Genomic DNA, 140,889 nt, shown 5'->3' with positions numbered 1-140,889 from the left:
TACCTATCAACGTTAGGGCAATCGGATCTACTTACACTACAATTATAAAGCAGCAATGCAGCAACTGTCTCTCAGGCAGTTGTTTGCATGGAAGCAGATACCACAGCAGCCGTTGGCAATGGACATTATTTTCAGATGTTTCTCAGTGCTGCCCGCAGAGACATCTAGCAGGGGAAGACCAGCAAGGCTTCAGTTCCTTCTGAGACCACAAAATTGGACAGACTTCATTTTTTTAACCGCCCTGCTAATCCATCAGCGCTCTAAACAGACCGCTGCTTTTCTGCATAAGGAGACCCAAAGCCCCATGAAGGAGCAGTGCCGGGTGATAAGCCAAAGCCATCAGCTCGTGTGGAGTGGGACGGAGATCCACTGGTGGCACAGCCACGCATGTGAGGTGGATCTCACCAGCAGCCGGGCTGAGATGTTCAGCCTGCCTGGCAGCTGGAGCTCGGATCCCAGTCTCCCCAGTTGCTGGCACCTGGGCATAGGGGACCTTAAGGCCACAGCCCTGCTCCAGGTGCTGGTACAGACCATTTCACCAGCACGTAGGCATGCACGGGCACCCAGGCTGCCCTGGTCCTGCAGGCACACACGTGCATAAGGGTCTCATTCCTAGAGACCCTATGGTCTCCCCATCAGCTAGCTGGGACTCTCCCGGTCCCCAGCAGTCCACTCCACTGTGGTCTCATCTTTTAGAGCCACCCACCTTTTTACCTACACCCTGTCTGGTCACACTTGATGTGTGCTAGTGTTCACACACTTACTTGCACACCCAGGTGCCCAGGGGAACACACATCCCTGTGGCCCATGGTCCTGTCCCAGGGGCTGGCACATGGTTTCGGTCACTTCAGTCTCTCCAGTGGCTGGCACCAACGCTGACCCGTGGTCTGGCTTCAACCAGTGCCACCCAGAGTCCCCCCAGTGCAGAGTCCCTCATGCAGGGAAGTTGTTAGAAAGGGATTTAGTAAGAAGATGGGACAGACTGCACTGGTCAGGAGCAGGGCATGGCCAAATATACATGCAACTAGCCCTTTTATTTCCTTATGCCTCTGTTTTCCCCATACTTCTTCCTCCCCAAATCATCTAAATTCCTCTCTTTTCTCACATTTGCTTTCTCCCCTAAGCACCCCATAATAATCTGTGCAATTTGAAAATGCTCTAGCCTTGCATCCCATAATGTGCCCCATTTCCCTAGGCAGCAACTTCCCTCAGTCCAAAGGTGCTGCAGGGTCGGCTCCTAGTGATGGGTATCACGCCGGCGGCACTGGGGCTGAGGCTCGCCTGGGACAGCCCTGGCAGGGACCAGGAAGGGTGTTCCCCCGCAAAAGCCACAGTCTGGGTTCCTGTCTGCCTTTGTGGATCCCTGGGCTCCTCTGGGCTTGTGGCAGTGGGCTTTTGGTGGGCTGCTGGCACCTGTGATGGGCCTGGGAGCAACCTGGCAGGGTATTATTTGGGTTCCCCCCACCCACCATTGTCTCCCTCTTCTCCTTTGTGGCTGTGCACAGGGAGCTTTTATTGCATAACCTAAAGGACAATACATTTATACTTTCTTTATATTTAAAATAACTTACAAATGTAATATCTCTTTAAAGTATTTTTCAGAAATATGAACACAGATGTTGTCAGTATTTCTTTCACTTTTTTTCAAAAATGTCTACATTAAAATCAAATAGAAGTTTTTGTTGAATTTCTTAAATGCAAAAAAGAACTTTAGTTACAGTATACCACACTTCCTAAATGGAGTATTTTGGGTATTTCAAAATACCTTGTTCAAATCAAATACCTTATTTAGAACTCATCAGAAATGCAAATCTGGAAAAAAAAAAAAAAAAGAAAAAAAAATTATATCCCTTTTTGTCCATGTTTTCTTAGATTTTTTTCCCTAAACATGATCCATTTGGGCTCCACAATATCCTCTAGCAACAACGAGACTCCAAGTCAGGAGACCAAGCTTGAGACCCGACGTCCTGTAAGAGCAGCTCAGGCTCCATCGGCCAGACCACCCCTACCACGTACAACTACTCCTGTGGGGCAGCAGACAAGTAAGGGGTGATGCTCCTGAGGATTTACTACTTCTGAGCTACTGCGATCTGTTCAGTGAATTTTAATGAATTGGCTTTCCAGTTGAAGTATCCTTTTCCAGTTATACAAAACTGAAGAAAAGAAAGAAAGACCAGAAACATTTCTTTACTCCTACGCTAAATGTGTGTATCTCGGCATCCTCAGGAAGTAGAGAGCTTTCGAGGAACAGGCATATATTCACGCATACTTGCCTTATGCATTATACTCCTATGAACAGCTCGAAGGTCATCTCTGAACAATCTTATACTCTCCATCTTCCACTTGGAAACAGAAGCACAGTGAGAAATCACGTTGCTTTACTCTGAGAAGATGCTGGGACAGCCTGATGCAATAAACTCACCTCCTCCCTGTAAACAATAGTGCCAACAGTAATAACTGGCAAAACCATTAACATGAGAAAGTACAGAACAGTTTTGCGTAAGATTCAAAGGTAATGAGTCAATAAATAGTTTACACTAAATTGTATTGCATGTTTCCTAGGGACACAACATGACTTGGGTAACTCCTACTGACAGATGACAGATTGTCTCCATAGAGTTATGGGAACGATGTTCTGCAAAATACTGCTCACTACAGCAAAAGCAGTGCTTAAGCTAAAATCTGATAGGTGCTTTTTCTTTTTGTCAGGGTTCTTACGTTAAAGTATCTCAGTCCAACAAAGTGGGGCAAATAGTGTAAATGCAGATTTAGAAATATTAAATAAATTTTGTATCGACTAGTGTGCCAAAAGACAAGCGCAGATGATTGATTTTTTTTTCTATGGATGTTCATAGTAATAAAAATTATTTTTCATTAAAGTATGACATAGCCCTGGGATATCATGAATAACAGTTCTATACTACAGAAATTGCATCACATAACTGATAAACTACCTCACTGAGAACTGCCAGGCTGTAGCTTATTTTAGGCTGGTATGATAAGGAAATGTACAGGGACTTTTAACAATGAGATCTTATTAACACTTAAATGTTGTACAGAGCTTGTCACAGATCTATTTTTTATTGTTATTACACATCTATTTTTTTTATATAATATAATATATATATATATGTCACTGAGCAGTTATCACAAACTCAGCCCCAGATTTCCTTCAGGCTCTGTAACAGCCTGCCTCTGCTGTCTCGCCTGAGCACGGGGGGCTTTTTCAAGACCTGGGGTTTTCAGCTGACCCAACAGGTAGATGTTCTTAGCTGCACCAAGAGAATAAAATCATCTTTAATGAGTGAGAGGCAGCAAGTGGGCAGCATTAAAGTAGTTTCTTACAGGAACAGTCAGCCTCAGGAGCAACAAAACCGATGACCAGTATGATAATCCCAAGGCAGGGTCCCAAGAATCACACAACTTGCATTACATGCATTTGGTAGCCCTGTCCCAAAGGCCACCCCAGATCTCATGTATCTTGCTGTGCCATGGCTAGACAGCTGGAGTTTTTCTCTTACCACACACCCCCAGCCAGCAGAGGTCTTGACCAGGTAGGTTTTTGTATTTCTTTGCTTGCATTGTTTAATAAAAGAAGCCCGGGAGGCAATCAAAATTTCTGGCTGGGAGACATCCAGCCTGCAGTGAAGGGAGAATGGGGAGAAACTGGTAAAACTGACGAAAACATCCGAAGTTTACCCATGGTAAGAGGCAGGCAGAAGCGTTGTATGCCTTCAGCACCAGGTACATGCATTAAACAGCCTGTTCTAGTAGGCGGTTGTGCAAGACCTTAAGGTTGGGCAGGGGTTGTAGTTTATTTTTTTAAATGAGTGTTATACCACTCAGAAAGAATTAAGAGTACTAACTCCGTTTATTTTCTCTGGTCTTAAAATTTAAGGTGTCCCTGAGAACCCTGGTGCTAGGCAACTTCTTTACACTTGCCTCCAGATAATTAATTATGTTCATCTGAGGAGACTGCAAACAATTCGTCAGTGTCAGTCATGACAAAACCAGTCACAGACAAAAAATCATACATGCTGAGTATTGAATTCATATGACATAATTTTCACAATTGATTTACAGGATAAACAAGCACAGAACAGGTAGTAATATTTTTTTAAAAAATGAATAAATGAATCCACTTGTCTCGCTGCTTGGAGCCTTTCACAAAACAGAAAAAGCTTGTAATGTGCAATAAATTTACTACAAAATGCATCACGCACACATACTGAATTACATGTTTGTATTATCACAGCACTTCAGTAAGCCCTAATCATGAACCATGACAAGCCACTTCAATCAGCGTCATATAAATGAAAAAAATTCCACTATTCCAATGCAATTACTGTAAGAAATGTCCCAGGAGCAGAGTGCAACAAGTGCTTATAAGCATCTTCCCCACAGCTGAAATCTTAGCAGTATAATTGCGCTGCACTGGTAAGATTATGTTAACGTAGTTTTCAGAAGTCAGACACGAGAACAGTGAGGAACTGGATTACGGTATGTGTAAGAAGCCATGGGCGACCGAGCCAGCCCTCCAGAAACTCTTGATTATTCCATATCCGAAAAGCTGAGCCTCTTTGCTCTTCTTTGCAAGCAGAGTGTTTCACTGTGCCGCACTGACACGCCTTTGTGTCCCGTCCCAGAAGATGGCAGCAGTCCCACAGTTTTTCAGATTTAGAGCTACTGTTTGCTCTCCTCTGGATGTGCTTTTAACAGGTAACTTTCTCTATTTAACCACTAAAGAGCTAAATATTCTTTATCATCACTCTGCTGTTACATACAGTTTGTAGCCTGACAATTTATCACCTATTCAGGTTTTTTTAAATTTATTTTAAATGAAACTAAACCTATTTGTTTTACAATATTTGATTAATGACCTTCTAAAAGGCCATGCAATGTTATTTATTTACTATTTACTGGCATTGAGATACTAAAAAACGCTAAAAGTTCTGTGCTCATCATAAGCATTACATTCTGCTCCTGCAGCTCTTCCATAGAGGTTCAACAGAAGCCTGACAGGACTATGAATACCAAATAATGTATTAAAAAAATAAAAAAAACCCACAACAACATTTTCTCAGATTTGCAATGGAAGAGCATGCGCTTGGTTTCAACAAAACTGGTTGGTCTTTTTTTTTTAAGGAGGAATAGTTTAGGTTAACATAATGTCTGTATTAAAGCAATTACACTTTTTGTATCATGAAAGAAGGGATAAAATGTTCATACCATATATGACCTGTAACTAACTATAAGAATCTTATCATTGTTTATATGTCAGCAGTGCTAAATGACACACACTAAATGCTACAGAAGTGCAATCCCGTGACAATGAAGTGCCCTGAAATGCCTTGCTACAGGCCAGACGGGCACAGAAACAGCCCAGGACTGTATAGGGATTTAGTGTCACAGACTAGAACTGCAACTACTAACTTTATTTGCTCATAAATTTTAGAACCACACCTATGATCTCTCCTTAAAATCTGTTTCTTGGTTTCACAAGGAGCCTTCAGCACATCTTGGAATGCTCTGAGCATGAACTCAAGACTGAGAAAGACCCTCTAAACTAAAAATTTTCTGTAAGAAGTGAATAAATATAAAAAAAATGAAGAAAAAGGTGGAAACAGACAATGTAAATACCTGCAAACACAGTCCTTACTACCAGCCGTGAAGAGGTCAGATAGCAGTGCTTGCAACCTTTAGCACGGAAAGATGGAATCTCACAATGTTCATATAGACCAAATACTTCAGAGCTTACCGTTCCAGTTTTCAAAGATCTTTTGATTATGTAAGGGAACTTCTGGCCTAAATAAGTGCAGAGATGATTTTGAAAAATATGTGCCAAACCAAGGTTCTAAAAAGCTACAAGGCAACCTCCACTGTGCTCTGTCCTTGCAGAGTTCTTGGGCACCTTGTCACCTGGCGTCTGCCTGGCAGTTCTGAAAGGGGCAATGAATGAAGCAACCGGAATTCATGTTTGGGACTGAAACCAGAACTTTGGGGTCTGTGGCATTTATCTCACTTACCTTTGAAGGAGCTTCGCTTAGAGAACCTGAAGTGAATACAAAACCACTGACCAAAACGTAAGAGCCTTCAAAGTCTGCCTTCAGCTTCTCCATTTCATAACTTCCCATAACACTCCCTAGAGCATCTCTGAGAGCTCTGATTCCTGAAATCTATACTAGATGTGAGGTCCACTAAAGAGCGATGCTGCTTCCCTCCTGGCACTGTATTCTTTCCCTTAAATGAGCTGGCATCAATGAAAAATGTTTCTTTACAAGGTTGATGGGGGGCTGGGGGAGCTGGGGGGAACTTGCAGGGGGCGGGGGTGGGCAGCCTGGAGAGGAGGGGGCTCGGGGGGGCCCTGATGGCTCCCTACAGCTGCCTGACAGGGGGCTGTGGGCAGGGGGTCGGTCTCTGCTCCCAGGGAAGGAGCGACAGGAGCAGAGGGAACGGCCTCGAGCTGCGCCAGGGCAGGGTTAGGGTGGGGGTGAGGGGACATTTCTTCCCTGGAAGGGTGGTCAGGCACCGGCACAGGCTGCCCGGGGAGGGGGCACCCGCACTGGGGGCGTTTCAGCGACGCGTAGATGTGGCGCTTGGGGACAGGGTTTAGCGGTGGCCTTGGCAGAGCTGGGTTAAGGGTTGGGCTTGGTGACCTCAAAGGATCATTTCCAACCGAAATGGTTCTGCAATTCTGTTCTATGAAAAATGATAAAAAGTGCTGGCCCTGAAACACCTTCACAACAACGCTATAGAAAGGTAGGAAATCTCTATTCTCCTTTCACTCTTAATGCAACAAACTTAGAGGTGGAAAAGATCAATTTTAAAAAAATAGCGTTTTCCTATCCAGCCATGGATGCTTTCTTTGAACTTGCAGAGTAGCCTTCATAAAGCAGTGAATTAACATAATGAGCTAATGAGAGTTAAATTTACACCTATTTTTTGGTTATAAGCATGTGTAGTTATTTACATTTCATACATAATAAAGTTAACAATTACAATTAATTTTTTTTGTCATAAACAAGAACATACCAAGGGAATGCTTCTTTCTCATACTTCCCCTCACACTCCCATATGAAATATGTCTTTATATCAATGAAACAAAAATTATGTGGCAAGCTATGAAATTTGCTCTCCAATAATTTTACTTTTATACTTGTCATGTGTTGGGAGAGAGGGGTTCTGTATGTGTCGGACTCCTGAGCAAGCAATGCAAAGCACTTATCATCTTGCACCGTCTACATTTCAAACAAACTGCTGTTGCGACGGAGGGAAGACACAGTCACTCAATATGAGTGATCAGCAGACTTCGTTTATTGTCTCTTACAGTCACCTTTTATGCCTTCTTATAATTAGCTCATACATATTACAAAAGTTAAGCTCATTATTGGTTAGTTGCCTAAATACCAAGCCCGCCCCTAGTTTCTCTTCTGTAGTTTTCTGTTCCCACCTGCAACATTCTTTTCCCACCGCGATCTTCCTGTTATTATGTAACAAGAACAGCCAAGGATAGTGTATTTTGCTTTACTTCAGATAAGCTGAGGGCGATGTGCATTTTTGTTCAGCCAGCTGGACTATGTCTATGTGACCCTTTTCAGCTAGCCAGTTATCCACAAACTGCAAGCAGGGACTTTTGTGCTTGGTTCAAGTAAGCCAAACACCTGCCGGTGTGGCAAGATGGATCTGCTCCTTGCCCATCAAGGAAGTTTTAGGGAAGGATGGAAATGCATGCCTGGGTGAAATGGAGAAATGATGAAATGGGGAACAGAGGAGAGGGCAGAATTACCCCTTCCAAAAGGTGCGAACTGGAAGCTTGGATCAACCTATGTCATGGCGGGGATGCAGCTGCACAGTGCCTATGAACCCTCTGCTTAGCCTTTTAAAAGGACGGTCCTACAACGCTCAGGATCCATTCTCAATTAGGAAATATTTCTGTTTTGGCAATGTTTGGCACAGCTGAAATACAAAATGAAAGTAAAATAAAATCTCAAAAAGCTGATACCATCAGAAACTTGTTCTGGAAATGCATAATGATTCTTCAGCTCAGGCTTCCACCTGCACACTGGTCATTCAATAGATGTATCAATACACAAATATATGTGGGTTTATTTGTGTTTAGGTCTTAGTTATAAAAATGGAGGGCTTGGGGTGTTGGCTATCCAGGATGTTTTAAGTATCTTTAAGTGTCTGTAAGCTTCACCTTTCTAATATTATTTTTTACATCCAGATTACGCAATATCCATATGATTGTTTCTTAGTGGATATATAGAAGTACACGTAAGGAAGCAAAGAAAACTTATGTTCTGTAGTACTTAAAATTGCTCTAAGGTAAATCATTACAATGCTATGAATCTTTTTACTTTTTTAAAATATTTAATACTAATTTTAACACTTCTCTCTTCTCCCCCAGTCACTGCTGAGTTACTAAGGCAAGTCAAAAGGTCAAGTGGCAAGAAAAAAAAGGAAGTAATCATCTCCTATTAGTCACTGAGGTGGGGCCAACTTTATTAGTACAAGTTATTTATGTTTGAGGAAGACACATGCCAGTTATCTTCAGTCTGTCTCATTCACAAAGTGTCAATATTTTGGCATTTTATAATCAGTCAGGAAAATTTCTGTACCTCATTGTGAAATCACCTAGCACTAGATACATCTTCATATATTATTTTCAATGCAGAGAAATAGTTGGCAGTTAGATCATAGCAATCTTACTTACCATTTAGAAATGTTGACATCCTGAAAAACTGAAATTTCACTTCACTAATTGGCATGATTAAAATCTCATAGTCAGGGGGCTTAATATGAAATGTTGCTGTAAGCTACATTAATCGTGTATTCTCAAACTGAGAGTCAACAGAAGGATTTATTCTGTCCTGATTAGTCAGAAATTAATTAAATAAATATTGAAGGTACCTTGCAAGTGATTTACCTACAAGGGAGTAGGGTAACGTTTCTACATGGAATCAGAGGGATATCATAGGGATGCAGTTCAATTTTAACAGCTAAAATGTTAATTTTAACATACGAAAGTCATTATACTATTACCAAGCAGAGATGTCATGAAAGCAATGGGCAAAACATCTCTAAAATTGTGATAGCACATAGAGATTGTTCTTTTACGATATTTCCTTTGGTAGCAAAGTCAGCTTATGAAGTTCCTGCTCCTCAGTGCTCCCCTGGCTCCTGCAGAACCCCTTTCCCTACCAGATGTGCTGGTAAAAATTTTATGGAGCACTTTGTCATTGCAATGATCTTCACTAAAATAATCAGCCCTCAAAAGCAAAGTCATATTTTTAGATGGTCTTTTCACCAGTCTTAGTCTTTTGTATGGGAAAAAAAAAAAAAAAAAAAAAAAAAAAAAGACTGGTGCAAATGAGGGACAGCAAGAGACAGCACACAAGCAGGTACCACAGGACAATGAGGCCCCGCGCTCGGGAGCCGTGCCTGCGGCCGCCCGGCCTCCCAGCGCCCGGCACCGCGGGGTGGGCACCGCCGGGCGGCTCCGGTCGGGCCCTCCCCGCCACCCGACATGGCGCCACCAGCCCTCCCCGCTGGGGCCTGAGGGCTGGGGAGCGCCCGAGGGGCCGCTGTAAGCAAGGCGGCGCTGCCGGCTGTAAGAGCGGGCAGGGGAACGGGGCTTTTCTTCTCAAACTCTACGGGGACGCACCGAACGCGCACGACTCGGAGGCGACAGGGCTGTCGCGCCTCCACCTCCCTCCCGGCACTTGCGGGGCAGCGCGGGCCGCGGAGCGATGGCTCTGCGATCGGCTCGGGGGGCTGCCGGGCCCTCGCACCTGCGCGCGGCGGCAGCGACTGGTCAGGCCTGGGCGCAACATGGCGGCCCCCGCGAGCACCAACCCCTCCCAGCTGCTGCCGCTCGGTAACCGGCGCGGCCGCCGCGCTCTCCCGGCGGGCGGGCAGGGGGAGCCCGGCTGCGGGCGCGGTGGGGTGAGGCGGCTGGCGGCGGGCGGAGCGGGGCTGGCCGGGCTGTGGCGGCTCGGCTCGGGGGGGCTGGCCTGGGCCCCGCCGCTCGCACCGCAGGGGCCCGTGCCTGCGCCGGTGGGCCTGATCGCCTCAGAACCGTCATCGCCAACGAGCAGCAGTCAAGTGTGCAATGAAACCCTCTTAAAATATATTTTTCTTGGGTTTGGGTGGTTTTTTTCCCTCTCTGTTTTTTGGGGTTTTTTTACTAGCGCCCGTGGCAATTACTTTTGTACCATCACAATGTCGGGGGGGTTGTTCTAAAAAGTACACGTTCTCTGAAATAATCTCTTGTACCTTTCAGTTTGTTTGTTTTTATTTTCAGAGCTTGTGGATAAGTGCATAGGTTCGCGCATTCACATTGTGATGAAGAGCGATAAAGAAATTGTTGGAACGCTCCTGGGATTTGATGACTTTGTCAGTATCCTTTGAGGGAGATGTGAGGCCGCTGTGGGCTGTTAATTCATTTGTTGCCTGTGAGAGGTTTGAGTTCACTGGATAAAACCTTTTTGTACGGTTTAATTGTATCTGTTTATTTTCCGGATAAAATCACAGTTCAGTATAAAATGAAAATAACTTTAAATATTTTGATTTTTAACTTTATGGGCCTCACTTTCCTTGAAAGTGGATTTTCAGATATGGTGTTAGAAGACGTTACGGAATTGTAAGTATAATTTCTGCCTCTTGTTATTTAGTGCTTGGTTTCCTGAGGAAAAATACTGTGTAAAATTTGTAAGCGAAGTGGTTTTGTACTTTTTCGAATACTTCCCAGCTGAATAGTTTATACCATGGAGTTGAACTACAGCAAGTGATCTGTTCCAGCCAGCCGTGTCATAGAGTAGCTGTTGCATGATTTATACTTGTAATCAGGCTCCTAATTTGTAGCCTTAATTCTACACGGTTTGTATGTTGAACTTTCCAGTAGTTTGTTTGCTTTTACATCTCCTTAAGGCCTAGGCAAATACTTAAAAAGCCAGCAGACTTGGGGATCAGTATTTATTACTTTGTTATGCCATGTTGCTATTTGAAACCTATTTTGACTATAGGTGGTATGCCAGAAATTGCCAAGATTAGAGGCTAAATCTGTAGCTTTATGTACTGAGCAGAAAATTACAATGTATCTTTTTAGTTGCCTGCTAGCTTTCTTGACCCAGCTGGTCAATTTAGCAAGATTATGCTGCGGTGTGGCTAATGTATTTGTGAGTTCCAACGAGTGTCATCTTGACGCAGAGATTTATGTCAGTTCTGTAATCAAAACTGTAGTCATTGTCCCTGGTTATGTGTTCTTACATAGTTTTTCTAATGCTGTTTCAGTGAGATTACACCTGAGGGCAGACGAATCACAAAGCTAGACCAGATTTTGCTAAATGGAAATAACATAACAATGGTAAGTCATCGTTGTTAAAAAGCTGCATGCATTTATCTTCTGTACTGTAAATTGACTAGTAATTGAGTTCGACTACTTCAGGCTTAGCTTCCCAGGCAGTTCTGTTAAGCTGTTTCCCAGTGGCTTCCAGGGTATGGGTGTGTATGAAAGTGCTGGAAAAGTGATCTTGCTGCCTTACTTGGTACATGTTGCTGTAAACATGAAAAGAGCATGGCCCTGATTTTTGTTTGGGTGAATACGTTTCTGGTCTTCAGGTGTGCAAGGGCATAGGTGATCTTGTTGTGCGCATTGTAGGTGGTTCATTCAGTGGCTTTTAACTTCTGAGTGTTTGCCTGCACTAAATACGTAGGTGGGGTACATCTATGTTTCATCCGTTATCTTACGTATAAATGTGTTTGCAGCAGTTTGGATGCTTCCAGACTCACCAAGTCATGCAGCAATTATGTGATGCCCAGAGAGCTGTACCTTAGTGTGCTCTGAAAATAATACTGGAGGTCTGTTGGATTACACCAAATTAGAAGTATTATGATTTTTAGTTTATCATGTGCTGGTGTATGTAGATCACAACTGAAACAGTAATTAAATATTGTAATTCCGCAGCTGCTGAGCTCTGCAGTTTCCTAAATACTGCAGAATCATACCCACAGTAGTTCTTTGTTGTCTGCATAAGTGTCTACAACATCTGGACTTCCTGCATAGGGGCATTCCTAATTTTGTGGGAAGGGGAAGACTGACTTGAGTCTTAAGTTGGCTCTGTATGAATGAAGAATAATCTCCATTTTGCAGTTTCACATACCTTGCATGTCCTTACTGTGTTTCTGAGCAAGTGCTGTCTTGGCTTAATTTCAAAGCCTTTTTCCAGTTTGCTTATCCTTCTGCATCCCTGAAGAATAGTGCGTATTCTGGTAGAATTACAACTGTCCAGTTAAGCTGGTGGTATACTGCCCTCAAAGCAGAAGCTGCCAATAGTTAGAGTGCAGATTTTCAGCAGAACGTAGATATGTTTATGTATTAAACCTGTGTCTCATTTGGAGACGTATCTTTCCACATCAGGAAGGCTATGCTTTAGACTCTTTCTTGCTTCAGTCCGAAAAGCAGTGAAGCTCTTTGTCTTTAGAAGTGCTCAGCTAATTATTAAGAATATATGAAAAGAAATGATTAAAAAAAGAATATATAAATATATTAAAAGGAATATATAAAAAGTAAAAGGAATTATTATCCTCTTCTTCCCCCCCCTTCATGTTTTTCCTTTTTTATTTCTTTTTCTATTGTTTAGTTCTTTACTTTCTTCATGCGAAAATGCTGACTTAATCCACACTGCCTGTGGAAGGGTTCAAGCTCTTTGTTATTTTTTGAGCTCTGTTCAGCAATAGAAGTTGAAAAGAGGGAACCAACTTCCCAGTATTGCAGCTTCTTCCCCAGAATGTCACTATTGGAGAAATTCTTCATGAAAGGAAGTATATTCTTTGTCTTTTTAAAAATTAACTGGTCTGAACATAGAATGTTTCTAGACAGAATCATCTCCTTAAAGTTCAGAACAAAAGACAAAAACCAAAATGTGTGTTATCTAGGATCTCCTTATGTTTTTTATTAAACATTCTTTGTATTTTGGAGATTCTTTTTGGCATGGGCTTCTCTGGCAGTAACAAACTTCCTCTGTTGGGAGAGGAAGATAATACTGAATCTAAAAAACGTGTTTGTGGTCTACCATGAAGTCTTCATCTGCTAGAATGCTGTAAAGTGATAACTGTTATATACAGGTTTGTAGAACTCGGATCTATGGCACTCACAAAATTGTCTTATTCTTTTATAGCTGGTTCCTGGAGGAGAAGGGCCTGAAGTATGAATTGATACAGTTGTTATCTATGAAGACATGGATTTTTTTATATATATATATAATCTAAATAGAGCTTTTGGGGTATGGGTGTGGGTGGGTTTTGGTGTGGGTGGTTTGTTGGTTGGGTTGGGGTTTTTTTTTGTTTACACATTCTTGCAGTTGAGATTTGATAAAACACAAGGATTTCTTCTGGAAAGGTGCATTGATAATGATAATGCTTAAGTTGTGCTCTTTACTTTCTTGTAAAGATGCACTAATCTGTTCTGAATAAAAGGCTTTATTTTTGTTATTGTGTTCTAGTATGTATGTGTGCAAGTTGGATAGTTTTGTAACTGGCTGATGGAACAAAAAGCCAATTGTTAGATTTCAGTTGCTGTCAGTCTTCAGTTTTTCTACATCTGTTGCATTTGTTTGTCTATGTAAAACACAAGTCCTGAGCCAAGAGATTGTTATTGTTTGGAGTAGAAGCAGATACTAAACTGGATCGTTTGTTTAAACATGGCCTCTGGCTGTGTCACCAGAATCCACGTGTTAGAGTGCTAGAGAATGCTGAAAGCTCTTCAAAGTGGATGCATCTGATGCTTAGCAGCTTTGGTTCTGCAGGCTTTGCCGTTCAGGTCTTCGGGACTTCTTTTGCTTGGTAGATATACTTTCTTACAGTAAAGGTACTTTCATGATATTTGGCAAGTGAGGATGGACAGACCAGATCTGGTTCATGTTCGGGGGGACGGGGGAAGTTTAAAACCAACCCAAAAAAAAAAAAAAAAAAAAGGGCGGGGGTGGGGAAAGGCTGGTGTTAAAACTTGTCATTCTTGTCAGCGGTGGCTCCTCTTTCACCACGAAGTGGAGCTGTGCTGCCCATGCCTGCTTGTGTAGTTGGGAGTAGTCATTTTGGAGTAACTGTTCTTTTGGCTGCATCTGTTCTCCCGTGATAGAAAAAGCTGACAGATAGTGGGGGCAACTACTACTTTAGGAGAATTTATATAAAGTAAAGAATTTCCTTTTTTATTTTTTCATGATGGACAAAAACATAATTGAATCTAAATCCTGTTCACTGCACCTTATGCTTTCATAATAGCACTACTCAACTGATTTGTATGTGTAAATGTCTTTGGAGAAGAATCACAGGTGCCCGCTGTTACTGTAGGGACAAGCAGGGTACAGAATGGGTTCACAGGGACAGGAAATGTTTTGCCTTCCCATCACCAGAAGAATAAAGAAAAGTTGAGTAAGGGGGTTCTTACAAGAGCTCTTATAATTTGCTTATAATAGCAAGCAGCGTCCTCTCTGTTTTCTTCTGTCCCTGATCTTCACTTTTAGTTACCTTTTGACTGTCCACCTTTGAGGCAATTTTCTCCTCCTGTTTTCCTGTCTCATCATGAGCTGTGATAGAAGCAAAATAAAGGCACACTGACAAGATACTTTCAAAAGTGAAAAGCTACTCTCACAATTGCTATATGTGCTGTATCATACTAATTTATCTTGGAAAAGTGTATTTTTAAAGGCACATAGATGGCAGTTGCCAGTCCTTAGTGACCTTCTTTGCTTGTGGGGTGTTTTTGAAAATTGCCATACGTGTATTGCCATGGCAATGAATATTTCTCTTTCAGAAGTGGTATATTATTAATAGCTGATAACAATATGTACAAGTAGCTGCTTCTCTGCTTCCTCAAAGTGCTGTCCAAAATGCCACTCATGCCCTGCCCAGAACATTTTTGTTACCACAGTACTTAATGGCACTGTTATGGTTTTTGGCACCTGTCTAGCAAGAGCCAAACTGCTCTTTTCACAAGTAATTTGAGTAAATCACAGGCCTTCCTCTGATGCTTTGATTTAATTTTGCTTGTTATATCTATTGAATGAAAAATCAGAATTATATGTTACCAAAAGCAATCATTGTGTAAAAATTCTTGGCAGACATATTGCATCTCCTCTTTCTATTTATACATTATCCTATTAAGTATGGGCAGTAGATCCATGGCAGTGTAACTGTTTTACATGGAAACAACAGCAAAATTGTGGTGTGCTCACGCTACAAAGGTCCACCATAAGAGCAATGCAAGTCCTGTGTCTGCTTCCCAGCTTCTGTGGCTGTTTTCCAACATCCTGGGGTGAGCCTGGGGCAGTAAGCTAGCATGAATATACCCTTTTAGGTATTTTGAAGTTTCTGAAGTTTATTATATTTTTATTTAAAATATTTTAATTATTGCCTTTATGCTTTCCACTGGGATGCAGTAGCTGACCATCATGATGCAAAGACAGTTTTATGCGTATTAACTTTCAGCTGCAAGTTTCATTATCTCACCGCAGCAACTTGAGTCTCTCTGCTTTGTCCCTGCCATGTTCGCCCACCAGGCTTGGCAGTAAGGATTCCAGATCCACACAAAAGACGCAGCATGAGAATTTAAGGTGAAGAAAGAAAGGATCGAGCCTCCCACACCAGCTTTTAGCTCTCCTCCATGCCAGTTGATTCTCAAAGGATGTATTGTTGTTCCTAGATAAAAGTAGCCTGTAAAAACTAAGTTAAATGTCTTTTTCTTTAATGGAACTTAAACTTAGACTCGCTTCCTATAGCAGTTCTCTGAGTACAGCCGGAGCCAGTTGCAGTTTTCTGCTGCAACTGTAGAGAGCAGTCGGGACCAGACAGATTGGAGGATTTTCAGATTTCTTCTTTTAGGCTGTCTTCCCCCATTTTTCTGAGCATCTCACTCGAAAGAGCAACAGATACCATTTTTCATTTTGAAAGTACTTTATGTGATTTGACTACTCTTAGTCCTTCAGAAACTTGTTTCTTGAATGACATGGGAGAATAAATTGTTTATTTCAAGGCCAGATCAGAATTCAGTAATTCCCTGACTGACATCTAAAACAGATATTGACAAAAGAATATCTGCACAGTGTAAGGGTATTTTATTCCTTCAGAGGGATGCTCCTGGGAAACATTTGCTCTGGTGTTTGTGCGATGCCAGTCTGTGCAGGGAGGTGCAGGAGTGTGTGTGCATTTGGTGCAGCGGGCTGGCAATGGAAGCCGTTGTGCAGGAATGCACAGGTGCTCTGCTGCCAGTGGTACCCATGTGGAACAACAGGATCAGTACTCTACCTGAGGGTCAGCAGGAAGGAAGAGAGAGCTCGTTTGTCTTTAGCGTATGTATTGTTATGTGGCTTTTTCCTTCACGTTTTATAATGGTAAGGCGTAACTCATTCCAAACAATTAATTTCAAGCTAGTGTCTCTAGGTGTTAAATATCAAGTATTTCTTATGGCATGTAGGTAGGTTAGATTATCCAGTTACCCATAAACATTGTTTCAGTCTCCATAGTTACTCAGGTGAATCTGGCATTTTTCTTCCACACCAGTGGTTGCCACGGATACAAGCTGTTATAAAATGCAGCAGCTACCAGTCCTTCCGCGTGTGGCAGTTGTCTGTAATAAAGCTTGTTTGACATGGCATTTGACTCTTGAAGGCATTCTTAGTGGAGTAACTTGAATTAACCAAGTTAATAAGTTTGTTGTAAAAGGAGAGGATGCTCACCAAAACTATCAAATGTAAAACATAGGGCATAACTACATTGCCTGAAATTAAGCACTTCAGTAACTTCTGGCAAAGACAGAGGAGTATCCTGATCCAAACTATATTCCTCTCAAATAGAATTCCAACCCAGACCAGAGGAGACTGAATCAGAGCAGAATGCTTTCTGCGTTTTAGGCCAGTATTACCTTACCAACAGGATAATCTCCTGCATTGTACAATAGCTACTTGTTAAAAAGAATCACAAGTATTTCCAAATGTCTGCTGCACTATGTAAACTGACAAAATGAGGCAAAACCGCCTATAAAACCAAAAAGGGGCAGAATAGAAAGTGCGCATAGCTGGGTTGACATTTTTCTAACCTCAAAATTGCGAAGACAGTTTTATGTGGACGTTCATGTTTAAGTATCTGAACTGTGGGAGGAATACATAGCTGCGATAACTATTTAGAAATTGAACCCTTAATGATCTACATCAGATTGCATGAAAGAAATGGATGCTGCTTGTAATTTTGCAGTTCATATATATTAAAAAATAAACCCCTGTATTTTCAGTAAACGCAGTTCTCCAAGATCTAAGCTTTTCAGTTCTTTCAAATTGAAGACAATAAAAGAATGCTGATACTTTTCAGACATGTGACCCCATAAAAACAACTTGCTGAAAATCTGTGGCTTCTTATTGTGTAAAAACTCAAAAATTGCTAGTGTGCTATAGCACATGATATCGTCCTAGCAGATGTAATATTTACTCTTAAAAGGACAAGCCAAAATATAATTTAAAAACTTTATGAATATTGTTGCTATCTGAAATGACAGTTCACATTTCTCACCAATAACGTGACTCTGAAAAAAATATCCTTTCCTCCCATGAAAAAGAACATTTTAGTTTTTTAAGGATGGTCATTTTCTGCCTTAAGTTCTAGAAATCCTGAGTATCGAGTGTCTAAAATCTTGAATTGTTTTTGTTGTCTTGTCATTTTTTTTGAACTGTTCTTGTCAATGGATTTATTTCCTTTTATAAGATGCTATATTTAAATCTGATCACACAGAGAGAGGTTTTTTTAATCCATACAGGAAATTTTTAGGCATTTCTTCATATTGTTTAAAACATACTATTGACAGTAACTGTGGCATACAAGGCACGGACTTTGCAAGGATTGTGAAGCAAAGGCTTTTATTGTTAGTTAGTTAAAGCTCTCATAAGTTTATACTTTGTACACACGTTGCTAAAAGATTTATTATTGGTCAAACTCTACTGTCCACGTGCCCAGCCGCTGTTCACTATAGGTGACTCTTCTGCTGTTCACGCTGTTTCCTTATCTTCTAGAGGTGAGATCACATTCCTCCTTTGCTTCTGTCTCATCCAGGTTTCTTCTCGTACTCCCTCAAAGTTATTTACCTCTTTGCTGCAGGATCACAGCTACACATGGCCAAAGCAAGGCCACAGCTGCACATTATCAATGTCAAAACAACCCACTGTCTCTGTTCCCTACAAGTAACTTTCTTAATGCACAAAATGTATGCAATAATTAGAAAAAATAGAAATGGCTTTTCATTTCTGAAACATACGCTGTCCTTTTAAAGCTAGACAGTCTTACCTTCTTCTTAGGAATATAATATAATTTCCAGAGACCCACAGTTTTCCCTTTAAAATAATATATTGCACTTTCAAATGGTTGACCGTTCTTACACTAAGATATTAAAGAATCTGTGAGGGGAGTCTGATTAGCTGCAGAACAGGAAAGGTTGTTTGGGTTAATTTAATATAATTAGGTACTAATTTTTCTTTTCTCAATTGTGTGCTTTCCTTTTTTAAAAAAGATTTTAATGACTTACCTCCAGGTGTGCATTTTCAGCTTGTTAAGAATGCTAGTAGCCAGCTGATTAAACAGCTCCATGAAGAGATTTGAAAATTTATAATCATAATACTTTGTTTAAGATCAAATTCAAATCTATTAATTGTAATTGGGAAAAGACTTTTTAAGCTACCAGTGTTATAAACCGAAGGCATTAAAATTCTGTCAGGAATTCATTAGGAAGTTGCAAGTTTTATGTGCAAGCTAGTCCCCAAAACACCCCGAACCAAGCAGAAAGCACTCTAGTAACACTGTCAGAAGTGTTGATGTAAAGTAAAGAGCTAAATCTGTGCTGCTTTTAGGCTTGTCCTGAACATAAAAATAAAATCTGGGTGTTTAGCTCCAGCATAAGGGAGCTTTTGAGTCCAGGATTTTGATATGAGCTGTTATTCAAGAGCTGGCTGAAACCACCTTTCTAGACAGGTTGCACTCTAGCCCATGAGACATGCTTCTCTGCATCAGAGAATAGCTGCATAGGCCTAGTAACAGAGAAACGTTTCAGCAACACTGAAGAAAGCAGTATAAAGGAAACTATGCTGCACAGTGCATGGTGTAGGTGTTCAGGAAATCAGATTTTTCTGATGCCTCTTCTGAGCCACTTCTTCAAAAATCCAACCTCCTTATGCTATCATCTACCAAGTTGTGGCAGTTTGAAGCTTTGGATCTCCTTCTTTCTATCTTAGGAAAAAAAGGAGTGTTTACCACCTCTGGAAGAAGGGGCAGGCAACTCAGGAGGACTATCAGGATGTTGTGAGGTTATGCAGGGAGATTAGAGGCGAAAGCCCAGCTAGGACTCAGGCTGGTCACTGCTGTAAAAGGTAACAAAAATGTTTCTACAAATCCATTAGAAACAAAAGGAGGGCCAAGGATAATCTCCATCCTTTATATGATGCTGGGGTGGGGGGCACATTGCCAAAAAGGCTGAGGTGCTTAATGCTGCCTTTGCCTCCGTCTTTAGTAGCAACTCCAGTTACCTCCAGGGTGCCCGGCTCCCTGAGTGGGAGGACAGGGACGAGGAGCAGAATGAAGTCCCCATGGTCCAGGAGGAAGCAGTCCGTGACCTGCTGCTTCCCTTGGACACGCACAGGTCTGTGGGGCCAGGTGGGATCCACCCAGGGTCCCGAGGGAGCTGGCGGAGGAGCTCGCCGAGCCACTCTCCACCATTTCTCAGCAGCCCTGGACCCCGGGGAGGTCCCGGCTGACGGGGGGTCAGCAGCCGCGTTGCCCACCCACAGGAAGGGTGGAAGGAGGATCCGGGGAGCTCCAGCCCTGTCAGCCTGACCTGGGTGCCGGGGAAGGTTCCGGAGCAGCTCACCCCGAGTGCCACCACACGACACGTGCGGGGCAGCCGGGGGATCAGGCCCAGCCAGCGTGGGGTCGTGGAAGGCAGGTCCTGCATGGCCAGCCTGCTCTCCTGTGGCAAGGTGACCTGCTCAGCGGATGGAGGCCAGGCTGGGGGGGTCTGCCTGGGCCTTGGTAGTATCTGCTCCCAGGGAAGGAGCGACAGGAGCAGAGGGAACGGCCTTGAGCTGCACCAGGGCAGGGTTAGGGTGGGGGTGAGGGGACATTTCTTCCCTGGAAGGGTGGTCAGGCACCGGCACAGGCTGCCTGGGGAGGGGGCACCCGCACTGGGGGCATTTCAGAGACGCGTAGATGTGGCGCTTGGGGACAGGGTTTAGCGGTGGCCTTGGCAGAGCTGGGTTAAGGGTTGGGCTTGGTGATCTTAAAGGTCTTTTTCCACCTAAATGGTTCTATGATTCTATGACTCTTGCCAACGCATGGTATGGAAGCCAACAGCTAACACAGGTTCCAAAGGACTTTGGGTACTCACAGACTGGAAATACACAGACACAGAAATTCCACAATCAGCTCACAATGAGCCAAGTATGGCTACATGCTGGGCAGATGTTAAAGCTATGATGCATATTTTTCCTTAGCCATCTACTTCTGGCAACAGTATAGGACAGGGTACTATCGACCTTTGGTTTGACTGTGCTTATGTAAGAAATATTGACATATGATTTCAACAAACACGTCTCCAACATAAAAAGGAAATAAGAATGAAAGATTCTGCTCAAGATAAAATTACACTGTGAGATACAAAACCACTTGAAGCTCAGCCTGGCTAATTGCAAATAGCTTGGATTTCCTGTTCCAGGCCCTCCATCGCTCCTTATAACCATAAATGGTAGTGATATGGTTACAAAAATGGATCATGACAACATTTATTTTTTTGAAAAATATCTCTCTGCTTTAGTATTACTTATTGTATTATACATATTATATATAACATATAACAATATTATAATATTATTAACAGATAATAATTTAGTAATTCCAGTCTGCTATTCCTTTTTGGAAGGGCAGCCTCACAGGGCCATGTCTGGTTGAGTACCTTTGCCAGCACCGACTAGAGGTCACAAAGCCAGCTGAGAAACTAGAAAGGGAGCAGGGCCAGTTGTTTTACTCTACTTAAAGGCACGTAACTGTGCCAATCTCTTTTAGTTCCTCTGTTTCCACAGCCAACTTGTTTTTGAGGACTGAATAATACTATGCGAATCAACTATTGCATGCAACAGTGACAAACTTTTGAAATGAGAAAAAGACTGCTGTGGGGATCAGAAGCCCCTGTCCCAGCTCCTGTCAGCACCACATACCCCTCCTGCCGCCTGGGGGCCTGAACGCCCACCCTGGGGTGCCAGCCTGGCCTTGCTGAACAAGGCATTGTCGTGCCCTCTGGGGCACAGTTAACTGGGGCAGGGGGCTCGCCCATCATGCTCATGCTATAGGTTGCCCATGCCCTACGGCCACGGGGCTGCGTGCCTCTCTGCTGCAGTAGGTCGTGACATTAACCACAAATGGGAGATGACCAAGAACATTTGGATTGAGGAGAGGGTTAGCGAGTGTGAAGTAACCCTTCCTCTTAGGTCAGGAGCCCTGCTTACCTCCTGGCTTCAACAGGCTGCCCAGGTGTAAAGAAAAGCCACATCTAAACACAGCTCTCCATTATTTTTGGCTTCTTGAAGGGCAGCCATGATAGTACAATTGCAATAACATTGCCATAGTATTTTAAAGGAACTATTCTCACCATGCCCAAAAAGCTTCTCAGCAATAACACTCAGCTTAGAAACATCAGTGTGAAGCCCCATGAAAACTAAGGCAGAAAACTCAGCACTTGATTAATTGAATTATGTTCCCAAATAACTAAAATCTCATAAAATCCTAAGATACATGTTGCTTTTTACAGAACAGCTCTCAAACATACCAGAAGAAGAAAGAGTCCTTGGGTGTTTGGGTTTTTTTTTTTTTTCATTTTGAAAGGGTGTTTTGCTTGCTTAAGGAAATGATAATGTTAGAGAAAAGGGGGGTTTAACATTGCTCATCATTTCCCACATTGCCATACTGTGTCTTTTATACATGTCCTTTACACTCTTTTGGCCTACGTATGTTTTTACAAGGAATGAATTTGATGTTAAATGAAATTAATCCCTCCCAGTTTAAGTAACTGGGAACATTGCTAAGTGAATTGGACTGAACCTAGTAGAAAGACCACTTTCTTGTACCAATATTCAGGTCTAATCCAAACCCTTGCATGGATATAAAAACTGGGACTGTGCCAGTAGTATGAAATTTGGAAGTCTAATATGAAATCGTTAGTGCCATGTAATGCAAAAAAGACAGCCTAGTTAGCCTTGCAATGTCAGTCCATATTTACTGGCATTTTTAAGGAGTTACTTCGGTACCAGTTGACTTTAGATCACCAGAGATGTTACCTCCCTGTATCAGTAACTTTGCCAGAGCAAGCCTTCCCTGTCCTCCTGCAGCTGGCTGTCAGCAACACGCCGGCACAAGCCACTAAAGCCAGCCCCAGCAAGCAGTGCTCACACCTTTTGCTTTGCTGCACGCTCTCTTCATCCCCACTAAGAAGAACAAAATGTCATGAGGTTTACTTTCACCACTTACATCTCCTTCACCTCCCTGGTAGCTGCAGCCAAAGGATTCATGAGGAAAGTGAAGACAGGGGATGGCAATTTAACATTCCGAAGGATCCTGGAAAAAAGCAAAACACAATAAACTCATGCTTTGTCAAAGAAACACCAGTTTACATGGCCTCCTGCATTAGGGCTACTTCTGTTTATGTGGGTACCGGGTACCCTCTGGACTATTTTAAAAGATAGGAAAAAGGCTAATGGCTGATGTTGTAGGATAGGTTTTAATTTGTGGAAGAAAGGAAGAAAAAGGAAGATTCAGACCTGTGTGTGACTTGGGACAGTGCCTAAACTGTGGATCCATCTCTAGCATTGACTAACTGATCCCTCCTTTGATTGGCAAGTTTCTTCACCTTTGGAATGGTGAGTAAGTGGGGACATAATGCTTTTATTAGGAACAAACAAAGTCGTAACACCTTGTAAGGGACAATTTATTTGTCTACCTATAAAGACAGGCAAGAAGAAGACTATATTCAGTGTAATTAGTGGTTAGTCATTCTTCCAGAATGAGGAAATCATGCATACAGCTTTTAAAACTCTTCTTGCACTACAGTAAAAGCAATCATATTTAAAAAATATTAAAAGGTCATAAATGCTAAATGTTTTACTGAGTATGGAATGCTAAGCAAGCACTACCTCTTTAATTAAATACACTTTAAGCCACTTAATAAGTACCCAAATTGCTGACAATCAAGAGTCAGAGCCCTTATATCAATTTGCCTCTTACGTTGATGTAAAAGGTAAAATAGCTGCTGAATATGGCAACTAAAACGTAAGAAAACATCATAAATATTTAAAGGAATAGAAACAGCAAAGTAAAACCAAGCAAAACACTTACTGGGCTACAACTTATAATTTGATTTCTTTTCCTGATTCGGTGATATAATATTTGCCAACTATAAACCCCAAAGGACTTATACAAGCATGGGAATATAAGAAAATGCAGTAATTGTCTCCTATTAATAATCGGTGCTAACAATGGATCTTGAGGAATCCTGTGCTATTGGAGGCATTGTTTTATTAATGCTTTGATTCAGACATCAAGAGAAGCAGCTTCTTCTGAGGATCCAGGCAAAGTTTTAAACACCTCTACATCAAAATAGCTTGAAATTACTAAAAGAGAAGAGATATACATAGAACAAAATAGGGAAATGTTAAACATCAGTGGAGGTAAATAATAAATAGATGGATTAAAAAAAAAAGGAGGCAAAACAACAGTAAGAGCAGAAAATCATGTTATCATGATTCAAAGTATACACCTGAAGAACATTTATGCTCTTAATTACATGGAGTAAACTGAAACCATAACTATAAAAATTTGTTTTACAAAGAGGAGGTACATGGAAGATTAAAGCTATAAATATCATACATCATATAAAGGTTTGGAAGTCAATTGACACAAGGACAAAGAAGACATATCCAAACCTACTAGATCAAAATACAAACATGACTACTTGTCTTATAGCAACACCTGAAAAAACATAACTATTGTTATGGTTTGTGCACAAAGTAAAAGGCTTTGCCCTATAGATCTTAACTAACTGAGAAATTAAAACAATGCAAAAAGTGGAAACTGTCAACCAGGAGAGAACAAAGATGGGAACAATTACACAGAAACAGATTGGTGTGTTTTGATGAGTAATTGGCATTATTTTCAACTGTATCAGCTCAATGTGATTTTAAAATCTCCATCTCTAAAGTCCTGTTACCACTTCTTTGTATTTTGGTGCCTTTTACCTAGTGGCAGGCAATCCAATACAAAATCTTACCAAAGACACAGTGCATGCAGGTGCTGTCTTGAAACACCCAGTGCCCGTAAACCCCAAGCAGAGGTTACAGAGTGACTCCCCTGAACTTCATTAGGGTACAGGTTTCCAGGTTTTGTGTTCACTAAGAGTACAAAAAAAGACTAATTAATAAAGATTCATAAATAGCATCTTTTTACTTGGAGACTAGGCATGTTGTGGAACATCAGCTCAGAGGAAACAGCCCCAGCAACAGAGAAGCCGTCAGTGCAATGCTGCCATTCCAGTAACGGCCGAGAAAACGGGAGGCTTAAACAGGAGATGCAGTAGACAGGAGTTGCTGAATTACAATTGAAATGAAATTAATACCGTATTGCACCAACCCATGGTAAAGTCAGTAGTGTATCATTACTTATGGATTCATGCATACATGGCTAGAAATGGACCTACTAACATAAAGAAATGTTGTAAAACTACAGTTTTGGTTAAGGAAAAGGGTATACGTCTGCCTCAATGAAAGATAACATACTTCAATAAAAGAAAGAAGGAAAGGATTATACCATGTCACTCTAATCTTTTGCACTTCTACTAGATCTCCTGATACTGTCCCTAGTGGGACAGAAAAGCTAATAAAAACTTACTCGGACATCAGGTGTTGAGACAGAAGCTTTATGTGAACTGACACTGGAAATAACATGTGGCCAAATACAGCCAAGAAGGGGAACTCACCTCACTGAGACTTTCAAAAATTCTGACAAGTATTGGGGAATCAGAAATAAATCTGTCTCAGATACCTCGAAGGTGAATACTACCCTCCTTTTCACTGTCGGCAGACACTCCCTCCAACTGAAACAGATCAAGGTTTTTTTATCTATTTAAGATGCAAGGTGGGGAAAGGGCATTTTTGGAAAAGCACAGTACAGTCTAACAAAGGTTAAGTGTCGGCAACCAAAGCAGTGTATCTCCCAGAATTCTTTTTTTTTGAATAGATGTCACATAGAAAACTTCAAAGAAGCTGGTTCAGTGAAGCAGGCGAGAGGGGGAAGGAAGCAGGGTGCACGGTGAAGGGGAGGGCTGTGCCAGCCCCCCGGGATGCGAAGAACCTCTCTGCATGCCGCAGTGATGTTCTGCCTCAGGCCAGGGCTTCCCCGTCACAGCAGCAAGCTGCTCAGAAGGGCCATTTGGCAGTGATGGGGGGGTGCGTGTCAGAGGCAGACTCCGAAATGCCCCTGGATGTCTGGCAGTGAGTTAGCTGTGCTGGGTGATGACAGCTTCACAAGGCTTTTGTCTTACCAAATGAATGTGCTTACTGTGGGAAGGCAGCTGGAGGTAACCAGATTAACATTTACCTACATTTTGAAGTTTTAATGATTTTCAGATAGCGTTACAGCATGCTGAGCCTATTACTTCATGAGGGTTAAGCCTATTAGTTCATCAATGATACGAAAGGCAAGAGTTGGCTCAGCAAGAAAATGTCCTAGCCTCAGCCATCTGCAGCGCCCCTGGTTTCTCAGTCTGTTCCACCATTTCAGAGCGTTTCTAGAGTCTGCAGACTGTGAACAGGCACCAGGTGCTGCTGCTGGGTTTCTCGAACAGGAGCTGTTTGCTCTGGTGCCTTTGCATTTCTGTAGGACTAGCGGTGCCCCGTTCTTTTAATGGAGAAGGCAGTCTGCGTGCAAGAAAGTCAAGGGCACTGGATCAGCTCCTTCTGTGCAGAGAAAGCAAAAAGAGGGACAGTTACGGCTCTTGCCCCCTTCCCCCTGCTCTCGCTAAGGCGGTGGGAGGTGCCCCCTGACAGGGATCACGGAGAACTTGCCTCCCTAAGCCTGTGCTGTGCTAAGGAGCCTTTTGGATCCTTGCACAGATGATTCAAAGAGCACTAGTGCTGAGTATACAAGTGAATAATCTTCCTCGCAGAAGAAATAAAAAAAAAATAACTGTGCCACTGTATCTGGTGCTTTTACGGTCAGTAAAATTAGGATCGCAGAACCACGCGAAGCATTGGAGGACAATCCTCTTCCCGCAGTGGGTCAGTAAATCAACCCTCAGTGCTGACAGGAAGGCTGCCAGGCAAGAGAAATGGGGCTGCCTCACAAGGGAAAGCTAGCCAGGCTTCCCTCCTATGCACACACCTCCTCTTCAAAGTCAAGAGGCCTTGGTCAACATCGGAAAAAATACAGCAGTTTTCTCATCAATCCTTTTGTGTTGTTATTATTCTGATAATTCTTAAGAATGCACATGATCCTTTTTACTTCAAATGAGCAACTTCAGCCTCCATAAGCTGGCTCAAACAGCCAACAAAGAAATCACAAAAAATGATCCTGTGGAATCAAAGGAATCCAAACTGGCATAACCACATAGCAAAAAATATATTTAAAAAAAAGTCAACAGACAATTTGTTTTGGCTCCTTTCCATATATTCACATGCAATCCACTATTAGAGTTCAGAGATTTAATTCCTTGCTTTACAGAGCAAGCACATGAGTTACGGGCTCCCCATGCCAAGAGTATTTAAGTAGCTTCGGGAAATGTCATACAGACTATTGTTAATAAAAGTCGGTAAAGTGGGAATCAGAAGAGGAGATAAAAGCAGCTGTATGCTCAAGAGATGACATTTTTACATCTTTACAGCACTTTTTTTTTCATCACCCTATAGCACCTGTGAAATACCATTTACCCTGAGTCAAGTGTTGGCAGTTCATTAAAGATTAAGCAGAACTTGGCAATACACTAGCATCACTAGCAGGTGGAAGAGAGGATTTGGGACACTGACAGACTGGTGCAAATCCACATGAAACCTTTGCAATTAAAACTTGAAACTCACAGCTCTATGCATGTTATTTTACTTGAAGTTTCTTGCTTAAAATTTTGCTAAGATGGACAAACTTAAAACTACTTATTTATTGCACATGGATTTTGGTGTTGAGTAGAAAAATGCCTCTTTCCAAAAGGAAATAGGCCAATTATTTCAGAGTGCAGTTGTAAAAATCAAAGACACGAACTATTTTTGCATGCTCTGACTGCAAACACTATAGAGTTCCTCAGCAGAAAATATGAATGAGGCGAGAACCAGGATAGAGCTAAATCAAAGATGCAGAAATGCTGAATATTTTATGGAAAACCTGTGCTGAACAAGCTATGGGTACTCTTATAGAGGGTCCAGAGATATTTATTAGGATGCAGAGCTTTGCCAGCTAAGCAACATCAGGTCTCTGGCCCAATGCTTTCCAGAAAATTGTAAAGAAGCAGAAGGTGCAAAGATGTGTAGACTGGAGGGCCTGCCCCAGCACAGCTCACGCCAGACGGGTGCGAGCCTCCCGCTGCAGTCCCCACGCAGCCCAGCCACTGCGGAACAGCCCCGCCAGCAGTGCCAGCGTCCCCAAGACACTGCGCGTGGACACGGGGCTGCCAAGCACCGCACAGGTGGTGGAGAGCTGGGGACCACGCAGCATGACCGTACACAGGTGGTGGCAACACCATAAAGTCAGTCATGGAGAAAAACCCTCTAAGACTTGATTTGAAGTTTTAGAAGGCAGGCATTCTTTATTACAGCCCTGGGAGCACGGGGGAATGTTTCTTCCAAGCGCACTCACCGAGTTACTCGAGGGTACACATTCGATACAGCAGAGCACTTGCACATCCACAGTGTGTTACATTTTCATTTTCATTCACGTACAGGATTGCTTACAAGTTTCTGGGTTCTAATGCAAACTAGCACGCACCCTCACATAGCACTGCTGAAGTTTTTTATCAACTCCGCATGGTCCCCACGTGGGATCTGCCCTCTCTCGGGCAAGCCCCTTGAGTCGGAGGTCGTGGTCTCCCACTGCCACGATTACCTTTGTCCTACTTTCAACCAGCTTTCTGTGGATTGCAGACCTTATCAGCTTGTCCCCTCTTGCGGCCAGAACTTCCTCACTTGGAGGCTTCTTTCTGCATGACTCAAGATAACATAGTTCTTTTCCCCATCCATTCTTTGCTGCCCCTCCTTCCCAAGGCTGACTCGCTTGATTAGAAGTCTGTCCCTTCATCACTTTTAACAGCTTCAGAAAGTCAGCTTGGCCTAAACTGCGTGCACACATTTGTTTAACATACAGCTAAACACTAAATCAGTGATTGATAACTGGGGGGTTTAGTCATCCTGTCCCTTATATGGCAAAAGTCTTTCAAGATAAACCTGAACACAACGAAAGGTTAAGACCTTTTGCTGAGCCAGCAACCTTCCCTTAACAGAATACGTAAACATATGTACAGTGACACCATGGGGACCCCCGTCGAGGCCCGGTGGCAGGCTGACAAGGACACTGCCCTCGCCCTCTGAGCACTGGCACACAAAGCTGGGCAGTATGGAGGGCTCGGCTACCTTGTCACAAAGGCTTGTTGAGTCCACGCCTTTAAGAATTTCTATGTAAGGCCTTAAGGCCTGCGAGGCTCTCGCTGCTTTACCTATCTCCAGCAGAGCAGCACCGCGGTAGAGCCTCTGGACCGGTAAAACTCCTCATAGCGGAGCCCTGTGGGAGGTAACCGGCTCCACAGCCGCTGGACCCCGCTGCGGCGGGCAAGCAGCCGGGCCCACACACCGCGGGCCCCGTGCCGGGCTGGCGGCCCTACCGGCGGGCGGCGCCATTTTCTGCCCCCTGCGCCCGGCGTCTCTCCCGCGCCCCCTCCTCAAGATGGACGCGCGGCAGCTCCCCGCCTTGCCGGCGGCGAGAAGCTCCCGCGTCCCTGCCTGGGGGCCGGTTCCCGCCTCTTCTCCCCTCCGCTGAGGCAGCCGCTGCCCACAGGTACAGCTCCCCACCGCTGCAGCGGGCGCGGCCGCCACAGCGCCGGGTCGGCGGTGGGCGGTGCGTGCCGAGCTGAGGGTGGGGGTCTCTGGGCCGTGATCCTGCGCGAAACGCGGTGGCCGCCCCCGGGAGGCTGCGGGGAGGGAAGGCGCCTGCTCCTGAGTCAGCAGCGGGGAGGAGGCGGGCGGCACCTCGCCGCCCGGGCCGGCCCCGCCGAGCTCCACCGGCACCTCGCCGGCTTCCAGCCCCTCCCTGGCACCGAGCACCGGGGGAGGAAGCGGGCCGCGGCGCCCCGCCGGCTCCTGCCCTCCGCCAGGTAGGCTGGTCGTCGCGGCCTGGGCGCGGCCGCAGGTGCCGCCGCAGGTGGGGAGCGGGTGGAAAACCGGGCTCGGTGCTGGCCGGCTCCTCGCTTGGGCAGCGGCTGAGTGCCTCCCCGAGCTGAGCTACCGCGGCTGCCCGCAGAGGCGCTGGGCTCCGCGGGGCAGCAGGAGCCGGGCTGCGGGGAGCGCTGCGCCCTGCCCCGGGGCGGCGCGGGGGGGCAGCCGGGGGGGCCGGGAGCCGGCAGGAGCAGCCGTGCGCTGCTTGCGGGGAAGGTGTGTGTGGTTTGGTATTTCATTGCAGGTAGATCTACTCATATGGATATATAAAAGTATACCTTGCTATATATATGTGCGTATGAAGGATCAAATAGTTTTGCTGGGATGTTTCCTAAGCGAGCCCGTCCGTGTGGCAATATCTGATTTGAACTAAGAAATCATAGCTTTGTTGTCCTCCATGTATATGTGTGTGTATATAGATACTTGAATATTTACATATCCAAAGAATGTAAGAATATTACTCTTGTCTCCAGTCTTCTGACAAAGTGCGTTTGTTGCAGCCTAAACATGTAATTTCTGTGTGACCGGTGGGCACAGTGCTCATGTGTTGGGTGTCAGGTGCATTGTCGGATTGTGTTCTGAGTGGTAGAGCAGAGCTTAAATACATGAAAATACTATGTGTGAATTTTATATCACTGCAGTTTTGGGTGCCGTCTATGTTGTGATCGCTTACAAAACCAGAAGGCAGTTCAGTCACTCCCCTGACCGCCTTCAGGAGCATATCACAGATAACCTATGAACAGCCACATAGCTGAGCGAACAAAATCAGGCACCAACTGCTTTGCCCTGTGTTCCTTCTCTCTGTTTGTGCTGTAGGAGCGCTCTCAGTGTCTTCCCCCCACGGCAGGGGGCTTGGAACTACATGATCTTTGAGGTCCAAACCATTCTATGTGCCTCATACTGACTCTACTGACGAGATAGTGGAGTTCATACAGGATATATTGGCTTTTAAACTCAGGGGTAGGGTCTGTATCTGCCTTTGCCTTTACAATATCTTGCATAGCTGAGGATCAGTCCCCTACTAAAAGTCTAACGGATGTTTGTCTTGTTTAATTACCCACTCATGTTTCAGAAGGTTGAGTGTTGCAGTTGATATTTCACATTTAGGCATTTTCTTGGGCTGCATCTGAATCTTTAAAAACCTGGCATAATACAAAGTTTGTAGTTGATACTGGCCATACTAAATTTTGGTACCTCAGATGATGGGGGTTGAGCTGCTCAGCATGTTGCACGTCAAATAGTGTGTCTGAGTGGTGCAGGTAGGGTGAGCACAGAAAATGCAATGTAGCCTGGATTTTACATTATTGAAGCTAATTGGAGTTATGGTTGTGGTCTGTGGAGGTGTCTGTGCTCTGGGGATGCTTACCCAGTTTAGTCTTTCCCCACATTTTCTTTCAGGGAGTACTGTGATGGAGGGCTGGAGGTGCACTTCTGTAACACTTTGAAAACTTCAGATTCCACAGAAAACGGATGTAAGCATGTATGAATCTGTTACATCTTCATTAGTTGCCTACCAATGAGCTGCAATTCTGTCAATTCTAATGAGCTACGTGGAGTGAAGTTTTGTTAACCTGAAGATGCTGTATTTTAATTCAGCTTTGCATACGGCTGACTTCTTGCTGTATTGGTTTTGGATGCTGTCTGAGCAGGCTGCAGGTTTCAGTGGCGTGGAGATGACAGAGTTTGCATGGTCAGGTTTCTGAGCCTGCTAGTGAAATCTCCATCAGGAATGCTTCAAAACCAGTTGATTCTCTCTCCTCCCCAGGTGCACAGGCATGGTATTGGTTTCAAGTAGGGAGTCCTTTAGGTTCTTTCCAGCTGTACCTTCTGTGATGTTGAAAAAGTAGCCTTGCTGTGGGCTTCTTCACATACTGGTTAGTTATATGGACTTTGCTTCTAGGTCTTTCCTTTAAGAAAGCATGTGGTGATGCTTTATGTTTGCTAGTAGTACCAAATGTATGTCCTTACTAGGAAATTGGCAATTAAAGGTGGGGTTGTGATCAAGTGCTGTATATCCAGCAGTCTCCAATTTCAACGCTGTAGAGGAAGCACAGAACCACTGTAATGGATATTGTACCCATGGGGAGAAATCCTTCCTACTGTCAGGCAGTTAGCTTTCAATTTCTGTCACAAAGTGTCTTTCTGTACAATTTTATAATCTAATTTAACTGCAGATATAGTTGCTTTTCCATTTAAGTACCTAATCTTTTTCTGAATAGTGCCAGGGCATGACTGTTGAGTATTTTTCAGGGTGATCTGACTTTGAGCAGATAGGAATTCAGTCAGTCCAGTTGGAAGTAATATGAATGCGGTTAGCCTAATGCTGATGAAGGGGCAGTTTAGTGGATTTTTCCTGTCCTGATGTGTTTTCCTTGATAAATCTGTCCTCTGTACAGTTTATCAGCTTATCTGCACAGTACAAGGAGTTCCACTGGTTAAATAATAGATGGATTTTAACGAAGTAAAATGTGCTTAGTCAGTCATCTGAGGTGGGGCTCCAGGGTTTTGCATCTTAGGGGAGTGGCTGTGCATGGGCACATGTGCTTTATCTGTTTATAAAAAGCAAGTAGTTTTCTGAACAGGAGAGTTAATGAAGAAGATTGCGCTTAATTTGCGTCTCGAGGTCAAACAAGGATTTTTCCATTGTGTTTGCAGGTGCCTGTATGTTTTTTGCATGCAATTCCCCCTTTCCACAGACTGCACTGACAGGGTGACGTGTGGGCTACCATTTTCAGTTACGGAAACTGGATGACATGCTTTGGGGTTGAGCCTGTAGAAGTTCATATTGCAATTTTGCCTTCTCTGGCTTGGCTGTTTTTATAGAAGTGATAGGAACTTAATTACATGCTGGCAATCTGTTCTTCTCTGGCTGAAATCAGGTGATGGTGTAAAAGGGTACTGTAAGTAAAAAAAAAAAAAAAAAAAATAATATCTATTTACACAGTGGTCAAGTAAGCTTTTTCTCTGCAGGAGACCAAGCTAACAATGGACATAAAACTTGGCATGGTTATGTGGGTGAAAAGACTTCCCCATCCTCCCCCTGCCCTTCCTTAGCCATGGAAATTTACTCATTTCTCTGCTCTTAAATCAACACACAAGATTTCAAGTCTATAAATGGATGTACAGCATCCAACTGCATTAAGAGTCTTTTCTTGGTGATAAAATAGCAAGACACAAATGGAGAGAGTGCTTATATACTTCACTTGCAAGATTTCGGCTTTTCTGGCTATCTGCTGTTATACCCATACCACCTTATGCAAGGTTTTTTTCTATAGTGTGTGTGATAGTCACTGCCCAAGATACAATCTGCATGTTCAATATTCCAATCTCAAAAATGGTCAGTTAGCTTTGTTGACATAACTACTTGTATTGCTTGAGCCAGTCTCTGCCAATCAGTCAGTGAACAGCACTTGAAAGCTGTAATAAATTAGATGTACTTATATAACTTTTAATTCTGGCTTTATAACACCATAGTCTTTTTATACAAAAATATTACCTGAAATCCTAGCACATCCATTTGACTTTGTGTCAGACTGTTGTTTCTTCTGCTGTATGGTGTATTGTTAATTAGTGACGGTAATACTGATTGCCTGAAGTCCATAGAACAGAAAGTTTTGCTTTTCTCTGGAACCAACTTCACTTACAATGAACTTTTGCAGTAAAATTTTAATGTATTCATTCTGCATTGTCTTCCTCCACAATGTTTGCAGGGTAAGTACTATTGCCACTATAAAGTTAAAGTAAAATCTAGTAGTTGATTTAATTGCAGCAATTCAAATTGCACTGGGCAATAAATAACATAAAAGCTGTTGCTACCCTTTCTGTAGCTGGTATTGCTTTGGTTGAAGTTGTAAACTTTAGTTGTTTCAAGTCAACCTCATGTTTTACGTGGTAGCTACCCTCTACGTTGTGGAGATAGCAAGTGTCTGCGGTGTCCTTTGAACTGTGAACATGTCTGTGTTCAGCACTTCTGAGATCAGTGTCCAGGGTTCCTACATAGCATATTTACCAGCTTTCATCCTCCGGATCTGTAAAGATTAGCTTTGATACTTAGGTAGAGATCAAATTACAAGAAGAGTTGATTATTTTTAAGTATTAGTTATTGAATAGCAGTATTAACAATTGCAAGGCTTAATGTATTATAAATGAGATCTCCTAAATCCTGACACTGACTTAAAATTCATGCCTCATAAAGTTTTCCTTTAAAAAAACACACCCAAAACCCTGTATTTAAAGTCTTGATAGTCTGTGAAAGACAGCGAATCTCGTAGGTTCAGATTTATAGGGCTTTCTCTGCATTTATGAGAGAGAGTGTGGTTTGGTTTTTTTTCCTGCTGACTGAGGCTTTTTCAAGAATTACTGTAGTTTAGAAAACAGTACTTAAGGAAGAATTGTCAAAATCCTGAGAAATGCAGTACAAAGGTGCTTTGAATCAACTAATAGTTCCTTTTTATTTCTGAGGGTTTATCATTTTAGAAGAGAAAAACACTCATTTTCAACCCAGCACTATAGCAAATTTTTTATTGTAGTTTTAGTATGGTCATTTTTTACCTTGAACGAGTGCAAAATAGGTAAATTATTGTGTTCTGTGCACTTCTGTGATCCAGCTTAAACCATTTGTATCTGTCTTCTAACTCTCCTTATAATTTATGTGAGTTTCTCCAGAAGCATCAGCCCTCACCTGCAAATTGTAGTTCTGCTGCAAAAGGATGTCTTGGTCTCTAGTTGGAGCCCGCTGTGCAGAGCAGCTTGCTGTGTGTGTTGCTTTCTGTCATAATGGCACTTAGAAGTGGATTGAGACCACGCAAAGTTGTCACACAAGCCTTCAGTCAGCTGTTGGACAGCAACAACTTTAAGCTCTGCAAGTTTGGAAAATATTTGTACCATCTCTTCCATGTTATGTCTCCTTCCTCCAGGCAGTCTACTAAATCTTTTTTTTTTTTTTTTCCCCATCCAAAGCTCAAAACTGTTGTTGTGTATACCTGATGGATAGATTTATTCTGTGGTCTGTTTTCCTGCTGTAAAAATAGCTAAATAGTGAGAGAAGATAGGTAGAGAAATTCTGCAATAACCTTCGTGGGAAGCTTAGGGACAGGTTAGATAACAATCCAGAGGAGGATGTAAGGATGCTTGTCTTGCTTCTGGGCCGTGGAAGGGACAAGATACAGTCTTGTTCCTTCAAGCTTTCCCTTTCCAGGTCTCACTTCATTTTCACTGCAGAGTACTTACTTGATGACAGCAGAGAGAATTGGTAAGTGAGGCCATCTTCCTGTGAAAATGGAAAACATATGGAAGCCAGAGTATGTTGTTTTAGAGGAACTGTCTGATAGTTTGCCTCTCTTCTGAGGTGAGATACTTCTGCATCCCTGGCCTGTCACTGGGGAGTGTGGGGCTCTCGGGTGTCTAAAGATCTCACTCTGTCCTGCTAACTCTTAGTAAGGGTAGTTTTAGATTAGTTGCTGCCCCCTCCCAGCTGGTCTGGCTGACCTCAGGGCTATAGAAATGTCTGTATTACAAATCAAGGAGTAACAATCCTGAATTATTCTGAACTTTGGAAATGTATTATTGTATGCCATAATATGATGTAAATCCTGACACCAATAATAGTGTTTTAATTTCTCAGCAGAGCAGTTCCACCATTCAGTTCAAATCTTTTTTTTTCTTCCCTGTAAGTAATCCTTGACACTACATACACCTGCTAACCTTTAGGATTTCCACTGTTTGCTCTCTCCACAGCAGTTGTAATGAAGGCTGCTTTGTAATCTTGTAGAATAGAATGATTCTTTTCATGAAGCACTATTGGTTTTGTTTTTATTTGTCTGGTTGGTGTCACTTAGCAGTTGACAGAGCTGGGATGTCAGTGGAGCTAGTGGAGCATGTAGTCCATTCAGGGCTAGTGGAAGGTGTCCCTCCCCGCTGCAGGCGGGTTGGAAGCAGATGATCTTCAAGGTCCCTTCCAACTAAAACCGTTCTACTTAACATGTAGCATGTTAATGTTAAATTAACATGTTACATGTTAAAGTAACATGGCAGGATGTTTTCAGCTATTCAGTTTGTTATCTGTCACCATTAACTTGCTGTTTGTGCCCTGAACTTGATTGAGGAAATTGATTTAGAGTTGGGATGTAATGCCAATCTAATGTCAGCCTTCAGCAAGACCTGTGGGAGCCCCTCTGAATAAAGCAGAGAGATGTTTGCAATTATAGCTATATCCTGTAGCTGCAATAACTTTCCATCAGTAGTCATGGTTTTGTTTTCAAGTATAGGTACCTACTGTTAGAAAATTTTGTGAGAGAGGAAGGTTACTGTGCACAGGTGATAAGCATTGATGAGACCGATGTCTTCCACATCTGCTGAAGGGCTTGAAAATTATCCCCTTTATTTAGATGCCTAACCTGTGGCTCTTTTGGTAGTATGTGTTTGTACAGTACCTGTTTAATGTTAGAACTCCTAGTGCCTGCACATGTCCTGTTTTTCTCTGTTATTAGGGACATATTAAAGTTATATTTTTCTTTCTTCTGCAGTATTAATGCTCAGCTGTTAACTAACTGGCTTGAGTATTAATGCAGGTGCAATAGCTGATGAAATAACTAATTTCATTTTTTCATGAGATTTCCTGAAGGATTGTCTTGTGTTTAATAGAAATATTGATGTGTGTGTATATATGTATACAGACACTTTCATTAAGTGTAGGACCACCAGATCGGTAATGTGTTCATTTACTCAGCCACCCTGCTTTTTAAGAGATGCTGTCAGTTGAAAAATAGGGGGGTTGCTTTAGCTGTGGCTTGACTGTCAGATGCTGTTTCAGTATTTCTTTTGGCATGTTGCCTAGCTCTGCTAAGGTCTGAAAGGGCAAGGAGGTGAGAAGCCCTTGCTTGCCTTTCCCACCGATGCAAGTGTGGCTGGGCCCAGCATTCAGGACCATCGCTGTCCCAGAGGTTTCTGTTGTCTGGCATTGCTCTCTGCCTGATTTCATGGCACTACTTGTTCCTGCCTCTGATTCTGTTAGCGTGAAGGGGTTCGGCTACACCTTTTGTAGGGTGCCAGTGTACTGCCTGATGCTGTATTTGCTGTTTGGCAGCTCTAGGATTTGAATGTAATCCCAGATACAGGTCATTTGGTCCATACGCTTTTTTTACTGTTTGAGCCCTGCCCTGGCCTTATTATGTGTTCGAGGTAGCAACATAGTTCTGCTTGGCTGACCTCTTTCTCCCTCTAAGGGAGAAAATTGAGTCTGCATTGAAGTCCAGGTGAATAAAATGCAGAGTGAGATTTGGATTGGAGAAGACTGAGACAATAGAGGCAATTCCTTTTCCATGGAAAGCTGTTGTAATTCCTGTGTTACCTGCCAAAAGATGTTGTGGTCCTGACCAGCAACTGCAGATGTTTAAAACTTTGTGAAGTTGAAATGCTTGTATTGGGAGATCAGTTCAGAATTCCCCTTCTATTGGCTAGAGCGCTGCCAAAAGCTGCCAGCTGCAGCAGAAAAAATCCATTGCTTTCAGAGTAAGGCAATATGAGTGTAACATAGTTACTGTACCTGCCTATATAATTCTCAAGGCTGCCATATCTCACCTAGGCAAGAGTGCCAAGACATTCCAAAGTCATTACCAGCAGTGCTGTCTGCTCATATTGTTACAAAAATAATGGGCTTTTTGATATCAGTGAAGGATAGAGATTCAGCTAGAAAATTAATCTTGTGGCCTTAGTTATTTTTAACTGCTGAAATCTTAAGGCTGGCTGCCTTCTTAAATTTTAATGTCTCTTGCGTTTGTGATGAAAGTTGCACTTGTGGGGGATAGTACCAGGGGGAAGATAGGAGCATTGCACGTGTACACTGCAGCAGTGTTTACTATCTTAACTGCTTAAGAAAGCATGCAGGTTTTGGTAGCTGTGATCTCATCTGTGGATCAGAAACTATGCACTGAATTGTGACCGTGTATGAGCTTGATCCTAACATTAGGAAATGCAAGCCAATTTTGCAGTGAATGCAAGCTCTTCTATTATGTGGAAATTAAACATTAATAGATGCGTAGCCACAAAAAAGCATGGGAGGACACAGTGCTGGTTTTGTGCATTCACTGTATCCTCATATGGTATGTTCCGTAAGGATTCAATCAAGAGTGTGCATGCAGTCCAAAGTCTGGCATTTTGTAACTTGGATAACATATTTTTCTTAATATAAATTTAAAACAAAACACCACCACAACTGTTTATCACAGCTGTTTGCTACAACTACTTGTGTTTCTGAACTCAGGACAAGTAATGCTTCAAAAATCTGGATCATTTGCATTGTCAGTGGTTTTATTCATGTTGCTGGAAGTAATCACGTGGATTTCTCATTCAACTGTTCTGTAGGATATGGAAGCTGCTACTTGTTTCATTTTAGCAGCAGTGAGATAGCAAATATGGCCTTGCAGAGGAAAAAGACCTATAAAAACAACAAAATTATTTTTCTGCCTTTAACTGCAGTTAGTTGTGACCTCCTGATGTTCTGATACTGAGCCTGATGTGGTTTTCCTTGGGCTAAAGGATTGAAACTCTCTCTTAGACATCTGGTCCATTTGCCTGCTTCTGGGAATGAATGAAGGTTACAGCAAACGCACAATATCTCAGAAACCTTGTGTTTCAGTGATGAGCTCTTCTGCAAATCAGTTTTTGATGGCTAACAACTTTTCCAAATCTAGGCAGATATCCATAGAATCAGGAAAAAGGCTGCATGTGGAATTAACGGTCTCACTATATCATCTTCTCCTCAGTCTGCTGAGATACATGGAGTTTTTGCATTAATAAGTTGTAAATACTTACTCAGTTGTCTATCCTATCTATGTTCCTCTGTTCTCATTCTCAAAAGCAACAGAAACACTCCAAAAACTGTTGGAAGGTAGAGTTTATACAAATTGTATGTTCTGTACAGCTCTGTGGTTTAGTTTAAATGTTCTGAAGTACAACACTAAATAAAAATAATCACTTTGAGCAATGTGTTAGAATAAATGAGCAGATGCTAAGCATGGGCAGGCATATGCTAGTGGGTTCAGCTGGAAAGGCTTAAGAAATCTGTTTTCACTGGAGATCACTGCCTGCATAGCTGAGAGCCGGGATAGATTCACCAGGGGAAAGTTATGCTCGACCAACCTCTTAGTCATTTCATTATAGAAATCTGGCTTGGTAGATGAGGGGAGAACAGTGGATGTTGCCTGCCTTGACTTCAGTAAGGCTTTTGACACTGTCCCATAACATCATTGTAGAGAAGCTGTTGAAGTATGGGCTGGAATAAGCAAGACAGTGAAGTGGATTGAAAACTGGCTGAATGGCTGTGCCTGGAGCATGATGGTTGGTGGCACAAAGTCTAGTTGGAGGCCAGTAACTAGAGGTGTACCCCAGGGGTCAATACTAGGTCCATCTTCAGTACTGGTTAACATCTTCATTAATGATCTGGATGATGGGACAAAACTGTACCCTCAGCAAGTTTGCTGATGACACGAAACTGGGAGGAGTGGTGAGTGGAGGGCAGAGGGTTGTGCTGCTATCCAGAGTGACCTCGACAGGCTGGAGAGATGGGCTGTCAGGAACCTCATGAAGTTCAGCAAGTGGATGTGCCCATGGGGGAGATCAGCTCCGTTGGGATCACCCAGCTGTAAAGAAGATTGTCAGAAAAGGACCTAGGGGTCCTGGTGGACACCAGGTTGACTGTGAGCCAGCACTGTGCCCTTGCCACAAAGAAAGCTGATGATATCCTGGGCTGTGTTAGGATGAACATTGCTAGCAGGTCAAGGGAGGTGATCTTTCCTCTCTACTCAGCATGGTGAGGCCACACCTTGAGTACTGTGCCCAATGCTGCGTTCCCCAGTACAGGACTAATATGGAGCTATGGGAGGGAGTCTACTGAAGATGACTAAGGGACTGGAGCATCTCTCCTATGAGGAAAGGCTAAGAGAGCTGGGGCTGTTCAGCCTGAAGAAAGCTTGGGGGGAACCCTTCAGTGTTTACAAGTGCCTGGAGGGAGGATGTAAAGAAGATTGAGCCAGGTGGAGCCCAGTGACAGGTCAGCAGGCAACACAAACTGAAACATAGGAGGCTCCCCCTGAACATTCGGGAAACACTTTCTTACTGTGAGGGTGAGCACTTACTGGCACAGGTTGTCCAGGGAGGTTGTGGAGCCTCCATCCTTGGAGACAGTGGGATCTGTCAGAATGTGGTCCTTGGCAGCCTGCTCCAGGCTGCCCTGCTTGAGTGGGAGCGGAGACAAGGTGACCTCCAGAAGTCCCTTCCAAACTCAGCAATTCTGTGGATTGATTGTGTGAGTCTGTGTAATCCATTGTAGCACAAAATGGACCAATTCTCTGTGCATCACCCCATCACCCTTACAGTGAAATAAAGAGGATGCTCCACAGTGTGGGACCTTCAGGACTGACTTAAACACTTTCCCTCGTATGCTCAAGTGCTCATTTCTGTTCAGTTGTTGATGATACTGTACCCTGACACTGCTCAGGGCTCAGCTGTTTCAGTGCCTGCCTTCCAAGTGGGACATTTGGAATGACATGGCTTAAAGTTTTGAAGAATTCTGGGGCTTTTTGTCTGTTACAGAACCAAGTAACTTTATAATTGATGGAAGGACAGAAGAGCAATTGGGAAATGCAAGACAGTAAAAAAAGGCCCTGTTGCTGAAGCGTGCTATCTTGGAGCATCCAGACAACCTGTTGCTCCTTCTGAAGTGTGCAGCCTTGCTAAATGAGTCCTGTTCGCCGCAGAGAAACACAGCTATGTGTGTTCTGTCAGGAGCTGCTTCCTGAGAGAATATCTAGCTGCAGATATCAAAACAAGGTTATACTAGAAGCAGCGTAGTGTCTGGTGCATTTTGGTGGTGGTTTTGTGTTCTTGGGGTTTTTTTGTGACAGTTCAGTTATTCCTTGTGATCAGAGATAGTTTTTCTAATTGTGCAACATGTGAGGGAATTGGGAGACCAGCTTACTCTTCAGTGTTCTGGCTGCTTTGCAGCTGCCTTAGGAGGGGGACTTGATGTTGGATAGAAAAAAGGTCACAAAAGTGAAGCTGTATTTTAAATCAAATATCAGGCATTTGGAAAGTTAATAATACAATCTTTCCTGGTTTAGTGGGGAGCTTGCCCCAAGTCTTACATTTTTGTACTTGGGAGTTGTTCCTAAATCTAAGGGGTTTCCTTCCCCTTCCCCTAGTGACGTTCTGTGGTCATTTTGTTTATGTCTTGAGCAGAATTAGTGTTTGTGCCACAGACCTGAGGAGAAGTTGTCAGAGTCCAGTACTCTCTGATGGGGTTCTTTTAGATATTCCATGTGTGGAGGATGTGATGTTTAATATCAAAATTTTTTAAATTTCAGGTACTTGATGTGACAGCGGATTTCTGGTTTAGAACAATACAAAATATACTGAAATCACAATGTAAATGTACATTACGCTTGGCAAAATACAGCAGTGGCAGTATACAGTTCAATCACAGTACTGATGTGATTCTCATTACCGGTCTTAAATTTTCCAAATAAGACAGCCTAAGCAACAAATAGGTCTACTGAGGAGTGAGTAGTTCAGGGGAGAAAAGCAAGATGGTCTTTCGTCGTATAAAATTATGTGTGGTAAGGAACCGCCCAAAAGCAGCCAGTTAGCAGCATTTCTATCATATGTAGATCCAGGCAACTGAAATATGAAAGTCATTACCTTTACCAAGTCATGTAATGAACGTCAAAGGGAATTTACTGGGATATTTTGCCTTGAGAATGGCTGTTCTTTGGCAAAAGCACTGCCTGTGTTCTCATTTACAGAAGTGGTTATTTGGTCAAGCATCTACTTAAGTTCTTAAGATCCTTGGGGGGAGCAGGGGTGGGCGGGGGGTGAGGGAATTGTGAGTTTGGCTGAACTGCCTTTTTTTGTTGCTTAGGCTGCTTTATGTGGCAAATTTAGTGTCCTGTCAAGAAATATCTCCTTAGAAGTTTTGGAGAAGTGTCTGCTTGTGTTACCTTGATAGCTGGGAGAGAACAACTTGAGGGCTGCCTCAAGAGCTGACTTAGTACTGCATGGATTTTAACATGGATGATACTGTCTGTGATTCCTCAGGTAAGGGTACCTGCTAGTCAGAGCAAAACCAGGTCTGGGTAACTGCAGACAGAATATTTGTGGGTTTTGAGGTACAGGAGCCCAAGCATGAAAATCTTCCTAGCACATTTTCTCATCTTCAGAGAATGAGATTTCCAGGTAAGTAGTTTGTTCTCGATCTTCAGCTTGCCTGATCTGCTACGTCATCCATCAAGAAGTCAGGAAATAATAATAAAGCCTGCATTTAACTTATCTATTGGCTCTTACTGTGACATTCCAATTAATGCTCACATCTGACCTATTTTTTCCTATGCTGTCTGTTGCAGTGCTTCATGGCCGCAGCAGGGTACTAAACGATAATAGAGGAAACCGACATTAAGACATACGGCTTAAATCCACACGGCTGGTTAGAAAAGCAGTTGTCACTGCCTTCCTGGTGCAGCATGGCGTTTGGACTTGGTGTTCTCTGCCTGTTACTGTGGGCAATAACAGGTAGGAGTTTACTACTTGTGTGTCTTGAGTCACATGGAATGAGTGAGACATGCTCCTGGAGTGTGTATACAGGTGCAAATGAAATATGAATAAGGCATGAGCTGGGAAATCTCGTGACTCGTCAGTGCAAAAAGTTCTTTTAAGGTACAGCTTTGTAACTGGCGGTTGATTGCAATGCAGGGAGGCAGTTGTGAGTAGCTGGAGCCAATCTCAGTAGGGCTGTTTCAGGAGAGATGCATGGGGCAAGAAGGGGTAGTGGGAGGGTTCAGAGTTCTCCTTTCTCTTGCAGGACAGCAGTTAAAGAATGACATGTTGTTTGTGTTCTAAGCTACATTTTTCCTTAAGTATTATAGAATGATTTATGAGAAGCATAAATGCATTTGTTTATCTCTCACCTCATGATCAGATTTACAGACATGTATTTCTTTTCGAAGACCACAGGGAAGTTCTGTAAGATTCTGCTTCAGCTGCACATATAGGTAAATTATTTCCATAATCAGATGAAGAATGATAGTAATTCTTAATACTGCCCCCATGTCACAGGAAGACTTAATCTTGCAAAGGCAGTTTTGACAGGGTGCCTACAGAACAATATATGCAAAGATGAGGTTTATTTCTTTAAAAGCCAGTGTTTGAATTCTGGCTGTTGAGATACTGGCAGAGTCTATATTGGCAAGAATTGGGAAAATAATCCTCGGTAATCTGGTTTTCATCTCCTGTGGTATAAACAGGTATGGCTGTTTCATGAGAGAGAGCCTTTATAATGTGCTAAGAATTAAACTGACTACTGAATTTGGAAATGTTGGGTGATGGGGGGGATAGCTAGATCACCCTGAGGATCTCATCATGTTAAGTTTTTTGAAGGGAACATGGAGCTGATGGTTTTATTGCTGTAGTAAACAATAAATATGCCTTCTGTAAATAAATAAAATGCTGTCCTATGGCATAATGAGTACCAGCTATAGGGTCTATGCCCGATCTTTAAAAAAACCAAACCACAGCCACTTCAATAAAAGGTAATAATGTGCAGTAAATACTGAATTTTGGCTGTAGACCATGTCAAAATTTTGTGCTTTTTATAATGCTGGTAATTGTTAGCAGGCTAGAATATCCTCCATGTGCATATAAAAAGTCTTGTTTTCATTCTTTAATTGCAATTTTGCTAAGTTCTCTTGATTTATCTGAAAACATGACCATTATACTCAGGTGCTGGCTGTATTCCAAGCCTCTCACTGTGTCTCAGGTACCAGCAATAATGTTTAGGGGCTAATACTTTCCAGTGTCAGATATTATTTTAGTAAAGATTTTAGTATTTATTTCCATCTTGAGTATTTACAGTATTTTCTGTCCAATTAATATTACCCCTTACCTAAAATGGAAGGTACTTGCTGGTTCCAGGATATGTTTGCTGAAATAAATCAGCAATGGATGCTCACCTTTAAGTCAGAAGGACTTATTTTTAGTGCAAGCTTTAAGGTGAACTGGCTCAGGCTCAGAATTTTCTGGATGTTCATTTAGCAATTTTTCCTCTGCATATGAGCTTGTGCTTTTTTAGCATCGAAACCTGTGTATGCAGCTCCCAATTTCTCCATGTAGGTGTTCTTTGTAATGCCAGTCTCATTTCACTGGCTTATATCCATTCATTGATGAAATCAGCTTGTATGGAAACAGATTTAAATTATTCTGGCCGTTAATAAAATCAATAGTTTTTAAGCTAATGCATCCAAGTTTTTGTTTTTGGTTTTTTTCCTATGAGAGATATAGAAGACTTTGCTTTCCACCACAGAAACAAGGGTTTATTTTGCAACTCGGAATACACCTTGAAATCCATTCAGTCTAGCTCTCATCTTTATCAGGCATATTCTAATCTGGCATTTGAGGCAGAACTTGCAGATACTGCTATTGAAATGCATTTCTGCACATATAATAGCATTCTCATGGCTGATTCTCAGTTTTCTCGTACTGTGTGTTCATACTGTAGTGCTTTGTTCTGAGACTAGCCACTCCAACAAAGGCACAAAGATGGATTAGTGGGTAATTGCAGTCACAGGTGTTGTGCAGTCTAGTCTCCATGCAGCCCAGCTGTAGATTACATGACCTCCCAGAGTCTTTGCTGCACATCGCTAGTATACTTTTCTTTGCTCTAGGGGAGTGTTTTTCTAAATACATTACAAGCCATCAATTTTCAACACATTTCATTATTGCTGGTCTTGGACTTTGAAGAACAAGATGAATACTGTTTTCTTCCCATGTATTTAATGCATGAAAGTTCATGGAGTGTCAAAGGATGCCTTAAAACGTAGTATGCCTCTGAAATGCCAGTTAGAATGCACTGTGACCCCAGGTTAGCAGTTCTTCTCGCTTGTACTGCCATGGCTAGATGTTCTAGTAATGTGTTCTGATTCACACAGATCTTTCCAGAGAGACAAGATGGTGAAGTGCCTGATTATGATCTCTGAGATTATAGTGAGTTATGCAGTATGTCAGGTTAGTTTACATTGTCCATGTCTGTTAGAAGTGGTCTGGTGTTTCCTGGTGGAGGGATGTAATGGCTGCACCTATGCATCGACCCGTCTAGCCTCCAACTGCAAATATCCTGTGTCCTTGATGGGGCAGACAAGCTGTCTGTTGAGTGGTTCATTGGGCTTAGATGCTTGTGTGTAAATGAAGGGAAGAATGGGGCCATGGGTTGGATGAATTGTTTTGACAGGCTAGATCCTGGTCTGCAGTTTGGGCCTGTTTGGATCGTGAGCATATCCACAGCCTGCTTTACAAAAAAATAAAAAAAATAAAAAAAAAAAATTGGGGGAGGGAGATGTGTTCTTTAGGGGCTGGGTAGTTGTTTTTAGGTGGGTTTTTTTTTGTCTTTAGATAGCACTTGGTTGATTTATCAGTGGCAAACAGGGATGATAACAATTCATGCAATGAAAACAATACTTGGAGAGGACTGTCAGGCCCACTGAACTAATTAGGGAGCTTTAACTGATCCTGAACACCAAGTGAATGATAAACATCATGAAGGCTGCTATAATGGCCAGAAATACTTTGCAGCTTCATTGTTTGTAGATTTAACTAGAATGCTCTTGGCTTTAGCTTTGTGTTGAGAATTTGCTTTTATGTAACTGAGCTTTTTTCTTTTTTGTCTGTTTGTTCTCCTTCTCCTCCTCTTGCAGTGATTAATCTGCAGTCAGCATCGTTACTGAGGCCCAAAAGAACACTTTGGTATGCCAGATGTGTCCCTGTTTAAAGTCCTGTGAGATTTCAGGGAAAGGGAGGGGAAACACCAAATAACCTAAAAGCAGCCTGTAGAAAAAAGAATGAAAACATATTTGTGGTGTACAGAGGTGTTAGCTGTTGTTAGAGGAACTAATGCAGTGACTTTTTAGTTATTGATGAAGTTCTCAGTAATACAGCTTTTCTGGTTTCTAGGACAGTACTTTCTATAGGCCTTTGCTAAAGCTGCTGGAAAATAAGTCTTTTTCAGCATTTATGATATAAAGTGTGTTCTTCGGTGGTTTGTAACTCTGCTGTGGGATTGGCCCTAGCTTGAAAATTGGAGTTCAAGTTCTCCTCTGAAGCAACTGAAATTTTTTTTTTGCTTCCAGAACTTTAAAAAAATTGTTTCAACGTGTTATGGTGGTAGGAAAAAAAGTTATTTCTTAGTGATACAGCATCTTTCATCTCAAAACTCAACAAAATAAGGTAAAAGTTACTTGGATAGATTTTTAAAAAAATAATTAACCCTAAAAATGGAATACAACTAGTTTGTTGCTTAGAGTGGAGGGAGCAGATGTCAAGAAAGCAGGGACAATCCTGATCTTCCTGTAGGAAACTGCTGTAGGACCTTCCATGTGCACATCATTCAGAGGCTCTCAGGCTGTGAGAACAGTGTGCCACATGGGCTCTCAGTGCTGTGCTGCTAGCAAGAAGGTAGTGGGAGGTGATTCTGGTCAAATGTGACTATTCTTGGTGCAGGGTCTGAATCTGAGCTCTCCTCTATTGCACATTTCCTCAATCCCATTTCTGCTGCTTATACTGCTTGCTGCTAGGGAAAACAAATAAACCAGCCCACAAAGTGGGTCACTCTGTCCTTGTAGGGTTTCATACTGGGGTAGTTAGCCATGGTAAACCCAGCATTAGTGCGCTGTCAGTTTCCTAATTACTGACTGAAGAATATTTGCCTCCAGGTCATTCAGGTGCTCCAGGCCCTCATGGTTGTGTGAGCCTGCTGGAGATGGGAGAGAGCATCTGTTAGGCTTTGCAGCTACTCTCCATGTCCAGTTGAGGAAAGGTCTCCAGCCAGCTGTGACAGGAACAGCTGTGTTCCTGCTGGGCTCCTGACATCTGTGGGCTTGCGCACCAAGATATGAAAGATTTGTAGCATACAGCTCCAAGAAGGGTGTGGATGTTTCCTCACTAAAGGAAGGAATCTCTTTAAAATGAAGCTGTATTCCACAGTGTGACTCTTTTTATTAGGGTTTTGGTGGGGTGTATGGATTTGGGATTTTAGGGTAACCAGCTTGCCTGACTATGTCTCTGGGTCAGTGCTGACGTGCTTTAGACATAACAAGGTACAGCTAAAAGTGAGGGGAACACTTGGTTTGCAGAACCTTTAGGATATTGCTAGCCCAGGCACCAGAAGGCTTTCAGGGCTGATAATAAAGGGAGGCAGTCTTTCTGTTGGTAACACAGATGAGTACTTCTGAAACAATAAACAGGATTGCATGATGCTGGGGTTTTTTGCCATTACTGGTTAAAATAGAACAGTGTTTTAATTTCTGAGTTCGGTTAACTAATGGAAAACAGCTGTGCTATGACCTCAGACAGCAGGTAATGGGCAGGTAATGTGTTAATAGACACAGACCTCACTTTGTGACCATTCATGTGGCACGCTTTCAGTAAATTTTCTGTAAATAAGAGACCTTGCTATCTCTTAGTTGAGCTCATTGCAGGCTGGAGATTGGACAGTGTGAGGGGAGTATGAAATCAGAGATCAGACTAAGTTCACTTGAAGTAGATCTTACCTGTTTTCTATCTGAACACAATTAATGGACATACCTAGTGTCAGGCTGAAATAGCCTGCTAAATTCACCCTTTCTTGCCCACCTACTGCTAGAATTTTACTCAGGTAAAACCCTAGTTGAAGTAAAACATGAAACCTTGATTACTTTGATATTTGGATTACACTGTTACGTTTAATTTAGAGTTGGTAGGGAAATAATTTTCCTGTTGTACAGAAATTCTGAAGTTTAATTTTTTTTCCATTTTATATTGGGATGAAACCAAGGCCTTCTGACATTTGAAAAAGGGAGCAGCTAAGGCCTGTGGCTAGGATGCTTGCTTGGGGGAAGTCATGCATTACCTTAGGAATATGCTGGGCTTGTTTCTCTGGATAAAGAAACACCGTTAATTTTGTGGGAGCTTGACTATGCAGTGTGGTAGCTGGTGTGTCAAACTGAACATGGCAGTGTGAGACCTGAAGCTTTGTTTGTCATCAGGCTGAGTGAGGACTTGAAGTCTGGCCTCAGGTTAGAGGTTTGGATTATTCCAGTTGTGTAAGTCTGTTTCTAAGACAAGAATTTTTGGCCATTCTTTTCTGAACAAATAAATAATGAAACCTCAAAACTTCTTAACAGGTTGGTCACTTTCTCCTTCAGGGGTGAGGTAAAGAAGGGAAGGGATGAAAACAGCCCTCAGAGGAGTTTCGACCCACCTCAATAGTGCTGGTCCTAAGGAATTAATTGTGATGAGTTGTTATTGACCTAATATTGCACATTCACACAGAATTGTGTTTCTGTTTTACCCTGTTTTAAAGGCCTGTTTCTCATATCCCTACTGATTTACAGGATTAACTAAATTGATGTGGGTTGAAAAAGGACCAAATGGTTAAGTGGACAGCCTGACTCCTATACTTCATTTTAACCCAGAGCTCTGCTGGCTCCCCTGTCCTAAGTTGTGCAGACGACTTAAAGGAAAGACTTGTGATGACAGTTCAGAGTCTCTGCCAGGTTCTTAGATTCCTGGAGGTGAAAGGGAATGTAGAGGAACTATTTACATGCAGTGTGAAAATAAATAAATAAATAAATGCACAAATTCTGAGCATCTCCTGGGTACAGGTAAAGAAACTTCATGTCGGGGCTATATTAGAACAGGATAGGTTGTTTTAAATTCATGTTCCCCTGGGCAGATTTTTCACTGAAAGTGTAAAATAGAAGAGTAAATAGCATCCCAGCTGTGTGTGAGGGAGCAGCTGCAGTCAGAAAAATGGTACTTGAAGCTGTTTATCCTTTTTGTCAGCTTCCTATTCAGTTATACCTGTATGCAAGTCATTGATGTTTTCTTGAAATTTGTTTTTGTTTCTTGTCTTTTCCTCATCCCAAATAGCCAGCTCTGCAAAACCTTTGTAAAGTCTTGTCCTCTCTATCCCTCAGTGTGTGGTGCAATTTTTATTTTTTTTAGGGGGGGGGTGGGGGTTGTTTGGTTTGGGGTTTTTGCATTGAACTTAACCTACTTTGGAAGCTGTACATTCATCCCGGGCAGTATGATGCCCCACAAGTATTTCAGTAGCTGTATTCAGGTCATGTATGGTGAGGGACCATACTACAGTTCAGCCCAGAAGATGTGGGTGGAACTGTAGGGCGGTGGTTAAATGTACTGCATGTGCGGGAGAATCTCTGCATCTCTAAGGTCATGGTCAGACCTAACCCCGATTGCCAGCCTATTCCTACTTGATTTCATTTTTCCTGCCCATCAGCTCAACAGATTTGAGCTGGGATCCGTTAGTCAAGCTGCTTTTTTTCTTTTTCCCCTGCCATATACTGTTGTGAATAATGAGGTTTCTGCAGCCATAATTCAACTGTTAATGAAATGCAAAGGCAGAATAATTCTGTCTTCCATTACTGTCTTAGCTCCACAGTGGTGACATCTTGTTTTCATTGATTGAGTTAACATGATTTTCATCAAGACTTGCTAAGAAGAATGTCCTGGGTTTACTCAAGTGTTTTTTGTAGCCTGATTAGATTTTTTTAAGTTGCATTTTGGAGAGAGGAGTTCTGAAGAGCTGTTATAACCAGGAGAAAAACACCTAGAAGAGATGTTAAAAATTCCCTCAGATATACGGTATGTAGATTCATGCCTGACTTGAACACTTCACGCTCAGTCTGTGATGTGCTATGAAAATAATTATGTTGTCATACGAAAAGATGACCACTTCACTGCAAAGGAAGGAAAGATGCTCCCTATTGGAGCAAGTTCTTAGGATTTCACAAGAACTAGTGGGTAAAGTAGCAAGAGTTTGAGAATTTGATCCAGGTTTTATATTAAGCCCAGCAATTATGTTGGTGTGAGGGCCTCTTCATGAAGTTCAGGTGAGATGGTAAATGTTTCTCTTATGTAGATTTCTGCTTCCTTCTCCTTCAGATGAAACAATGACATGTTACAGAATATTACTTGAGTTTTGTTTTAAAACATGTTTTGCTCACTGTGCTGTGGGGGTAATGGAGATACTCCATGATTTATTTTTTGTATGTTCCCTGCTCTGCTCCAGTTTTTAAGTATTGGCAACTCACTTTCATTTGTATGTATTTGTAGCAAGGGAGCAAGAGGTATGATGAAAAACATACAGAGATCCTACACTGAAAAATCCTCTAAAGTATAAATACTACTGCAAAGGGGCATGCTGAAACAAAAGTAGTAGTGACATTAGTGAAAGGAAATTACTTTATTTAAGGAGGTACCACCTGTCTTTATTTTGTCTCCTGTGATAAGCCATTTTTTGGTCACAGTAAACTATATTATGGCTTGGTTGTAGTGTTGTGTCTTATGTTGGTGGTGTTGTTTCAGGTTCCAGTTGTGAGCAGTGCAGAGAAGGAGCCACTTACTCAGGTGCAGTAATATCTCCCAACTTAGAAAACACAAAAATTATGCGAGTTCCTCGTGCTATGTCAGTGTCCGACTGCATCGCAGCATGTTGTGACCTCTCTGGTTGTGACTTGTCCTGGATGTTTGAACGACGCTGTTACATCGTGAACTGCCAACACAAAGAGAATTGTGAACCTAAAAAAATTGAAACTGTGAAGTCCTATCTTACTTTTGTGCTGAGGCCTTCTCAGAGGCAAGCCTCACTGCTAGGATTTGGGCAAGCGATCCCAGGCATGGTCCACTCTGTGGGACTCCAGAATGAGCTGTCTGAGGAAGTGAGTAGCCTGAAGGAGCTGTCTCTGCTTGGCAAAGATCCCGGCCTTGAGGAGATACCTGAATACATTGATGATTATAAAGAGTTGGAACAGGACCCCTTTCAGGTGAGCATCAAACATGAGCAGAAGGAGAGCACGGATTATGCTGACTGGAGCCTCATGGTGGCAGGTGAAAATGGCTTCAACTCTTCCATGGGTGGTGATGGAGATAATCAGGAAGACTTTTCTGAAAACAAAGGGGAGACTGGGAAGGTGGAAAGCCTTCTGAATAAAAACAGCTCTGAATTGAACTCTGCCACTGAATACTCCATAGAGAGGTGGTCATCTCTCCCAGAGATTACACCGTTCCCCAGGAAGGCATTTGAAGGTGAAGCAGCTGTTCAACTTCTTGCACAACCTGATGATGCTTTGCAAGAAGAGGTATGTTTGCCCTTCAGGAAGCAGGCAGAGTATGGTGAGGCCACTTGGCAATGTTTTGTTTTTCAAATCAAATTAGGTTATTGCTTTGTTATGTAACCCCAACACTCACATAACTTAGTGCTGTTACAGTGTAGAAAATGCTGAAGGGGAGAGGATTGTCTTAATAGGCAGATGAATCGCTAAAGGACTCTTAACTTTTCTGTTATATAAGGAGCAGAGCTCCTTTGGGGACATTGTGGGGTCTGCTTGAAAGTATACAGATGATTGGGCTTGGACCTGGTGTAATAACGTTACAATATTCTTCCTTCTGACCCTTGGTGACTCATTAGAAGTTAGCTGAGCAATCGTGGATTATCTGGTATCCAAAGGCCAAGACCAGTAAGCATAAGCTCCTCCACCAATAAAATCCACCCTGTTTTGGGGGTTTCATGTTACTAACACATAGTGGTGTTACAGGTGTAATGGTGCTGGGTAAACACCTGTTGTAATGCTTTTAAAACATCTGAGAGGCAGGCATAAGGAGGGACAGTGGTGGGTTTGGACCATGATGTGCAGTGGGGTAAAGTGGATAAGATGTTTTTAGTCTCAGAATCCTTTTTGTGAGTCTGGCAATAAGAAAAATAAGTTAAATACTTCAACCCTAAATACTTCAGTGAGATGCACTTGTTTTCTATTTATGCCACCCAGGTAGATCAGTTGAGACTAAAGGGGCTCTGGTTCCTGAAGAACAGAGTGGGATCAGTTAGAAAGTTGAAACTCGGCATTTACTGGGTTTGACACACGCTCCAGCTAGAGGGAAGAGGAAATTAAGCAATGTTAGCTGGATTGCTCTAAACTCCACTAGATTTTTGTAACCAGCAACTACCTATCTCTTGCTGTATAAAGATAATGTATTGCCATTACTGTAGGGAAGAAAAATACATGTAAGTAAGAAAGTTGCATGACATCTGTGACAACTGAGGTTCTTAGAGGGGGTGACTGAAATGGCAAAATTGTGTGGAGAACAGCAAGGCTTAAGATACAATATGTCTTGGATACCATTGCAGCGTAGAGGTGCGGCAGTTCCTGGGCTCTGCTTCAAGATCTTCTAGATATTCTGAGAAGTTCTGGGATTCTTGCTGTGAGGAATTTAAGTGGTTCCTGCAGCTGGAAGAAGGACGACTAGCAGGGGCTGGGGCCTCTAGCAGCTTCTCAGAAGCTCTGTCAGCTGCTCTTGATCAAAGAATGCTTTGGGCTTTTGCCCTAGCTGGCTCATGATCACGGAGGGTTCTTCTTCAGCATGTTCTAAGGCAAGGCTTAGGAGCTCTGCCTAGAGACAGCAATGAGCTAGTCAAGAGTTTATATGGGTTGGGGCTGGCAGGCCAGCTGTTGTGGGCACCATTAGGGTGCATGTCTGCTCCAGACTGCCTGGTCAGGAAGAAGCAGGTGAAGCCTTCAGGCAGCTGGGAGGAGCCTCATATTTACAGTCCCTTGGCCTTACTGGAGGATTTAAACCACCTCGGTACCTACTGGGAGGGCAAGAGAGCAGGGTGCAAGAAATGTGGGAGGTTTCTGGAGTGTGTTGGTGATAACTTCTTGAAGTTATCAGAGGTGATTGTGGACTGACAAGGAGAGAGGTTCTGCTGGTTCTCACCCTTGCAGGCAAGGAGGCATTGGTCAGGGATGGTGGAGTGGCCATGAAGTGGAGGTGGAGTTCAGACTCCTGAGAGGGGCAGGAATGAGTCAAAAAGCAGTGTCACAGCCACGGGCTTCAGGAGAGCAGCCTTTGGCCTGTTGTGGGATCTGCTTGGAAGAATCCCAAGGGGGACTGTCCTGGGGATAAGTGGGGACCGTGAGAGCGGGTTGCTTTTCAGGGATCACCTCCTCCAGGCTCAAGATAGCCTGCAGCTTTTATGATTGACCAAGTTGTCTGGAATGTGTTGGCACGAGTGAGAAGAGATTAGAACTTGTCTCCATACATATGGAAGAATACTTGATAAAGTGCTACTGCAAGTTCAAAAGTGGGTGCTGCTTCTGCAAGCAGAGCTCACTACAGAAGATTTGTTTTTAAAAGTATCTACCATGCAGACCTTGAAATGAGCATAAATTAATATGGGAGTTTAGGTGAGAGGGGTAGATACTAGGGTTTTTTTTCTATTAGTATGGAAAAAGTACATATAAATGCACATATGAAAAGTGTGATCCTGGAGTATACTGTTCCCACGGATAAACTTGGTGTGACATTCTGTCATGTACTAGAGTTGCATAACAAAGAGCAATAGCTGAGCTGTTCTTAAAAAGTTAAAAATAAGGAAACCAACCACTGCTGTACCAAGGTCATCTCCTGTTTCTTGTTCCACCTGCTAGGGAAAACAAACAAGCATCTTCTGGTTACTGCCAGTGCTGTGTGCTGGAAGTCAAGTCGTGGAAAGAACCTGCAGTAGCTTCACGCACCACCATGTTTGTGCACTTTGGGTGTGCGGTAAGACTTGAAGCTTGTCTGCATTGTACGTTGCTGCCAAATGGCAGCCACATGGGCACTGTGCTAAGCTTTAGCCAGTTGCCAGGATCCTTGCCGACTGAACTGCTTATGCCTTGTGCCATACAACTTTGAGTTCACCTGAAGTGTGACAAACAGAGCTGAGCGAATTTGTTCCCATCTCTTAAGGGATCATGTGACTACAGCTTTATGAAAGTTGAAATTTCACATCTTGTAATGGTAATGATATTATCTGGCCAAGCCTACTTTTAAGTCTTTACTTTCATTTTTTGCCATCCCAGCCAGCATAGAAAGATTTTTCTTTTTGTTCATGCACCACTTGTGGGTAGATGGGAGTTTATTGTGAAGTGAAATGCAGAGAAAACTATTTCTCACTGGGACACAGCAGAGGCATTCCTGTGTGGCCTTTACATTATGCTAATGTTATGCTAACAGAGCTGTTGAAATTCCTGTGGAAAGGCTGAGGAATGAGCTTGCTTCTTGCAGAAGGGATGAAGCTCCACAACTGGGTCAGTTTTTAGCTCTACCTGGTAGTGACGTTGAAGAGCTGATAAGACAGTAGTTAGAACTAAGGTGATAGGGCAGTGCTCCGTTAGCAGAGCTGTAGAGAGTTGATGGAATAGCATTGAAAGCTGTTCATTAAATGAATCGTGAAATGACTCTAAATGACTCTATTAACGTCGAGAAAAGTATAGAATCTGGAGAAGCAGAAGGCTTTGAGAAACTGCCAAAGCCTGTGCAGCCTTTGTTTCCCAAGTGGGAATCCTTTGAATTTAGACATCCATAAAGAAGTGAAGATGGCAAGCGGTTTTGGCAAATGCCTTTCCCTGGCATTCCCCAGGTTCAACTTCAGTCCAGACGCATCTCCTTTCCCCTTTCTAGTCTCCACTGCCCTTCTTTTCACTGCATGTTATGCTCGGCCCTTTTGGTAAGGTGACAGGCAGCACAGGAGGTTGGGGTCAGTATGCAGAAATTTTCTTTTGCCACTTGTTGGCTCTTACTCTTTTCTGCCACTGTTCCTTCCTCCTTGTTTCCTCTGCTCCGGTGTGGGCTTCTCTGTGTGCCTTAGTCCCCTGGGAGGTGGCGTGAAGTCTTCTTCCAAGAGTCTGTCTCCAGCCCTGTGCCCAATAATGACCCTTCCACATCACCCCTCTCCTGCTGTCCATCCCACCCACCTCCTCCCGTGTTCCTGCCCCCAGTGGATATTGCCCTTTCTTAATTGTGTCCAAGTGGTTGCAGTGTTGGTGTGTGGTGGATTGTTTTCATCCACTGCCAAAACAGGGACCGCAGGGGTGACCCCTGTAGCCAGTCCCCTGACACCCAAACCCTGCCAGTTATGTCTAACACAAACTTCTGGCTTGCCTTCAAGTTTTTTTGGTTTGGGAATGGCACTTGTGACTCTAGTAAAATAAGATGCTGCCTGCGATAAATTCTGGTGATAGGTTTTCCTTTTTAATGTGCCTCTTTGTCCAGCAAGCAGATATTTTAATCAAATCTCATATGGAGATATTTGTGTTTCCTTCTCAAAAAAAGTTTCTTTGGAAACTAAATTTTGTTATTAAGGAAATCTTAAGTTTTTATACTGGGGTGAAAAGGCTGGGATGCCTCCAAATAGTTTGGATTATATACCAGCAAGAAAACTCTCAAACTGTGGTCTTTTTATAGATTAAGAAAATATGAAGGTCTTAAAAACGTTTTTGCTAATAACTTTAATGAAATACCCTCTGTTCATTGCATGTTATACACTTTCCTATCCTCTGCTTAATTCTACCACAGCTATTCTATAGCTCTGTTCCTAAATCCATGCTGACACACTGTTCTGCAGCTTCCGGACAAAGCTGTTTTGACAAGCAAGACAGAGCAGGTGGCAAAAATGCTGTTCCTCCCTTCACAGTAGTCATCAGGATGCAGTGTCCTTGGGTGCTGTGTTCTTTGAGCAAGAACCTGAAGAGAGATTTTAAACTGCGAGACCAACCAAACACAGGCCTCCAGAGTCTGTGCCCTGGGAGCATCCTTGCCATAAATGCAGTCAGGTATAGGGGGTTCTGTATGTGACTTGGGATAGAGCATTGAGTTCAGAGTGATCTTATGGACTGCCACCCTCTAGCAGCTCAGTAACTTGTATACATTTAGAAATCTGTAGAGACTAAATGTTGTCAAGCTGGCCAAGTCAGAAATCTGCAGTGCTCCCATCCTTGAAGTGAGATACCTGTGAAATATTCATTGTCTTTCTAAAATTTCCAGTTACCTGCTGATCTGTTAAGCAAGGTAAAGTTTTTGAAGTCTTAGATTCCAGCTACTGCTCTGTTGATAATGCAGTGTGTCAAACATTTATTTAGTAGGTTAGGCCTGACTTGTCCTGAGTGTATTGGATTTGCAGGAATAATGGTGCGCTCAAAATACATAAAGCTCTACCTAAGAAAGCTTAAGATGGCTAAGAGAATATATGTAATGAACCTTTTAATGTCTAATTGGTATGCCTTCAGAATTTATATTTAAGGGTTAGAATGAAGTGAAATATCAGAGATGTTCATATCTTATTTTGGCTTTATTTCAGTTTTGAGGCCTGTGAATGCTCAACAGTTGTGTTTGGTTAAAAATGCATTTACTTAATCCCTAGGGGATCCTAGGATCAGGAATAAGAGCCCTGAAGGATATTTTGATATTTAGATTTACTTGTCAAAAATATTTATTTCTTTCTCGAAGTCTGCACTTCTTGTCATACAGTATGATGATTTGCTCTTCTGCAGCTCCCCAAGTACATAATTAGTAGAGGTCATACTTGCTTGAAATCATTAGATAATTGAATGCAGAGAAGGATGGAAAAGCATATCAGTGAAAGAGCAGAGTTTCACTGCTGACAGGGCTGCTCCTGTGATTTTCCAGGTGAACAAGAAAACTGTAGTACCACTTGCTCTGTGTAGTAGTCATGTGCAGAGGGGCATGGAGGAAACAGTACTGGGGAAGCAGTCGTAAAAAATGCAACACCAGCAGCTATCGACTCACCAGAGTCCTGACCAGTTGTCTTTAGGAGTTCTTCATGCTTCCTTGAGGGGGAAAGGTGAGTTGCCTTGGAGGATCAGGATGGAGCAAGGCAACATGGCTGGACTCATCCCTCCCATCCACAGGGAGAAATGAGAGTGCCAATCTACGAGGTCAGCCAGGGACCAGAAGTGGGGAAGGATTTCTCCTTGGTGTGATGCTGTTGCCAGCACGGGAACTTTGAGCTTCTCCAGGGAACTGCATGACTATGTTTCTTTCCTTTTGGATTATGAAGGTGTTCTTGTTTTCTGTTGGAATTCTCAAGAGATTTGTGCTCAAGTCAAACCCTGAGAACTGAAGGATGTGGGCCCTCATGGTTGGTGTGTTTATTTTGTAACAAGCAACAGTGGCTGTACAGGTGGGTTAAAGCAAACAAAAAGCCCCCAAAGCCCATATCAGCCAAACTGCCTACTCTGCTCACTCCCAGGAGGAGTCTTTCTTTTCTTCCTTTTTCCATTCAGTTCCGAAGCTGGAATTTAGGTTAATCTTGCCCTCCACATCTGTTCTAGCCTATCTCTCCATAATAGTTTCTGCCTGAGAGCTCAATTTCTGGCTGCCCTTGCCCCAGTTACCTGCTAGGCAGTTCGCTGCCTGCTAACATTCGTAGTTTAAGCTCTCCTGTTGGCTGTGACACTGCTTCAGGCATGACAGTGCCACAGGGCACCTTTTTTGACTGCAGAGCCTTGCTGAGGCTTGCTGACTGGAGAGCTCCTCTGTGCTGCTGCAGAACAGTGTGTCCCAGGAAAGGTGCTTTGGAGGTGCCTTTGTCTCCATCTGTCCTACAAAGCCAGGATGGCTACTTCTCAGTTGATAGATTGGCAAAGAGCCAGGAAAGGAGGAGAGCCAGAGGAAGCTCCAAGAAGTAGATTTCCCTGAAATGTGGAAGGCAAAGAAACACTTTGCTTTGCCGTAGTGTGGTAAAAGATGATCTTTTTGGAAGATGTGGGTTGGAGTGAGTATGTAGAGGAGAGGTGTCTGGAGGAAAGGCCTTTAGACAAGTTATGAGGCTTGAGTCTGTGTGTGATCATGTCGTTGAGGGCGAGATTCCTGCCTAGGGTCTAGGGCTGGCATGCTGAAGGCACTGCCTTGGCAGAGCTGCAGTCCCTGGTCCTGCTGCCTGTCCCAGCTGCTCAGACAGATCTTGCTGTCTGCATAATGAGCACAGCTGGAGGTTTGGCCACAAAAGAGCTCACGTTACCTGTGTTATGGGCCCATCTGGAGATGCAGTTCTTGGTGTGGTTCTCAGCCACTCCCACTGAGTAGGCAGCCGCAGTCCCCAGCGCTGTGTCACTGTCCCAGCTGTGCAGGGATGTTTTCTCTCTGTCCTTGTTGAAGGCAGAGAGGGGGTTCTCTGACTTCCACACTTTCTGTGCCCTCACAGGCTGGGAAGCAAGAGTCCCTGACTTTGCTTTCCCATTCCCAGCTGCACGGGGAGCTTTCCATCCTGCACAAATCTAAGGCAGAGCTGCTCTTGTTACCTAGGAGGCAACAGGCTGCAGAATGAAAGTGGAGCACCTGAAATACAGAGAGAAGCTGAGAACTGGGACTGTTCAGCATTGGGCAGAGAGGGTTCAGGGGGATCTTACCAATGTGTATAAATGACTATGGCAGGAGTGAAGAAGATGGAGCCAGGCTCTTTCCAGCACTGTCCAGTGACAGGACAAGAAGCAATGGGCACAAACTGAAGTACAAGGAATTCTGTTTGAACACTGAAAATGGTTCTCTTTTTTCTTGTGAGGATGGTCAAACAGAAGATGAAAGAACAGACTTTCCAGACAGGTAGTGGATTCTCTGTCCTTGGATATATTCAGCACCTGACTGGACGTGTTTCTGAGCAGCCTGCTGTAGTGGACCCTGCTTTGAGGAGCGGGGTTGGGCTAGGCTGTCTGCAGAGGTCCCTTCACACCTCAGCCATTCTGTGATAAGAGTGTACATTTTACCAACCTTAATAATCCTATTCTTCATTTAACAGATTATGTACAAATATTAGCAGTATGTGATGTCTTCATGTGCCACACAGTAGCCATAATTGGCAAAATGCTTTTCTCTAAATTTCAGTCAGAAATAAACCTTGAGAATGGAAGGAAAAGCTATTGGCCTGGTGAGACTTCTGTGTCATTGAAAGGTGTTGGGGCATGAGAGAGAGGGACAAGGTGATGGGCAAGGTTAACGGAGTGCTGAGATCTGCAAAACTTGCTGTGTGCATTGCTGCAGTTCTGATTTACTAACATGGTGGGTCAGTGAGAACAACACTACTGCTTGGTGACCGAAGTAGAGATTTAGGGTGTTAGTGGTGAGGAAGTAAGACATGAGCAAGTGTTGGTCAGAACAGATGTAGTAGGCGGCAGGGATGCTCTTAACATTTCCGTGTGTACAGCATGAAGACAATAATACCACACAGACTTTCTGTCATTGGTTTTTAAAGGTTTATGACTATTTAGACCTGTCCTACTGTTCTTTCTTGAGATTGTTAGCTTTAGTTGTATTCCAGGTTACCTTGTTTTGATGACTGTAGGCTACACTGCTCGGCATCTGAAACTTGGCAAATAATTAGCATTGCTTACAAAGCCTGATGGGAAAAAAACAGTCCTCCTTTCATAAATATTCTGTATGAATAAAACATCCTAGTAACATCAATCAATAGGTGTACCCTACGTGCTATTTAAAAAGAGCATACCTCTAGATCAAGAAACGTGGAAAACGGCTCACTTATGACAACTCTTTCCCTATAATTAATTTTTCAGACTGCTACGCCTTCCCCTTCTTCAGACAAACCGGATTTTCCCCCACATGTGTCAGAGAAAACACAGACTCCCACAGCGGCCCCAGAGAATGTCACTGAAGATGGGATCATGCTGCTTCCCACTAATACTGTGCCATCTGAGCCCATGCAGCAGTTCACACTGCCTGCTACTGCTGCTAAAGCAGGTAATGTTTCAGCGTAGCTGGAGATCTGAGGGGTACCTGCAGGTTGGACAGCAGGCGGGGATTGCTTTACTACCGTCAGGCTTCCAACCTGTTAGTTATGAGCTTGCTCTTAATCCAAATGTAACATCATTGCACTTTAAGCCTGTAGATTTACAGTAATGCTGCGAACTCCAGACCTCTTGGACAGTTACTTCTGAGGCCAAACTCTCACCAGGGCCGTTAATGGGAAATGATAACTCAAGTAAATACAGCAAAGTAAAAAGCGGAGGTTAAAAGCCTTTTTGAAATGGGTTCATTTTTATACTTGGTGAGAAATACCTGAGGCTTTCCAGAGTTTCAGAACAGGCTATTCTAGCCATGCTGTTATTTTTGTGTGACTCTTCAGAACACTAGCCCCTCTCAGCAGCTCTTCAGTAGAGTTCCCACTATATATAGTCAGATATCATGCAGCAACATAGGTGGGACCAGAGGAAGCTCAGCCCTTAGTAGAAGAGAAGCCTAGCCCTTAGTAGGGGAGAAGGTGGCCTCCTCATATTGGAGGGGAAAAAAGTTTTGCTCTGATTTCAAAGCTGTGAGGAAGCTTATCAGACTTCTAACCGTAGAGCAAAAGTGTTTATTTTGAAAAGGGCATGTTTAACAATGATGTCCTCTGTAGCTGTGTTAAATTCTGTGTGTATGTTAGCGGATTTCCTTTTTCCTGCTGAGTTCCCTGCCTCCCTGTGCACCCTGACAAAAGGTGGAGGGGCCATAAGAAGCAGAGCAGCACGGATGTGTGTTCTTCTGCACTCCTGATATACTGAGGGATATGGAGAGCTAAGCTCTTTGTTTCCTGGTAGAGCAGATCTGGTTTGGGATGTTCTTGGCACCATCTGCCAGACTTCAACCTGCCAGCCAGGATAGTGGTAACAGGTAACAGGGAGATGAGCTACAAGAGATCCCTCTCCAAGATCATTATTACCCTTGAGTGTTGACTAGGCAGCTCCTCCTTCACTGGGGGAGGCTGAAGAGTACTCAAAAAGGAGCTTAGAAGAAGAAGCCGAAGGGAAGGTTGTGATAAATCTCACTGTAAGTACTGATTTGTGCAAGGATTGCCTCAAGTTTGTGTGTTCTCAGCCCTACTGTCTCGGAAGTCTTCAAGCCTCTCCTTTGGTCATCACCCTCATCTGGCCATTTTTATTCTCACCTCATGTGGAGGTCCAGGTACAAACCTCCACTCCACTGGTGTCCTGTGAGCCATTATGGAGCTTTGGGTGCATTTAAATAGCAGTGGCAGAAAACATGCTGTCAATGTGGCCTCTTCATCCATTTTTAGACCTGTCCACTGCCACTGCTGAGTAGGTTCTTGCTCATCTATTCAGAGTTTGTAAGTTGGATGTTTAGATGCTAGAGAATGTTGCCATTGGAGAAACTTTGTTCTGTGGGTTCCCAATATTAAAAGGAAGACATTGAAAACCTTTGAAATACAGATTTGTGGGAACCTGTCCTGAAGTTGTGCTTGGTATGTTTCTGTTGCGGTCTGGATTTGTGAACTTTGGCATTTTTGAGAGAGGAAAGAGTTTTCACAGATGAGAAGCAGGAGGGTGTTCCTGGGTGGTGGATTGGTTGAACCTGCAGTTCAGCTATGAAGTAACACCTTTGCCCTGCTATACAAGTGGAATTTTTAAAAGGAACACTGAACTGGACATTGAGGCATGCCTCACAAGTGCCACACAAGCGCAGAAGTCATCTTCGTGAAAGAAGGTGTGATATTAGAGTTCTAGTATGGACTATGTTACTTTATTTAATGAGGTTTGTCCTGGTGCAGATGGCTTTGTCTTCTGTAATCACGTATTTTTTAATTCCTGCAGTCCCATCCAGTTACTAAGAAAAATGCATAATTCTTTTTGCAGAGCAATGTTACCTGTGATAGACAGAAATATTTAGAATGCTTTTCTCTAAAACAAAAGTAGGGGAAATGACACTTCATATTTTGGGAAGAAAAAAATTTTTTTTGTTTGGTAAAAGGTGAAGGAGCTGTAGTCATCATTATAAGAAGAAATTGCTCAATACATAAGCAAATAATATTTTTTTTTTACTTATCTGTGCCTATTCACTGTAGAGTGTTTATCAGATTTTACTTAATCCATTACAAGTAATATTTGAAGATACTAAATTTATATCCATCCAATCTGTTAAAACATAGCATTCTCATTTTGTCTTAGATACAATAAAAGAACTTACTGTGTCTGCTGGAGATAACATACACGTGATGCTACCCAAAAATGAGGTTGAACTGAATGCCTTTGTTGTACCGCCACCACCTACAGGTGAGTTGCAAGGAGATGCACACACCACCAACCTGTAAATGCAGACAAGTCTGATGTTATGTGAACATCTGCACCTCAAGATAAAACCATCTTTCTCATCTCCTACTACTCCCTTTTTTGTGGCTCCAACTACAGAGAAGATTGCCTTCTTTGGATTTTTGAGGTTGCTGGGTTTTTTTAAGTGGCTTTTTGTTTTCAGAACCTCAACTTGTTAACCAGATGGTTCAAGAGAAGGCCTGTGGTTTCTGCCAAAAGATGATGTGGTGCAGGTTATAGCATCTTGCTGTAAAGCAGAGGTGGGGAAAAGTAGGTTCTGAATACAATACTTACCTTAAAACTACAGCTTCCAAACTGCAGCTGCAAAGAATACGTATCTTGTAGGTAGGTATGTAACATGCATTTGCTTCACATGAAGCTGGTTTTTGTGAAGAAGTCAATTATTTGTGAAGTCTGTTGCATCCTTGCTGCTTTACCAAGTTACAGCATACTGTGGAAGTTTAACATGTATTGGTACTGCATTTTGCAGGCTAATCAGTAGCGGTCATGATTTCCTACTGTAGCATTTTTTCTGACGGATGGTGAACTTGATTTCTTTGTTGCATGGGCTTACCTTGAAGGCAAAGCTGATTATTTTTATGCTGTTTTATTGCTCTTAGAAACAGCCTACACCTATGAGTGGAGCTTAATCAGTCACCCTGCTGACTATGGTGGTGAAATGGAGCGCAGGCACAGCCAGACCTTGAAGCTCTCTCATGTAAGTGAGCGTAAGCTCAGGCTCATGGTGTTTGTGTGGTGCTTTCACAGGATTCTAACCTCTGGGGAAGGGCACCTTGATTCAAGGAGTTTGAATGACTGCCAGACTCTCTTCATTTGCATGTGTCACCAAATCCTTGCCAGATTAGAAGTGGCTTTTTTTAGAGTTCTCTAATAATTTTCTTAGAATAAAAATTCCTAAGTGTTTGCTTTGTATTCCCCACTTCTGAGCATTGACTTGTGGTCTTTTGTGTGTGTATTTGTAAAAGGAGCTCTAGATTTCAGATATCTGGTTTTTTCTGTTTAAAATATGATTGGCAGATTTATGCATACTGCTTTTGTATAATTCGACATGTAACCCAGTTTGTTCTGTTTGTCTCAGTTATCAGTGGGACTTTATGCCTTCAAAGTGACAGTTGCTGGTGAAAATGCCTTTGGTGAAGGTTTTGTAAACGTCACAGTCAAACCAGGTAAATCAGTTGGCTGAAGTAATGAAATTAGTTTCTTCAACACAAGTACAACATGCTTATCTAACAGTTTGTTATGTACTGTCTGTCAAGGACATCTGGTAGTCCAGTCACGCAGATATGTTTCAGATCTTGGTGCCTATAAAGCGTTTAAAGGAAATTGTGAAGGACCTTGCTCACTGTGTTAAAGTGCTCTCTGGTCTTGTAACCTCCCCAGGCAAGGCCTGAGATAGCATCATGTCACCTTTTATGGTTCCCTTCTCCAGTATTGCTAGGAACAGCAATTAAGTGCTGAACCGCTCTAGCTGCAAGTTACAGGGCACAGATCTTATCTAAATTATACCAGTTAGAAGTGGCTGCAGCAGTTCTGCTGCATCAGCATACTCTTCAGTAACCTTTTCTCTCCCTTGTCCAAAAAAGACAGCAGATTCTGCAAAGCTGTCAATCCTAGATTTAAGTCACTAGGAAATGTTGGTCTGTAGAGTTAATATATTAGTTTTGCCAGGGCTTTCACTACTGTTTGTTTTCTTTTTTTCTTTTTTTCTTCCCTCTCCTCCCTGTCTCACAGCAGTCAGAGTTAACCAGCCACCTGTTGCCGTTGCTTCACCCGAAGTACAAGAAGTTTCTTTGCCTACAACTTCTACCTTCATTGATGGCAGTCGTATGTACTGGACCATCCTGTGCTTATATTCTGGATTTATAATACACCATTACAACAGTATTTGTCAATTACAAGTGAAATTCCTTCTTGCTCTATGCAGAAGTCTTCTGAATCATTATTTACTGTAGGAATTTGATTTCAGTTATAAATTACTTCAAACAAAAAAAGTGGTAAAATCCCTGCTTGGGGATTGAGGTGCAGTGTGTCGGAGGCTGCTGTATCCAGGGAGCAGCTATTCCTACAGCCTCTTGTCCTGCCCAGAAGGCCTTGGTGCCAGTACAGCTGGGGCCGTGGTGGAGAGCTGTCACACAGGGTGTGAAGAGATGTCATAATTACATTCATAATTACTGAGAGCAGGCAAGTTGGAATGTGCGGAGTCTGAGACTGATTTTTGTGTGTGTGAAGAATTGTTTGTTTAGACAAACCATACCAAATGGAACTTGTAATCTGTGGTTTAACAGCTATGGTACATAAATCCTGTTTGAATATGCTTGAAAAGATAATTGTAGAAAATGTGTTAGGGATCAGTGCATGAAAGGTTTAGTATTCATTTCAGCAATTGCTACAAGAAACTGATACGGTTTTCCTTTAATGAATATAGAAAGTATAGATGATATGAAGATAGTGAGTTACCACTGGGAGGAAATTAAAGGTCCTTTACGAGAGCAGAAGGCATCTGCTGACACACCTGTCTTGCACTTGTCTAACCTTGTTCCTGGAAACTACACCTTCAGGTACTGGCACAGATGCTTTCCTTTGGTGTTTTAACTATTTCTGTGATGTCAGTTAAATGTTTCTCATTGTGCTTACATATATTTCCTTAAACAAAAAACTAAATGTTTCTTCTGCGTGCTGTTACCCTTCATTTTGCATAGTGGAAAGGCATAGGAAGCAGTTTTATTAAAAAGTGCTTGCAGTGATTTTGTGATTCTGGTGAAGTGATACTTCACAGCACGACGTTATGCAAAACAAGGCATCTGAAATGAAATACCTCCCGCTCCCACCAATAACAACTGTGACAGAACACTTTTATTTTCTTTATTTTTATTTTTTTCCAGCTTACAAGTTGGCAAGTGTCCTGAGATGAAAATCTGCAGTCAGACTGTGAAAGTCATCCCCTGAAGGGTGGTGGCAGACAGAACAATATTGGGAGACTGATCCCTGCAAGGCATCGTTGTGTGCTGATTTCAATAAGTCATTCTGTTCTTCATAAAAGCCTTTGCCTTGCTACTCTTTTCCTCCATTTATGCATTGCTGAAGCTGGATTTTGTCCAGACAGTGGAAGCGATGTTTGCAGTTCTGGGTGCTTTAATTAAAATCAAAGTTCATTTTCTGAACTTTTTAACTTAAAGCTTAGTCTGTGCAGAGGCAGACTTCCCACTGACCCAGCCTGGGTTATTTGGCTGCCAGTGGGTGACAGCCTACCAGTCACTGTATTATGTATCAGTGTAGCATCAGCAGAATGTTGAAGCCAGTATATGCATACGTTAAATGTGGTGCTTTGCATAAGCTTCACCAAAAATTGCATAGCTTCACCTTTCATTATATGTTCTTTACTGAAGTTGTTCCTTATTATACAGAGGCAGAAATGACCATAGGATTTTTTTTCTGTATTAAGAGGGGCTGAGCTTGCTTACAAGCAGTGCTCTTAATTGTGTTCCAAACCTCAGGGAAATAAGAAATCACTTGCTGTATCTGTGTACCTCTGGGGGAGGCTGAGGTACTTGAACAAATAGAGCAGCATGTTCAGACTTAAAGGAAATGAGCTGGTCAACAAAATCTAGTGCTTCTGATGAATGGATGTGCACTGACAGCAAAAGTATGTGTTCCGCAAGAATTATCGAGCACTAACGTTTTTTCAAACATAAACAACAGAATTAACTAGTTTTGTTGCCATTTGGGAAAAGCTTCAAGAGTGGCTCCCTTTTCACAGCAGGAGGGGAATTAGAGATGTAGTTGGTTCCCATACTACGGAGGACAGTCTTCCATCGCTTTCAGGTGTCTGCAGCAATCTCATTTGAAGCTGATCTGTCCTCGTGTTTCTGAGAGGTAGTAGTGGTTCTTTTTAAACCCTGAACTTCTTTAGTTTTGTGACTTGACATATTAAAAAATCTGAGCTGATACAAAGCTTCATTAAAATCAGTAGCAGTGTGCCACAGAATTAAGAAGTTAGGAACCACTGCTGTGCTATAAGCAGAGCTTCTGAACATCCACAGTAGTTCTGGATATAGGTGTTAACTGGGACTGTTCTGCTGTGGCTGATGAATGAAATCCCTGTTTCTCACCAAGTAATTTTTTTAAAGAATTTGCATTGAAATCTGTTGGAAATTGGCGAAGTTGCCAGGGGAAGGGTTTCATCTGGGATCCAGAATACAGAATAGCTAGGGTTTTGGTTTGGTTTTTTTTTTAAAGGTTGAAAGCTGTGTTTGAAAACAGTCTTCTGAATTTCTTTTCTACCTCAGCCGAGCGATACGTGTTTCTGAAGCTGAAGTTCATAGAATCTAATCAGTGGCTCGGTGTTAGGTGGTGTTTGAAAAAGTGCTTTGAACTTGGACTTGGCAGAGATCCACCTTAACAGATTTCCAATATTGTTTTTACTGTTGCAGACTCACAGTGATTGATTCAGATGGAGCAGCCAACTCCACCATTGCATCTCTGACTGTTAACAAACCGGTGGATTACCCACCTATTGCCAATGCTGGACCTAATCAGGCAGTCACCTTGCCCCAGAACTTCATTACGCTGAATGGAAACCAGAGCAGTGATGACCATGAAATTGTCAGCTATGAGTGGTCACTCAGTCCCAAAAGCAAAGGCAAGGTTGTAGCAATGCAGGTATGTCTTTCTTCTTGCATAGGATTGAAAAGCTCTTTCATCTCCAACATGAGTAAACATATACCTAAGTAACTACTCGGAAGCACTGAAATATCTAGAGTGCTGTTATTCTTTTTTTTTGTATTTTTTTTCCCTCTGATGTATTCACCACTTATTTTAGATACAACTTTTAATTTCTTCTCATCACTTTTTTTCATTCCTTATGGCCATTTCTGATTCCTGCTGTTGTTTGTTCCCTGGTGGTTTGGAAAGACTTTGAGTTCCCTATATCCGTCACTGGACCCTGCTCCACAGGTTTCTCTTCTGAGACACGGAACATGCTGAAAACTGGTTTGGGGAGAATGTGGTGGTTGTCAGGGTTTTCTTGTAACACTTGCTCCTGGAGAAAGTAGGACTCACAGAAACTTAATTCTCTGAGTGAAAGATGACAAGACTTGTGGCAATGTTATGCAGCCATGCACTGTGGTGGGGGTTTTTATGCTCGGTAAAACACGGGTTTCCTGTGAAGGCTAACTGAATTTATTTGCATGGCTGTATTTTTTTTTTATTTTTAATCTGAGAAAAGCTAATAAAAATTTTCAGTGGACTTGCACTCAGTAAGTTGGAGATTCTTGTAGCTCTGTAGGTAGTTGAGGTAATTAGCGTAATGAAGCCACCTGAAACTCAGAAGCCATTGTTTATAAGAAATTATTTCTGCTACGTTGCCAATGCTCTAGACCTTCAGAACTGGAAAGAGATCACTTTGTAGATCATTTTAGGAAAGGAATGATATGATACAAGCCTATGCTGTAGAGGCATTTACAAATCTATGGAAGGGCTGATAGCATAATGGTTTATTTCTATTCATTTACCAAGACAAAAACTTTCCGAAAGCATCCATGCAGCCTGAACTTGTAGTTTTTAAGAGCTTTTCAATCATAAAGAAGCCTTCTTGAAAGAAGGGAATGACTGTTTGACATATCTAATGGATTTATTGGGTATTTAATGTGGAAATGCAAGAGCATTTTACAGTTTTTTCAAGAGCCTAGTAATCTTCATGTCCCTAAAGCTGAGGTTGCCGGTCTCAGGTGTGTTACATGTCACATTGTACACTAACTGTGGGTAATAAGTACCTCTGCTTGTCAGTTAATCGTTTATCAAGGCCCTTAGTTCTCATTATCATCTTTATATTAAAAAACCCAAACCCCTAATTGCATTGTGATTCGTTATTCCTCATATGAGAGATGCCACAAACGTTTATTTTATTAACAAAATGACCTATAGCTGAGCCTGGTCATTTTACGAGTTTGTATAGCTATTAATCAATACTGCTGGAAGAGTGTACTTGGGACAGTCATCTTGTTTAGTATTCCATAAGCCTGGGATCAAATCAAGATTGGTCTTTTATTTAACAATTTTTTGTAAATATTATATTGAATAATGTAATGATGTTTGTTTTTAAAATACCTCTAAGGAAATGGAATAAACTAGCAATTTTCGACAGTGTTTAACTTCCTAATTAAGAAAGTTTATCCCATGTGTTTCACAATTATTGTTGTTCAGAAAAACTGCAGTCAACATAAGAAACTAAGGTTTATTGTCTACAGGTATCTTTATTGTCTACAGGTATTTCTCTGGATTGGTAGGGACAATTGTAATAGTGAATACATTACATCTGTTATCAAATTTTAAGTCTTTGTCTACAAAGTGCTTGAACTGCTTGCTCAAACTTCTTAGTTGTGAAGGGTTTAATTAGTATTTGCTCTGTAAGGTGTTTCATAATAATGAGCATTTCTGTTTTATCTCACACTCTCCGTCTTCATAAATGCCACGTAGGGAGTGCGGACACCGTACCTCCAATTATCTGCAATGCAGGAAGGAGATTATACATTTCAGCTGACTGTCACAGACTCTGCGAGGCAGCGGTCCACAGCTGAGGTCACACTGATTGTACAGCCTGGTAAGTCAGCTGCCAGGCATGTCTGGGTCCCTCGGGGTGGGCCTGCCTGATGCCTTAGCACTGTCCTCAAATGCCTCACCTCCTGGCATTGCACCACTGAAACGACAGTCAGAATGTCTGGTATCCCTGCACCAAGGACTCTTCTGGCTCCATATTCTGTCAAAGCAAACAGTTAAAACAGGTGTAGAATCATAGAAAGTCCAGGTGGTGGTCCTGAGAGCTGACACTGGCCTTGTTACATAAGGAAACCTACACAGAGATGTGTTTGAGTGTGCTGCTAAGCACTAAAATGTAGCTCTTGAGTTTAATGTCCTACAAAGTCTGTTTTTGCAAAGCTGTTCAATCAGTGCTGTGCTCAGTTTTCTTAGTGTTTTGCAGTCCTCCTTCAAGAATCCTTGTGTGATTTGAATTAAACTGTGTTGTACTTTCTAGGGAAAAGTATCAAGCCAGGAATTTTCAAAAGCTACATCTCTCACATGTCTGTTTAGATCTGGGAGCAAAGTGATGAATAGGCCCAAATGGTCTGGGCCTCATGAGATTTTTTTTTTTTGTGCTTTTCTTTGTCTTTGCCGATTACATTCAAAGTGGCCTTTTCTGCCCACCTGAAGGTCTTGCATTCCACCATGGGGTAGTGCTTTATTTTTCTTGTTGTTGCTTATTTCACATCTTTTTGTAGATGACCCCTTCTCAGAAAACTTTACAGTGGGCGTTTGCCACAGAAATCAAGAACACAGATTGGAAGTACAGTGTGTGGTGGTGCCTTTTAGTGGGAAACTAGAAAGGTGCTATTGCTGAAGTCAACTCTAAGGGTATAATAAATACGCAGGAAAATGGTAGCATTGCCAGTTCTACCATGCCACAAAAGCAGAGGGTGAAAAAAAAAAAAGTTATACGTTCCTGTACTAAATCCTCCAAGGCTCTGAATTGGCACCAATTCATGGCATGCTGCTGGCCCTGAGTAGCAGAAAACCTGGGCCAGTGTCTTCCTCAAGGGCAAAGAGATTGGCAGTCCTTGCCAGTGACTGCCTAGCAAATGTCATACACTAAATATTACTTTTACAGAAAATAACAGTCCTCCAGTAGCAGTGGCTGGCCCTGACAAGGAATTGATCTTCCCAGTAGAAAGTGCTACACTGGATGGAAGCAAAAGCCAAGATGACCAAGGCATCGTCTTCTATCATTGGGAAAATGTCAGGTATCTAGATGTTTTACTAATCTTCTGTAAAATAGAGAACAATGTGAAAGTGATTGGGTGCCAGAGCCTCTTATGCAGTTGTGTTAGGTGATGCACTGTTGGAGAACTGCTTTGAGGATCTTTCCATGCAGGTGGATATAGGGTAAGAGACAGGTATTTTAAAGTCAACTTGGAAAGCTGAGGCAATCTCTGCCTCTGTTCTGCAATGTGTCATCTTGAGGCCTACTGTTACAAAGTTAAGTTCCTGCCATTTTCTCTTCAGTCTCCTGTTAAAAAGCGAGTAACAGGCTTGGGTACCCTCTTGTAATACACCAAGTTTTCCCATTTGTCCTTAGAACTAGGTTTTCTTACTCACTTGTTTGTTGAATAATAAGGTAAAGTGAAATCTCTTTAGCCTGAGCTTTCAATAGTAAGTGACTAAAGTGCTCTTGAATGATCATTGAAAGTGTTTTACAAAAGTTTGTTATATGCAAAACAATTGATCCTTACTAAAAGAACAAGGTATTTGCTCACACAACTGTCACGTCTATGGTACAAGAGGAGGTTTGCTGGCACCCTGTACATGTTTTGAGTGGCTCTTAGAGCAACAGCATTTGCCTCCTCCCATAAAATAGTGTAGTGAGGAGGCTGAACTTTTAGGGTACTTTTTTCTACTCTTCTGATACCTGGGTATGTGATGTTTGAATGCTTTGAATGTCTTGAAAAAATGGATTTAGGAATTCTTTGAACTAAACTCATGTCTCATCTGGTTCTTTAACCATCAGTTCTTATAGTGGTTGTAGAACTACAATATGCATAAAAGCAAACGATACAAGCAGTACTGCTGAAAGAACGATTTGGTTCGCTGTGCAGGATTATTTTTGAGATGTTTTGTTTCAGTGGACCAAGCTCTGTACAGATGGAAAATGGTGACAAAGCAATAGCAACCGTGACTGGTCTTCAGGTTGGTACCTATCGCTTCAGGTTGACCGTGAAAGACCAACAGGGCTTAAGCAGCGCATCTGTGCTGTCTATTACTGTGAAGGAAGGTAAGCCTAGCTGCTGCTGCTTGGAATATCATAGGCACCTTGCAGGTTGGTTCAGTCACTGACAGGCTGTGAAGGAAACCAGACGGAAAGGGATAATGTATTTCTTGTCATATTTCAAGGGTATTCAAGAAGAGTTAACTGCTATTTTGTAACAAAGTAGTATGTGATTGGTAGAATCAACTTAACTTATTGCAAGCTTTTTAAAAGTTAAGTATGTGCAGAATTAGTTGTAACAAAAATGCTCCACAATACTGCTTTTGACCACTGTGTGTCTAGTTTGTTAAGAGGATATGTTTTTTATTTTATTCTCATTAAGCTTTGAGCAGAAATGCAATTTTACTGTGGTTTTTAAGTAACATCCAAGAAATGAGGTCTCAGAGTATACCAATTTGCATTTAAAAACTTAATATTAAAAGACCTGTATTTGTTTGGGGGTTTTGATACAGAGAAACAGTCACTGTCCTGGATTTCTGTATTAACTTTTCCCCCTAACATGCATGCTGTAGAGGAGGCTTTATGAAAATAATACCTGTTCCCTGAGATCGTAGAATTGTGTAGGTAGGCAAAGACCCACTGTTAAGATAATGTCCAACCATTAACCCAGCTCTGCCCAGCCCACCACTAAACCCTGTCCCTGAGTGTTGCATCTACAAACATCCCCAGTGCCGGTGCCCCCTCCCCGGGCAGCCTGTGCCGGTGCCTGACCACCCTTCCAGGGAAGAAATGTCCCCTCACCCCCACCCTAACCCTGCCCTGGTGCAGCTCGAGGCCGTTCCCTCTGCTCCTGTCGCTCCTTCCCTGGGAGCAGAGACCGACCCCCTGCCCACAGCCCCCTGTCAGGCAGCTGTAGGGAGCCATCAGGGCCCCCCGAGCCCCCTCCTCTCCAGGCTGCCTCCCCCCTCAGCCTGGTGCCCCAACCCCTTCCATGGCTCCATTGCTCTTCTGACAGAGGTACTGTCAGGTACTTCTGACAGATTTTATGGCTTTGACTTACATTGCATCCTCAAGTTTGCAGGTGGTGATAATCCAACCATCTTTTGCCTCATGTTCCTTATGAGTGATTTTAGCGGTCTCTGTGGACCTATGCCTCATTTTAAAGAAGGTGGCATAATACATTTCAAATATTGTTTGGTCCAGAGTTTGGTGCTCTGTTGCATACCTTGTTTTCTGAGGGTAGCGATGCACTCTGGCTCTGCAAGTGTGGTACCTATACCATTTATGAAATGATAGTAGAGTTTCATTAGACTTGTAGATGCTACTGTCTTGAAAACAGTGCAGCCTTGTTTCTCTTTCACTTGGTATCACTGCAGAATGAGTTAATCGGAATCACAGAATGGTTTGGGTTGGCAGGGACCTTCAAGACCATCTAGTCCCAACCCCCCTGGCGTGGGCAGGGACACCTTCCACCAGACCAGGCTGCTCCCAGCCCCATCCAGCCTGGCCTTGAACACTGCCAGTGATGGGGCACCCACAGCTGCTCTGGGCAGCCTGTGCCGGTGCCTCACCACCCTGTAGTAAAGAATTTCTTCCTAATATCTAATCTAAATCTGCCCTCTTTCGGTTTGGAGCCATCACCCCTTGTCTTATCACTTCATGCCTTTGTAAAAAGTCCCTCTCCAGCTTTGTCAGCCCCTTTAGGCACTGGCAGGTGCTGTAAGGTCTCCCTGGAGCCTTCTCTTCTCGAGGCTGAACATCCCCAACACTCTCAGCCTGTCTCCATAGGAGAGGTGCTCCATCCCTCTGAGCATTTTCATGGCCTCCTCTGGACCTGTTCCAACAGGTCTGTGTCCTTCTCATCTTGGGGACCCCAGAGCTGGATGCAGCACTGCAGGTGGGGTCTCATGGGAGCAGATTAGAGAGGGAGAATCGCCTCCCTCACCCTGCTGGCCATGCTTCTTCTGATGCAGCCCAGGATTTGGTTGGCTTTCTGGGCTGTAAGCGTGCGGTCCCAGGCCACGTTGAGCTTTTCATCCACCAGCACCCATACATCCTCCTCAGAGCAGCTCTCAAACCATTCTCCACCCAGCCTGTATTTGTGCTTGGGATTGCCCCAATATGCATCTCGGAGAAGCAGCTGAACTCAGTTTTACCCGTGTCCATTATTGGCTGAACTGTTTCAGGATTTCAGTTAGGTGTTTAGTCAGAAACACATGGCAACAGCTCTGCCCAAATGTGCCTCATTGATGCTGTGAAGTGTAGCCACAGTATGTACTGAATGCAGTCACAGGTTCAGTATGGAAAATACTCAGTGCTCCAATAGCCAAGTTTAATCAACTGGCTTATTTTGAAGAGACAAGATCACTTGTATCACAGAGAACTCTGCTATTCTAAAGAATAGAGTTACAGCCAATGCCCTAGAGATCTGCCCAAAATCGAATTATTTATGTCCAACCTAATACTCAGACCAGCAAGGTATTTCACTCAGCCTCACAGCTTCCTGGAGCTCTGTCGTATCAGTTGTGTTCTACACAAAGATCAGTGATGTCTCATTTCTGGGAAGAGAATGCGTTCGTGTTTCTTTGGTGTTCTTTGGCTGTACTCCCAATGCATGCCTTAATTTCACTGCTAGCAGTAAGCAAAAAGCATTCGGGAACTGCGTTTACTCTGAAGTTTCCCGATTACACTTTGCCTTAAATGCAGGTGTTGTGAAGATATAAGACCTTACACAAGCTTCTATCAGGTAATAAGTGATTCTGAAGATGAGAAGAGCCCAGCAGGGTGATCTCTTGCTGGGCTGTGTTTCCGAGTAAGAAAATCTTTTTGATTGACTAAGAAGACCTGATGGTTGAGTTATTGTGGACTGTAAATAGAGTACCCCACAATGCTTTTTGAAAAAGATCTGTTTGGATCGTACCTCCTATTGGTATTCTCCTCATAGTGCGGCTTTGCTTTTGTAAGGTTGTATTAATCCTGGAGCCGAATTCTGTGTATGCACTCATCCTCTCCCTGTACCTTTGTCATGAGATTCTGTCGTTACTGCCTGTAATCGTCAGATAAAGAATTGCAGTGTGGGTGTACTGGCAATGGCATGTCACATTTCGCATGTTTTGAAAGCAAATCCTTCTCCTCCACTGTTTTTATGGCTAGAAAACAACAGTCCACCCCGGGCGCATGCTGGTGGGAAGCATGTTCTAGTGCTTCCAAATAACTCTGTTACCTTGGATGGCTCAAGGTCTGCTGATGACCAGGGGATTGTCTCGTATTTGTGGATTCGGGATGGTCGAAGCCCAGCAGCTGGGGTAAGTTTCTTGAAGGTTGTAGCAAGTCAGATTTGGCTCTTGTTACTCGTGTAGCGTTAGTGCAGCAGGGCAAGCACGTACAACTTAAAAGATGGTATGAGGCATGGTGTCTGTGTCTGGTTTGTCTCCCCTGCACACTCTAATGCTTTGGTTCTAGGAGCTTGTGGTATGCTCAGTACAGCTACAGAATATGGTAGCCAAGTGAGAGGACTGTAGCAGTGTAGACTTAGGTGGGTAAGACTTGAGATAGAAGAATAAAGTTGTGTCTCTTTAGGAGTATTTGGTGACAGTAGCAAGCTAATGTGTTTGAGAGAAAAATAATCTGAAATCCAAATAGTCCAAAAGAGGAAGGGTCTGAGAGTGCAAAAAGTGCTAAGAAAGACTAAGGAATCATGTCTGGTGCCAGATGAGGGGAAACTTGCCGTTTACGATGAAAATGGTGTTTGGCACTAGACGTTAAGATACCTTGCCTGGCTGACCACAGTGAGTAGCCTGGGTCATTAGGGCAGTGGAGTCTGCTCTCTGAGTAGGGACTTCAGGAAGCTGAAGTTTCTATGTCAGCTACTAAAACTGTGATAACTTCTTCTGTCTACCTGCACAAAGCGTTATGGATAGCTCTTTGCAGTCAGGAACATAGTAGCGAATCAGCCAGAACTGGGAGAGGAGAAACAGCGCATGATAACTAATCTTCTAGAAGCAATTCATGTGAGTGTATGAGAAGAATTGAAGAGATTCAGCGTAATTATAGCTGGCAGAGATGATAGTTGGAAATACATGAAGTCTGAGGAAAGGTAGTAACTTGGAAGCTAAGAAAGCAGAACTAAGGATACTGTAGTGGAAATGAAGAATAATAATGTACCTGTTTCAGATTTTCAAGCTGATGAGTACTTGAGAATGTCAGCTGTTCTGCGGAGATTTTTTTTAAATGGAAATACCCATACTGTGCAGACGTCCTCATTAACTGCCACCTCAGAATTTGCATTGCTCTGCTATAAACTGTGGGTAGCACCCATTTGTCCCAAAAGCCAAAGCAAGAACTCACGCTGTCATACCAGATACCCAACTTGATAGTGATACCTGCAACTTTCTCTGAGGTTATAGTCATCCCGCTACCGTTTTTTTGCAGGATGTGATCCACGGCTCAGACCACGAGGCAGTACTGCAGCTAACCAATCTGGTGGAAGGAACCTATACTTTCCACTTGAAAGTGACGGATGCCAAAGGAGACTCAGATGTTGATTCAGCAACTGTTGAAGTGCGGCCTGGTATGACAATTAAAAGGTCATCGATACGTTGTGGATACCCCATCTTTTGTTCTCCTTTTCACTTATTTCAATGTTGACAAGATTGTCTCAAGTTAAAACACAAAAGCAAACAGACCTCTCTCTTCCTACCTTCTTATTGTAGGGCTGAGGGAGTTAGAAAAAGACATCAGGCTTCTTAACTATCAATTACACCATTGCCTTACTGGAAGCATAAATAAATAAAAATAATACTTCCTAGTTAATATATTCATTAGGGTTTTTTGTTGCTTTTCATTCACTGTAGATTTTTGTTTACTTTTTTATAGTTAATTAGTTTGGTCAATGGAAAGAGATGGGAGCTGAGCCTTAAGTTTAGGTTCAAATGCTGCAATTGTGTGTTTGATGGTTGAAAGCATGTTTTTATACTTGTTTTCCTTCTTTCATCATGAAGGACAAAAACATCAAAGGCTTCAAGGATTTTTAAATTGTCTTTTCATGGTTTGATATTGTTGATATATAGACTTATTTTCAAGTGCACGATAAATGGCTTTGTGATGGAAGCATAAGTTGGCATTTTGGGAAATGAGTCTGAAACCTTCCATCTGTCAGAGATTTCTTGTTTGTCTGGTTCCCAGGCAATGATTTTATTTCTGTTCCTCACTTTATCATTGAATGTAGTCACAATAATTGGCACAGGATTCTCATTGGATATCTGTGAAGCTTGGTTTTTTTGCAAGGCACTCTAGAAGTTCAAGTATTACTTAACAGAACCCTCAGTTTGTGAAGGTAAACATATTTGATATTTCTCAGATCGACAATCCTCATTTAGAGTTGCTCACACAGTCTTGCATGCCACCATGTGAGTCCATCTTTGCCTCCCTTTTCCTAGGTGGTAGCCAGCAGTAGATAACTAGCAGGGGACTTAAGAATTAGGCTTGCCTAGCACTTACCTCTGACCTTAAGATGACAGCATTTAGGGGAACAGAACTTGCTGTTCTGCACAGAAATGTGGTAACGCTGAACTGAAGTACACACTGAAGCGCTTTCTTCCAACTGGTGAGGTGGGTTGCTATCTTAGGACCCACCAGGTTTGTTACAGAGGGAATATGAAAATGTAGGTTAAGTACTTTTGTAAGAACACAAAAGGTTTGGGTTTATAAGGGATATGGGCCTTATGCAGGAAAACATAGTATTAATAAATACTTTTGAGTACTGCATGTTGTCTTAGAATCACAGAACCATTTCGGTGGGAAAAGACCTTTGAGGTCACCAAGCCCAACCCTTAACCCAGCACTGCCAAGGCCACCACTAAATCCTGTCCCCAAGTGCCGCATCAACACATTTTTTAAACGCCCCCAGTGCGGGTGCCCCCTCCCTGGGCAGCCTGTGCCGGTGCCTGACCACCCTTCCAGGGAAGAAATGTCCCCTCACCCCCACCCTAACCCTGCCCTGGTGCAGCTCGAGGCCGTTCCCTCTGCTCCTGTCGCTCCTTCCCTGGGAGCAGAGACCGACCCCCTGCCCACAGCCCCCTGTCAGGCAGCTGTAGGGAGCCATCAGGGCCCCCCCGAGCCCCCTCCTCTCCAGGCTGCCCCCCCTCAGCTCCCCCTGCTTCCCACCTCAGCCTGGTGCCCGAAACCCATTGCCTGTCTCTGGACCTCGATGTCCCTCTGGCAGCGAGGGGCCAGAACTGAGCCCAGGATTTAAGGTACAGCCTCACCAGTGCCAGGTACAGGGAGATGGTCACTGCTCTGGTCCTGCTGGCCATACTGTATTTCAGGTGGTACTGAAATATTTGCCAGGCTCTGAAAGAATAGCATGTTTGTCTTCTGCCAGATCCCAAAAGGAGTGGTCTGGTGGAGCTGATTCTGCAAGTTGGAGTGGGACAGCTGAGTGAGCAGCAGAAGGACACCCTGGTGAGACAGCTGGCTGTATTGCTGAATGTTTTGGATTCAGATATCAAAGTTCAGAAGATACAAGCCTACTCAGATATAAGGTACAAAGATATCCTGCTATGTCTGGAAGATCTGTGATTTTCATTGACTCACAGCTCGGAAGAGATCATTTTGCAGCTAATTGTAAGATGACAAAAAATGCTATAGCTCTCAAGTGAATTTCTTCTGCTGTTGTAGAAAATTGATGAATTAAGCTCTCTGGAGACTCAGAACACTCTTCTGAGTAATAATAACTTAATTCTGTGTATAGTTTTTATTATTTATTCTTTTAAAGAAAGTATACGTGTATATGGCAGTGTCTTTGTTTCATACAGTGCTGCTAGTTTTTCCTAAATATTGGATGGAGACAGGCAGACTTTTTCACAGTGAAGCAAGTATTATATTTCAAATTAGGGTTCTAGCTGTATCTATTCCCCTTTTCTACTTCCTGTCTAAAGTTTTGATACTCTTAATTATTTTATAAACATATTCCCATATAACCAGTGACGAAAATCCATTAATTGCAGAAAAAAACCTACACAGTGGGTACTCCTAAGTGTGTTATCTTACTCTGAAGTAGAAATACCCCCTCTACTTGATGTAGGGGGCTAGAGGTGGCTGTGCGTACCCAGAGAAGCTTCTCGGCATGATTGGTAGAACCTGTTGACACAAGTTATCTTTAAATTGCTTCTTGTTAACTATTTGGTAATTTAAAACCTATTTTGGTGTCTATTTAGCTCTTGGGGAATTTCTTAAAATTTAAAACCAAAGAGTTTGGAAAATCTGGCATTTATAGCTATGATATTTTTGATCGCAGCTTCCAATTACTGCTTTTCAGATAAAGATGTTCCCTGAAATGTTTGATACAGGATGAGATCGACACCATCTTAGTGAAGGGGTGGGAGGAGGGCTGCTGCACGAAGTTCTCTGGCTCCCTTGCTTCCAAGCTTTTCCGCGCCTCAAATTCAGGGTTTTTTTAAGTTCCTCAAACTGCATTGGAGTGCTTTCTGACAGGTTATAGATGAGAGTGGGGAAAGCAAATGTGTACGTATGGCTCTTAGAGCAAGACTCAGGAAGACTGAAGAGGGAATTACATTTGCTCTTGTCCTCACCTTCTCTGAAACTGAGAAGCCAGAGAACTGCTGGTCCTGCCAGCTCAGGGTGAAGTCCATGGCGTTTGGATGGAGTTGACTGATCCATGGACAGAGTTCCCTAATCATTATCAGTGGTGATACTTACTTCCCAGAAACAAACAGAACGAAAGGCTGTATACTGCATGCCTGACAAAAGTGCTCTGACAGTAGTCGTGACCTTAGCTGTTCTTTCTGCAGCACCGCGGTTGTGTTCTACGTGCAGAACGGGCATCCTTCCAAGGTGATCGAGGCATCGGATGTCTCACGAACTCTGCACATGCAGCTTTTGAAAGAAAAGGCTGACTTTCTGCTTTTTAAAGTCCTGAGGGTTGACACTGCTGGTATGTTTTGGATCATGCTTGATCATCTTGGATCTTTGTAGGTATTTGGCTAACACAGCACCTAGAAACAGTGCATGAAGGCCTTCTGTCTGCCATCTGGTGCCTGGCCTTGGATGTAGCTTTCTGAAAGACGACGCTGAAGCCAATACTTAAAATGCTTGTTCATTTGTGGTTCTCTGGCGCCAGTTACTTCTGTTCTTTTGAAAGGCAAAATCTGTAACAGAGGTTAAAAGCACACCTTAATCTGGTCTGCATCAGGAGGGCCTAGGGAATGAGGGTGAAGATATCCCACTCATTGCATCTTTTGTTGGAAGATGAGCGAAACTTAATGCAGCCGTAATATAGAATATTTCCTGTCTCTGGTTCATTCAGGCCTTTTAGCGTTCAGTAATGGGCTTGTAACGTAACTTGTTCTTGTCTGTCTGTATGGGGCAAAATGGTTGGGCGACCACTGTTATAACTTAGTCTAATATGTAGACAGGCTGCTGGGGTTTTTTATAAAGACCCTTTTATTTTCCACAAAAAGGTGCATGAACTTCTAAGCTTATTCTAAACCACTAATAATTTGAATCCTTTGTGATACCCATATATTATAGATATAACTTCTCCATAATTTAAAATCAGGACATAATGATCCAAATACAAAGTGAGTGAGCTCTAGTAATAAAATAGTCATTGATTCTATAGTAAATTCTGTCTTTATTTACCTGTTGAAAAGGACTGCTGTTCTGTTGTAAATGTACTTGGATTACTGAAATGCATAGGGTCACTTGAAAATATGCATTAACGTTTTTCTCAACATGGCAAATCTGCTACCCTTAAGTTTTAAGGGGCATAACTTTTTATTTTAATCTGATAAGACATATTGATCTAGCAATAGTTACTACTGTAAGCATATGAGTTATGTAAATGTTCTGGCCTCAGATGCTGTAATTCTGTTTTGAAATACTGACATACACTCTAGTTTATTGGTATGATGTTTGGCTTCTGGTACCTGAGAATGCTGATATTCTTCAGTTCTCAGGTACTTCAGAAGTTCTTACAAATGCCATAAAGAAAGGAGCCAGGTCTGAATTCCATAACTTAAACTCATCTTCATTTCTGTTTAGAATAAACTGTTCTTGACTTGAATACAACTTTGATGTTGTATGCATAAGATACATTCTTATCGTTCTTTTCACAGCCAGGGTCTGTTGAACTATAAATTTATTTAAAATGTAACCGCAAAGGAAAGGGAGATTTAAAATGTATCAGGATGTTATGAGCTAGATGCTTTACCACCAATCTAATCTCACAGCAAGAGGATGTGTGACAAGTTGCCCATTTACACAACTGACCCTATGTTTGGTTTTGTTCTTAGCCTGTCTTTTAAAGTGCTCTGGGCACGGACACTGTGACCCCATAACAAAGCGCTGCATTTGCTACCAGCTATGGATGGAAAATGTGATCCATCGTTACCTAAATGATGGAGAGAGTAATTGTGGTGAGTTTGGGTGTTGTGGGATGTATTTCAGGAATAACTCATCTTGTGAGACTGTTGATTATTTGCTGTCAGAATGGGGAGTACTTGGGAGGTAGATGCTGAGGGAAGACTCAAACTGTCTCTTTGTTTTCCAGCCCAGCAGTATCTATAGAAAGATACTCAAATAACATCTTGAAATGATATCTTGATAGTGATAGCCTGTATTTAAAATATTTTTATATGTTAAAATCTAAAAAGTGTTGCTATTTGAGGAGGAAAAAAAAAGCATGAAAACTTTGTCATGTGGGAGAGATCTTGCAACAGTTCGGGGCCGGTTAGAAGGATTGCTGAATAGCCTGGGCATTGTGAAGCTGCTGAGTAGTGTTCATCTGACAGTTGCAAAGCTGAAAAATAGGCAACAATTTAGATTCTTTGAGTAGGTGATTGATGCTTTTGTGCCAGAAATGTGATCTGAGCTAAGGAAGGAAAACACCGGCGTTCTGGACTAACCAGTATAGTCATGTTTAAAACGTCAGCTTTTTATCATGATTAATTTTGCTGTTTCTTTCCATTTGCCTGTTGCATCCAGGAAATGCAATTTAGTTTCATCAGCTTAATCACGTTTATATTTTGTAGCACACCTAACATATCAGCTAAAACTATTTCAGATGTTTAATAGTTATATTTTAACTAAATTGGTCTTCTGCTTAAGCTGGAATAAAGCTCAGCTTGTAGTACTCTGCAGGCTTGGAGACATTTGCTGAGCAATGCACTAGTCTTCAAGTAAATCTATAGACATTTATAAGGAGCTTGCTACAAGCCATTAGAGGATCATGTGTCTGTGTCTTAGTGAGGAAAGACTAATTGACCAACTAAAATGGCACAATAGGTTTTAAGCCTGAGGCTGGGATCTCCCGCAGCCCTGCCCTAATGCTGTGTTGTTCCGTAGCATAATAGTAACACTGAAATAGTGACTATTCACATGTTGGAGTTCACATCATTGCACATCTCTGTATCCTTCTCATGTTGTCCTGGATTTACAAATGTAAGCATGCAGGTAGAAGGGTGTATCTCTAACCCACCGTTCTCTTAAAGTACTGCTAAAATGCCAGAGCCAGAGTATACCTGTGTTTATTTCAGTTAGAGAATAACTGAGGTGGTAGCGATGCCCTCTTGATTTTCAGTTCCCACATAGGCTTCAGGTATCTTGGGGAATGGTAAAATGTATTGGAGTGGAAGAAAATTTTCCCATGTGCACTTCCACTCTGGAAGCTTAAGAATTATTAGGGATTTTTCTGAGAATATGAAGGTGCCAAGTTTTCCTAAACCCCTGTTGCCACTCCCCATTCCTCAGGATTGGTTCTTTTAATAAAGTTGCATTAGAAATTATCTTATTCATACCACTTTACAAAGCACTGATGTTTTTCTTTTTTCAGAGTGGAGTATACTCTATGTGACTGTATCTGTTTTCATTTTGATTGTGGTCATGATAGGGCTTGCCTGGTTCTGCATCTGCTGCTGCAAAAGGTACATGATTTCTGTCTCTTTTTGATGGGGTACACACAAAAACTGCACAGAACTGCAACATTTTAGTCCAGTCCTTAGTACTATACCACTGAACTCTTTACAGACGTTTGAGGAGCTTCCTGTAGCTATTTCTGTATAGACACACTTTCACTGAAAAAAAAAGGAGTATCCATTTGTGGCGCTGTGATCTTCTGCATTTTGAACACCAAAAAGCTGATATTGGAGTATCTTTCATATTAAGAGATAATTTATGTAAAAATGCTGAGAATACACTGCAGATCTTCATGTCTCCCCCTGAGTCCTCCAGGTACTCTATGCTAAGAAAAAATAGGCATGTCTTGAAGGTTGCTTGTGTAGGAATGTTGGGAAGGGAGCTGCTCCTGACCTGGTGTCTCCCTTGGACGGGAAGGGTGGGCAGGTGGGCTGCATCTGGCTGACAGGCAAGGAGAGGAGTCCAGTGGTCTCAGTCACACAGACTTCTTACTTCCTCTTCCCTTAAACAGTTTTGCCAACTACTGTAAGTCATTTCCCTCTCTGCCCCGCCACCCCTTCCAGTCTTTCCTAGTGAGCCAGCAAGAAATTCTCTTTTAACTGACAAGCCCCTGCAACTTCTGTCAGTAGAGCAAGTGTTCTTGCTGCTGCTCAGAAAGCTCAGCAAATAAATAGCTTGTTCAGGTGTTAGCAAAAATGAAATGCTGTCAAAATATTTCCAGGTTTTCGACTTTTTCTAGGGTGTCTTCGCAGTATATAAAGGATGCGGTTTGAAATGCATGGGAGTTGATACTGATTTCCTTATTGTGATTGAAGGAACAGTGTTGTTAGTGGAAAGGTTTAAATAAAAGTGTGTCCCCACTTCACCCCCACAGCTGTGGGGTGGAGCCTCACAGGCTTGTGTGGATTTGATGAGAAAGGGATAGTTTATTGAGTTTCTGTCCTTTGTCCTTATGTGGCTTGTGCCAGTGAGCGAGAGCTTATTGATAGAGATACACGTAAAAAAAGAGGGACATGCTGCACAGGACAGAATGGGAGGAGATGCCCTTTGCCTTGTGGAACCTACAGGGAAAATACATGCTGTAGTCCAAGATTTGGCTGGGGTTTTGGGGGTTTTAAAGGCTTTGAGTTATATATGCGGGAGCCTGTCTCTGTTTTTGTCTGGTCTTCTCTATCAGCATCACCAGACAAGCACCACTTAAATGCTCTTCAGTTAAAAATATAAAAATTGGGACTAACCAATTCTTACAGAAATTTTATTTGGAAACGAATGAATATATGTCTACCTTGTGTCTAGTTACTATGTTGAAATTGAACAAACTGAACCCATCTGGCCTAGGAAAACAAGTCACTTTCTTGCTTTTTTGCATTTTGGAAATCAGAGAAAAATTTAAGTTATACCCTCTGGTCAAGATTGCACAGCTGCTTCATACAGGTATAAACTGGAACAGCTCTTTTTGAGTGGAGGTGCAGAAGTACAATGAGGTTCTGTGTATTGGGCTATGTAGCTATGTGTATGAAAAGGGAGAGGGAGCAGGTTTATGTGAGAACTGAATGTCTTTGTGGTAACTTTCTTTTTAGCAGGAAGAGGACTAAGATAAGAAAGAAAACAAAATACACCATCCTAGATAATATAGATGAGCAGGAGAGAATGGAGCTGCGACCCAAATACGGTAAGTGTTTCAGCTAGGAGCTCACCCACCAAGCTTACAGTCAGTGTGTTTGGGTTGACACCTGCAGCTGGGAGGAGCTCAGAAGCTGGCTTAGAAGTTTGGGAATGGCAGGCACAAGTATAAACAACGAAAGGGTTGGAGGAGAATCTCTTCCTTTCTTTCATGAGGCCTTGCGCTTAGCCACTGCTCTGACCTTCTTTGTTAGTCTTAATTTAGACCATCTAATTGTCCCACACGCTTTCTCCATGTAACCCCTCCTCTCCTGCACCCACTTCTATGTGGAGCTGGTTTTGTTGCTATGCAGCAATTCCCTCCTGGCCTGTAAGTGCCCTGTTAAAGGGCTGTAAACTTCAGCAGCAACCCTCTCATTTACACTTTATTTAATTTACCTGGGTTTCAGTTTTTAGCAGGGGAAATACTGGAATCCAGGGAAATAAAATCATCCTGAGAAACTGCTGCCCTAGAAAGACAGACATCACATTTCTGTAGCAACCATGACCTTTCATTGCCGTTCATGTTAATCAGATAGTTGAGTGGACAGACTAATTTCCAAATTCAGTCTATTAGAAGTCTACTAGCTATGTGCTAAGATCATCTGATTGTTTCAAATTGAAACACACACATTCACATTTCGGAGCCCCAAAGTGATGGGCCTTCAGTGAACTCACAAGAGTATCTGCCCAACTGTACATGGTACCTCCTAGGCCAGGTTTTGTATCGATGGTGGTGGTGGCGCACACTATTGTGCTGGATTGCAGAGAATGTTTTCATTTACCTTTCATACCACAGCAGAGGAGAGGATGGTTAGTTGTTACTAATAAGTGAAACCTTTCAAATGAGCTTGTTTTGCCTTTTTTTTTTTTTTTTTTTTTTTTTTTTGTCAGGTATAAAACACAGAAGTACAGAGCACAACTCCAGTCTGATGGTCTCTGAATCAGAGTTTGACAGTGATCAGGACACTATCTTCAGCAGAGCAAAGATTGAAAGAGAGAATCCTAAAACTCTCATGAATGGATCCATCAGAAATGGAGTTTCCTTCAACTACAGCTCCAAAGACAGATAACTGAATGAGGGTAAAAGCACAGAACACACTCGTCCAACACATCTGAAACATGTTGGCCCACCTCTGTTTTTCCAGAACCAAAAGCTTCCTAAAATACCAACTAATTGCAGATGAAAGGGTAGATTTCTAGCACAGTTAGGGGAAGGAAGAAGGAAAGATTAGATGGTCAGCTAACTCCTCTTATCACTGTTATAGGAACAAGGAAAAGCACATCTTGTTTCTTGCATGTTCCATGCTGAGTGTTTGTCTGAACTTCAGAAGGCCTCTTTTCCTGTATTGCTGCTACAAAACTAGCCAGGGCAGTTACACTACTAAGAGTAGTAACTAAGATGCATACAGATTCGTGTCCTGTGCTCCTCCCTCTCTCTGTCAGAGAAGCAATGTGATTATGATGCTGGCCTAAAGCAGCAAAAGCCAATATAAGTAAATTCCCCTACAACTATGGAGAGCAATATGTGACCACAGGTTCCGTCTTCATTTTCAGTTTAGGTTGGGAACACAGAGAGCACTTCTGTGCATTGTATTTATCTCTGACTGTGCTTTGTGACCTCCTTTTCTAGGGTAGTGCTCATCAGATGGGAATGTCTCTGTTTCAAAGAAAGTTTACAATTAGCAGTTGCATTTAATCATCTGTACTGTGATACATCTGTGTCCTGTAGGATGCAGCGTTCCCTGTATTTACGTAGAAAGGATGGTGCTTGCAGGGAAGTCCAGCCTTAGGTTGCTTCTGTGATGGTGAAGGTGTTTTGGTTCTCTGGAGTCTGCCACATCCAGCCAGGAAATGGCAGCAGAAAGGCAGGAAGGACTCAGTGAGATGTGCCTCCAGAAGAATTTTGAGCACCCTTCAAACAACCTTTTGCTGAGGGAGCACTTCTGAAGAGCTCTGGAACTTTTGAGACTGAACCCTCAGCTGAGATGGGTTTTCATTGTCAGCTTCACTGCTCAATTACAGAATGTGCCAGGTGTTTGTGTGGTGAACTGATTGTGGCAAAATATGCTATGTGGAGCCGGAGGTTCAACACCTACCTCCATTGTCATGAGAACTGGTGCTGAGGAAGGTTTTAGCTTGAACGTTAGATTGTTTTACTCTTTCTTCTTGCTATTCAGTGACTAGAGAGATCCCTTGCAGTGTTCAGGAAGGGTAGATGTGTTGGAGTTCTGATGTTCTTGTTCGCAATCTGGATAATTTCTTCACAGCATGCTTGTTAGGCTTTAAAGCCATGCCACCAATACTTTTCTTGAAATCCCAAACTGAAATCCTGACTTTTATATGTAAAACTCATTTGTGGGGGCATCTGTGTCAGTAGTACTATCTGGCCACGATGTCGGTCTTTCCTGGGGTTGCTTTACTGACTTGCAGGAGTCGTGAACTGAGCTGGAGGAATCGTGTGTTCTGATGGAGAAAACATGCCTCTGGACAGGTAGTTTTGTTGGGTTTAAATATAAACCTTTTTGGGTTTTAGATCTGGTGGTGGAGAATCCATTAACAGAAGGGTGGAGCAGTATAGAAATCAGGGGGAGGAGATGGGAAGGGTCAGTGAGGGGACTGACCTCCATCGCAAGGAATGATTTGATGGAGAATTTGGGGGCTTTCTCTATCCTTTCATAGAAGTCTGACACAACAGAGTAGTTGGGTTGAACACTGGGCAAAATTCAGAATAACTGTCTGGGTTGGAAGGAATTGGTAGTCAAAAGTTGCAGCAACATGGCATGCTCCTAACTGCTTTCATACTTTTGGTTCTCAAATGCAGCCAGCAACAGTCCCTGAGGCTGCACTGAGGAACACTTATCCTGTGCCCAGCCCTGCATTTCTCTGGAGAGCTGTGTGAGCTGTGTGGCCACAGGAGTCATAGTGGTGGGAGAGGCTGTGAAGACCCAGAAAGGGCTAATGCAAGTGTTTTCCACGTTTTCCCCATGCCCACCAGCAAGATGCAGTATAAATGGTATGATTTGTGTTCTTCAGAAGCCAAGTTTTAACTCATTGTGTGTGGAGGTTGTAGACTATTGAAACAAGTTACTTTATCTCATCCTCTCCTTTCTTGAGTGTGTGTATATATTTATTTTTAAATAACTTGGTCAGTAAAAGTAAGGTCAGCTTGTATCAAACGCCTTTCAATTTCTGCTCCAGATGCATTAACATCATAACACAATGTTCACTTTAAAACATTCCTGAAGAAAGTTAAGGCCCACTCAAAATACTAATTTGTTTTTCCTTTTTAAATTAAATTGTTAGGCTTAATCCATTCTGCACAAATACCAAAAATGTTGTAGCAGGAATTATGCTTTAGGAAACATGCATTTTTAAGCAAACAAAGAACGTTGCATTAGGAACCACAACTTTGTATTGGCCACAGTGCCATTAATGCTTCTGCTAAATACTGTATCCAGTGTGCCTTCATCTATAAACTTAGCTTAATTCATACCTTTGTTGTTGTTGTTAAAAACAAACTTAAAGAATGATTCTCTTGTAAAACAACTACAGGAATCATAAACCTGCTTTCCTCAAAGCTGCAGAGTTCCCAGAGCTATTCCCCCCTCCCACACAAACATATGCTGTGGGTTCAGATCTTTGTTGGATCAGTGGTAAGTTCGTGTGCCATGAGAACATAAGCATGATCTGGCTAAGTATTTCTGACTTGAACAAATAAGAAACATTTGACCAATTCTCAATGTATAAGTTCCTAGCGAGTGGAAGTTGCTTATTAAATTGTTCCCTAGATGATGGTTTGATATCTTTGTTGCTAATGGTATTTTAGGTATGTTTTGAAAGTTGAATATAGTTTACATTTGTGATCTGCTTCTAATTCTACTAGTTTGATCCTTCCACCTCCTTGGAAGGAGAACTCATTCCTCTTACATAAAATCAGGCTTGCTCTTAATATGAAACTTGCACAGAAGTTGAAACTAATAGTTTCTGGCTCTGTGAATTTGTGATACTGTGTGTGTGTCACATGACCAAGCATTTTTATCAGCACTTTAGGAGATACTGTAGCAAGCCTTGTATCTTGATTCAGTATAATCTCTAGAACTGTTGCTTTCTTGCAGAATGTCAGGTCATACCTGGACTGAAAGGGTCAGAGGGCTAGCTGTTAAGGTGCAAACACAACGGTAGATTCTGATGCTAGCCTTCTGGTTTGGGTTATGGTGCGATTGAAGAAGGTTCTCAGTCCTCACATGTACTTCCACATGCCTTTTTCCTTCACATACAGAAGGTGTGCTGGCAGCTTCTTTGTGAAATAAGGATGAGGATATTCCCAACAGTCTTGTCTGCACTGAAAATCAGAGGAAACCAGATATAACTTGTCATGTATGGCTCAAAGTTCACTGAAAATAAAGAATAAATTCAGTGTGGCACTGCTAAGATACTGCCTCTCTTTGAAGGCAGACAGTGTGCTGATAAGTAAGGATTATTTTGGAAAAAAAATTCCTTAGCATTACTTCCAGCAGTGTTAAACAGGTTCAGTACTTAACACAGTGGATATGGAGCATGAAACTGCCATGCTGCAAACAGGTTCTTGGCTTGTGTTTTTAATTTTCTTAACCGAAATGGTACTGCAGTATGAAACAGAATTTACCTTGGCAAATCTGCTGAGATGCACATCCAGATTCTCTGTCCTGTGGTTCAGCTTTTCATATTAACTGAGTAAATTGCTGAGAAATTAAAGCAAAATGTGAACAGTCTAATTGTAGAGGTTTGTTTATTTGGGGAGGAGAAAAAAGGTTATTCTTGTTTCATGTGTAAGAGTACATTTTCAACTGTGTCCTTTTAGGTAAACAGTCTTAGCAGTCTGTGATGCATCAGGTACAGGTACTGTTCAAGCATCTGGTTTTGTGCTGTCGGGCTGTGTTTGCTTGTATGATGCTAATTTTCCTTGCTTGGTCTCTAGTGGGCAAACAGAAGTGCGCACACATGCCAAGGAGCTTGACAGAAAGAGAGTCAATGCGTGCGTGCGTTCTCTATGCTGAATTTAAATGTTCCTTAGACAGTTATGATGATCTTGAAATCATCAAGTTCTTGGGCAAATTTCCTATTCCTGTTTTAAGCCTCAAGTGAAACTAGTTTCGCCCCTCAATATAATGATAATGGGCAGTAGTCAGCTGGACCTTCGGGATGGTGGTAATAAGATGACAGCTACCTTAGTCTTTGTGAGCCATTTATGTGATGTTTGAGAGACTTTTAAACATTCCTCTAGAAGAAGGGAAATGCGATAGAGGTGAATTAGTTTCCTAATACCAGCTATTGCTTATCATTGATCCCTAACTAGAATACTAGTCCCATACTTCTGCAGCCAAGGAGAACCTATTTTACATCCCTTTTGGTCCTGAACTCCCCAAGGCAAGGGAGGGAACCTTAAAGCTTAGAAATAAAATGTAAAAAAGGGGGGAGAAAAGGCAAATCATTTTCTCTTGCACAGGCTACAAATCAGCTGCAGATGAGCCACACATCAGGCGCTTGTCTCTGTATGGAAACGCTTCTCCCTGTGGGTGGATGGGTGAGCAATTACAGAATTTATATTAGGAATCTGTTTCTAGAAAATGTTATTTATTGCAAATGATAATGTATTGTAACTGGAACCATTTCTGAGCCAAAATTACTACATTTATGTAACTACTAATAAAGTTTTGTCTTTCCTTCTTGGAACTTGTCAGGTACTCTTTTAGACATGGTATTCTGTATTGGATGCAACACTCAGGTCAGCCCAGCAGAGGTAAGTTGTGTACTATCGCTCCTATCTGTACTCAAACATAGCAGCAGTGCACGATCTGATCCCTTCCCTTCCAACTGACAAAAGCAAAGAGGTGCTGCAATGGAGACGGGACACAGCTTGATGCAAGCAAATGTCAATTTATTGTATAGAAACACAGGTATATATACTTTCAGAAGTCGTGCATTTTAAACAGATTGGTTCTTTTGAGCTAAGCATTGCATACTAGGCAATCCCCGATTGGTGGTTAACTACCATCAGTCAACAGCAAGGTGTTACCTTTCCTTGGAGCCACCCTTGGTGCCATCTGTCCCCGCTCCCCTGTGCTCTCTCAGCATGACTCATCATGTTAATTGTTGTGTCTATACAAGCTCCAGCGCGCTCCCCTCAGCTGATTGCCACGCATGGTCCTAGTTTCCAACCCGCTCCTGCAACGCATCAGGCAGCAGTAAGGGTATTTGGATGCACGGTGCCGCACTTCACAGGGTACCTCCTCCCGTCACGCTCTGCCCCTGCAGGGGAATCATGGCTGCTGAGAGCTGGTGGGATAGTGTCCTCTGCTGAGGGATGGAGCCTGCCCGACCGTTCCTGCACTGTGATGGTGGTGACAGCAGCAGCCTCCCCCTGCGCTGTCAGGAACCTGCTGCAGTGATTCCTGACGCCTCCAGCCAGCAGGGTCAAGTAGCTTCAGCATTCGCTGATACAGTGAATAAACCACCAACTTCTTGTGTCTTGGAAGGTCATAGGCAGAGAGTTTTGACATTGAAAACACTTTACACAAGTGTTAAATTTGAACTTGGAGCTTCTGAGCACCATATTTAAACCTCCTCCTTTAGATAGCTCAATCATTCCCTCAGCTGTGGGGCTGGGACCAAGGGCATGACCGGTTACACTTCTGGCTCTGCCAGTTTCAGCAAGACAGTTACTTCGATGGCAAGTCAAAGCATGGAGCTGCTTTTACTTAAAGGATGCCCCATTGATTTAGAACAGTAAAAACTATTTTAGTCTGTGCAAACTATTTAAACTGCTATTTGCTTTCATAAGTAAGTCACAAAACATACAGGTAATCATAAAAACGTGTCTAAAATCATAAAATGTGTCTGAAACCACCAGTGTCTGGGAAATAGGCTGCAGAACACTGGCCTGCTTAAACATGTCTTTGACCTTGGTGACAAGAGGTAACTAGATGCAGTCTGCCAGCTACTGTGAACAAAATTAAGTACTAGGTAGTGGTTGGGCTTGACATACTTCTCAGTAAGCCTGACTGTCTGTCCTCACTGGTATTGGATCAATGTTAGCAGCATCAAAAGCCTCCCTCACCCATCCTGAGCACCCAGGGTAGCCTTGCCAGCTTAGCGTACCCATGGACAAGTGTTACTAGAGTGACTTGCAAAAAAAAAAAGCTTGTGCACTGTGGTTGGAGGTAACTTCTGCCTGTTAAAGCTAAAAATGCCAGTACCTAGTAGAACAGGTAAACATAGTTTCTCAAGAGTTTATTGCACAGAGAGGACAGGCAGTGGGGGATCAAACAACAGCTCTTTAAAGGGTAATACTGGAAAACAAAATGGAAATTGGCCATGACTAAGTCAGGATGGAAACTGAAGACGGTTTCTGAAGCTTCAAAACTGTATTAACTAAAAGAAAATAAAAAAGCTTCCAAAAATCGTTTTAAATCTTAAGTAAAATCTGCAGTAAAGAATTATGTCAGTAATCATATCCTGAAAGCAGGGAAAGCCACTCTAATCCACAAAGCCTAGATCGTGTGGTAGAATGTTTGGTTCAGATAAAAGACTTGCACACAAAATGACTGATGGTGTGTTGGTATGTCACAGTAGTCTCATTGATTTGATGTAGGTGCAAGGGACCGTAATTGGGGTAACCAAAATCTTACACCTCATGAACATGTGGATGCAAAGAAGTGTCGTCTTTCCCGTGTTAAAGCTGGGTTAAAAATATACTCTGTGCAAATCTGAGACTGAACTTAATGTGGCTGCTGTCAGATTGTCGAGTCCACATTTAATAAGGTAATAAACCACATAATCCAGTGCTTTCACAGAAGTTATTTATTAAATGAAAACATTTTTCCTATCACAGTTTTAACAGCCAGAAATTGCTAAACTTATCACAGGTGTAATCAACATAACTGAGGTGTGAGAATTCCAGTGTATCTTTTGTTGAAGAATCACAGCTTCTGTCATGAAGACAACTTTAAGATTATTCTGTGCTTAACTGAAGTAGACCTTACTGACACAAGGATACTATGCTGGACTCCAACCACAATCCAATCTAGACAAAGATATTTTTAAAGTTTATTACATATGTTATCTTCAGTTATGGTTTGTGCTTCTTACCAGGCATAGTAAAAGGTATCATTTGCTAGAAAAAAAGTAAACATTTACTCATTAATTTTAACAGTGCTATTATGGGAAAGACATCAAGTTTTTAAATGTACCAATGCATCAGATCAATAACTTTGCAATGAATAGAGCATGGGTTAAAGAATTTATCCTCCAGCTGCACCGTGCCAACAAGTACACCCACATTCAAGACTGCACTGTCATACAGCAGTGTGCCTGCATCACTGCGCTCTGGTACCCAGGCACCAAGTTATGGCCGCCGCCTTCCTAGTTACTTTTTGAGTGATGGACAAACATGTAGTGGCAGCCAGGGCTGGCAAACAGCTGCCTCTTCCACACCACTGTATTCCCCAAATTCAGGCAGCCTTGTGCGCTCAATAGCATAAGCTTAGAAGTTGGCTGTTAAGATAAGTTTCTTGCAACTAGTGTATAAATTGGCCATCCTTTTTCTGTTCTTGACAAGCACATAATGCTGCAACTGATAACAGTATTAAGTCCTTGCTATCTTAAATGTGCATCTTTGGTGCGCTGGAAATTACTGGAAGGGCAGCAAGCATCCTATAACCACCCTTCGGTTGGCATCATGTGCACACACGCTCCACTGCCAGATAATGTGCTCCAGACCCACCTGGTCTCAAGTGTTACACAAATAGAACCATAAAAAATAGTTAGAAATAATAAGTAGCAATCAATGCTACCTTATGTGCGCTTTAAAAAACCCCATGAAACTCAGTTCTGACTCGCTTTTCTTCCCCCATGCCCCCCCCAGGTCTTTTGCTACCTGGTACCTCTTTTCCTGACTGGATAAAATACCTTAAAATATCCCATTTCACAGGGTACATTCATTACTGTATAGGAAGAAGAGCTCTGTTGCCTCCTTCTATTTATTTTTAATAATTAATGGGTAAAGCCCCACCAAGTAAAGTTAACCAACGCAAATGAAATTTATTCCCCTTAGCTTCTGTAGTGCTGACTTATTTGCCAAATTAACATTGCATGGTTTTTGAAGTGCTGCTTTTGACTGCCATTAAAACAGCATTGCTTTTGTATTAAAGAAGCTTTATGTCATCTTTTGAAGGTGATAAAATAGTGAGGCGATGTGTAGAAGTCTCACCTCTTATCACTTCTATTTAAATCTTTATTAGGTCACAAGTTAGCCAAGTTTAAAGGCTTTTAAACATTCCTCCCTAATGGACATTCACCTGTGTAACCACAAATCCAATTCAAGGCACAAAGCCCATGGAATGTAACCATCTCTCTGCTCGTGTTCTTTGGAGGTGGTGAGTCATGTTCCTTTGGACACTGAACAACATTTGCATCAGCGACTGTACTTCTCCCAAAGGAAAGCCAAGTTGTTTTCATGAAAGGGAGCTTATCTGTATCGTCCTGTCACCGTCTGCGCTTCCTTCATACAACTTTTACAGCATCCCCTTACAATTCTGCAAGTTATTCTTGCAAGTAAGCATCCCATCTGCCTCCTCCCACTCACTAAGCCAGCAAGTCCTCGTCCTGGACTGTCCTGTTTCCAGGATGCTGGGGCTCACAAACCATCAAACAAGGGCTGTTTGATGTTTAATTCCAGGTGTGCAAGCTGTTAGGCACAAACTACAGCTGAGCAGGTGGCAGCTCTACAGCCAGCATTAATGTGCGCTGAAAAAGCTGTCAGTTTGCCTGAGTGGATACCGAGCTGTAGCTAAAAGCAATTCCTTAGCTTTCATAAGCATCAGATTCTCCCAAAATTAAAAAAGAAAAGAAAAAGACACTCCTGCTTCTAAAAGAGACTCACATAACCACATTAGAAAAGGTGAGTATTTACACAAAATTCTAAAGGGGACACTGCCGTCCCCCAAAGCGTTCCACATCCACACTGAAACATTACAGGCAGTAGAAAATAGGGGTCTGATTTCCCCTTGCCATAGATTATGATCTGTTTTCATTACGCACAAGTCTCCAAGTCCTCCCAGTTACACAGAGGTAATCCGAGAATAATAAATGTGCATTCTTCCCTACTCCTTACTAAAAATGATGGACATTGTGATCACATTGCTGAAAAAACATACAAAGAACGTGTAAAAACACAGCAGCACATAATACTGTAAATAGCTCTACACATACAGAACAGGGTTGCTTAGTTTTAAAGGCAGAAGTTGCATTCATACTTATTTCTGGTTCAAGAAGCTTATTAAAACTACAGCACTCTTTTCCAAGCTGTTGGGATTGTGCTTTTTGAAGATTTTTATAAGCCTCCAAAGCAGACATATTTTATTTCTAAGTATTCATCAATGCCGTATTTTGAACCTTCTCGCCCTAAGCCAGACTCCTTTACGCCACCAAAAGGACTCTCCACTGCTGAGATTATGCCTTCATTAACACCAACCATTCCAACTTCCAGCTGTTCTGCAACTCTCCAGATCTGGGCTGGATCTTGGGAGTAGAAATATCCTGCCGTGCAGACACAGACATAACAGGAATGAAATTAAAATCAGGAAGAACAGTTGCAGAAGACTGTAAAAAACAGACTTACTGACATTAAGAATCATCACCCCATAACGCTCATAAACCCACAGAAATACATTTATCTGACAGACATACCTGCTAAACCCACATTAGCTGCGTTCGCTATAGCAATAGCTTCTGCTTCAGTCTCAAATCTGTCAATATAAAGAGAAAAAAAAAAAAAAAATGAGGCCTGCGGTTCATCTACCGTCTTGCTGACTTACAAACAAGCAGCAGCCTTACCAGAAATAAGAAAGTCAAGATGCAGGCTTTTCCCAAAAGTGTATTTTAAACATCTAATGTAATTTTCACTTTGAAGCAATGGAGGAGTTCCTACCACTTCTTCTTAATTTAAACTGCGGTTAAGTCGTTCAGATTGCCTGTCTCCTCCCTAGATACTGGTAGCAAAAACATTTACTTCACATGGGTCACCCCACCAATTTCCCCAATTACACAAGCACTCTCAGCTAAGAGGTAACTGTATTTCTTCTATCCCATCCAGCTGCTCTGGATGGAGGCAGGGAAGGTTTTATGGAGAAAAGAGAGCTCTAAGTTACCCTTCATTAGAAAAACTTTGGACTAGCAAATCACAGGACAAACTGCAAAGTCCTGCCTCCTACTTCATAGCACTGATCATGAAGCTGATGAAAATTTTGTTGTTCTCTACCCTTGCTTAACTGCTAATACAATTTAAAATAAAATTTTCAAAAAGCTGCAGAGATGCTAAAATTGGGTCAGAAGAGAAACAAGCCACATAACCAAAGTAAGTCTTCACATGTGTAACCTAGTCTTATTACAAGACTTGTGTGATCCTACAAAAGCATCTTTTGGGAAACTGTCATTCAAATCTTATTTATTCAAAATAATCTTTCATTGGTTTTTTAATTGCGATTTTTAATCTGGAAAATGACTAATCTTACTTGATAACCGGTGCTAAAGGGCCAAATGTCTCCTCTTGGGTACAAAGCATTTTTGTTGTAACATTACTAAGTAATGTTGGCTCAAAGAAATTCTTCCCCAAGCTGTGTCGTTTCCCTCCAGTCACAACAGATGCTCCTTGAGAAACTGCATCATTTATGTGTCTCTCTACCTGAGGTAGGCAAAACAAAAATCAGAAACGCAGCATTTAGGAATGAACAATAGTGTATTTTCCACTGACAAAATTATTAATACTCTTCAGTATTAAATAGAAGATTTTTAGGAGGTTTATACTTTGTAGAACACCATTTTCAGTATTATTTAAAATTTCCCTTGGATTTTTATTTCTCTCAGTTTGACAATTTCAGAGGGATAAATTACAAGTATGGCCCCAGTCTCATGGATATTAAAGATTCAGCTTCTCTGTCGAAATGAAAAGGTTACATCTATTACGAGAACAAAAAAAAAGTCTTTGCAGGACTAAGTACACCTGGTATCAGTGATCAAGCATTATGAAAACAGATTTACATATCTGTCATTTAAAGAAAAACAGACAACTTTCAAGATGGTACTGGCAAGAACATTTTCTACCCCCTACACCTACAATTCATCCAAAGATGAGAAAGTAATGAGAAGACTGAAGTAGCAGTCGCCACCTAGAATACTGTCCTTTGAAATTACAGAAAGGCAGGTAGTGACTATATACGTGTGTGTATACAAGTCCTTGCTTATTTAGATGTATATCATACACACACACACTATACTTCTGTGATGCACAAAGGGAAGGCAGGAAGTAAAGACCTAAAGTACAGAGTATCCTCTGTCTCCCAAGTAACTCGGAATATTTCCATATTCTATTATTTGATAAGCAGAAAGATTCTGGCAGCGTTCGAGTGTAACGGGATTAAAACCAAGCCTGCGTATAACTGAGCCATAGTATCTTAGAAAGTATGAACCACATAATTTAATAATCTTTAATCTTAAGGAAAAGTAAAATATTACAGAAAATGTGACTTACTGTGATTTTACAAAAAAATAATTTCCTGAAGTCATGAGTCACCCACAACAGAAGACCCAAACCATGCACGTTAATGTTTCAAGTCATTACAACATCCAGAGTTCTAGTATTTTTAACTTCAATTTATTATTTGGCTTAGCTTTTTCCAAAACAGAGGCACTGTTCTTCCAAGTAAGTTGTCATTCACATTGCTTCAGAGCTGCAGGATCACCACACAACTCTCACAGTATATCCAATTTCAGTAAAGATTCCTGAGAACAGTTAGGAATAATCGGGAGGAATCTGTTTCTCCTAAAGCAGGAATCTCTTCTTCTCTTAATGGAAACAGGAATGATACATTAACTGGCTGCATCTGTTCGTCTGTCTGTGCACATGGACTTGGAGGAGGGAACATGCTTCCAGCCACACTGCAAATACATTCTATATTGCACTTTTTTACATGCTTGTTTTGTTAAATCTAGTTACTTTATAGCTCACAAAAAGAAAATTAAGATACCAAAAATGAAATATTTATTTATACCTTCTCCACTGCTTTTTCATTAATTAGTGGCCCTTGGGTAGTTTTTGCATCAAATCCACTTCCAACGTGTAGTTCTCTCTCTATAGCTTCTGCAAACTTTTCCACAAATTGGTCATGAATTCCCTTTTGTACTAGGAAACGGTTTGTGCAAACACAGGTCTGAAAACAAACACAAAAAGGAAAAACAAACAGTGGTTTATATTCTATTTAATCTATCCATTAATCAATTCTGGCCGCCAAGCCACAGTATCAGGTTACTACAGTGACCTGTCCTCTGCCTCCGATATATGGATCAACCAAGGTCCAGAAGCTGCAAGAAACGCCTTCTAATTAGACTGCAGAACGCTGGGCTGAGCAGCAGAACCTCAGATCACGCTTGGTGGTGTGGGGTCTTTTTTTCTAACTCCTTCATTAATTGAGTTTGAGTTTCCTTTCTTCCTGGAATTTGTCTTTAAGTGCTTTCAGTAGCCTACTTACTTGTGCTACCCCTTTGCTCTCACTGTGTCCTATTTTGATGGCTACAGTCTCTCACAAAGAACAGCTGCTTTATCTTTCTATGTAGCAGCAGAGGCACCTTTTACATTAGACCTTGTCCAATCTGTGACTGGTCACTCAGTGGTCCTTGTCCACATTCCATTGTTTTGTTTCTTTTCTTTCTCCCCAAGATCAGTCTTATTTTTAATTCTTGTGTTATTCAAGCAACATTTTCCCAACCAAATGACCTCCCAATCCCACCAAAACCTTGCTGCTTCTCCAAAGCTGGAGTTCGTCAGCTCATGTGTAGGGCTAATACCTACAAGGCTGGACCAGTCTCCGCACAGCCCTACTCAGCTGTTCTGGAAAGTGATGCTCTTAAAAAGTTTTTTACTCCAAGTAAAATAAATTTGAAGCAATGTACAATTGAATCCTGTCTATCACTTTTTTAAGCTACTCAATGTGGAAAAATCTAGCCACGAGTGTCTTAACAGATTTCGATCCCCTTAACTCCTGCTGGGTGTTAAGGAAAGACTTGGATCAAACACACAGTCTTACAGATAGAAACATTTAACCATGAGCCTTGAAGCCATGATTTTAAGAAAGAGCTAGGCACATGTTACAAAATATAATCCTGAGGACTCAGGCAGGATGGTGTCTTTTCAGAGCTGTAGTTCTCCAATGAATGTAATGCTACTAAAGCGTATGACTGGTGAACATCTCCCTTCTCACGGATATTACTGACTGCCACTATGTTGTGAAAGCACACAGGATGTTACAGTGGTGTTACGCAGACTTGCTGACAACTCGCTCGAGCGCCCAGAGCCATGCATGACTCCAGCATCTTTCTCTTCTCAATGAAATGTTCTATGCTTTCCTTTAACATAAAATAACTTGTTTACAGCTTAAACTACAGCAATTTGCTTTGCAGAATCAAGGACAAAAAGGTTACTCTTACCTGCCCTGAGTTTCTATACTTGGAAGCAAGGGCTCCTGCAACAGCATGCTCCACGTTGGCGCTGTCAAACACTATAAAAGGAGCGTGTCCTCCAAGCTCCATGGAAACTCGCTTCACAGTGCCAGCTGCGTGTTTCAGCAGTATCTGCAGGCAACAGAGGAGACAGAGGAGTCTGTACCTCTACCACATGTAAAGTGTGGAACCACAGATGGAAAGCAGTGAAAAACTAACTCTGGCAGGGAATTAATCTGCATCTTCTCTATAATGCTGGACCATCTGCCTTCTCATACAAAACAAGGACTAATTTCATTCAGTAAAATCTTTACAGATCAAATTCTGGTCAAGAAATAACAAAGAGAAGGATTTTCATCAATTTCAGGTCAGGTCAGGCTTTTATACACTAATATTGTCACTCTTGTTTGCTCGTTCTTTTCATTTTTTGGTAATAAAAATCTTGACTATTCTTAGAAAATTCTTCCACGATACGACAGAACTTGGGATCAAGATTTGCCTTGATACCAAGAGTTCTTCATTCTGCATACAGCTATCCCATAGAATTCTATAATCTTCTTGTCACTCTGCTGTTTTACTGATTTCATTTGAGATGGTGACAAGATTGCTTATTGACTAAGGTTGACAGGAGAGATTCAAGGGCCTCACTTCTCTAATACTTTCTCTCAACTGCAGAAGCCGTTCCTGAATAGCACCTTTGAACTCAACTACAGTGTTCTTATCAGTATGTTGTCATGCTATGATATGGAACAAGAGCATCTCTACAGAACTGTTCACATTATAATTTAATAAAGGGCAGTTATCCGAAGCTGCACACAGGCATCCTTCTGTGAAGTACTGATACTAAAGTAAACAGACAGTATCTCAAGCACACAATTATTTGGACAATCTGACAATCTGTGTACAGCAGCCAGAAAAGAAGAAGGCTCTGTATAAAGGCACAAACTTTGCCCCTACCTTTCCAGTATAACCACAGTAATAATCTTCAAGGATATTCTGTGCCCTTATGTACCTTTCCTGTTGCTGTAGAGCCAGTAAAAGATATTTTGGCTACCAATGGGTCAGTGCACAGAACCTCCCCTACAACCGGTGTCTGTTCTCTGGAACAAGGAACGACATTATACACTCCCGCTGGAATTCCAGCCTGGTTTGCAAGCTGCGACAAAAGAAACAGAGAATTTGCATTATCAGTGCATTTAGTATGAGGAATAGTCACTTAACATTTGTTTGTTTTGAAGAAGTCAGTCTGTAAGTCAGTGGAAGCCCAAAGTGCACAGCACAACTAGTAACAGATGCCATGGTGTCAAAAGAGCGGTTTCACTCTGGTTTAAGGCTGGCTGTCATTCAAAGTAACCAAGGGAAAAAGATAAAGATGTTTTGAGTAGCTAAACAGCCAGGTCCTCCTTGAGGCTCTAGGCCATGTCAGAGGCAACTTTCAGAGATTCTTACTAAATTAAAACCTGCAGCTCAAGTCAGCCAGTTTGCCCTTTCTTCATGTATGAAGCTGGCCGGAGTTATCTTCAAAGCCCACCAGACTCCCCACTTACAGCTGCAGCTCACTGCTAAGGTACACCTCCGCACAAAAGCTCACCTCCCCAAGAGCTAATGCTGATAAAGGTGTGTCCTCTGCAGGTTTCACCACCACCGTACAGCCAGCTGCCAGAGCTGCACCAACCTTCCGGGTAATCATAGCGCTGGGGAAATTCCACTGGATGAAAGAAAAAAGTACAATCAAACTGGAGAAAAGTTTGCCTCCCGTTCTTGCAGAAGTAGCTGATGTTTTCTGTGATTATGCGCTAACTTAAACAGACCTGCATCGCGTGCTTTGTCTAACTAAACATTACAGAGAAGCACTGCCAACCCAGGAAGAAGTGAGTAGAAGGCACAAAAGAAGCTTCACAAGGGTGTTCACCAGAGCTGGAGGAGACATAAGGCCACAGCCTCACACTGCGGGCTGAGCCAAAAACCCTCGCATGACTTGAAAAACTCAGCTATGCTTACTGGGGTTATAATGGCTGCCACTCCTACTGGCTGCTTCAGCACCAGGATTCTTCTGTCTTTCGCAGATGCTGGAATGACATCACCATAAACCCGGCGAGCTTCCTCCGCAAACCATTCCAGAAACGAGGCAGAATACAGGATTTCACCCTGTGCTTCTTTCAGAGGCTTCCCCTTTGATTAGATCAGATTGAAGACACACTGTAAGCAGCAGACCAAAGCAATAAAACCAAATTCAAGTAATTTCGGAGTTTCTGTTCTTTTCAGAGTATGTTATAATACCTCCAACACGTACACTGTGATCTCCAAAAAAGATTATGTGATCACATCAGCAGTAGCTGCGCAGCTCAAATCCACCAGCATTGTATGTTCAACATTTTGCATGTTGGTTCATACCTGCCTTGTGACAAGGAGCTAGACTAGCAAACACAGCACGTGTCTCTGCAGTTAGCTGCTACTACCATTCTGAAGAAGATGCAACTCATGGCGAAAGAGTTCCAAGTTTATGCCAGGGACATTTGTTTTGGGGAAGTATTACTTTGGACTACCTCCAGGTCTGATGCCACAGACTGAATGACCATTAGCAGCTGGGACACCACAGAGGAGCTGCTGAAGTATCTTCCAGCATGGTTTCATCTAAAATGATACCAGTCTGCAAGCTCCCAGTTTGCTCTGTGATGCAAACCAAAGCGCACCGAGTGAGTCCAACTTGCTTTAATAGCACTGCAATTTTTTCCCCCGAGTTAATGAAACTGATAAAACACAAGTATTTCTGCTGTGAAGACCCATCTGGGTCGCCAAAACTGTCACCAATATTGGGAATAAGAAAGCTCCTTAACGCCAATGTAGCATTAAGCAGCTGGCAATCCTTTACTGCAGTGCTGGATGCACAGGGGATTGCTCCACCTAACGTGCGTGCCACATTTAGGCAAGGTTATATAGACCATACGTATGTTTATGCATTAGACCTGTCGGAAGAGCCATACATATTCATTCATTTCCCAGAAATAGGTGGTATTGTGTTAATTAGGTGTCATGCATGCTCCTTACATGTATTTTAGTCTTCTGGGGGTCTCAAAGAAACAGTGAACCCTCTAGTTACAGCTGTCGGGGACCGAACCTCCATTTGCTTTCCCCATACAGACTTATCTTGACCACGGCTGAACTTCTTTTGCCAAATCTGGTTTCAGATCTGGCTTCGCAAGAAGACTGTTTTAGTGTTTTCTTGGAATTATTGATTAACCTTCCCTTAATGACACAACGTCACACAACGAACGTTTGATGGTAATTATCTAGAGTAATTCTACCGAAGCAAAGCACAGGCGCACCAAGGCCGCAGAGCACAACACGGGCCCATTCCTGCTGGCCGGTGGGTCCCACCATCGCCGCAGTCAGTGTCCTGCGTGTGTCCGAGGGAGGCACCCGAGGTGTCACCCGCCGACCCAAGGGCGCGACGCCAGTGCACAACGTGTCCCCTGGGCTCGGCTTTTTTAAGTGATGAAGGAGGGAAGGTACTGTGGCTAGGGTGACGGGCACGCAGGGTGTTCTGGTGCTGCCGGCTTGGGGTTATCTCGGTGCCGGCAGCCCTGTCAGGCTGGGCTGGCGGGGCCACCCCACCGCCGCACTCACGTTCTCCGCCGTTATGATCCGCGCCAGCTCCTCCCGGTTCTCCACCACCAGCTCGTACCACCGCCGCAGCAGCCGGCTCCTCTCCTGGGGACAGAGAAGGCTGCCGTGGCCGCTGCCCGCGCCTCCCGGCCCGCCCGCCCCGGCGGGACCCCCCTCCGCCACCTTCCGCGGCCGCTCACCTTGGCGGGGAGGCGGCCCCAGGCGGCGCCGGCCCGGTGCGCGGCCCGCACGGCCTCCCGCGCCTCGGCCGCCCCGCAGTCGGTCACCCTGCACAGCTCCGCGCCGCTGGCCGGGTCCCGCACCGGGAAGGCGCCGGCAGCCTCCACCCAGCGGCCGCCCACCAGCCCGCCCCGGCGCACCAGGCCGGCGGGGAGCGCCCAGCTGCCGCCCCGCGCCGGGGCCGCGGCCGGGGCCGGGGCCGGCGGGGGGACGAGGAGCAGGCGGCGGCGGGCGGCGGCAGCCCGGCCCGGCAGCAGGCCCGCCATGGCCGCGCAGCGCTGACAGGCGGCGGCGCCGCGGCCCAGCCCGCCCCGGAGGCGGAGCTCGGAGGGGCCGGGGCACGGCGGCGAGGCGGGGGCGCCGGGGCTGCCCCGCGGAGGGGGGCGGGGGGTTCCGCGTCCCGGCGCCCCGTGTGCCGGCGGCTGGGGTGCTGGTGGCTGCGCTGCAGCGGTACCGGCCCGCGGGGGGCTGTGGTCGCGCTGGGGCCGTGGCCCTTGCCTTGGTCCCCTGGGTCCCGTGGCGGCAGTGGCCAGTGCCCCGTGGGGGCCGGTGGCCCTCGCCTCCTTCTGCTGGGTCCTATAATGGCTGTGGTTGATCGTCTGCCCTGAGGGCTACTGGCCCTCACCTCCGCCTGCTGGGTCCTGTGGTGGCCATGGTCGGTCTCTGCTGAGGGGGCTGGTGGCCCTCACCTCTGTCTGCTGGGTACCATAATGGCTGCGGTCAGCCTCTGCCACGAGGGCTAGTGGCCCCTGCCTCTCTCTGCTGGGTCCCGTGGTGGCCATGGTTGGTCTCTGTCATGGCCCTCACCTCCATCTGCTGGGTCCCATGGTGGCCATGGTCAGCCTCTGCCACGAGGGCTAGTGGCCCTCACCTCCATCTGCTGGGTCCCGTGGTGGCCATGGTTGGTCTCTGTCATGGCCCTCACCTCCATCTGCTGGGTCCCGTGGTGGCCATGGTCAGCCTCTGCCATGAGGGCTAGTGGCCCTCACCTCCATCTGCTGGGTCCCACAGCAGCCACGGTCAGCCCCTGCCACGAGGGCCATGTGAAGCCGGTGCTCGGTGCCACGGTCCCGCTGGGCACCAGCAGAGCAGCCCGGCCCAGCGGCCAGGCCCGGGGGACGGAGGATGGCTGGGAGCCGCAGCATGCCCAGCCGTTGCAGTCAGGCAGGCATTCGCAGCAATACGCACGGCAGGAGGGCGCAGGATTTCCCCCTGTATCAGTCTGCCTTTCAGTCTGGATTGCGAAACCCAAACGCACGTGTGTAATGGCCTGTCAGCTCAGCAAAGCATGAGAGTTTGTGCTGCCTACGGGTCGGGAGCGAGTGTGTTTCTACTAATCCTGCTTTGGCGATCGGCTTTGATTTTTTGTGAACTCTGACGTATCTGTTGTAAGGGCAGCTCACCATGAGCTGGGCAAACTGGGAGGATGCTCTTCTGTGCTGTGCTTTTGTACGTTAACAGAAAGCTGACTGCTGCTGTGCTGCCCAAACCCCGGAGAGGTTGCAGAATTCAAGAGCGAAGAACACCTCTAGGTAATTTCTTTTTTATAGGTGACTTTATCTGAGGTAAAGAAAAGCATTGGTATAAAACAGCCTTTCAAATAACGGCAGTCGTTTACTTGCTGTGTCAGCGATACGCCCGAAAGAAAAGGCATGCTCCGTAACCCACATTTCAAAGGTCACGGTGCTACCGCTCCAGGCATCTGGAAATCACCGTTGGAGCCAGCGTCATGGCTGGTTTGAAGATTTGGTCTGTTTTGCTGGTTATATTGTGCTATTGCTGTCAAAGATGTATCCCAAGTGGAATTTCAACACATGTTGAAATAGGTAAGTCATGTTTGGGATGAATTTTTTTGTCTTTTGAGTTGCTTGGGAAAAGTAAATTTGGATTTGGCTAGAAAGCTAAGGGAGGGAATAAAGTAATGAGCATTCTACATCATTTTAAAAAAATGTGAATAGCACATAGGATAAATGAGTAGTTTGTCTTTGGAGTTCGAAAATTTACTGTTTTTTTAAGCAAAATGCTTGAATCAATTTGGTTGCGTATTTTTCTGTCTTCCAAAACACAGGCATTATGTAACTGGGATGTTTGTGTCAGTGAGGCTTAGGCAGACTGGGTTTGCTTTGGAGAAAGAAGAGGAATACTTTATGTGGTTTATGGGATTGTTATATTTAAACTAGAGAATAACACAGATCATCCGTGGTAGCTGTGTTTTCAAACCATCATGTATTAATTTTGCCATATCTGCATAAAACATATCTGCATAAAGTAGTGTAAGGGGGTTGTATCTACAACTAACATTGTGAACATTTTTTGTTCCGTGCCTCTTTCTGGTATGTTGCTATCTTTAGCCTGAACAGCCTAGATTTGTAGAAATGAAGGACAGAGCTGAGTGAACATCAAAGTGGGGAAATATTTCTGTTCTGAATTTCTTGTTTACATGTGTTATTTTTAAAATCTGGTTTCTGCTGTAGCTCTTGCAAAACACTCTTTGAGGAGTGTGAGGTTGTTCTGAAACATTTTCAATTGTTTGTTCTTCTGTTTCTGACTCTAAATCTGTTGCTCAAACATCGTAAAACGTATGATGTCTCTGTTTAGGTAATCTCAGACTTTACTGAATGCACACCACTTTGAACAAGTTAAAGGCTGGGATTATTAGTGGCATTCATTTGAGACTGAGAATATGTTCCCTTGCTGAGTGTTGTACCCTCGGTCAGAGTGCTGCAGCCATTTGCTTTTCTTAACCATACATTAAAAAACCCATAGCAATGGGTATACGTCGCGCTGCCTGAGGTTAGGCATGTGCATACATCATTGCAAGCTAGGGGGTCTAACTACTATGAGCTTCTGAAAACTTGAAATAACAGATTTGTTAGAATAGAGTGTATGTGCAAGAAATCTGCAAAGGGAAACAGTTTACAGATCTGTCCCAAAGCAGACATTTTTTTCTAATCAAGGAAGCATATTGTAGAAAACCTGGATTTATATAAATTAAAAATGTTGGTTGTCTGAGGGTAGTGCATACACTGAGCTGTTGGGTCATGGTTTACAACAACTTTTGTCTGTTTGTCTGAAAATGACATTAAACTGGGGTCAGCTCTGATGCTGCTAAAATCAGTGCTTTTGTTAATGTGCGAGTAAAAGCCCATGATGATAAATACTGAAAGCTATTACCAAATCCACACACTGAGTATTCCTAGGGGGGGAAAAACCCAACAGTCTGAAGAAAAAAACTCCTCCGACTTAAACCCAGCACCAAAGTCTATCCAGGACAGACTTCCGAAAGTACTTTTAAAACAGTGAAAAGCTCTGCCTGTTCAAAATGTTGCTCATGTCCTGCATGCTGGGCAGAGCTGTGCTGTGCCCTACTTGCCACAGCCGTGCCGCTGGAGGCCGGGGCTGGTGGCGGGCTGCGGGCTCAGTGGGGCTGTGGGGCTCTGTGGGGCTGTGGGAACGCTCACGGAATTCATTCCAAAGGTTAATGTGTAGGACCTGGACCCACAGGAGTAAGGAGAGAAGTTGGGGGGGATGAGACCTCCCACACTGGGAACGGAGATGTGTGTTGAAATGGCTGAGCCTTAAAATGCTTTTTTATTTCTATTTTTAAGTTATTCCTGTTTTGGTACAAGATTGGTCCTTAAGGTATCTCAACATATCTGTTAAGGATGGTTTAGATCAGTGAGTAAAATTCAAAGTCAAAGATCATTCAAACCCATACAGTTTTGTCTAGGTCTTATTCCAGATTGAAAGTGGGTTATTGGGGGTGAGGGGGGGTGTGCTTTTTTTTTTTTTTTTTTTTTGTGTTGTGGTTTATTTAGTAAAGATTCAATTAAAATCAGCATATTCTGGGTTATCTTGATCAGCCTTAGTTTGTAAATAGTGTGGAAAGGCATGAAGATAACCTACATGTGCAGTTTCAACCAAATAGTTTTGAAGGCAACGCTGGGCATTTTTATAATAGTGTTAATAGATTATCCTTAGGATCTAACATTAATTAGAAGGAGACTTCATTAAAGAAAAGTGATGTCAGTGTATTTCATTGTCCTGTTATGCTTGCTCAAGAAATATTTTTGCATTAAGAATGTCTGCCTATTCAGTGAATAAATAGTATTATTTACCTTACTGACTTTAGATTTCTGTTTGTTTTCATACACGTTAAAAATTCATCAAATTGTTAAACATCCGCATTGATTCCTGAAGTACCTTTTTCAACATTAAGGGCAACAGTGATATTTAAATATGTTTAATGTGGGTCCTTTCCAGCTGGACCCTTAGGATCCACGCTGGGGCCGCGCTGGGGCTGATGGTGTCGGTCGTGGCTGTAGCTCAGTTCTGGATGTGGGGAGTTCCTTTTCCCTGGGGGTTCAGCTCTGTGGGTCGGCCTGGGAGCTGGGGCTTAGAGACAGACTGAGGAGACCTCAGTGCCCAGAGGTGCCACCGAAACGGCCTTTCCTCCCTGGGTCCCTCGGTGAGGAAATGTGCCCTCTGCCGCGTACAGGTGCACCTGTGCGGCTCGGCTTGGGGACGGCAATGCAGTGTGTTCGGGGATTGATAATGCTTCTAAAAACAGGGGCCTGGCCACACTACCTGTAAATCAATACTTCAATATGTTGTTTTTCAGCACATAGAGCTCTGGAATTTTTCACTAGGCGTGAAGGGAATGTTAATTATAGACAGGTAGGAAGCACATTATTGCTTAATTGTGTACACCTTTCTTCTGAATGTTTTTCTGTCTGTCTTCTTGCCTTTCTTTTCTTTATTATTTATTCTCAGTGATATGTGTGTAAATATTGTGCCTAGACTGTATTTTTGCATTTTTTTTTTTGTTGAAAATCTTCTGACTCCTTCTGAATACTATTACAAATATGTAGCAAATATAATGATGTGTTTATACTCTGTGTGTTTTCTCACATGTTTTCCCATCTTCTTAAATCATGCTCATTATGAGTAGTTTTATTAGAATCGCTTGAGGACTTTTGGAATGGAGATGTAATAAACATAAGGACAGCAAAATGGCAGCAAGGTTTGGGATTTGGTGCACCGCATACATCACTGAACTGATTTCTGCTTGGTGCAAATAGCTTTTTCTGTTGTGGGCTGTATCCAGCTGAGCACTGTAAACACGTGGACAGTTTTCATAAATGTATGAGCAACCCCTATATGTGTTTTCTGTTTGAAGCGTTTTTAATATCCTTTAGGGCAGTGTGAAGAAGACCGTTTTATATAACTCGATCTTTTATCAAAGGAGATCGCTCCAGGGAAGTACTCCCATTGTAGACAGCTATGCTGTGATTCAGAGGATGGGAGTTAGCAGCCCAGGCTTTGTGCTTAGCCCAGGAGGAGGGCACCTTCAGAAGGTGAACTCGTGACTTCACCAGCTCCTAAAGTTAGATCATACGAATACTTGCCTAAATGGCCTTTCAAATTGCAGTGTATACCGATCAGTTTAGTTTTGCTTACAAGGATTGGGGGGCGGGAATGGTGTGAGATGCTGCTGCTGCTGAAGCTGGATATTTAAATTAAATAATTTATAGTTTTGGTATTTATATTTTATTATATTATATATTGCATACTGTATAATATATCACATAATATTATATAATATAAAATATTATATTGCTGGGTATTTATATTTCAAATTCTTCTATATTGGCAGTAAACTGTGTTTTCATGCTTTGCAAAGGCATTCTGATTCCTTTTTTCCCCATCCTTTCCCCAGTTATTACTAAACCACCAAGATGCATTTCAGGCTGGGAGTATTTATCCTGATGCCTTTTATCCTATGATCTGCAAAAGAGGTAAGAAAAGCTTTTAAGTAAAATATTGTAACACCTGTATTTTTATGTGAAAATCCTATAGATTTTGGTAGGGTTGAAAATAGCTATGTTGTAGGAAATGAAGTAGGGTCAAAAACACCTTCCTGCAAAAACATCTACCATTTTTGTTAGTATTTTGAGCCTTTTTGTAGAACTCTGTAAGAAAATAATACATTTGAAAATGTTTGTAGAAAGTAACTTTTGGGTAATTTCAACTAATGTGTAGGGCAGTTTGAGAGAAGGATGCTGTTTGATTAAATTAGGTCAGATTACTGAGTGCTGTCTTAGGGAGAAACTGAGAGGACAAATTTATCTTTTTTTCTAAGTCTTAGGGAAACCCTAGAGCTGATTTCTGTATTAGGAAGTATTGCTTGCTTTCAGATCAGTCACAAAGACAGTAAGAAAATATATAAAACAAACCCCACCAAACCAGAACAGTGTACTACTTACTGCGGGGGGAGTTACATCCTAGTTAGCCTTTCTTTTCCAGACTGCTGTCTTCTACATTTTACTGGTTCCTGTTTGAAATTAACGTCAGTCTTAGTTTTGCTGCTTGAAGATCTAAAGACTGCACTACAAAATTACCTCCCTGTTGCAATGGCTGTAAAAAGTATGTCTTGACTTGCAGGTGGTCCCCTGATTTTGCAGCTCTGGTGGATCAGCTCTTGAGCGTAATCAGCTTCTCCAGCAACACCAGAGGTGTAGAACAGCCAGCTAGGGCTTGCTCCAGGGTATTTGCTACTGAAGTGGTAAATCTGGATAGTGGCAATTAGCAAATGGGACAAAGGCAGCCCGTGCTCCAACAACAAGCTGTTGGTTTTTCAGGCACACAGCAGAGACAAGGCGTGATGCCTGGTTCGGGTGAGGGCATCTGGCCAGATGGTTGCTAAGATCTTACCGAAAGTGTGAAGCAGGGGAGGTGGTTTATGTTAGTGGGTCAGGCAAATTCAGGTCCATGAAATTCAAAGTGTTCTTAGGATCCTTGGTTTGCCTCATCTTTTATGGGTTTTTTTAGGTGATTGCCAGTGCCTCTGCTTACCTCAGTATTTGTTTTTCCTGCCTCAAGCTGCAAAATCCTTGTCTTTCCAAGGACACTTTCCTCATCTTTTCCCATTGCCTGCTTTACTCAGAGTCTAAAAGCACATAGTGGCAGCTAGACTTCTTGTTTCTCAGTCAGAGGTTGTTGATGCTGACTGTTGCTTATGCCAGCTACAGGCCGTTTGGTTTATATCCTTACAGGCAGGTTGCCCCATCTGCGTTGCCTAATGGGGGATCTTCTCTGTTGCTACGTCGTGGTACCCAGTTCAAATCCAGATTGCCCCTCTGCTCTGGCATTCAATACCAGTTTTGTCTGCTGTCACCAGGTCACTGTTCCTGGTGTTCTGCCTCGCTTTGCTTAAGATTGTGTCCCAAACTTCAGTCTCGCTTGCCCTGTTTTCAGGACTGATGTTCTCCTGGGATTTCTTCAATTCCTACCTTAAATTGATTATTTCCATCTCATCTTTCCCTTTCTAACAGTTTTGACTTCTGCCTTATAGCAGCCAGAGCCTCTCTACCTGCAGCCTCCAGCCCATATTCCCTCACTGAAGCTGGGGTCCTTCTTCCCTTGTTTTCACTTGGGGCACTTGTCAGCAGTCTCCTTAGTCAGTGTGGAAGAAATAGGGACCTCTGCAGATCTGAGCTGGTTTAGATCAAGAACAAAGCCATCCAGACCGCCTTTGCAGGCAGGAGACAAACTTAGGTGTAGAAGTCTACACTGTGAACATTTAATTTTGGTCTAGTGAATCCTACCTTCTTCCCCCTTAGAGAATTTAATATCATGCTGCTTGATCTTGTCACGTCGTCACTTTGCCCTTAGCTTTATGTAGGTACACAGAAATTTTTAGGCAAGGTCATTGTTAGGTCCTACATAATCTCTTCTGCATAAATCTAAGTGAGAGTAATAATTGATGCGTCAAAGGAAAACCTGATTTTTCCTGCTTTCCTCTGCCCTTCTGCTCCTACACTGACTGCATCTTGGCAAGTGTGCCTTTCTGCTGAAAATGATGATTATGATGACATAGCCCTCCTCCGCCCTGTGGAAACTGCTACCTGTCCGAAAGTATGGTATTTTGAGTTGGCTGCCATGCCCATCAGCCTCCCTGCCCTACAATTTGATGCATTCACTTAGTCAAAAGCTTGGTCAGCTCTCTTTATCCTCTCCATCTGGGAGGCAGTTTTTCGTTGTACTGTACCTAGTCACAGGCACACAGAAAGGGAGCAGGCAAAAAACTTTCCAGTGCTTCATACTGAAATCTTAGAAGGTAAATCTAGTATCTTTTTTGACAATATAAATCATATAAAAATACATCTCATTTGGCTGTTCTCATGTAAGTGGATTGCAAAATGTATCGTCTCTATGATACGAAATTGAACAAGAGTCTGTATTTTTTTTCGTGGGGAAAACCTTTTCTATTTCTTTTTTCTTCTCCCACCCCAAGAATAGATCAAATACTGATACAATTTTATTGCAATAGGAATATTCCATGATGTGTCTGAAGATACTCACTGGTCACCATTTCTCAGCGCAAGTATTCACTACATCAGAAGGAATTACCCTCAGCCTTGGGAAGAAGTAAGAAAATTTCATTAACTTTTGACTTTGCTTTCTACTGTTTTCTTCACCTTCACTACTTGTTACAATTTGATCCTTTGGGAAGTGTAGAAAAAATAGATGTTTTTAAATTAAAGTCTGTGCTGATAGAGGAAAATTTGAAATCCTGTTTTCATCTTTACCAGACAAAAATGTTACGGTTTTCCCATGACTATCAGTTATCTCCAGTGTGGTCTGGTGCTTATGATACACTTCTTGGGACCAAACATCCAAATGTGACTGGTGATCTTGAGTTATTCTCAGATCTGGTTGTGTGTTAGCCGCTTGAAAACCATGTGTCTTTTAGAATTCACACTTGTGAAACCTTGGACTTAGTCCTGATTTGCTTTTGTTTATGGTATATGAGCTACACAGGAGGAGAGGAAAAACAAACTTTCAGAAGTGAAAATTATTTTGAACGTAATATTTTCTTTTCCTTACTGGAGAATTTGCTGTTCTCTCTCTGCTCAGGAGAGTCATCCAGGTGGAGTAACATTTGAGAGTATGCACTCTTTAAAACCTAAACAAGTCTGCCTGCCTTTTGTCGGGCCAGCGGTGATACTGGCCTTGTGACTCTTGGGAAGTATCACTTCATCAAAAACTATGATTCAGTTACAGATTTTTTAAGACCTCTGGAAATTAGAGTGATTCAAGGCAAAGAAGACTTCTCTGGAGAAATTTAGTGTTGCTTATAAATTTATTCCAAGTAACTTTTCTGTTTGTGAGAATGAGTGATTTCATATCGGGACTTTAATCAGGTACTTTTGTGGTGAACAGCACTTGCACAGGAATGCCGGTCTCTCCTCTGTGTGCCCGTGCAACACCCACGGTGGCAGAGGGGCTTCGCTCCTTGGAAGTGGAATTGTTTGTCCCCAGTCCAGAAAAACACTTTAGTACACATCTAACTTGGAACCACACAAGGTGTCCTAATGTCAACCATGCAATTCTATGGCCTTGGACTGTATGAAGTGCTTAAAGCTTCTCAGGTCACAAAAACGTGTCTCCAGCATCAAGGAATGAGTGGTCAACACTTTCTCAGGCTAAATTCTTGGATTATAAGAGTTTCTCACCTTTATGCCTGTATAATGTACTTCTGTAAAATGCTCAACTCTTCTGAAGGATAGGAGTGAAATTACTGCTGTGACTACAAGTGGATTGTTGTTGTGTAGGCTACAGAGAAGCTGGTGGCTTTCCTGTTTGGAATTGCCTCACATATGGTGGCAGACGTTAGCTGGCATAGCCTGGGCATCGACCAAGGATTTCTCAAGGCCATGGGAGAAGTAAGCCTGTGTTATTTTATTTCTTGATATAACTGGGTTTATTGGAAGAGATAGCTTAGCTTTGGACATAGGTGAGGAGGGAAAAGAAAAGCTGGAGCCCTGTTTCAGGAAGGTTTTTGGAGACACGTAATGTCACAAACTCTGTAAGAATGAAGTTGGCCAGGTTTGGGACCTGTAAACATCAGGGCTGCTTGGATGATTTGTTGCTGCTTGTACATTTGTATGGAAGAATGAGTAAAATAAATGGACAGTGTTCTTGGTTTTCTTTTTCTCCAGATTGATTTTCATGGTTCATACTCAGAAGCTCACAATGTTGGCGATTTTGGTAATGTTTCCGTTTGCTGATTTTGGATCCTTCTATTGCAATAATATTGGAAGTCCTCTTCAAAACCATAGTGGGTGATTTTGGCTCCTACCCCATGCAGTGCAGGAGCCAGGAATGGGTCCTGTGGGCACTGTGTTCTCACTCTCCCCCCCAGCTTGTGAAGCTCTGCTATACCTGTCCCCATGCTGCATGTGGCAGGAGGTGTGGTAGGGCATATGGACACTTGTTCTAAAGCCAAAACACAGGCTGAAGGATGCTAATGTTGAAATGGAGTCACTACTGTGATTTTAAATTTTACAATATTCTTATTCTCTGGATGTATAATATATGCAGCATACTTTCAGGTGAACCATTTCTGTATTATAAATGTATAGCTGGAGGATCTACCATATAAGCATAGATAGCATGGCCATACACAGCTTCAGTCATGCTGTTACCCACCATAGGTACTTACCAGGTTTGGATTGTTGGGCTCTGTGGGGTTTTTTCATTCTTCCATCCACAGGAGGAGATGTAGTGAGTCAGTTTGAGCTGGACTTCAGTTATCTGGCATCGAATTGGTAAGATAATGAGATTACTTTCTGTGTTTTAACAAAATGCTGTCCTTTATCTTTCTTTCAAAAGAAATCCTTGCGGCTCTTGGAATTTTTCTGTTTGGTATTCCTTGTATGCATATTTACTGTCCTCTGACATAAAAAAATGGAAAGAGAGAAGAAAAAAAGTGGTTTATGTATAGGAACAGCAAGAAGGATTTAATTTTTTTTATCTGAAGGGAATTATAAATAATTATATATAAAATAATCAGTGAAAAGGGTTTGCTGGAATGTCCTAGCAATTAGTTCAACAAATCTCACTTAGATTTCCATTTAAAGTTTTGGCAGTTGAGGATGTCTAAGGTTATAGATGCTGTGGAATTCAGACAGGTCGTAAAAGCATAAAAAGAAGCAGCAGTTTTAGATATACACTTTTTTTTTTCCCTCACAGTTTTTAACTGGAATAAAAAACTCTTTTCTTTTCCTGTTGATAAAGTAGGCCATTTGAGTTGTTTTGTTTGAGTAGGATGTGGTTGCTCCAGGTGTAGAAGGCACCATTCATTAATAAAACTCTGGCCCAGGTGTGGGAAATGCCTGTTTGGCCATGAGTAGATTCGGCACAGAGGAGAGCTGGAGGACATCCTCCAGGCTGAGGTGATCACCAAGCCGGGGATCCAGCGTGGGCAGTGTGGAAGCCACCAGCAGCAGCCCTAGGGGAACGGCTCTGTGGGCCACTGCCTTTGAGCCTCAACAGGAGAGCGCTGCAAAGAGTAACTGCGCCTGCAGTCCTGGGCTTGTGGGCATGACCTTCTTTTGAAATTTAGAACATTTTAAGGCAGGCTACTGTTGTTACAGAACCTTTTATCAGGGGATGTGGGAAATCTCTTGTTATAATACCTTCGTCTTGTTTTAAGGTATGTGCCAGTCAAAGACCTAGCAGCTATCTATAAGGAATTTTATGGAAAAGAGATCATAACTGAAAGCACAATTACTGACTGTACTTACCTGCTGTTTCTTGAACTGTAAGTAGAATAGCTTTGTCTGGTTTTTCATAAGTGAAAATTTTCATGTAGGAAAATTATCATGATACTATTTGATATGCCTTTTGCATTGATGCCAGCAATATAGACTCCCTACTAGACCCCAAAATAGTAAAACAGCTGATCTTTTTTTAATGGCTAGAATACAAATTTGGACTGCTTAATGACTGTTAAATTCATAATTACACCACATATTCAGCGTCTTAGCTATTTAATGCATGTATGCCTATTTATTTCAAAACAGCTGCATCTTCAGGTACCATTGCATTGTGGCATGTTAGCAATATAAATTTCATGTACTGGAGTAGTGTGCATACCTAAACAGATGGCTTACCTACACTTTGTGTAGATCCTTTCAAGTCCAAGAATAATTCAAAAGAGGCTTCAGATACCTGGCGATGTCTGCTTTTGAATATCATAAAGAGCCTAGCTGTATTCTTTATTTCAGTTAATTACCAATAGTCACACAGCATTTACAAATACCATGAATGAATCCCTCCAAACTAAGGGCAGCAATAAAGTTAATATTATTAATTCTCACATTACAGCTTTAAAAATTATGTTAACAACCAACAAGGAAATGTAATGACTTGCATAGTATTTCCCATACCAAAGCCTTGCAAAGAACTGTTTAAATAATTAAATATTATTAAATTAAGCAAATTTGTTTCTGATTTTTTTTTCTTGTTGTTTCAGGTATGGAGAAAGGCTTGCTGTTAGCAGGGTTGGTTTTCAGTTTTCTTTATAAAAATGAACATACAGCATGAAGACAATGTAACCCATCTTATTAAGTATGTGGCTTGTCTCTTAGCTTTTTTCAACATATGCTAGTAAATCTCCGTTTCTGGTGGAGAAGTTCCACGAGTATTTCCTGGGAGGAGTGGACGACATGGCGTTCTGGACAAACAATATTTTTGAGCTGACGAGCCATATGCTGGAGAGTGGAACCAGGTATGGCGTGTTTCCTGCAATGAGCGCAGTAGTCCAATTCTGACACCCATTAATTGCTCTCCTGAAGGCAGGTTCTTTCCTAGAAAAGGTGCTGAGCTTTAAATCCTCACTGGGACAAAGGGATTTCTGTGGCTGTCTTTTACCTGGGCACGCAGGATGACGTAGACCTTGAATTCACATTTGTTACGTGTTCACCCTCCCTTCCCCAGGCAAGGCTCCGGGGTGCTGAGCGGTGCTCGAGGGGCTGCCTCAGCTTCGCATAGCCCTGCCCTGAGGTTCTGCCGGGCCTGGCTGGGGCTGGGGCTGCCCCTTCTGGCTGCTGTCATCAGCCAGCAAAGGTGGCCCTTCCTAGGGGAGGTCAAATATTGCCTTCACACACTGAAGGAAAATCGGATGAGAAAGAGTAAGGGTATCTATTCTAGTGTTGGAAGCTCAGAACGCCCTGTTTTTATAGAAGTTCTAGTCTTGCTCTGCTCTGTTACAAGTATAACTTTACCATAAATGACTTCGTAAGACCAACAGTGGCAATTAATCCATGCATTTATATGGAAAATACCACCGCAACTGTTTTGGAAAAATGATGTTGGAAATACAATATGGCATAATCTGTTGTGTTCTTTGTTCCAGAATGGCACTTTCATTAAAAGTGCTTTAGATCAATAGAATTAGCAGGACAAGTTGCAATATGCTTCCATTATATAAAGACATGTGAGATTCATGTAGAACCTAATGGAGGTCATTAAAATAAATGTCAAAGGGGTTCCTAAGGATCACGGTGGTGCTCTGAATTTGAATAAGCAGGCTTTCTTGAGGAATCTGACGACTTCTAACAGAGGAACCAGTAAGAATAGGATAGTGTATTTTTAGTTTCACTTCCATTGTGGGAAAACCTTTAAAATGCATTCTGCATGTTTCTTCAGTGGCTGCTTCCTGCCCGAGAACCCTCTGTTTATAAACTGCACAAGCGAGCACAAGGTCAGCTACGTGTAAGTACGGCTCTGAAGGTTCAACGATTTACTGATGAAAGGAGAGTCTTCCGCTAGTGTGGACAGTGAACTATTAATAACTAGAGATCTTTTGGGTTATGTACAGAAATACGGGACTCCGCTGTTTGGAGCACGAGTGTGTGTAGTCCTCTGGCAAAGATCTCGAGAGAAACCAGCTTAATTGGTTTCTTTTGAGAACTCTGTTTATATGTGGGAGAAATGGTCACCTGATTACATGCAATATATTTGCTTCTCCTAGCTTTGTCATAAAATACTCAAGCCATTAATTCAGTTATTTTATTGTTATTATAATAATATTTTTATAATTATAATTATAATTAATTATATATATATATATAAAAAAATAATTATAATAATAATTGTTATGACTGCCTTTATTTTAGCAGAAGCAAACAGTCAAAACACGAACATCAGAAAAATGCGACTTCTTTGCTTACAAAAACACTTGAAAAGAATATCAGTTTTACAGAGAGAGGAGTTCAGTTCAACATGCAACCTTGGGCAACAGTAAGTGAGAAGCAACAAATGTGTCAGGTAGAATTCAGCTCTGTATGACACTTTTAACTTCTGTCTGAAGTGCTGCGTGGTGGAGCAGGGTCTCTGGATGTCAACAGTACTCTCTGACTTCACTTCATGGAGATTTCAGCACCATTGTTAATCTGTATATTTATGTGTACATTGTAAATACTAAATTTTTATGCTTTGCTCATTGTGTAATGAAGTTAGAATGCATCTTGCAGTGCTAAATATAACAGAAATGTATCCTTAGTATTTAAGAATCATACAATCACTTTTTGAGGGTAAGAAGTCCCAACAAAGCATAGCAGTGAGCAGTTAGCAGTGCTCCATTTAGAGCATACAGATCTTTGTCTTTCTAGAAAATGGTGCTCATGACCTGAGCCAGAGAGCACTTAGATCAATGTGGCGATTTCCACCGTTGGTGACTTGATTTTTGAGGTGCTCCATAATGTTCTAGAGCAGGAGTCCTCAAATGTTTTAAACAGGGAGCCGGCGCGCAGATGAAGTGGCAGGCAGTCATCTGTGGCTGCTTGGTTTCCCCCCCCAACCCCCGGGGGGGGGGGTGGAGGGGGGGCATGGGGGGTTCTGTAAATACCAGGGACCGGATTGAGGACCCTGGGGGGCTGTATCCAGTCCGCGGGCCGTAGTTTGAGGACCCCTGTTCTAGAGTTTCAGCCTGTCTTTTAACCATTCTTGTGTCTCTCCATTATTTTTAATTCAGAATTCCCTCCGCTTGCTAAACCGTGATTTTGCAACCAATGTCTGGAGAGCATTAGCAGCAACACCTTGGAAATCTTCTAAGCACATCTCCAAGCCATCAGCTTCATATTTTCTGACTTCACCCTACGCTAGACTTGGATGGTTGGTATTTTTTTCCCTCCCGCCTCCCTCTTAATTTCTGAAAATTTTGAGTACCCACCAAAATATTAATGTTTATTCCTTGGATACTCTTGAAAGGTGATAATCCAAATCAATTAGTGGCAAATCTGGCTGAATGGCTTATTTTATCTGGCCAGAACAACAGGTTCACCCATAAGACCTTTCAGGTGTTAATGTAAGCCTCTTTGTGCCGGTATTGCATAAAACTGTATCAAGAGCAAAATTTGCATTCAGTTTGAGTTCTGGTCAGATAACCTCTTTCTGTGGAAGGGTGGTCTTGTAAATTTTTTTGCAGTCTCTCCTTAGTGAAGGAGCTCAGTGTTCTGTCTGTGATCAGGCTCTAGTTCTAAACAGCGTAGGAACATTGTTACCCTTTTTTGGTTATCAGTTGATGTTTGTGCAGAATTAATTGTTTGTCCCAAATTGATCACTGGTGGTGCCTAGCAGGTGTTCTTGGAAACACTGCAGGACCAGTAGGGAGACAGATTCAGGACGCAGAAAGAGGCATATTCTCTCTCCTTGCCTGAGAGGTTCTGGCTTGACCTGCCACAGGGAAGAGTAATAAAATAAATTTGGAATGCTGCTCATCTTGCTTTATTTCTTCTGGCTCAAAAACTGAAGTTTTAATTATTGAGTTTGCTTCACACCAGCCAAATTAAAAGTAGTTAGTTCTTCTGTCTCCGCATTCCCTGTCTAAACTCCAGCATGTTACTGAGACCCGTGATCCCTTTGCTTATCTCCTGTCAAGTCCATCGATTAAACCAGAGGTTCTGTTAAAAAGATACTTAATTTCATCTTTTATATTCTGTGTCATATGCAAGCAGCCTTTGTTCATGCTCCTTGCTCTGATTCCTCTCGGGTGCCTTGTGTCAGTAAGGAAAAAGCAGTTCCTACAGATCTCTGGTGCCGTAATGGAAGATGAATGTTCAAGGCTCTGGGGGGTTTTTTATTTAATTCAAGAAAACAAAAATCAAATATATAAAATGAAAAAAGCTGTTTAGATTTTTACAAAAATAGGTGGGAAAGACAAAGTCTTGGTTTACATGAAAGAAGTGGAAGTATTTTCTGCTAATGTTGTGGTAGTCTGGAAGCTCACGCTATGATTTTGTTGCCTCCCTTGCTGAACAGGGCAGTGACCTCAGCTGACCTGGACCGGGACGGGTACGAGGACCTGGTGGCTGGAGCGCCAGGGTACAGCACGCTGGGCCACGTTCAGCTAGGGCGGGTGTATGTCATCTACGGCAACCAGTCAGGTTTGCCGCCAGAGGACATGGATCTGGATGAGAGAGCTGACCAAGTGCTCCAGGGTCATCAGGTGAGGGGTCACATCAGATATCTGGTGTTTGGGGGTTTTTTTTTGCCTGAAAATGTGGTACATTTTGACTGAGCAACAGTGTCATTAATATGGGTGAGGATTATGCCTGAAATACATCCCCCTGATAAAAGGATGCTGTATGCTTTTCAAGAAAAGGAACTGTTCCCGGAGTTACAGGAACAATTAAAGCAATGGTCACCTGTAGGTTCACTTTTATTGCTGTGCCAGATAAGTGGGTATTAGAACATAATTTGCCCTTGAATAAAACTGAGGTAGTGTCTCTGTAAGTCACAGTATAGCTCATGCTGGTCCCTGCATTTAAGAAAATACTGTGATCTTTCCCCTCCTTTTTCATTGAAAATTATTAATTCAACTTAAGTTTCAATCCCTTCAAAGCTACATTTTTTCATTAATTGATAACTTCTCACAAAACAATTGTTTGTCCTTACTAAGAGTACATGTTATTTTAAAAAATGAGAAAACTACAATTCGACATGGTGACTGGCTTGTGACTGAGAAGCAGGATCAAATCATCTCTTTGAGTAATAAAGACGATCCTCTGTACAAAATCTTTATTTACAAAGAAGAGAATGGAGAGAGATGAGATACATTTCCCTTTAATCTCTTTCTGTGGTTTACACACTGTGGCGTTACCAGCTGCTGCCTTTCACCTTGTGGTGGTTCACAGCTATGATGCTGTTAACAGGAAGGGTCACAGGTATAACCCCAGGGGGGCATTAGGCTCGGCAGAGGCGACAGCGAAGCAGCACCACATCCTGCGCAGGTAGTGCACGTTTTAGCACCTCCATAGCCGAGTTAGTGTCTTAGTATGACAGCTGTGGCTTGGGAGAACAGTGACACTAAGAAAATCTGAAGGATTTTTGGGATAGATTTTTCTCATCTCTGCTTCCAGTTCTTCCCCGTGCTGTGGTTGCAGACGTGCATTAGGTTTTGATGGTTTCATCTTGAAAGTGTCTGTTATTTTCATGGGAGCATTCCCTCTTCTTTCAGCCTTCAGGAAGATTTGGTTCTGCCTTGGCCATCCTGGACTTCAATGTGGATGGAGTGCCAGATCTGGCAGTTGGAGCCCCTTCTGTGGGATCTCAGTTTCTTACTTACAAAGTAAGCCACACACATGGGTTTCTTGGGTTTTTTTTCCCTCCGAGCAGAACATTTTTATTGATGCATTGGGGTTTTTTTGAACAGCAAAATGAGAATTTCTGTTGTTGCTCAAGGCACATTGCAATTTCAACACAAAGGGTTATTAACCCTTGTGGGTACTTTGACTAGAGCAGTGGCAGCTGCCTGTGTGTCTCTTCCAGTGGCCTTTTTGCATGTTAGCAGTCCAAATCAGATTCCAACTTTGCAGCAGTGATGCGCTGGAAATGTAAGGAGCCGTTCATAAAATACAGGTGCACTCTTTTTGTTTGGGAACAGAGAGTCTGGAACGGGCATCATGGGTCAGTGAGCCTTGTCATCTGCTTGTCACTGTCACAGGCCAACAGATGATATCTAAAGTGCGATACAAACACAGACACACTTCATAAAATAATCAAGCTACAGAGGCTTAATGACTTGCAGCTTACCAGATAAGCCCACATAACGGTCCCTGAGTATTTTCAGCTCACACGAACTGAGAAGCAAAATGTTTTGGTTTAAACCACGTCCATTAAGCTTAAAACTCTTCAGAATTTCAGATCCTGAAATAGCTGCCTAAATAGGAATTTAAATGCTTTCACATAGACCCACTGGCATGGAAAATTGCATGCACCTGTTGTACTTGGCACTGTGCACCAGTGCATTAAATAGTACTTAACAAAATTTGAGCCACCTGAATGTGTGTATTAGCAAATATAAATATCCAGTATACTGTCCTTACCCACAGTATGAGGAAAATGTACTTCTCTGTACATCTCTAAGTTTGTTGCCAGGTTATAGCAGCACCCATTGCAGCACGGGTGTTATTAGGTTTGGGGTGGAAAAGACAGTATCAGGGGAAGGTTCTAATATTTTATATGTAAATTAATATTTATTAATAGCCCTTGCAGAACTGTTTTACTCCTTGTGCTTTGTCCCAGATTTCGGTCAGTGCAGACATGCGGGTGCTCTCATGTTGTGTTTGCTTTCCCTGCTGTAGGGTGCTGTGTATGTCTATTTTGGCACTGAGGGAAGAGGCTTGGCATCTCAGCCAAACGTTACCATAACTTGTCAGGTAAATGCGTCAGATTAACACAGGGCTACCCAGGCAGGAGGTGGGGGAAGGGCGCTTATGGGCTTAAAAAAAAAGAATGTTAAATTCTTAATTGCAAGGGGATTTAGACTGATGGGGATGATGCAAGCAGGTGCTTGCTTGGGTTGATTGTACGTGGGAAATACACTTGTACTCCAGTGCAGGGGAGGCAACAGGGTGAACAGAAAGATGGATAGCCCTCAAAAATCCCTCAAAGAAAATGAAATTGAAGTCAGAGAGTGGGAGGGTAATTTGATCAGGAGCAAAGTTAGCTCTTTAGAAGAAAATTGCTCTATTTTGTTACAGAACTGGTGGTTTCAGTTCAATGTCAGGCTTAAACTAATTGTTTATTGCAGTATTCCTACTGTAATCTTGGTTGGTCCCTCCTGGCAGCTGATGTTGATAGAGATGGAAATGCTGATCTGGTTGTGGGCTCTCCATACGCACCTGGTGGTGGGCAGCAGAGAGGATTTGTGGTTGCATTTTACTCTTATTTCAACAGGAGTGACCGAGGTAATATCTGCTGAGTAGATTAACCCACCCATATTTCATGTGACTGTTCATTTATTCCTAACTAATCGTAGGATAATTCAGGTTTGAAGGGATCTTGAGAGGTGCCTAGTCCAGCCTCCTACCCAAGGGGACAGCTGTGAAGTCAGACTGGATTGCTCAGGGCTTTGTCCAGTCAGAGCTTAAAAGCCCCCAGTGGTAGAGATTGTGCAGCCACTCTGGGCAGCTTTTCCACTCCTTGGTTGGCCTTATCGGGGAAAAATGTCTTGTTACAGCCAGTGTGAACCTCTCTTGCTTCAGCTTATGCCTGTTGTCCTCCCCGCACGCCCAGTGAAGTCAGAGGCACAGAAGGCATGGGTACCCCAGTGCACTGGGCACAGCCTGGCTCTGTCTCCTTGTTAACATCCTTATAGGTACTGGCAGGTGCCGTTAGGTCCTCTCAAAACCTCCTCTCCTCCAGGCTGAGTAAGTCCTGGTCCGCCAGTCTCAGCTCACAGCACAAGTGCTCCAGCCCCCGGCCATCTTGGGGGCCCTCTATTTGCTCCAGTTTATCAACATCTTTCTTGTTCTGTGGGGTTCAAAACTGAGCAATAGGTGTGGTCTAGGGAGGAGGGGAGGGGGAACAAGCCCTTCTCTCAGTCTCTTTGCCATGCTCCTGCTTGTGTAGCCTGGGATGCTGCTGGCCATCTCTGCTGTCAGAGCCCTGTGCTCAGCACGCTGCCTGCCAGGCTCGCCAGGACATTTTCCACACAGCTGCTCCCCAGCCTGCGTCACTGCTGGAGCATCTCTTTCTCGGGGCAGGGCTTTGTGTTCATACTCGTGAGGTTTGTGAGGTTCCTGTCCAGTTCCCCAGCCTGTGTGGGGCCCTCTGAATGGTCGCCCTGCCCTCAAGCGATAGCCCCCAGTCTCCTGTCATCCACCAACCTCATGGAAGGGCACGTGGTTGCCTTTTCCCGATCATTTATAAAAGTGTTCAGCAGGATGAGCCTAAAGATCGATGCCCGAAGGCACTCCACTGTCCCAGCCCGCTAACCGCTGCCCTGTGAGGGCATCACAACCAGGAGTTTCCCCTCTGGTTTTCCACCCACACAGGCTGCAGTGTCCCAGCTGGGGTACAGCAGCACTGCGGGGGACGGCGCTGAAGGCCTTGCTAAAGCAGCCGAGTCCGCTGCGTGTTGGTGGTACCAGGGCAGGCTCACCTCTGCCTTGGGCATTGGCAAACGTACCTCCAAAGATGATTTTTTATCATTCTGTGTGCTCCTCAGGTGGCTAAAGGGGAACGCTACAAGCGAATACAGCTAATGAGTGCAGGCGGTGAGGACCGTTGTGCTGAGGGAGGGAAGGCCACGTGTGGAGCTAAGCCGGGTCCAGAGGGGCTGGGCGGGATACGCAGGTGTTCAGAGCTTTGTCAGAGCCATGTAGCTGAGACTTCCAGGAAGGCTTAATTTCTGTGGCTTGTTCTACTTCATGTAAAATTAGAAGCCACAGGGAAAACGGGTTTGAAATCACTGCTGACTGACATTTTTGTGAAACCAAAACAGGATGATTTGCCTTAAAGCCAGGATTATCTGAAGCTACCCCACCCACCGCCTCTGACGAATTACGAGTCCTGGTAAATGGTTTCTGTGCTGGCCTGTCCCTAAGGAGGAGTCACTAGTTTGGGGCAGGCTTGACCGACAGCTCTCGCGTGAATAAAGGCTGTCACTGGCCACCAGCTGCCGGCTGTGCAAGCTACGGCGCCGGGTCACGTGCGGTGTGACTGCATATAGAAACTTGTCCCACGGTGAATCAGTAGAAGGTTGCTGACAGATTTTTCTATGCCAGGGTACACCGAGATTAAATTCGTATTTTTCTGGTCTGTCAGGACTTTTGTCAGTACAGGATGCCAACTGGATGGTAACAGGGGAAGAAAACTATGCTTGGTTCGGATTTTCGCTTGGCAGCTGCCAGCTGGAGGACGTAACATTGCTGCTGATCGGTAGCCCTACATGGAAGAATTGTTCCAGGTGTGTGGTGTACGACAGCTTGCTCTCTCCTCCATTCTGCCCTACTTCTACAATGTTTAACATTTGTAATAATTACACTTCCAGCTTTTCAGGAAGTTTCCTCTTTGTCCTGCTTAGAATATTTTTGTTAAATTATATTTTCATGCCTTCAGCCTTCCTTATGGAGAGGGGTTTTTTAGACCGTCTATAGAGAGGGTCTTTGTTATTTAGAGATACTTGAGAATTTCTTGGGTTTTCTTGGGGAGGGGGAGAATGGGCACAAAAGTGCAGCTAAAATAATCCTGTGGCGTTTATTTCAAGATAGCATTTTTAAAAGCAAACCAAACACAAAAATGTATTGGGTGGTAAATGGATAGACAGAGCAGGTCTGTGCTTTAAACGTTAACTAGTTAGAACAAGCATGGGAATCACTAAAATAGATTTCTGGAATTTGGCAGCTGCTATTATTCCAAACTTAAAAAGGGGAAAATATTTTAAGAGGAGCAAGCCTAGTCAAATATACAAATATCTTTTGCATCGTAATTCAAGCTGCAATCCCTTCTCATCGGCTGTGGGACAGAGCGTCGGGAAGGTGTATGGCTATAACCCCCCAAGCACAAAGCGCTGGTTTGCAGTGACTGGAGACAAGGTAGGGCTGCTTCTGTAGTCCGGGAGCTTAGGGATAACTGGAAGTGACGTGACAGTCTGTAGAAATGACATAGGTGTTTGAAAAATCTCACAGGCGATGGGCAGAACGGGTTTGTCTCTGGCCAGCGGTGTGATGTCTGTGGCTGGGATCACAAGGACAGTTTTGGTGGTGGGTGCCCCTACTGCAGGTACGTCCTGAAAGCTGGAGACCGTTTCTGGTTTGGGTTGTTTCTTTCTGCATGACCAGGGACAGATACAAAGTTAAAAGTTAGAAAAGGGACCTTTTTACTGCCACATAATTAAAAAAACCAACAAACCCAAAAGTGAGAAATAGTTGCTGTAACCACCTGTAAGTGCCTGACATGTAGAGTTCTTTCTCTATACCTCAACTTCAACAGAGGTTTTTTTCCCTTCCTTAAAATCAGCTTAAGTGGCATTACCACCTTGCATCATTTATGTGGCAGTGATTTGCTAGTAGACTGCGTATTTCTTGGAGTTAACAAAACACAGTATTTTGTCCTTATTCTGGCAGCGGGCAGTAAGGAACTAGGAAAGTAAAAATGCAGAATTCTAACCTGAACCCATTTCCCCCCCAGATGCTATTGTTAAGAGACTGTTTCTATGCTAGTTACTTTTAGTGCCATATAACATTCAATCTTTTTTCATAAATTACATTAATTTTGTCCACATGATGTAATGCCAGCATTACCTGCTGTCAGTGTATTGCAGGTATTAAACCTGAGTTCCTATACCTGACGCTCACATTCTGTTACTGCTGGTGTTTTTGCAGACAGCCTGTCCAGGATTTCATTTATATCCTCGGTGCTGCACCAGGCTGGCCTGGCTCTGGTGTACGACCTGGCAGACAGCACCAAGCCTTCTTTGCTCAGCACCTTCAGTGGGGACAGGAGGTTTTCTCGCTTTGGAGGAGATGTATACTTGAGTGACCTGGATAATGACGGACTAGGTAAAGCTTGATGAATCTAGCTGAGAAGTGAAATGTTTTACATTTGGCAATGGGAAGACTGGTCACCTACGTATTGATACACGCGCTAAACACAGCCTGCGTCCTCAGTGGGCTTGTACCGTTATTCCATCGTGCTGTGGGGGGAGGCGGCTCTGAAATCCTAAGCAACTCAGCCAGAACTCATTTTAACTGTCTTTAATAGGAATTGTGGCATCTAGCGGTATGTAAATGCTGACTCTCTCGTGCTTTGATTTAGCATTATTTCACTTCTGATGTGTTACGTCATCCTTGTCATATTTGCAGATGAAATGATTGTGACATCCCCGCTGCGAACGAACGGTATCACCACGGTACTGTTCAGCGGGGCGGCTGGCCGCGTTTATATCTACAACGGAAAGCAGGCATCCACCGGGAACGTGACAAGCCACTGCAAATCATGGGTATCTCCCTGTCCTGAAGACTGGGTAAGAACACATAAAAAGCGTTTAAAAAATCAGGGCATGAGGTCATAATGACTGCTAGTTAATTACATCCAGTACAGGTATCTAGTGCATCCTGACTTGGTTTCAGAAAACAGTTGGTTTACTTACATTTCTGGACCTGTGTGATTTGGCTCCTCCTGTTTGTTCTTGAATTTCTTTGCTGTTCAGGAGCCAGGGTTACTGCACTGGTCTTACGCTATCCTAGTGTGGGTCTCTCCACTGATTATTTTTTTTTTTCTCCTTTCTTCAGGCCCAGTATGTCCTGATTTCTCCTGAGGTGAGTAACTAGAAAACAGACTACTGAAAGCAGTAAAAGTCCCACTTTAAAAAACACCTTTGCATGTTATATATATATATAAATATGTATATAATTGCATTATAACAAGCAATGTTATTTTACAGGAACTATCAAGATTTGGGAGTTCTGTTATCACTGTGAAATCGGAAAGAAAGGTGAGAAAAATTACTGTTGTCACTCACTTTGTAACATCTTTCTAACTCACATAACGAGAGGTGTTGGCTTGTATATGCATCTTACTCATTTGCAGAAGTCTTAAGTGCTTTACATAGATAAATCAGTCATTCTCTGAGCTGGTACATAAAACCATTTAAAAGGTGGATGAACTCTGGAGTTGCCAAAATTTTGGCACCTCACACCTGAATTGAAAGAGGTCATTTTAAAACAGCCCAAAATCTGAACAGCTGAGGAGCGTGCTGACGGGTGGCACGGGAGGCTGAGCATGGGTACCAGCGGGCATGCAGAGGGGTGCTCAGTGAGGCAATACTGACCCGCTTGCTGTCCTGGCTACCGCTGGCAGCGAGCGCTGTTCATGTGCGGTGTATTTCCGAGCACAGAGAGGCCCAGTTCTTTCCTGAATGATTTTGGATGTGTTTGCGTACCCGTTTCTCTCTGTTTGCCTCAAGTGCCCATTATTTTATCAAAAGTCAATCCCTGTGTTTGTGTGATGCACTGAGGATCCTTTTTTGGTGCTGCTTGAAGGTTACTTAGTGCTTGTCCAGCTGAGGGGAGTCCAATGTTCTGCTCACCCTGCCATAACGGGTGTGGGAACTGGGGTTCTCTGTGCGAGTACGGAGAAAGCCTCAGCACCAGGCTGAGGGCTTCAGCGGTCAGTGTTTGGCTTCTTGCTGTTACAATGTGCAGCAGAGAAACACCTGGAACTGTAAACGCGTCTAAAGGAGGTCAGGGTGCCTAATCCAACACCTGAAACCCAGGCAGCGGGGAGGGCTCCTGCAGCACCCTTCCCCCAGCAGCTGTGCTCCCTTGCCGTGGCACCAATCCAGTCCACACTCCTGCTTCATCTGTATCGATCTTATCCCAGAGCATTTGCATTGGCAGGGGAGTTATTTAACTGGTTCCAGCTTCTTCCAGTTTCCCAAACAAAATAAAGCCTGTTTGCCAGATGGTTTTGGTAACCGCTGTTCCGACGAGGTGGGTGACTCCCCATCGCAGTTCTGTGCGATGCCCATGACAGGGACACAGTCCGGTTTCCCCCAGGGAAGCTCACAGCAGTCAGGCCCCTGCAGTCGCCCTCAGTAACCCTTTGCTCTGTATCTGCAGAAGGAAGTTGTAGTGGCAGCAGAGAGAAGCTCGGCGAGAGCCCGGCTGGGCGGCCGGCTTTTCGTCTACTCGCTCTGAATGGGCGCGGCCGGTCTGGTGCTGGAGAATCTCCGTAGCGTCTGCGATACTTTCCTTCACAAACCAACGACCCCAGGACAGTGAGCTTTTGCCAGAGGGATGTCCCAGGCAGCTGGCCAGGGGCCTAGAGGGCACTAAGGGAGGGATGGGCACTGTTTTTAAGTGAAAGGGAATATGGGCCTTCCTGGTGGTTTAACTTACAAACCAGCCAAAGCTATGTCAGCCATGTAAAAGCACAAATTACTTCTGTTGTGAGCAGCAGCATCACTTAACCTACAACAAACTGGTCTGAAAGCCTTTGAGAGGCCACAATGAGCGGGCGGGTGGACTTCTGGCAGTAATACTCGGCTGTGTAAGGAATATTCAGTGGTCACCTTCTTTACTGGTCAGGGTATTTACTTGACCAAACCGGGGACAAGTAGCATGTAACTTACAGCTCCTTGTATGCAGCGACACAGACGGGGATTCCAGGTGGCAGCAGGACTGCCTCCGCCTCCAGCAAGCCTCACAGCGGGCGCGCAGGCTGCGGAACAGCCGGGCTCTCCCAGAGAGAAAAAGCACAAGCAAGACTGGTTACGTTTAAGGAAATGCTTCTGCTTTCGCACTCGTGGCTGACACTATTCTGACACCCTTTCTTTGTGTTTTCATGTAAAATTCCATGACCATGGTAACTTAGAATTGTTAACAGCTTTTATTATTAACAGTATTGTCTTCAGCTAATTAACACTAATTTTGTATGATGCAGGTTTAACAGTGTGCATCAATTACCTATTAAACAACTTGAGCAGCAAGATGTGATGCTATTATTACCAACACCAATCCGTAGGCACATACATGTATGTATTCTCTCTTGCCTCCTTCACAAATCACTATTATCTTTAATAACAGAATTCCACGCTATTCCACTGATTTGTAACAGTCAGATTCCACAATGACACACCTCAACTTACCTTCTTAGGAATTCTCTCTCTCAGAGATGTTGGTTGAATTATAAAAAGAAAACAGACCGAGGTGACTATTAGCTTGCTATATAATGTGTTCTGACATCTATTTTGGTTGAAAAAAAAAACCAACCAGGGTTAAAATCTGAACTTTATGAAAGAATTGACTTGATGGAACTAGGAGTACAGTTACCTTACAGATCCATGAGGTGCGGTGTGAGGCAAAACAAGCAATGTGTGGTTACAGGGACAAAGCAGAGGTTTTCAATGAAAACTGATGAAACCAGTACGTTCTGTAGCAGCTTTGCTCTCAACACACAGCCTCTGCTGGCTTTGGGTTTTTTTCTGTGCATTATCTCAGATTAATTTTATGGCACATGGACACATTTTGGTTACTTGGATTGTAAGAAAACCATTGAACATTGCACAGCAGTAGAGAGAAAGGCGGTCCTATAAAAGATGTGTGTCTCTGTGCTTTTATTGTGCTTTCAGTCAGTCACGTACAGGAAAAGGAGTCAGTACCGCTCACAGACGCCTCTCCGCACAAGACAGGGCTCGGGAAGCTGACGTGAAAGCTTCCCAAAGGCTTCAGCAGTGTGTTTCAGTACTGGCCTAATGCAACAACAACTTGATTAAACCATCCGCACCCGTATCGCTCCACACACTGGGTTCTCCTGGGTTTACCAGCCCACCTACAGGAGCCATTGTTTTTTTCCACTGGATTGCTCAGTTTAGAGGGTTTTTTACATCTCTACATGCCGGCAAAAAGGCTGCCAAAAAATACAGCTAAAAAATTCAAAAACACGACAAACCCCAGTAATTTTCTCACCTTCACATGTCTTTTACATCTACAGTTGAAATCACATAGAGCGCAAGAACAACTGTTTGAAAGTAAATGCGTACAACCAATTTAAATCAGACTAAGATCACAGGCCTGCATAATTTTAATTTACATACCTTTTTATTTCCATTTTTGACTCGTTAGTCCCGAGTAAAAAAGTTCACAGCTACAGATACTGTCTTTTCAACCCCTGCCAGGACAGTGATTTATCTGGTGGCACCTAAGGAGCTACTCACTGTATGGTACAGAGAGGTGAAAAAAAACCCCAAACAAGAAGCAAGACAGTTTGAGACCTGACGTAGGAGGATTTCACGCTCCCTCAACAGACAGAGGGAAACCTGCCAGAGTTTCAGGCAGGTTTCAGTTTCTCTGAACACCCTCAGGAGTTCAGAGAGAAGTCCCAAGAAAAAACACAAACTGTGGGCACAAGACTTTTACTCCTCCTTTCAGCCCATCACAGGACACCAGGCTTCCACACCCTTTACTAACGCGGCTACTTACTATGGCGCAGGCTAGTCCGTGCTGTGTCTTGTCGGAGAGAAAGAGCAAGCAGGGCCCAGCCTAAGAGAAACCCCCAAACCAGTCTGTTATTACCAGTCCTTAAATTGCAGCTAGCTCTATCAGTGCACATTGACGATGCACACTTGTGTTTGCCACCCAACACTTAATCAATGTGCTCCGTTACTAAAACTAGATATGTTTTGGGCCTAAATTAATCATTAAGGAATACCCAAGCTAAGTAGCTACACTTCCAAGCCTGTTATTGCTCACTCAAAATAAAGGAAACTATTATTTCTGGTTACTGCCAACTGCGAGGCAGTGCTTCAAGAGATGCAGATTTGCTTTTCGCTTTGGAAAATGTGTTCTCTGCGATAACATAGGGCATTAAAAAAGCGCCACTTTTTGGGTGGATTTTTCTTTGACATTTTAAGTCAGCTTCCTAAACCTTCAGCTCAGAACCAGAATTATTGATGACTGCTGACTGTTGTCATCTTTGAAGCTGGAAATACTGTTCTCTTTAAGAAAGGCCATTAGGTGAAGAAGTATTAGACAGCAACACTTACAGTGAGAATGCCCAAAAAATAAGTACATGTATGTGATACAGAAAATTAGTGGGGTAGAGGCGAGACGGCTGTGAAAAGCACGTCACTGTTTTCCCTTGTGTTTCTTGGCTTTCGTGCGTGAGCATTAACATCTCACCATAGGTTTTGGCACAAAATATGTATTAAATTAGCAAGTTTAGAAATTCTTGCAGTTTTCAGTAAGGAAGAACAAGTGCAAGAGGTGACCAGTAACAGTAACACTGTGTAACAGTAAAAGTCTCTTCAGTCCTGCTGTTCCTACTGGTTTGTTAATGTGCTTCTGCTCAGGCCAAATGTTTCTGCTTTAAGGTTGCTCTTTATCTCCACTCTTCCAGCTGCTGACTGGGTTTTTTTCAGAACTGCAGGAACCTAGGCAAGATACAAAACACCCTGTGATTACACCAGAAGCTGGTCTATATGCAGCAGAAGGAAATAAAGCTTCACAGAGGCCCAAACCCTGATTTTTCTCCTCTTGATTTTCAGAACACTCTCCCTGGCTTCTCCTTCCCTCATCCCTTTCAGTACATTTCTCCAAGCCAGAGTCAGTACGTGCTGGAGCTGGTTTCGAACGACACCAGAGGATAATCCAGGTAGCTGTAGCCATAGCCAGCAGTCCCCGACAAATGGCTGCGCCTGCCCGGTAGGGGCAAGGGAGGAAGCAGCGGAGTTTATCTGGGGCTGCCTTTCTTTCCTCACTTGTAGCAACTTAACTTTTGAATCCACTGATACTTTCCTGTTACAAATCGCAGAGTGCACAACAGAGCTAATACAACACGGTCCCACAGGCTGTGGCAGGAGGTCGTCAGCAGGGAAAGCGACCCATTCAAAATCATGTCATCTGAAAACGGTCTCCTTGGAAATCTTTGCACAGCTTGGTGCAACAGGGTGCTGCGCTGCCATCAGCGCCAGGGGCAAAGACAGCTGGTGGGCATGGGAAGAGCCAGTACTAACCCTGGATTGGGAGCCAGGAATCACAGCCATGGCAGCACCCTCCAGAGATGTTACAGCTAGCACCTGTCCTCAGCGTCCTTTTCTCCCTACCTTCTCTTTACAAGATGGGGACTACAGATCCAGCGTTAGCGCGTGGGTGGGAGGAGAGCAGCAGAAGTTATGTTCCTTGCTGCGGCGGCCGAGGCGAATGAGGGCTGCTTCTACCGTTGGCCTCAGCTTCCCTGGGCTGCCAGGTGAAAGTAAATGCAGCACGTCCCAGGAACAGCCTGCAGCTTCGCTTCTGGCCAACTGGCTCAGGTGTCTCTCTGCCAGTGCTGGGGATTCCCACTTCATTCAATCCAGCTAGGACTGAGCTGAATTCCCCCATGCTCCGTGCCCACCCCTCTACAACGGCATGATTCCCGCTTTAGAAACGGACCATACGTGCCGAGCCTGAAGCAGAAACCCCAGGCAGCCATACGTACGTGAGGAGGTAGCGGAGGTTCCAGATGCCGCCCAAGGAAGGAAAGCAAACGTCGCCATATCAGACCGCTTCCCAGAAATATAATCCCTGTCACCAGCCAAAATATTCTGGGGTCCTACCAACAGAACCTTCCCATTAGTCAGGCAACTCTATCTTCAGAAAAGTGATTACCCAAAGATAATCTCTCACCCCCCAGCAGCGTTCTCCTCCTTTACGGGATGAAGTGGTAAACCCTCTACCATCAACAGCCAGGCCCCACCTTGGGAAAAGGGCTGTTTCACAGCAAAGCATTTTATTTAGATTCTCTTACTGTCCCATGCCATTTTCCTTGCTTCATCAGGAAGCTTGAAAATTCAGCTCTTCTGTTTAATGGATTTGGAAAGGAAGAAGTGTTTGCTTTCCTTTGGGTTTTTTGTTTTAAAGATAGCACGTGCAAGTGTAAATTTGTACCCCCCAGTCTAGGTATAAACATGTAACTGACAGTAGAGTATTCCCTCTGGTGTGCTGGAAATGCCCCGGCTGCTTGCCAGAGACCCTTGTATCTGGCAGACAGAGCTAGTCCTTCCGGAAGAACAGATGATCATTAAAGAAACCTTAATAATGCTTTAAATCAGTCCTTATACAACCATAAATCTGTCTTTCCATTTCTTTTCTGTGGACATTACATAGAAAAAAAGGCTGCAATACTGTGCAGCGACTGTTTGAACACATGAATCAGTGGACTAAATTATGTAAATCTGGAGCTTTACCTATAGAAAAAAATGAAATATTGAATATAAAAAGCACTACAGGAGCAGGGCCCATGTTTAATGTCACTAATAAAAGCAGCACTCATTCCTTACCTCTTCGAGAGATGACTCCAAGTTCATACCAAATGCAACTCCTATGAGTCCAAAAAGAGAGAGAGAGAAAGTCCCCATAGTCAGCTGCAAGTTCAGTCTCATCATCACATTACGGTGGCTAAAGAAAGGAGAAACATCTTTAAGGGGAACCCAAAAATTCATTTGCTGCCTCAGTTCTCAGCTTCCATACAGCATACACCAACACCAAACAGCGAGAGGAAGCCACGCTGGCATTAGGCAACCCAGGCACAAAGCTCATGAAACAACAGTACAAAGAGACTATTGTTCTGAAATTGCCGCATCAGGATACCTCTAAGGCAGCAGGTTCTGCTTAATCATCATCAGATTTTCCAGCATCGCTCAACTTCTCAGAGGTGTATATACACAGAGTAACAGTAAATGTTCACAGAAATTTGTGTTCTCTCGCCACTAACTGCCTGGAATTTCTATGTTTGTATTCACAACAAAAATATTCTGTTCCTTGCAAACAAATATACTTGCAAAGATGTGGCCGGTAAATGCTGCAGACCATAAACTTGACCCAGTTTTAGAGAATTCCATATTTAAGTCTACGCCAAAAGGATTTTTGTGGTTTCCTGGTGCAGCATCCACCAATTGCTTCTACAGTTAACTCCCCAGTAAAGAGGAGAAGGATTATTAAACACTGACCTCAAAGAGAGTGAGTGGCACGTGCTTGCAAATGCAAGCTACAATCATTTTTAAGTAAGAAAGCTGACCAGTAGTGAAAACTGTAACATACAGAGAGAGAAAATACTCACTACAAAGTTACTCCACAGAGTGGTAACGCAACTTGTACTGAACACCTGAGCAGCCTAGCCAGACTCTTCAATAATTCAGTTTTGCTGACCTAGGACTAAACTCTCCTGAGCAGAACTTTATTTTGCCCCTAAATCTGCAGACATGCCCTTTAGTGAACAGCTCCCCAGAAGGATCTACGAGACGCCCGATTTCTCCTGCTAGGGAAAGCTGATGCCTAGCTAGGAGGGTTTTCCACACACCGATTAGGGTGTCTTGTTGCTTTGCTCTGTCAAGTTCACTGATACGAAAAGCACAACGCAGCTTCTCGTGCTGTTACTGCAAGTCCATTCAAACCCTCACAAAGACGGAATTCCCTAACTTTCCTTGCAGGCAGATTTGAGAAAGACTAGGCAGCACTGAATTCTGCTCAGGCAGTCCAACAGAGAGGGCAGCTAACCTGTCCAAGTTGATAAAGATTATGCTTTCTGAGTCGTCAATCAGAACTCTGAGTTCACGAGCTTCATTTGCAAGATCTTCTGCTTGTCTGTAATAGTTCTCCAGCAGCAGCTCCATTTCCTCTGCATGGTCAATCCCAGATGTACTCTCCTCACTGTGAGCAACAATTTATATTTTTCTGGTTAGCTACATGTTGTATACAAGTGTATTACTGATGTATTAAGACAAGGCACATAGGAGTTGCAGGGAACAGCCAACAACAGTGTTGTCAGATCTCAAAATCCAGTCTTTTCAGTGAGGAACTTCCATCAATACCAACAGCTTAAAATAAAAGGCATTTTTATATCTATCAGCTGATCAGCACAGGCACTCAATTATTTTGAGTACAGCAGTTAGCATTTGCTGTGCTCAAGGCATGCACACCACCACAAATGTTACTTCTTCAGATATTAGAAGTTATAAAGTTATATAAATCTTATATTACTTACAAAGTTTATATTATTATTAAGTTACTATAAAGGGCTAACAGTTTTGAAAGAAGATGCTTAATTTCTCGGTGCCCTCAAGTGGTGGAAGCTGGTAATACTGCAAGCAAAACCTCCAAGGATAAAACATAACCAAAAGTCAGCACACAAACAACTACACAGTGAAGGAGATGTTTTACATGTTTATGAGAATAGTTTAGTTGTAAGGTGTGTCAGCTATACACAGTAATTACTGCGAAATGTTTTGGGAGCATGAAGGAGCTGAAGAGTGAACATCAAATGGAAGATGCTGCTCTCCTAAGTGAAATTTTTCTGAGGAACTTTCATCTTGCTTCCTGGTCCAGCTGCTGGTGCAGCAGCCTTCTCTGGAGCATGTGTGCACGTTTCTGGCAGTGTTCACTGTGCAGATGAAAGCTGAGGCACCCGAGATTCACAAGAGCTTTCAAACTAGCAGCAAAGCCAGGAAGATTCTACATAAATTTTTCTCTTGTAGTGTGACCTTATTTCTCTAGAGGGACCGAAGTATCTCCTCCTGGCATTGCTGACCAGGAATCTCTCTGAAATGGTTTTCCAAGACAGTAAGTGATACATCTTAAAAATCAACTGACATATGCTCCCTGAGGACCTTTAACAGAGCCCCTAGTTTCTTTCTCTTACGGACCAGAAACAGAGTTAGCTAGGCTGATTTTAAAGCCCTTCAGACCCTGAGGCTTTTACTGCACGCAGGTGAGAGGAGTTGCAGACCTGAAAGCCTTAGAGCACTATCTACTCTATTACAGATTCAGCTCAAGGTCTTACTTCGTTTTACATCAGCTCCCCTATGGATATACAAAGGGAAACAAGAGGCACAGGGACTTGGAAATAACTGCCACCCAAGCTGCTTTCCTTAACTAGCCTCCGGCTGTCTCATGAGCCTTCAACAATCTGCCATCCCTCCACACACAGGCACGATGCCTGCGTCATCCTGCCCTGGGCTCAGCCCACCATTCCTGCTGCAGATGATCTCTGATGGCACCTATACACCTAACTGGGACTCTCCACACCTTCTCAGGCTTCTCCAGTCCATCAAATACCACACAGCACCTGTATCAGTCCCGGAGCCAAGAGAGCTGCCCACACACTGCAAGCCTGCCTGCAAACGTGCTGTTGTAGCTGGCATTTCCTCCTGCACGGACTGCCTCACTGCGACCCGCAGTGTGGCTCTACCACTCTACAAAAGCTCCCACCACCTCTCCTACCCTTGTGCAACAGTGTCTGAAAGAAGAGACGACTTCAGGTGTCTACTGGCATGAGAGTACAAGGTGACTTTGGTCCTTCCTAGATGTTTCCTACACATTGCCTACTATGAGGCAAGAGACTTGCCAGCAGTTTGTATTAAGTCCGAAGGAAGGCTGTGAGCAAAACCAGGACAAAGACCGACCAGCTGCTGCATCAGGAGCAGCCTGGAATTCAGAGCCCTCCTGATACTGCTCCTGCAGAGGCATCCAAAAAGCAAACCGCATCCCACTTCTGGAATGCTGAGTTTCTGCTGCACGTTTAGACTAAGCTCTGCAGGGCAAGAAACTATCTCCTGTTTTCAAACCCATACTACTGTGTGAACAGTATTCCTAGCCACATTCAACGTTAGGCAAAAGTATTAACCAGCAGCTTAGCAAAGCACCCTGAAATGTAGCTTCTGTTAATATGCTTAAACATAAAACATGTCTGTATACCCAAGATTTAAATATAATTCAGCCCAAATATGCTGGGATGGGATCCGATATACATTATCTTTTTGATTTTCAGTTTTTGTTAAACCAACTGGTGCTGCTGCTGTTGTGTGCTGTCTTTTCACCAGAACTTGAGAGAGTGCAATAGGACTATTTCTGCATGTATATTTTTTCCTGAAATGCTGCTTTTCAGGTGCACAACAAGATCACTCCAGGGCGTCTTTCTTTCAGGTTCTGCTGGCAAGAAAAAGCTAGAAGTAAGGTGTTCATAACACGTCTAACAACAGAAGTATGGTGTCTGACCTATTCAAGACAAGCTTTAAAACGTGCCTCTTCGGGTTTTTTTGTGAAACTGAGGGAAATTCTCCCAGAATTTAGTCTGCATTGAAAAATAACATTTGCTTTTTCTCCTCATGCCATCCTGCTCCCATCCCATTACATACTAGATGAGCGGTCCTGTTATGCCAAGAACTATTTGAAACTGCATAATATGACTACTGCTAATGGAGTCCCTCTCCAACATGGTAAAGACAATGGTTTCTGAAGTAGCAAGCATTAGAGCTTTAAAAAATTAGGAAGCCTTTTTCTTTCCACTTTTTGGCAGGGAACACCCAGTACAGTGTTCAAGTTCTCCTTAAACAAAGCACACTGTTAAAAATGTATGTGGTTTCAAGTATACATACAATACTTGTGGATCAGTCCATTTAGACAGACAGAGCTCTTCTATTAATTCTTCTTCATCTAAGATCTCCAGAATTGTTTCTTTGAAAACTTTAAGATCTGTTTCCAGTGCTGACAAGCTGAAGAAAGAACAGGCAAAAGATCAAGTAATCCCCACCGGCACCAGTGCAGAAAGGTAATCTCTAAATGAGTTTGCCAGCCAACACCCTCGCCAGCAGGAGCAGCCAGGTAAGACTTCCTTGCAGGGTTCTACAAGCTCCTTCAAAAAATCCTCTATGGGCCACGCACACTGAGCAGCGGCAGTGACCTGTCTGGGGATCAGTGAGCTACAGACACACACTAAAAAGGATTCAAAAGTTTTTTTCTGGCTGTATTCGTAAGTCAGGAAAAACCAGCACTCTGTGAGTGGGTAGTGAGTGCCTGTTTGCACTGTCATTCAGAGAGGCTAACACACCAGGTAACAGTGTGCTAGTACTAGTTATCTTAAAGCATAAATCCAAAGCCTAATCTTGTTTTACATTATGGGGAACATTTTTGTGATGTTGTTTTGTTCTGTTAGGTATTATTTCATTCTGCCAGATGCTACCAAAGAAGCTCAACTGTATTTCTGACAAGTTGGAATAGATTACCCTTTTTCTGTTTTTCCCCATATCACTAGGTATTTCATATACTGATCTTTAAATTTACAAAGAAGATGCACAACCCAGCATGACAGCAATCTAGGAAATAAACATTATGTACCATTTTTCTAACATTTAATTGCACATAATTTTCTATGGTCATCTTCTAGTCTCTTCACGGCTTACTCTTATTTACCTCTTGCCATTTTGCAGGAGAATGTGTAGTTTACTCCTATCCACAGACAAAAGCTTGGGGTCCACTAGAGCTTCCAGTGTCTCAACGATCTGAGGCTGCAAAGTGTTAAGTCTCCCCTGCAGTTTGCTGATCTAGACAACAACATGATCCTTCATAAGAATTAAAGCAATCCCTTTAGAATGACTTGGGCAACTGACTCTGGTCTCTGAACATAGAATTCACAGTAATAGGCAGTTAACACAACCGGCTTTCCAACGCCCAGGAAATACTTGCTATGCGTACATCACTTACAAGGTAAAGCCAGTGCAAAACCCAGTATCTTATAAAAGCAATTTGCACTGAACTGAAACCCAGCAACAACCACACCAACAAGGCTGATAAAGCTAAAATACTACTAGAAATGTCATATTGCCATTAACAAGCATGTATTTTTAAGGATAGCTAGAAATTGTCAACCGAGTGCTGCCCAAGAGGCCAAAATCCTCAGCGCTTTTCTGTGACTTCCATTTCAGCTACAGCATGTCTCTAGAAAGGTACCCTGACCCGTTTTTTAATTGTCCAAAGGATGGTGAAGCCATCGCATCCAATTAGCACTTTCTTGGGAAAGGAATGGAAACACACACACAAACCCATAAATACTAAAGCAACAAAAGCAAAATAAAAAAGAGCTCCTACAGTAAGTGAGGAACACATATACAAATGTGTATGTATAAATATTAACGCGAGAATAAAATCATACTGTTCTAGGAAGCAACACCTTCCAAAACAACTTAAATAAAAATGAGATAGCTCACCCGGTACTGCAGGATTGCTTCTATGGCTCGGAATTCAAAGGGCAGGGAATATGTAACTAGTTGACCTTCCCCAGCCAGCTGAGCTGCTAGTTCATTGATGAGCCAGTGTTCCAGATTTAAATGACGATAATCTAGTATCAGAAGAAACTCTGGTGTTATGACAGCCTTCAAGAACTGAAAAAGACAGTACATATAGGAGTCTGAAAAAAAAAACCTCAATAAAGACTTCTTGTAATCCCTGTAGTGCATTTGATAATTTAGGCCTTTATAAACCCACTCTTCAAATGTCTTTTCCAGCAGGAAAATAACAGAATCTCAAGCTAACTGCAAACTAGTGATCTCCCACAGTTCAGACACAGCACTGTGCTAGTTAGTGGTGGTACGACTGAGAAGAGGCTTGTCGTAAGCCTCCACTTCTGTAACAATCTTTGCAATGTTTCTCCAATGCTCAGCTAGGACAACAGTCATTAATATGTACTGCTGGTGAACCTGTACCTCCGATTGCTAGGGAGAGCTCCAAAGACACATTTACTGCTGGACTGCACGTCACAGAAAGCTGGTATTAAAAGAACTGTGCAAGAAAATGCAACTGCAAGAACAGTAAGGCACAGTTCAAGTTCAGATTCAGCTATAGGGAAACCATTACCTCCATTCTCATGATGATCCTGTTGTTCCTAGTTGCAATGCTCATTACATGTTGAAACCTCAGATCTCGAGCCTGAAGACCCAATTCCTGGTACAATTCTGTTTTCTTCTTTTCTGTCATAAAAATATTTTTAGACGAAGACATTTAGAAGACAAGCATATATGTTCTGAAATACCATTTTAGTGTGTTAATAAGTCCCGCAAAAGAAAAAACAAAAGCCAGGCTACCTTTAAAACAGTCTTCCTCCCATTGATTCCTCAATGTAATTTATTTTTTCACAAAGTTTAGAAGACTGTATCTTGAGTGAGTGGAAAGCGAAAAATTCTAGATACAAGTGAAAAAGTTGGCCATGACAACGAATCTCATGTAAGAAACTGAGTGACTTATTTGAGAAAGCTCATGTAATCCTACAGAAAAACAAAGCAGGGAAAGCAGCATGCTGGTCAAAAAGGGAAAAGTGAAAATGACCGTCCTGTGACAGATGGTATACCTTATTTTGAAAACATTACTTAAAAATATACAAAAAATTGTAACAATAAAGATACTATGAAGACCAATAGAAGGCAGCTAAAAGAAACAATGTTGCAACATCTCAAACACAGGGAAGTAACCCAAACACATTTTCTACCCCATGCAGATTCCCAATTGGGCTCTTATTTATTGGACAAGGAAGAAAGACAAACAAACCAACCAACCAACATACAATGAAAACTCACCAGAATAGGTAGCATTTCCCTCTTTGTCAAGCTTCATCTAAAGGAATGGAAACAAATGTAACTTTTTCACAGAGCTACTATAAAACAACAACTTTAAAATTGTTTGCACTTGCCTGGAAGTTAAATGACAAACACCTTATAAAGAAAAAGCAACTTTTCATGCCCTGTCTTCACAGTTCAACCCAGTTAAGAAAAACATTGCACCAAATTGCCATATATTTCACTGTGTTTGTATACACACCAAAGAAAACCAGTGCCATCTGCATGACCATGGTCCTTTGTAAACACTGGGAAGGAGGTGATTTACAGAGGATCAGACTTAGAACAGACCAGACCAGATTATTTCAGTTGGAAGGGACCTACAACAACGGTCGAATCCAACTGCCTGACCACTTCCGAGCTAACCAAAAGCTAAAGCACGTTATTAAGGGCACGGTCCAAATGCCTCAAACACTGACCAGCACGGGGCATCGACCACTGCTCTGGGAAGCCTGTGCCAGGGTCTGAACACCCTCTTGGTAATGAAATTCTTCCTCGTTTCAAGTGCAAACCTGCCCTGGTGCAGCTCTTAACCATTCCCATGCATCCTATCACTGGAGACCAGGGAGAAAAGAAAAGCAGGACATCTTACAATCTGGATTACAAATTTTTCTATTTCCTCTGGAACAATTTGAAAATTTTACAAATATTAAAAAGTACCACAAATCAGGTAGTTAGGCCTCGTGCTCATGTCAAGTACTGCATTAACAGGCTATTAATAAGCCAGTAACTGGCATATAAATCCTCCTTCTTTTAGCATTTGTCATTCAGATTAATCAGTTAACACTTGCATCTCCTAGTAATTTTTTTTTTTAAAAAACCCAAAACTACAATGTCTGGTTTAATCAGAAAGTTTGCTGTTTTGCTTATCAGCCATGTAGCTTAACTCCATATTACCAGCTTTAAAAATAACTTTCTGTGAATTAAACATACCGAAGCATACATTGCAGTGGAGTTGCAGCTGGGGTTGCATAGCCACAAGGATGTAGGTGTGTACATCTTGATACAGAGTGACTGCTCTTTGCTTTCAACAAGGAGGCCTCACCTTCCCTCGCATGTACTAACAATGTTAATCAAGCTTGCAAATGGCTTTCAAACTCATTTTAAAAAGGAACATATGGCGAGCTTGTTTTTCCCCAAATCCTACGTTGTTTAGAATTGCAGCTACCAAGACACAAAAATAGTAATTCTAAAAGGCATCAGCAAGCCTTGACCAGCTTAACGAGAGACCTTCTCAGCCTTCACAAGGCAAGAGAACTTCCAGCAAATGCTGGATCTTAGACAAACATCGTGATGAACACTGTATACCGTAACTGCTCCACAAGTCGGAGTACTTTACACCAGCAACTTAGAACTAGGGATGTTCTCGGAGAGATGAGCCCGCCTGCTCTTACGATGCTTCAAGAAAAGACAGACGGAGCCCATCCTCCTGCACAAGCTGCGCTCCGCGGGGCCGCCCGCACGTACTCACCACTGCAAACACAGGGGACACGCTGGCGAGGGTGGCCTGGGAGGCCTCTGTCGTGGCATGTTGGTAGAATCTACCTGAAAAAAGACAGAGCATTTCCACCTCCAGCACGGCGCCCCCGCGCACCGGCCACCGCCTCGGTGCCACCCTTCGCCCCGGGCCGCACCTCGGGGCCTGCGGGAGCGCCGCGCAGCACCGGGCCCGGCGGGGCCTGGCGCTCGGGGCCGGCAGCGGGAACCCCGGCCCGGCCGCTTACCCGCCCAGCGCAGGCCCCGGGCGCCCGGCCCCGGCGCGGCCCAGCCCCGGCCCGGCGGCAGCCCCAGCAGGGCCCGCAAGCAGGGCCCGCCGCCCGCCCAGCCGCGGGGGCGGCGCAGGGCGCGGGGGAGCAGCCCGGCCCGCAGCATCGGCCGCCCAGGCCCGCGCAGCCCGGCCGCCCGGCAGCGCGCAGCCGCGGGCAGGAGGAGCCCGGCGGGGCGGGGCGGGGCGGGGCGGGGCGGGGCGGCCGGCGTCGTGTTCCCCGGGCACCCCGGGCGCGCTCCGGCCTCCCGCCGCCAGCGCATGGGCCTCGCCGCGGCCCGGGTTTGCCCTGCCGCCTTCGGCCGCCTGAGGACAGGGGTACTTTAAAATTCTTTTTTCTGGGTTTTTTGTTTTTGTTTTTTTTTTTTTTCCCCCCGAGAGTAGAAGAATTCAGCCCCCAGTAAAGGTCTTGCAACTTAATCTCCTTGCCCTACTTGTTTGTCTAAAATAGACAAATCTAAAATAGACAAGCTGGTTGGCTGAGATTTAAAAGTTTATGCAATTAAATCTCCTTGTCCTACTCATCCATCTAAAATAGAAAAACAAGCTAGTTGGTTGAGATTTAAAAGTTTATGCAATTAAATTTCCTTGCCCTACTTATCTATAAAATAGAGAGACAAGCTGGCTGGTGGAGATTTAAAAGTTCGTGTAATTAAATTTCCTTGCCTTACTTATCTAAAATAGACTTGGCTTTATCTAATCGAGAGAGACAAGCAGGTTGGTTGAGATGTGAATTCGATCAATAACATACCCGCTTCCACTGTGACACGCCACTTTTAAACGGGCATGTCACCCTTCCTCGGGGTCATCCCACCAGCAGCACCCTTCCTCGGGGTCACACACCACCAGCAGCACCCTTCCCTCGGGGTCACCCCCCACCAGCAGCACCCTTCCTCGGGGTCACACACCACCAGCAGCACCCTTCC

At 43.1% G+C, this 140,889-nt stretch overlaps 5 protein-coding genes across 17 annotated transcripts; 3 read left to right on the top strand and 2 right to left on the bottom strand.

The window, feature by feature from the left end:
* Nucleotides 1-9,528: 9,528 nt before the first annotated feature.
* On the top strand, nt 9,529-13,494 carry LOC101912571 (U6 snRNA-associated Sm-like protein LSm5). Of its 6 annotated transcripts, none has more exons than XM_055800355.1 (5): nt 9,529-9,613; nt 10,307-10,402; nt 10,618-10,645; nt 11,296-11,368; nt 13,182-13,494. In XM_055800355.1, the coding sequence occupies exons 2-5, from the start codon at nt 10,348-10,350 to the stop codon at nt 13,212-13,214; spliced, it is 189 nt and encodes a 62-aa protein (XP_055656330.1). In that variant the 5' UTR covers nt 9,529-9,613; nt 10,307-10,347; the 3' UTR covers nt 13,215-13,494. The 6 variants fall into 6 exon arrangements, with proteins under 6 accessions (XP_055656330.1, XP_055656328.1, XP_055656327.1 ...); XM_055800353.1 differs by lacking the exon at nt 9,529-9,613 and adding an exon at nt 9,665-9,880 and having other exon boundaries at nt 12,645-13,494; XM_055800352.1 differs by lacking the exon at nt 9,529-9,613 and adding an exon at nt 9,677-9,880.
* A 15,706-nt stretch (nt 13,495-29,200) lies between these two features.
* Nucleotides 29,201-88,538, top strand: KIAA0319 (KIAA0319 ortholog). Of its 2 annotated transcripts, none has more exons than XM_055800949.1 (21): nt 29,201-29,422; nt 41,879-42,044; nt 49,887-50,659; nt 58,925-59,108; nt 61,310-61,414; nt 62,071-62,168; nt 62,550-62,637; nt 63,203-63,295; nt 63,897-64,029; nt 65,902-66,130; nt 67,946-68,069; nt 69,132-69,264; nt 70,144-70,292; nt 73,380-73,531; nt 74,658-74,796; nt 76,609-76,768; nt 78,038-78,180; nt 79,541-79,663; nt 81,079-81,169; nt 82,745-82,833; nt 83,718-88,538. In XM_055800949.1, the coding sequence occupies exons 2-21, from the start codon at nt 41,996-41,998 to the stop codon at nt 83,894-83,896; spliced, it is 3,234 nt and encodes a 1,077-aa protein (XP_055656924.1). In that variant the 5' UTR covers nt 29,201-29,422; nt 41,879-41,995; the 3' UTR covers nt 83,897-88,538. The 2 variants fall into 2 exon arrangements, with proteins under 2 accessions (XP_055656924.1, XP_055656923.1); XM_055800948.1 differs by having other exon boundaries at nt 82,742-82,833.
* A 2,112-nt stretch (nt 88,539-90,650) lies between these two features.
* ALDH5A1 (aldehyde dehydrogenase 5 family member A1) lies at nt 90,651-101,492 on the bottom strand. Its single transcript, XM_055800957.1, has 10 exons — nt 101,162-101,492; nt 100,983-101,066; nt 99,357-99,527; nt 98,947-99,063; nt 98,368-98,511; nt 97,344-97,487; nt 95,912-96,070; nt 94,376-94,545; nt 93,552-93,610; nt 90,651-93,401 (listed from the first exon to the last, which is right to left on the bottom strand). The coding sequence occupies exons 1-10, from the start codon at nt 101,465-101,467 to the stop codon at nt 93,196-93,198; spliced, it is 1,560 nt and encodes a 519-aa protein (XP_055656932.1). The 5' UTR covers nt 101,468-101,492; the 3' UTR covers nt 90,651-93,195.
* A 965-nt stretch (nt 101,493-102,457) lies between these two features.
* Nucleotides 102,458-126,768, top strand: GPLD1 (glycosylphosphatidylinositol specific phospholipase D1). Of its 6 annotated transcripts, none has more exons than XM_055800951.1 (25): nt 102,462-103,027; nt 105,823-105,878; nt 106,921-106,999; nt 109,534-109,631; nt 110,819-110,929; nt 111,206-111,254; nt 111,760-111,814; nt 112,702-112,809; nt 113,524-113,551; nt 113,639-113,778; nt 114,699-114,764; nt 115,172-115,292; nt 116,026-116,165; nt 117,312-117,498; nt 118,510-118,620; nt 119,636-119,710; nt 120,085-120,241; nt 122,103-122,244; nt 122,773-122,872; nt 122,966-123,059; nt 123,662-123,838; nt 124,142-124,302; nt 124,571-124,597; nt 124,723-124,773; nt 125,900-126,768. In XM_055800951.1, exons 1-25 carry the CDS (start codon nt 102,931-102,933, stop codon nt 125,975-125,977), a joined length of 2,508 nt encoding a protein of 835 aa, XP_055656926.1. In that variant the 5' UTR covers nt 102,462-102,930; the 3' UTR covers nt 125,978-126,768. The 6 variants fall into 6 exon arrangements, with proteins under 6 accessions (XP_055656927.1, XP_055656926.1, XP_055656925.1 ...); XM_055800950.1 differs by having other exon boundaries at nt 102,465-103,027; nt 115,169-115,292; XM_055800952.1 differs by lacking the exon at nt 118,510-118,620 and having other exon boundaries at nt 102,458-103,027; nt 115,169-115,292.
* Nucleotides 126,769-127,857: 1,089 nt separating this feature from the next.
* On the bottom strand, nt 127,858-140,085 carry MRS2 (magnesium transporter MRS2). 2 transcript variants are annotated; one of them, XM_055800959.1, is made up of 11 exons: nt 139,923-140,085; nt 139,670-139,743; nt 138,160-138,196; nt 137,444-137,556; nt 136,798-136,971; nt 136,004-136,134; nt 135,190-135,306; nt 132,314-132,466; nt 131,098-131,215; nt 130,257-130,370; nt 127,858-129,210 (listed from the first exon to the last, which is right to left on the bottom strand). In XM_055800959.1, exons 1-11 carry the CDS (start codon nt 140,068-140,070, stop codon nt 129,100-129,102), a joined length of 1,290 nt encoding a protein of 429 aa, XP_055656934.1. In that variant the 5' UTR covers nt 140,071-140,085; the 3' UTR covers nt 127,858-129,099. The 2 variants fall into 2 exon arrangements, with proteins under 2 accessions (XP_055656934.1, XP_055656935.1); XM_055800960.1 differs by having other exon boundaries at nt 131,098-131,138.
* Nucleotides 140,086-140,889: the final 804 nt, after the last annotated feature.

Source organism: Falco peregrinus, chromosome 3, assembly GCF_023634155.1.
Source record: "Falco peregrinus isolate bFalPer1 chromosome 3, bFalPer1.pri, whole genome shotgun sequence".
Taxonomy (NCBI): domain Eukaryota; kingdom Metazoa; phylum Chordata; class Aves; order Falconiformes; family Falconidae; genus Falco; species Falco peregrinus.
Note: the sequence above shows the minus strand (reverse complement) of the source record. Positions and strands in the feature narration are given on the sequence as shown.

Excerpts from the sequence above, each read along its gene's own strand:
- LOC101912571 (XM_055800352.1), top strand. The coding sequence starts at position 9,835 with ATGGCGGCCCCCGCGAGCACCAACCCCTCCCAGCTGCTGCCGCTCG. Across the intron at positions 9,881-10,306 it reads CTCCCAGCTGCTGCCGCTCG|AGCTTGTGGATAAGTGCATA; the intron begins GTAACCGGCGCG and ends TTTTATTTTCAG. Across the intron at positions 10,403-10,617 it reads GGGATTTGATGACTTTGTCA|ATATGGTGTTAGAAGACGTT; the intron begins GTATCCTTTGAG and ends GTGGATTTTCAG.
- KIAA0319 (XM_055800948.1), top strand. The coding sequence starts at position 41,996 with ATGGCGTTTGGACTTGGTGTTCTCTGCCTGTTACTGTGGGCAATAACA. Across the intron at positions 50,660-58,924 it reads ATGATGCTTTGCAAGAAGAG|ACTGCTACGCCTTCCCCTTC; the intron begins GTATGTTTGCCC and ends TTAATTTTTCAG. Across the intron at positions 82,834-83,717 it reads GGAGCTGCGACCCAAATACG|GTATAAAACACAGAAGTACA; the intron begins GTAAGTGTTTCA and ends TTTTTTTGTCAG.
- ALDH5A1 (XM_055800957.1), bottom strand. The coding sequence starts at position 101,467 with ATGGCGGGCCTGCTGCCGGGCCGGGCTGCCGCCGCCCGCCGCCGCCTG. Across the intron at positions 97,488-98,367 it reads GCTCTACAGCAACAGGAAAG|ATACTGCTGAAACACGCAGC; the intron begins GTACATAAGGGC and ends TGTTGCCTGCAG. Across the intron at positions 94,546-95,911 it reads ATGAAAAAGCAGTGGAGAAG|GTAGAGAGACACATAAATGA; the intron begins GTATAAATAAAT and ends TGCCTACCTCAG.
- GPLD1 (XM_055800950.1), top strand. The coding sequence starts at position 102,931 with ATGGCTGGTTTGAAGATTTGGTCTGTTTTGCTGGTTATATTGTGCTAT. Across the intron at positions 113,779-114,698 it reads ATGCTGGAGAGTGGAACCAG|TGGCTGCTTCCTGCCCGAGA; the intron begins GTATGGCGTGTT and ends ATGTTTCTTCAG. Across the intron at positions 119,711-120,084 it reads ACGTTACCATAACTTGTCAG|TATTCCTACTGTAATCTTGG; the intron begins GTAAATGCGTCA and ends TGTTTATTGCAG.
- MRS2 (XM_055800959.1), bottom strand. The coding sequence starts at position 140,070 with ATGCTGCGGGCCGGGCTGCTCCCCCGCGCCCTGCGCCGCCCCCGCGGC. Across the intron at positions 136,135-136,797 it reads AAGCAATCCTGCAGTACCGG|ATCAGCAAACTGCAGGGGAG; the intron begins GTGAGCTATCTC and ends GTTGTTGTCTAG. Across the intron at positions 135,307-136,003 it reads CTCCTGCAAAATGGCAAGAG|CTTGTCAGCACTGGAAACAG; the intron begins GTAAATAAGAGT and ends TTCTTTCTTCAG.